Here is a 103,817-nt window from a genome sequence, read left to right on the forward strand (position 1 = left end):
GAAAAGAACCTCTTCCATTGGGAGTATTACTTTCACTTATTATTTACTAAAACCTTTGGACATGTACCATATTAGTTCTCTAATGATACCCTAAATCAGGGGTCCCCAATCACCGGGCCCGGGACAACTACCAGTCCTGTTAGGACCGGGGCCACACAGCAGGAGGTGAGGAGCAAGCAAGTGTGTGAAGCTTCACCTGTATTTACAGCCGCTCCCCATAGCTCGCATTACCGCCTGAGCTCCGGCTCCTAACAGCATTATGGTGAGTTGTATAACAATTGCATTATATCTTACAATGTAATAATAATAGAAATAAAGTGCATAATAAATGTAATGCACTTGAATCATCCCGAAACCATCGCTCTCTGCCCCAGTCCATGGAAAAATTGTCTTCCATGAAACTGATCCCTGGTGCCAAAAGCGTTAGGGACTGCTGCCCTAAATGAATGCACTTCATTGCATCAAGTCATATCCAAGATTATCATTAAATAAAATTCGTCATTATTGAAAAGCATTTAATTATATAATAAATGAAAGTAAGATGTAGTGTATCTAGAACAGTGCCTGGCATGTATTAGCTTCTTAGTAAGTAGCCATATTTTCCTCTACCCTACTCCCAGTGTTAAACATTTACTCATATTATAAAACATATAGAGCAGATTTGAAGAAAATCTTAACTTAGCAGAGTACTTTGAACATACTAGTGAATAAATACCTTTTAAAACAGGAAACGAAGATATAGTCATGGATGTGTGCATTTTACAGCTGTGATATTATTTCATAAAGGCTATGGAAAACAGTTTCATATGCTGGACTAGGAAGCACCAATTATAATTTCAAGTTTGAGCTGATATCAACTGCAATCTTAGATAACCGACTTACTTCCTCTGGTCCTCAGTTTATCTACAACTCCAAGCTAAGAAAGATAGGCTGGATCATAGCTAAAATGCCATCCACATCGTTCATATTGTGGAAGTATCTTATGGCAGTGTCTCCAAGACACACCTGCCATGTATTTATTTCATGCTAAAGGTCACACATTGAATTACAGGATTGCTTCTTAGGGAAGTCCAGTTGGTTGACTGTCGTAAGATCTTGCAGCTTTTAATCACCTTGATGAAATCACCAGGTTTCATTGTCTGGTCCTCAGCTATCCAAGATCAGAAACCTAATTTGTTTTTCAAAAACTCTTATAGCGATCCAGTCCTTTTGCAGAGTATTTACATTAATCAAACTCCCAAGAGAGTAATACAGCATCCACATTTCCAATTTGTTAATTTACAATGAGAAACATGGCTTGAGAGCAAACTAAGTGCCATATTCGCCTACCAACTTATTATTTAAAAGAAGTCTAGGGACTTCCCTGGTGGTGCAGTGGCTAAGAATCCGCCTGCCAATGCAGGGGACACGGGTTCGAGCCCTGGTCCGGGAAGATCCCACATGCCGTGGAGCAACTAAACCCGTGCGCCACAACTACTGAGCCTGCGCTCTAGAGCCCATGAGCCACAACTACTGAGCCCGCGTGCCACAACTACTGAAGCCCACGCACCTAGAGCCCATGCTCCGCAACAAGAGAAGCCACCGCAATGAGAAGCCCACGAACCGCAACGAAGACCCAATGCAGCCAAAAATAAATAAATTTATTTTAAAAACTAAAAATAAATAAGTCTATTTTAATAAAACACTTAATTGAGGGCTTCCCTGGTGGCACAGTGGTTGAGAGTCCGCCTGCCAATGCAGGGGACGCGGGTTCGTGCCCTGGTCCAGGAGGATCCCACATGCAGCGGAGCGGCTGGGCCCACGAGCCATGGCCACTGAGCCTGCACATCCGGAGCCTGTGATCCGCAACGGGAGAGGCCACAACAGTGAGAGGCCCGCGTACCGTACACACACACACACACACACACACACACACACACACAAACTCAATTGAAATCAGAATGCTGTTGTATGAGCATGGATTGGAGCAAGGTAAGTAATTGGTTATGGCATCTGGTAGTGTTGGTCTGGAGCTGCCAGCACACCACCATCAGGAGCAGATAGGCTCTCTTGGATGAACACTGCTGATTCTTTCTTCTTTGATTTCCCTTTCCTACTGGTAATTCCAATTATCTCTTCAGATGTAGATATAGATGTAGATATACACATATTTATATTTATATACAAACATATATTTGACAGATAGGTAGGTAGAGACCATCAGTTAGGCTACAGCCAAATTTTGCTTCTTTTTTCTACTGGTGTCCTTGAAGCTTTTTTGTTTTTTTTCTTTTTTTGCCTTGGGGGCAACTTTTACCGTCTTTTTTCTCTTTATAACTATAATACACCCTTATTAGAAGTTTTTTAAAAAGTACAGCTAAGAAAAAATATGAGAGAAAAATCTTCCATAGTTCCACTACATAGTTATAACCAGTTTAACATTTTGGAATATTGTACTCCAAAATTTTAAAAAATAAAACAGGGTCATATTATAAATACTGTTTTGAAGACTTTTTTTTTAATCTTATACAAGCTTTACTGCTCTTTAAAAATGAACAACTAAAGTTTAAAGAGGTATATACGAGCATAGGTTTCAAACTCTCAGAACCGAACTAATTCTTTCTCATTGAACTAATTTTTTTTAACTAGTTAAATTTTATTCTTTAATTAGAAACCCTGGGGAAAAGAAGTCACATCAGGACTTAAAGGCAAAGGCAGAGACCCAAAACCAGCTGGTTTTTCCTTATTAGCCTGGAGCAGAGTTTAAACCAGGCCAGACCCACTCCAGCTCTGGCCACAGCCTACTCTCTACATCCTGGTCCCAGGGGTTTGTTTGGTGGCACACTGGCTTCACTTCATCCGAGGACCTAGCTTGAGTGAATTCATGGCTTCCTCAAGTGTGAGCATCCCTTGTTCCTGCCACTGGCAGTGCCACTCAGCCATGGACTTAGGAATTTGATCAAAAATACAAAAAAGCCCTTGGCATTCACACATTTAACATTTGGCATTTTTGTCTAAACAAGGAACTATCCTGAAAGGCCATGACACAATAATTTGTGATTTTGCTGAGGTATCACTTTGGACATGTACACCTGGACCTGGGGGTTCAGGGCTAGTCACTTACATGGTCCCTGAGCCTAAGCAACCATCAGTTCTCTAATTATGATCTCATACACATTTTATCTGAAAAATCAAATACAACAATGGTATAAGGGATCCACAAATGGCTTAGGGTACACCCTACTGTGAATGTCAAGGATTTATTTTATTCATATATTGTATAAAGAGTTTCAAAAGACTGAAGATTTTTTTTTTTTTAAGTTGGCAAGCTTTTTTTGTATTATTTATTTATTTATTTATGGCTGCGTTGGGTCTTTGTTGCTGTGCGCAGGCTTTCTCTAGTTGCGGTGAGCGGGGGCTACTCTTCATTGTGGTGCGAGGGCTTCTCATTGCGATGGCTTCTCTTGTTGTGGAGCACAGGCTCTAGGCACGCGGGCTTCAGCAGTTGTGGCTCGCGGGCTCTAGAGTGCAGGCTCAGTAGTTGTGGTGCAAGGGCTTAACTGCTCTGCGGCATGTGGGATCTTCCCGGACCAGGGCTCGAACCTGTGTCCCCTGCACTGGCAGGCAGATTCTTAACCACTGCGCTATAAGGGAAGCCCCTAACTATTTAATTATTTTTTATGTCAGCTTCCACATATGTAAAATGTGAGTATTAAAGCAGATCTACTGACAGGACTCTGATGAGAAATAGCTAATAAAAAACAATAAAACACTTTTCAAATATAGTGTTAGTACAAAAGATCATTTAAATAATAGGATTTAAAACATCATTGCTCTTTGTATTTGACATCTACTCCACATCATCATCATTATCATTATCAGCATTTATTTAGTAGATCTAGATCTTCTTTATCTTATTCCATGTGGTGTTTATATACATTCAACATTAGTTCATTAGACAATTCAGGATCATGGGAATTCTAAGATATCCCTCACTTCCCTAGATTTCTCCTCTCTAAATCACTTAACCTTAACAATAGTTTTGTCAACCTAAAGTTTTATACCAATCTATGCTGACACCCTTTTCTAGATCAGATAAGAAATAAGATATTTACCAACACTCTCAATTATTATTTTCTTGTCATAAAGTACATACCACAGAGTGGATATACTGCTCTGATATTTGTCACCCCTCTACTTATTTGGCTAAAGTAGGCTTGTCTGATACTTGGGTTGTCAGATCAAATTATAATTTCAACCCTTTAGCTATGTTTAGCCCCTTGGCAGTGGCTGAGTTGAGAATTTAGAATTCAGAAGCAGATGGTTCAGGAGCACGGTAACTAGATATGAAGCAGTTTACCTCCATGTCATTGGTTTACAACTGAACTTGGTTGATCACTATCGGTGTCCTATACAAGATGTAAGTGATCTGATTTGAATCTCTGATGAACAGCACCCATGCTAAAAAAACTCATCACTCTTGCACTAATTGGCATTTTTGTTGTCAGTGTCAGGACAGAAGCCAAGGACTGAATCAGTCTGGAAACCTGAACTGTGGCTATGTCTGAGTCATCAGTCTAGATGGCCCATTCAGCCTCTGGCCTTTCCTTAGAGTTTACAGCTCAGCGCAAATGTGTATACTTCACTCCCTGTGACTTCACAAAGCCAGATTAAAAGATGTTTACTTAAAATATATCTTTCTATGATAAGAATGGTAATAATGATAGTTAACATTTACTGGCCACTTGCTAGGAGCCAGGTATTATTCTAAGAGTATTTACTTAATTCTCACAGCAATCCCATGAGTTAGGTACTAATATTTCTCCCATTTTTTAGAGCTGAGGAAACTAAAGCACAGAGAAATTAAATAACTTGCCTAAGCCTTCTCAGATAATAAGTGGTGGAGGTAGAATCTAACTCTAAATACAATTTCTCTCTGCCTAATTACAGCATTTATTTGACTTCTTTTAAACATCATACTATACCACTGATATAAATTTTAAACATTCTATGTTCAAATCAAACAAGGCATATATCAATGTCTCAAGTTTAAAACTGCTCATCTTTCTGTACTAGTTATTATTTGTTTCTGAAAAGAGGTGATGGATCTTTCTTAAATTTGATTCACGTGCATCCTTATTCTGATTTTTTTTTATTATTATTTATTTATTTGTCTGCATTGGGTCTTAGTTGCCCCACGCGGGATCTTCGTTGCAGCAATGTGGGATCTAGTTCCCTCACCAGGGATCGAACCTGGGCCCCTTGCATTGGGAGCGTGGAGTCTTAGCCACTGGACCAAGGAAGTCCCTTATTCTGGTTTTAAGGTAGTTAAAGACGTAGATTTTTACAATGGCTTTTATGCTTACTTATTTTTTTTCATTGTTTGAGTTAAACACTACCTGAACTTGGAAACATCCTCTGACCTTAACATTTCTAAATTAATAGAGAAGAGAGAATTAAATCAAATAAAACCCTGCCTACCATGCCATCCCAATATAAACATAGTGAATGATCACCAAATAAGCAATCCAGCTGCCTCTTTTTGTTAACATAGTAATTGGATTTCTTCCACCTATTCTTCATACAAAATTAAAAAGCAGATAAGAATTTTTTTTAAAAAACTGAGTCTCTATTTTATGAGACTTCCCATAGTAGCTAGGAAGGAAGTTTTTAGTACATTGAGATAAATGACCTTTAAAATAAAGTTCATGAGCACTTAGATCATTTTAAAGAATAAAAGAAATTAATCTGGTTCTCACAGTTTTCTTAAGACTTAGAAAAATATTATTTGCTATAATTACCAGCTAGAAATAGAAAAATAGAAATAGAAAATAATTACTTTTTTATGTTTCTTTTAGTTGCCATCTCTACTCAGTTATTCAAAGCGTGTTCTAAGCCTCATTTAGCACATATTTATTGCTCCAGTTTTGCTAGTAGATAAACTTTGGGGTGTTCCCCTAAAAAAGCTCTTATTAAACTAAATTAATAATGTGAACTTGGCAATCTCGGTTTTACTGATTTACATTTGCATGGCCATTCTAGTGTTTAATTTTCCTATGTACAAAATAATCATAATAAAGACCAACTTCACGGACAGTGGTGTAGTTCTGTCATTGTTATTAGAACATAATAACAATACATGATTGTAAATAACTTCAAAAAGATGAAGTGCTAAGTAAATGTCTACTTAAAATATGATCTCTACATACTTAATTTCACTATGTCTAGTAATTTGCAGATAGAGATGCACCAAGATAATTGTTTATTATTTATGGCTGCTTCAATTTCTTTTATTTCTTTGACCAGTCAGAGACAGGAAATCATCCAGATTTCCAAGGACTTGGAAGGATTTTGGAAGAAATCACTAGGTCATCATAATCCTAATATCACTTGAGGTCTCCTTCTTGTAACTCTACATCTTCTGAGTTTTTTCAAAATTGATTCTCAAATGCATTGCTAACAAGGGTGTATTCCTCTGAAAGGAGATGTCATGTAGTAGAGAAGAACTTGGACTTTGGTGTCATATAGACTTGGGTGTGAATCAGAGCTCTGAGGGGGCCCTGTGGAAATTTTTTCTCTGATCTTCAGTTTCCTCCTCTATACAAAGAAGGATAATGATATAGAATACATTGGATGATCTCAGGGTGTACCTCCTGAGACTTTTTCAGATCCCTGAATTTGCAAAACCCACAGTAGCATATAATTTTTTCAGTTTCATTCTCCATAAAATGGGGATAACAATTCACACTTCCTGGGTTGTTGTATTAAATTACATTATGTATTAAATATGAACAATAAAGCTTGGTTGGTGTGGACACTGGACAGGGTCAGCTAGGATCACCAGAGAGCTGAGTAATTCATTCTAGCTTATCTGCATTTTAATAAGTCCAATTAGCAGTCAGCCACCAGTAGTTGAAATCTTGATCTAAATTAGAGAATATATGTGTGTTTTAAGTGTACTGTACTCTTTATTTCTGAGAAAACAGGCAACTCAGTCTGTGACTTGAACTGGAATCTCAAAAACCAGGGCATAAGAACAGACAGAACTGCCTCTCAGCTATGCGTAGTAGGGATTTTTGTTTGCTTGTTTGTTTGCGGTACACGGGCCTCTCACTCTTGTGGCCTCTCTCATTGCGGAGCACAGGCTCCGGACGCGCAGGCTCAGCGGCCATGGCCCACAGGCCCAGCCGCTTTGCGGCATGTGGGATCCTCCCAGACAGGGGCATGAACCCGTGTTCCCTGCATCGGCTGGCGGACTCTCAACCACTGCGCCACCAGGGAAGGCCCGTAGTAGGGTTTTTAAGTCCAAAACTCAAGAGGAGCAGTCTATGGAAGGAAAAAAGAGTCTGATTCTAGGGCTTGGACAGAAAGTAAAGACCTGATGTAAAACAAAGGTTGTTCCAAGGTGGGCAGGAAAAATAGTGGTTAAGCCAGTTAAGGAAAATGCAAAAGTATGAAAGTGCCTCTTATGGGGCACCTACAGAAGAACTCTTGGGCAAGGTGGGTGCTGTAAACAGCCCCAATCATTTCCAAAAGCAAAAGTCCCCCATATCAATTATCTCAAGAATTGTGAGCATCCACTAAGCCAAAGCACATATATTGATAGTCATTGCTCAATGACTGGTGCACAAAGAACAACCAAACATTTTTAGCTCCTTTCCTCATTTGAATTGATTCTTAACAGTATTTCTGTGTTAAACTAACATCATAATTGTTAATGACAATTGAATCAGTTAATGTTGCTGAGAGTTTAGGTCATTTGATCTTTTCTGGCACACAATAAGCATTCATTAAATATTTGTTGAATTGTGTGAATAATTTAGGACAACTCAACAATTAATAGATTCTTTTTATAGCATGCTACAAATATTTATTAAGTGACTAATTTGTGCCATGCCTTGAGATTAAAACTGTGTGGCCTATATACATTTTTTCATGGCTTCGATTCTCAAGGAGTTGATCTAGTTAAATAGATAAAGCATTAATGCATAAATGAAAACTCAGTTTAATTCAGCAATATAAGAAATGTTATAACCATTAGTTGTTTAATTACATAATAATTGGAAGAAATAATGAACAAAGGCAGGAAGGAAAGATAAAGCAAGGAAATACTGGTGGAACTTTTTGGAGACAAGGATTTGTGTAGAAGAGTGGCAGATCAGACCAGAAAGGTTGTTTATGTTTTATAGGATCAGTATGATCACATTTCTGATTATACCAAGGCTTTTCTTATTCCTATTTGAAATCTGCACAATATTGTCAGGCCAGTGGGCTGTCTACAAACAGATTTATCCCCAGCTCAGTTTACACTGTGGTAAATTTTTGGTTTAAGTCCCCTGTGACATTGGAGATATTTGCTTATCCCTTTTATTGACATTATCACCCACATTTTTTTTTTTGGCTGCGTCACGTGGCTTGTGGGATCTTAGTTCCCTGACCAGGGATTGAACCTGGGCCCCCGGCATTGAAAGCGTCCTAACCACTGGACCTCCAGGGAATTCCCTCACCCACATTTTTAATTAAAGCTTATTGTCTAGGTTATAAGATGAAAGGAGAGAATCTCTAATATATTAACAGGAGACTTCTTGGTTAGACTACGTTTTAACTAATCCATTCTCAGTTTGGAATGAAAAGCAGTTGGGTGATGAGGCAAAATAAAGAAGGTTTTCCAGGTCTTCCGTTAAAGTATGCTGACTTTGATAGGAAGTTTGCTAAAGCAAGAAACACCAAATGGGTAGATCCATATGCAAATAAAAATAAGAATTGAATAGGGATATAAAATACAAATTCCTTTTGATAGATTTCAGGTAATAACTTCTCAGAAATGTGTATTAGCCCTTGCTATTTCAATCAACAAATTTTATTGAGTCTTCTTTGTGAAAACAGTCTAAGACTTAGTCTTATGTTATTTTTCTGTTCTCTTCTTGCTTCTGTTAAATAAACACTAAGTCCCTAAAATCAAAGTTAATAATTTTAATAATCCTTTGCCTACCGATACATATGAAAATAATGGCGAGTTTCCTTCTTTTGGGTGATTTTTGAACTAACCTGCATAATTACTTTTCATGAGAAGACAGTGGAGGGGGTGGGGCAATGAAAAGAGAATACATTTTAAACTAAGAGGCCTAGGTTTGAATTCCCCCAGCTGTGCAGCTCACTGGTTGGCTACCTTTGGGAAAGCTAAACTTCCTTAAGCCTTAGTTTCCTCCTTGTAACATGCAAATAGCAATACCTTTCAGGGTTGCTGTGAGTGTTGAATAAGAGATAACTTAGGCTGCTCCTGTCTTAGAGTACACTTGGAAGAAATATTAATTCCCATCTCCTTTCCTTCACATCATTAGTGTTAGTGTGATTATTTGGGTCATGCATAAGAACACTGAACTTTATTTTCAGCTTTCTGAGATGTCCAAGCTGCCCAAAAATAGAATCTGAGTGGAATCACCCAGAGACTGGCACACTGGCATTTAAGATATTCAGTGATAGCATTATGAAGAGAGAATATTTCAAGTATTATTTTCCTACCCTTAACTTGCAAAAAATTTACTGACCCATGTTGATGTGCTGAGAAATAACACAAAGCATTAAAATTTACTTTCAAAAGAACAAAGGTCTTAAATTGTCTGAACAAAATGACTATCATAAATGGAACAAAAAAATAGGTCTGTTAAAGCATTCAGACTGCCTTCAATGCCCTATCTTTCAGCATTAATGCCTGATGTTTCAGTCCACATATCAATTCATGTTCTCAGCTAAAAATACTGCAGATACAATGTTTCTGAAAGCATTCGTTTTTTTCTTTCTATATTTTCTCTTTGCTTGTTTGTTTAGTCATACAAAAGAATTTCAGGGTTCCTTTCTGTCAGAAAAATTATAAACAAAATTCAACACAGTGTTTCCTTAAAGTACTTACTAAAAGAGACAGTAGGTTTTATGTTCATTTTTACCCTTAATTTTTTTTCAAATACTGCAGAAATGCAAACTTTTAAACATGTACAGTAGTTATGAGCACAGACTTAGAGTTAGCCTTAGGTTTAATCCTGGTCCAGTCATTCACCCATTGTGTTACCTTGGGTAAGTTTTTAACCTCTTTCTAAGCCTTAGATTCTTACCTGTAAAATGAGAATTCTAACAGTACCTACTTCATAGTTTGTTGAAGGAATACGTAAAATAAAGTACAATGTCCATGAAGAGCCTAACACAGTGCCTAGCATACAGCTAAAGAATGTTAACTTACTTCTACCGAGATGATAAGTTTATATGTGTGTTAATATAATCATTATATTAATGTGGTGAGCAGGAGGAATCAATTGTAGACCTCAGGATTACATGCCTGATACTAATTGTCTTGGATTTCTTCAGTTAATCATAGATGCTCTTTTAAAAAATAACTCTGGGAACAGATTTCCTTCTTATAAATAATACTTCCTAAAAAGTGTAAACTTTGGGGCTTCCCTGGTGGCGCAGTGTTTGAGAGTCCGCCTGCCGATGCAGGGGACGCGGGTTCGTGCCCCGGTCCGGGAAGATCCCACATGCCGCGAAGCGGCTGGGCCCGTGAGCCATGGCCACTGAGCCTGCGCGTCCGGAGCCTGCGCTCCACAACGGGCGAGGCCACAAGAGTGAGAGGCCCGCGTACCACAAAAAAAAAAAAAAAAAAGTGTAAACTTTGATATGTCCTCCATATCAAAAGCACAAGTAAAGGAAGCCTTACAGTGCTTTCATAGAAACCACATAGTAAAGCTTTAATCTACCCCAAAACTGGGGGTGCACACATTATTATAATAACTGATTATTTTCCCATATTTACTTTAATAAATGTATCAACCATACTCTCAGTTTTGTATCAGGTAAAGATGTTTACACGTGTCACATGCATCCTCCGCATGGATATGTTGTGCATTCCTTATGTTTTATTCTTTAAAAGTTCATGTTTATTATCCTTTTCACCTCATCAAAGGAGAAATCAAGAAAGCCTGTTTCCTTAGTCATCTTAGTCATTATCCACCCACACCATCCATCCAGGTTAAGAACATCGCACAGATTGAGTTAGTAAAGTTGATCCGAAAGAGCAATCTGTTCTAAGTGACGGTCCCAGGATCTGCCATGGAACCCTGTAAATACCCTTCATTACTCTGGCAGGGCAGTATCACATTTCCTTCATGCTACTTTTGTGGCTGACACAGTTAGGCAGTGAGATTTGGGCTCTGGATGATCCTGGTTGATTGACACAGGAACGGTCCTTCTCCTGGGACAGGTAATCACAAATTTACTTTTCAGGATAATAAGTATTCTGTTTATAGTTTGTTTAGATGTTTTTAGTTTTTAAAACTAAATAGGTTTTGAACTTATAGCTTTTTAAGTTTTTTTAGTTTTAGTTTTAAGCAAGTGTTTTCAGTACCATTGAGATGAAAAAGACATTTCTTAAGGATTTAATTGTAGTTCTCAATTACACTGTATCATGGGGTTTGTTTAAGACCCTCTACAATCCACCATACATACATTGTTTTGGATGGTCAAGAACTTGCCTCTGCTGTGTTCTTCTCATTAGCAAAGGTTAGAAAATAATACAAGTCTCTATTCTTTTTTTTTTTTTTTTTTTTGCGGTACGTGGGCCTCTCACTGTTGTGGCCTCTCCCGTTGCGGAGCACAGGCTCCGGACGCGCAGGCCCAGCGGCCACGGCTCACGGGCCTAGCCGCTCTGCGGCATGTGGGACCTTCCCGCACCAGGGCACGAACCCGTGTCCCCTGCATCGGCAGGCGGACTCTCAACTACTGCGCCACCAGGGAAGCCCACAAGTCTCTATTCTTTAAAAATAAGATATAGAGGATTGTTGTTTTTTCATCTGATACTTGAGGGGAATACCTCAATATAAATCTATAAACTTTAAGCAAAACTCATTGAAAATTTGGTATATGTCAGAAATTTCTTTTAAAGAATAAAAATCTAAAGCAATCTGGAAAAATAGCAAATACAAAAATTTTACATGAATCTACTAGCACAGAAATTCTCACATGCTTATCCTCCAAGTGAAGACTTCCTCTGTCATAGATCTTCCAGATTCCTTGGCATTCCTGTGGATCACCCCAATGTGAGTAAACTGTTTCTATAACTGAGTGACTAAATTAAGAAAACAGCTGAAGGCAAGCACAAGATCATGTTCAAACCACAATAAACACATGTGTTAGATGGGGCACTCAACTTTATGGGGAAGGCTTAAGACATGTAAACTTGTGTTTACTTGTCACTTATGAAATTTGTTTTTAACTATGTTGTATATATTTTTTAAGTTTTAAAAAGTATTCTTTGTACCAGTAAACTCTGGTAAAATCTAAGCTAGTAGGTTTGTGGTGTAATGTTTATACAATTACTAAGATGATATGTAGGGTAGGGGCTACATTACTTGGGAGCAGAAACCAATTTTAAAAAACTAGAATCTAGAATACAAGGTTGATATACTGTAAGCAAGGTATCCACAGTTGCTGAATATTATTTATTTAAAATATTTATATGCAACTTTTTTTCAAAGAGCTCATTTTTTTTTTTTTTAATATGGAACACTTCACGAATTTGCGTGTCATCCTTGCGCAGGGGCCATGCTAATCTTCTCTGTATCATTCCAATTTTAGTATATGTGCTGCCGAAGCGAGCACAAGCTCAAATTTTTTGTACACTATCTGTATTTGAAAATGTTACAGTAAAAATGAAAGAAAGATTACTGCTATTCAGAAATTCTTTGTCTCTTTATTCTGTAACTTTTTTTTTTTGGCATTTTAAACCGATTTTAATTCTCCCTATTGATTCCTAATTTCACTGCCCAACCAACTCTAGTTTATCTTTCAGTATGGGTCTCCTTCCACCTCAGTGTTCTATACCTGGGTGAAAGGTAGGATACCAGGCTTATCATGGAACAGTTTGCAAGGAAGCAGAAATATGTTCACTTACAGTGTGTGTAGACATTTCCCTTTGGAAAATCATATTGTAGCACATCTTTGTGCTAAATGAAATGGAGGTTTTACTTTTTCCTGTCCCGACTCAAGACTTAGCAGCACTTATATTGATTATGCATCAAGATCTGAAAGGGATAGTGGGGGAAGATCCTCTCTTTAAATAAAAAGAAATCGTTGGAGCACCTACCTAAATAGAAAATGCAGAAACACAATTAAGTAGTCTTGAGGTTAATTTCAGCACAGGTAAGAGATCAAACAACCCTGTACACTGAAGATCTAGATTAATGCAGTAATGAAAATAATCTATCCATATAACTCAGTTATTCTTGTGCCCTCTTCCCACCTTAGTAACAGTGCTTTCAGTCTGGATTATTTTAAAGTTTTCCTCAATAGTCTTTTTCATTTTGCCTGTGTAAATTCAAAGTTCCTTAACAAAAGGTATAGTGAAGCTTCTGATTTGATCATAATAAACAAAGTTTATATCTATTCAATATACTATAGGGAGTCTCTAGGTGACTGAAAAAGGTAAAAAGATCTCTTAGTAAATGCCATGAGGGCAGGAATTTTGGTATGTTTTGTGCACTGCTTTATACCCAATACCTGGTACATAGTAGGCATTAGATAAATATTTGTTGAATGAATGGGAAGAAATTCTACAAGTATTGTGTGATTTAATTAAGAAAGGTAGGTTTATGGGCTTCCCTGGTGGCGCAGTGGTTGAGAGTCCGCCTGCCAATGCAGCAGACACCGGTTCGTGCCCTGGTCTGGGAGGATCCCACATGCCTCGGAGCGGCTGGGCCCGTGAGCCATGGTCACTGAGCCTGCGCGTCCGCAGCCTGTGCTCCGCAACGGGAGAGGCCACGACAGTGAGAGGCCCGCGTACCACAAAAAAATAAAAATAAAAATAAGAAAGGTAGGTTTAAATCAATGTATTTCATGCTACCCAAATCTAAGAATGACCCTTAAAAGAAAGAAAAAAAAAACCAATGGCATTTATCTGAATTTTCAAAACCCAGGCTTCTACCAAGACTGAAATAATGGGGTTAACTTTTTTTTTCCAAATTCATATTCTGAAAATATATGAAATTAATATCAAAGAGCCTATACTTTGACAAAGTAGGTTTTTGAGCAGATGTTGGTTTGGCTAAGGATTCTTTTTTATTGTTCGGCAATGCTTGTGTAAAAGAAGAAATCTGGCATAGACTTTTTCAAAATAATATACAAAAAAAAGTTATTCCAGGTACTCATAAATGAATAGGAGTTATAATGTGTTACATTATATAGTAATTTTGACTTTTAAACAGTATCTGATTAGTTTTTTTTCTGAAAAAGTTTGTTCAAACTAATTTGTTACTGGGTTTATTCTCGGACTGATGGCTTTTTCCTCTCCATTTTTCCTGTGATCTCTAGTTAACAACTTTTAATGTTAGTTATCTTCTCTGCTTTTTCTAAGCCTTTGGACAAACAGTTAAAAAAAAAAAACCCTCAGCTTTAAAATGTTGGACCTCACTTTCATACTGGCTTTTCATAGCCAAATTTCCTAAAATGTATCAGTGATTAAATGAGAGTAAATTTCCCATGAATTAAAGTTAATTCTCTTACCTTCTGTGTAGTTCAGGGAACTCTACTCAGTGCTCTGTGGTGACCTAAATGGGAAGGAAATCCAAAAAAGAGGGGATATATGTATATGTATGGCTGATTCACTTTGCTGTACAGTAGAAACTAACATAGCATCATAAAGCAGCTATACTCCAATAAAATTAATTATTAAAAAAAATAAAGCTAATTCTCTTAAAAATTAAGAATTTTGATATATTTCAAAAAATAATGCCATTTTATTTGACAGATGGAATGTGTTATAACCAATTTAGTATTAATTCCAAACATAAATAAATAAACAACTTGGGCCTCTAGCTGTAAGTGAAATTCTATAGGTAGGAAAACTGACTGACCCCCACCTCCCATAGGTGCTGTCCTGCTGTGGAATCCCTTTGCTCAGTTTTCTCCTATCCAATCAGGTGGAATGTTTCACAGGCACATGGTTTATACAGCTCAAAATAACTTGGGACCTGTGAGCTGACAAATGCTCTGGCTCCGGTGGTGACAGGTTGTCCAGCTTCTAACAGCCATCTTCACTGAAACTAAGGTTAATTCCTCACTCTATGGACGGCTACTCTCCATTTCCAAGGACGTGAAGAATTTTCTTTTTCTCCTGTGCTTTCATCTAAAAGTTCTCCTTGGATAATTATCGTCACGGTGGAGTGCTTGGTTTGGACATCCTCATCTGGGTCAACTAAAAAAAGAAAGGTAATATCCAGATTTAAGTTCTCAAGTATGTTTTGATAACAAGAAACTGACAATGGGAAAGGGATATTTCCAAGACCTAATTACTGTTGCTTAGAGCGAAACCGAGGATAACTTTCTAATTACGTAGGATGGGACACAAAATTATGTGAAAAATAAAGTTTTCTACGTGGTCAAATTTTGGAGGGGATTGATGAGACCCTCAGAGATCACAACCTACTCGGGTCCTAAAGGAAAATATCTTAACAGAGGAAGTCGTGACATGTGTATTATCATTGGCATTTTCCATACATTCATTTATTAAAATTACAGTGTTTGTATAGAGAGTATGTGTGCAATGCCTATTTCCTTTTAAAAGGAAATCAAATCTAAAATAATATGACTCCATAGTTAAAGACTTTCATTTAACATTTTTTTTATCATGTAAAAGGATATGCTTGCTATATTTAGTGTTGGGAGATCTGCTCCCTGGATTAATGTACACAACAGCTGCAGAACGTCTTGCTCAAAGGACATTGCTCTTTCTTTCTCCTTTCTCTCCCCCCTCTCTCTTTCTCTCCCTCTCTCCCTCCCTCCCTCTCTCCCTCCCTCCCTCCCTCTCTCTCTCTCTCTCTCTCTCTCTCCCTCCCTCCCTCCCTCCCTTTTCAGCTGCATCAGAAAGACACTTGACAGTCAGTGGCAAGTGTTTGACTTGGTACATTGCACTATTAGCGGTAATTAGATGCACAACTTGAACTATATTTTAATAACCGTATAAACAAAGAAAAAGAAAACATGAGTTAATCTGTATTTCCATTCCCAAAAAGTGAACATTACAGTAAGGGTGCTAAGAAATTTTATTATCTTATCAACAGATTTTTTTACTCATACTTGTTAAAGATACTAGCATCGATCAGTTTGAAAGAAACAAAACAGCTAACCAGTTTCCTTTCTGAAAAAATTGTTATTCAACTACTTTCACATTGGTAATGATGAAATGAATTCTACAAGCTCTAAATTTAAAAATTGTTATAACTTTTTAGTCTCTCCTTAATAATAACTCTTAACTTCACATAAAATCCATATAATCCTTTTCTAGGAAATTAAGAATGTCTACACTTATAGCTATAATAAACATATTTTTAAACAAAAATTAAGATATGCTGTCTGATACACCATTTGACAATAATCAAAATATTTAAAATCAAGGCCATCCCATGAAATCTGAAATATATGCACACTGTACTTACTTTGTCGGGACACAAAATTATAAACATTAGAGAATCTTATAATAATGGAGTATGAAACAAACAGTTGGACATTATCCAAATTCTGGAGGTTTGTCTCTATTCCCACTTGTAGAATATGGCTAATGCTATTGGAACTCCTAACAACGTATTAAAGCACCAGTGTTCCATATGTGTACAATTTAGAATATAGACTCTACTACAGACTCTAATACATCGATTGTATAATAGAATATAGTTTCTAGCTTACAAAGGCACACATTCAATGGAATGGACTCAGAACCACAATTCATGGACACAAGAAATTCAATAAATTTTTATCCCAATAGGGTTTTGGAATTCATAGAGATGGTTTTTCAAACTTATTTTTGAAGAAACGGGACTACAGATAAATTAGGTTTCACTGTGAAAGGACTTTAATGAACTAATGTTAGTATATGAAAAGGTGACAGCTAAATTTTTTAGGTTAACTCCTGGATGCAATAGGAGTAATGAACTCAGCTCATTAACCTGAAAATAGAAGATGAATGAGACTGCTAACCCCAGAATAATTAGTCTCCTCATTGACATTGAGATTTGACAAAGGCATGGCTTGTAGCATGGTGTCATTGCCTATAAAAAGCCAAAAAAAAATGAAAAGATTTTATCTCTTTTCCTCTCTTAAGAGATATAGAAGGATCAAACACCACAGAAATATTTTCTTAAATTTTTATGGTGCTTTACAGCTGATAAAGAGCTTTTAAAACTGCTAAGGCCTTGGGCTTTTGCTTAAAGGGAACAACCCGTGTACAGACAAAATGGTGTGTTGAGAAATTTAAGAACATGTTTTCAGCAGTTACATTTTTGGTGGGCACAAAAGTTGGTGCGACTATTTACCTGCAGTCACTGAAGAGTTCCTACAGCTCATGTATAACTAGAGTCACCTTGACAAGCTCTGTATAGACTGTGTGCTACATAGCCCTCCACCTGGAGTCACAATGCACCCCACGGTCTGAGAGAGGCCCAGCAGAGCCTTCACACCAAGGGCTGGAACTAGAACTAGATCTTGAGATCACAAGCCGAACTGGGGTACTTGCTCCTCTCCCCATCGAGCAAATGTGTCAATTAGGGAAGTTATCATTTTTCAAATCCTTAAACACCTAAAGAAAATGAACCCAAATATTAAGAGGCTGAAGAAGGATGAAAATGTTTACATTTTTTTTCTTATTTAAAATGAATCTTTGAGTTAATGGGGATTGACAAAGTTTTCTCATTTGGGACTTCGGTATAAGAGCTAAGTTCATCATGAATGGTGAATTGAGAGTGAAATAAAACCTCATTTTTGTGACTACCACCAAACCCTTTTTTTTTTTTTTTTTTGCGGTACGCGGGCCTCTCACTATTGTGGCCCCTCCCATTGCGGAGCACAGACTCCGGATGCGCAGGCTCAGCGGCCATGGTTCACGGGCCTAGTTGCTCTGCTGCATGTGGGATCCTCCCGGACTGGGGCACGAACCCATGTCCCCTGCATCGGCAGGCAGACTCTCAACCACTGCGCCACCAGGGAAGCCCCCCAAACCCTTTTTTTGATCCTAGATTCCTGAAGCCATCTTACTTGGCTTCATTACCTTTTTTAAGGGTCACAGAATTTACTTCTATACTATTTATTTGCTATATTTCAGATTAAATACTAACTTTGGGCTCTGGTTTTGGTATCTTTTACACTAGTGCTCCCCTACAGAAAAGGATTACCTTAAATTTGTATAGTGTTCTACATTTCTAAAGTTCCTTCACAAACAAACCCATGAAGTAAGCAGCGTAGTTCTGTTCCTCAGTTTAGAGGTGAGTTAATTAAAGATGTCTATCTTTTCCTATTCCAGCTCTCTAGCCAAATAACTATTAAATATTAGACTGTTTTTGTGTTCCCCTAGAAACCAGATTTGTTTTCTCATTTAATATCTAAGAATATTTCATAGCCAGAAAACTTCAGTATTCATGTTTTAATCCAAGTTACTTCATATTAGGTTTTGCCAATTCTCTGGTCAATGCCCCGATTTAAATGTTCATATTATAAGCAAAAGATGAGTTTATAACTCATGTTACTTCCAACAAGGTCTTCTCAGAACCTACAGAAGAATAGTGTTAACATGACTTGAGAAATATGCCCAAAGGTATCAGCATTAAGTTTTGTTTTTGTAAACGGGAGTCTTAACATTTTCAGCAAGTTCTTAGGTCAGATCCTCTTTTCAGCAAAATTCGTAGGGAAAAAATATAGATATTTGGCAAAAGAAAGTGAAGAACATTCAATAAGCATCCTATGTGGCTAAATTAGTTTACATGATCTACTAAAGTTGGTCTTGATGCCACATTAACTGCCTCATTTCAAGTCCAAGACCATTTCATCAAAAGCACAATCTGTTTTCAATGGCATTTATTCATTCTTAGTTTGAAAGCAGTGTAATATCTGTTTCAATTTATAATAAACAGAAAGAAGGAAGCAACGTCCAATGTCACCTGAACACACCAGTTGAAATGTCTAAGAGAACTTTGACAGTTGTCAAATGAAATGTTTAAGAGAACCCTTCCTAAAACTTGCTCCTGCCTCATCCCAGTAAATAATTCCACCACTCTCCTAGTTGCTTAGGCCATAAATACTGGAGTCACTCTTGACTCTGGTCTTTCTCTTGTACCCTACTTTCAATCCATCATTAAATCATCCTGGCTCTATTTTCAAAAGATATCTCAAATCTGACCATTTCTCACCATCTTCCTCTAATACTACTCATTGATTCAAACCAGCATCCTCTCTTGCATTCTTTGCATAGCAGGCACAATTGAACTTTCTCAAAACCATGTCATCTGCTTCAAAAAACTTTAAAATGGTTTCCCATTCACACATTTGGTAAAACTCAGAGTCTTTCCCATGGTCTGAAAGATCTTACATGCTCTAGCCTTCCACTCTTCTTTCTCACTCACCTCCTGGCCCACTGGGCTTGACTTGGACACACCAAACATTCACCTCCCTTGGCCTTGACACTTAATTCTTCCTCCCAGATGGTCACATGGCTAACTTCTCCACTGCATGAGAAGCTTTGCCTGACATTCCTAGCCAAGATGTCAGTAGCACACCTTCTTCTCTACCTCATCATTCTCCAGTCCCTTGCCCTACTTTATTTTTCTTCTTAACATTTATATCTTCCCTACTAGAATGTCAACTCCATGAGGGCAAGGACTTTGTCTGTTGTTCACTGATGAATCCTCAGGGCCTAGAAGGGTGCCTGGCACATAGTAAATGCTCAGTTAATATTTATTGGATGAATAAGTGAAAGCTGGATTATCCATAATAGCTCTTGGGTTTTTTAAAACTATAACTTTTATAACAGATAGTTTTAAAATTAATGCTTGAAAGAGAAAGTAATACATTTTCATATTTCCTATTTTAGGTAATATTTATCAGTTTAACAATTTACACATGCATTTCCACCTGAGAACCATCTGAGATGGAATTGTTATTATACCATTTGATAGGTGAGGATAATTGAGATTCAGATGCATTAAGTGACTTGCTCAAGATAGCAAAGTTATTTAGTGTTGGGGCTGGGATTCAAACCCAGGCTTTTTATGATAATCAGATGTTCTTTGATCCTTCTGGTATGAAAACAAAGCATAATTCCAGTTATTTTATCCACCATAAATAAATTTTTATTTGAAAGTCACTTTGAAGTTATTACTGCTTTTACCAGTTTATATTTTTTCTTTGTGTCTGTAAGGTTCCTTTGTAAGTATGATTTCTATTTATCTGTCTTACTTTAGCCTGAAACTTTAAAAGAAGATAAACAAGCATAGATTTAGTAGGAAATTCTAATGAACAAAAGAATTCAACAGATACTTTCTGACCACCTTCTGTGTGCTGTGTGTGTACAGAGATGAGGGTATACAAAACAAAATGAGGTAGACAGAAAAGTAAATAGGCAAATATGCATCGTAATAAGTGCTGTGTTTGGGGGTTAGGACAGTGAATTTTGGCAGCATACTGGAGAGGTACCCAACCCAGAAAAAAGAAGAAATCCCAGGGCCAACTCTCAGCTAAGAACTGAAGACTGTATAGGACTTGGCCCACTAAGATAGTGAAAAGAGGTGGAGAAAGGGAGCAGCCAGAGCAAAGAGGATATGTACAAAGATCTGAAGGCAGCACAGTTTGTTCATGAGACTATGCATATTTCATAGAATACAGATACGCTGAATTAACTACAAATTCAAGTTTAGTTTCTCTTCAAAGTGTGTCCTTGGATCAAGTCACATCACTAGTTCTACTTCTACTTCTTATCATGGTATGTGGCCACAGTTGTTAAATAATAATAAATAATAGTAACTACCATATATTGAACATTTACTAGATGTCAAGCACATTAATCACCCTTCAACTTATGAAATGGCTACTGTTATTACCCCTGTTTTACAAACAAGCAGAGGCTTACAGAGGTTAAGTAACTTTCTCGAGTTTATACAGCTAGGAACTGTCAGAACTAGGATTTGAACCAGATCCATCTAACTCCAAAGTGTTAGGTAACAACTGTTAAATTCAAACATTAAAGAAATCCTTAATTTTGAATGCTTGAAATTTTTTTTTTTTTTTTTTTTTCTGTGCGCGGGCCTCTCACTGCTGTGGCCTCTCCCGTTGTGGAGCACAGGCTCCGGACGCACAAGCCCAGCGGCCATGGCTCACGGGCCCAGCCGCTCCGCGGCACGTGGGATCCTCCCGGACCGGGGCACGAACCCGCGTCCCCTGCATCGGCAGGTGGACCCTCAACCACTGCGCCACCAGGGAAGCCCGAATGCTTGAAATTTTTGTTATAATAATTTCTCATGACTATAAGCATCAGAACAGGCACACATTTACACCTCAACTGGCTCCTTTTTTTTTTTTTTGGCCGCACCGCACGCAGGGCATGTGAGATCTTAATTCCCCAACCAAGGATCGAACGGTGCCCCCTGTAGTGGAAGCACAGAATCTTAACCACTAGACCGCCAGGGAAGTGACATTGGCTCCTTTTCTTTAAAAAACAACAACAAAGAAATAGTTGTAGAGAGAAGTGATTACTTATATGTGTATTTTCTTCTCCATTTTCACCATACATATAAACTTTTTGGAAGTTCTTCAACATTAACATCACCTTTACCCATGTACTGTTTGTTACTACCATCAGTTGAGTGCTCATTATACTGGCTGGCCCTGTTTTACGAGATTTGCAATCGTAATGTTATTAATCCTCACTCCCCAGGAAATAGACATTAGCCATGTTTTACAGACGAGGAATCCAAAGATCAAAGAAGTTAAGTAATTTTCTCAAAGTCACACAACTGCTAGGAGATGAAGCCAGAATTTGAAAACAGATTTATCTGATTCCAAAGCCAATGTTCACTCCATGTTGCCTCGAGATAAAAGCCATCTTAAAGAGCTAGAGACAAAGTTACATTAAAACACAATATACAGTGATGTCTAACTAATAGAGAGAAGACCATCCTGATTTATAAAGCACTGAATTTCCCCCCTCACATTTAAATATATACAGAAACTCAAACTTGGTTAATGGGATAGTTGATTTACAAATGGAAAGGATTTTCAATCAGTATATAAATTACATTTTCAAATAGCATTTTGTACCTTATTTCAATAACTTTAACTGTCCCTCTACAAAGTTAATGCACAAAGAGGCAAGTTTTCAGCTGGGATCTCAATTACATTTTCATATACTATTTTGTATATCATTCACTGTGCTTCAAAATTTTAAATAGCCATATAGTTCTATTTAATGAGCATATCATAATCTAACTAATTTCTTATTGGACATGGTTCCAATTTTTTAATATTATCATCCATACTATGATGAATATCTTTGTAGATAAATTTTTGCACCCTTCCAACCCCATTGCATTTTCAATTAATCTTTTTTTAAGGCACAATAAAGCTCACCCAAACAAGCGGCTCCAGTAGTGTTAATCTCAGGCTATGGAAGCATATGAAAAAACATTTTGCTGCAGGTGATCCTTTTAGCCATCTTTAATTGTCCTCTCAAGGTGACTGCCTACCTTGTCAGTTTAGAGGTTAGTTTTAGATAGCACTCTAAAAGTTTGAGAACTAGGGCAGTCCCTAGGAAGCCCTATTTGTAATATTTTGTGATATTACAAATATTTTTATTTATGATATGAGGCTGTCATATAAAAGAAGAAAAATTAACTGAAATAAATTTTGTCATAGAATGTTCAAGCCAGAAAATATTTAGGAGATTACTTTCCTCTCCATCTTCCAAGCACAAGGCACACGGTAGCCAAGAATGGCAGATAGTCTTCATCTCCATTACCATCTCTGAGTGGCTGGTGGTGGCTGAGGGACTGGAGAGTTAAGTAAGTGAAGGTCAATGGGAAGAATACTGTAATCAGTTAGCTGCGTCTCTTAAGGAGGAGAGAGAGGAGTAACAGCCTATGGGTTACAAGCTTGCTATCCTTCTAGTAAATATGTGAGTGAATAAATGGGTATAACATTAATAATATGAAAGTAGTTTGCATTACCAAAATTTCTAGTCCAAGGGACTTTGAACAAAAGTTATTGTACTATTTTTATAAGACTTTACGAATTATTTATTTTTGAATAGATATACCCATATAATTTATGTTAATATATAACTGATTAGAATATACTCATATAATTACAATTTAAAATTAAGAAAAGGGTATACAGTGAAAAGTGTCCTGTCTTGCACCCCACTTCCCTGTCTTCCATATCCCCTCTTCACCAATGTTAATTTAAGAGATTTTTTAAAAACCTACGCTCTAACTCACACCTTTGTAGAAATTAAAATAATTATACCTTATTTGAAAAAGCTAAATCATTATAGTTTTCAAGAGCACACTGAGCCTAAAAACAACACTGAATTTAAACAACTTGTCTCTAGTCATAAAATAAAAGCATTATTTATTTTCATGAGCTAGATCAAGTTTATATTTTCAATAACTAGATGAGATTATATTGTCAACATCTTTTAATTTCTGTTATTTTATTACATTCAGGGTAAGGGGGAGAGGATGGAGAGAAAACTCTCTGTGTATGAAAGCACTTTAAAACTAAAAACCCTTTAGAGATATTATCAAAATTATGTTTAGAAACTGTATTTAATATCTCTATAGTTATAGCATAGCTTTCAAAATTGAACTTGTATTTAAAGAATTTAATAAAGTGATAATCACCATGCTTTTATTTCCAATTTCAGGGAAACCTCTTTCAGTTGCTCTCCATTTTACAATATGAGAATAATAATCTTTAAGTCTTTAAAGTAAATTTTGTGAAAGTATCAAAACTAGGCAATTTTTACTTTCATATTTAAGTTCTTAAGCATCTATCATGCTGTAATAAACATAGACTTGTTATTCTGTAGAAATGATCCAAACTTTTTGTTATTATTGTTATTTTGTGACAGCATGCAAGACGACAGCCTAGAAGCTTCTACTTCCATATCTCAGCTTCTAAGAGAGAGCTATTTAGCTGAAACTAGACATCAGGGAAACAATGAGAGGAGTCGAGCAGAGCCTTCCTCCAACTCTTTCCATTTTGGCAGTCCTTCTGGAGCTGCTGAAGGTGGAGGAGGCCAAGATGACCTTCCAGATCTTTCAGCCTTTCTGAGCCAAGAAGAATTAGATGAAAGTGTCAATCTGGCAAGACTGGCAATCAATCACGACCCTTTGGAGAAAGCAGATGAAGCCCATGCTAGAAGATGTTTTTCTTCTGATCAGATGAAACACTCACCTAAATCAAGTTTGGACCCTAACTTCTGCCAGGATAACTATCGAAGTCCTACCAACTCTAAAGAGAGCCTCCAGGAGGCAAAAAGGCCACAGTATAGTTCTGAAACCCAGTCCAAAAAAGTATTCTTAAATAAGGCTGCCGATTTCATTGAAGAGCTGTCATCCCTTTTCAAAGCCCATAGCTCCAAAAGGATTAGACCTCGTGCCTGCAAAAACCACAAGAATAAACTGGAATCTCAAAGCAAAGTTATGCAGGAAAACAGCTCCAGTTTCTCAGATCTATCAGAAGGAAGAGAAAGATCTTCTGTTCCCATCCCCATCCCTGCAGATACCAGGGATAATGAAGTGAACCATGCCCTTGAACAGCAGGAAGCCAAGAGGCGCGAAGCTGAGCAGGCTGCCAGTGAGGCAGATGGGGGAGACACCACCCCAGGGTCTTCTCCTTCGTCTTTGTACTATGAAGAACCTCTGGGGCAACCTCCCCGGTTCACTCAAAAGTTACGGAGCAGAGAAGTTCCAGAAGGAACCAGAGTACAGTTGGATTGCATAGTGGTAGGAATTCCACCACCTGAAGTAAGGTAAAAATGTCCCATTAGTAATGTTTGGTAATTACTTTCCATCTACTGTGATCCTCCTCATTTTATCTTTCACGTATGTGGTTTCAAAACTTATATACTCCCTTTGAGTCAGAGTTTAAAGCAACACTGTCTTAATAGAAGTGTAATATTAGACATACATTCAATTTACAATTTTCTAGTCATCACATTTTTAAAAAATAAAAAGAACTGGGTGAAATTAATTTTAAAAATATATAATTTAACCAATATATTAAAAATATTACCATTTCAACATGTAATCAATATAAAAATTATTAGTAGGATATTTTACATTCCTTTTGTCACCGGGGCTTCAAAACTCAAGGTGAATTCTGCACTTAACAGCACATCTCAGTTTGGATGTTAAATTTTCCTAGGAAATACTTAATGTGCATTTAGATTTCAAAAAAATGTAGTTGAAAAAGTAGATTGTAAGACCCAAGTTGTTCCAAACATACTTAAAAATTCTGTAAGAACTGAACTGAGTATCGGCTTTGACATTTAAATTAATTAAAATTAAACACAATTAAAAATTCAGTTCCTCAGATGCACTGGCCACATTTCAAGTGCCCAATACCACATGTGGCTAATGAACATGCATTAGCACAGATCTACAGCCTGTAACTTAAAAAACAAAGTATTTATGACCTATACTCAATGAATACCTGTGGTATTTTTTCAATTAAAAAGAAAGCAAATAATAGAATAAAGTCTGATAGAATAAAGGAAGAATAAGGCTGTGATAAAGATCAATTTAAAGATTTATTTTACATGTATTGTATTTATTATATACGTTTTGATATCCACTTAATGAGCACTCTTCTCCCTAATGCCAAAGTCTTTCCCTAATATGACTGATGAGTAGAAGGGATATTCATCTTTTATGTGTCTACCATCAGCTTTTCTGGAAGTAAGTAAAGCTAAGCTTCAAGGCTCTTCATGTACACAGGCTACATCTAATTTTGTGTTCTAATTTTATTTTATTTTTTTAAGAGGTCTTTACACTTTTATGAGCTTCAGGCCCCACAAAATCTGGACCCAGTCTTAACCCCCAGGGTGACATTTGCTACCTCTTGTATTATAATGTAATAATATATGAATAATGTGCTGGAAATATATTACTTTTATAGAGAATTACTGGTATTTAGAGTCCTATAAGAGTTACTTTGCCTCCCTAACCACCTAATTACTACTAGAATACTATTTAACATTTATTCTAGTTATGTAAGCAGGGCCTCATCTTCTTTTTGCAAAATATTCATATTATAGGGTAATAATAGCACTAGTATTAATAATATCTTTAATTATGTATTCCTATTGATTAAAGGGATTTTAGTATAAAAACATATTCATATATTGAATTTTGCTTTTCAGAGTCAACATAAGGCAATATTAAATATTATTTCTACAGTGGCGTATACATTTTACTATTTAGTTACCCAACTGACCTCCTTGAGGGCAGGGGTTCTATTGTTTTATCTTTGGACCTTGAGCACCAAGCATGGCTTCTAGCCTATAGTAGTACTCTGTAATGACCTACATGGGAAAAGAATCTAAAAAAGAGTGGGTATATGTATATGTACAAGTGATTCACTTTGCTATACAGGAGAAACTAACACAACATTGTAAATCAACTATACGCCAATAAAAAAAATGACAACAAAAAGAAATCATCCTAATTTTTATAGGACAACAATAAGACTATCAGACTTCAGAGAAGGGCTGGAGGACTAGAAAGGTCAAAGAAGACTTCAGGGACATACAGGAATTTTAGTTGAACCTTGAAGAGTAAGAAGAAGTTAGGTAGAAATTTAACTCATTTATGCATTCAACAAATACCTACTGAGTTACTAAAGTGACTCATTGATGGTACAAAACAATTGGGAGCTATTGGAGGTCAGGGACCTTGTTTTGAAACCAAGTCTAAAACTCTTCTAAGAGGGCAGCTCACAGTCTAATAGAGGAATCAGACAGACATATAATCAAAACATTGCAATACTGTGTAATAAGGGTTGTAACAGAAGTATGTATAGGATGCAATGGCAGCTCAAAGGAAGATGTGATATTTTGCCTGAAGTGCAGGATGAAGGAAACATTAACGCTGGAGGTGCCACTTTAGTTGATAAAACTAAGGGTGGAAGAGGAAAGCAAGGGGAAAGGCCTAGAGACGAATGTTTCCAGGGAACTGCAAGTACTTGGCTATGTGACGAACATGGGATAACAGGTGAGGAAAGATGAGAGAAAAGACAGAAGAAGTAGGCAGAGGGACAGGTCCTTTTAGGCCAGGTCAACTCAACATGTTTACATAAGTACAGATGCTGGAATAGTAATAGTATCTTTAGATGACAGTGAGGAGACTGTACTAACTGGAAAACAGTGGAGCCAGATGATTTCGAAAAGCCTTGAAAGCAAAGTAGAATAGTTCAAAAGTGGTTTCAAAAGCAAGTGGAAAACATTTAAGGTTGTGTATAAGGATGTACTAAGATGAAAGGGCGAATTTAAGTAGAGTTAGTCTGGAAGAATGAGTTAGACCCCAAAAGAATGGACCCATGAGGCCACTTAGGAAGCTGTGAAGGGTATTCCAGGCATCAGATGCTCTGATCAGACCAGGGTAGGGGTAGTGCGAAAGCAGAGAAAAGACGTGAGAGAGCAATATTTAGAATAAAATAAACCAAGCCGAACTTGGTGACCGACTAGATAGGAAGGATGAGTTTGAAGCTGGGTACCTGAGAGGACTCTGGGGTCACTGTCAAGGTCTGAGAAACTGGAGGTGGATGATTTGAGTCTGAGGAGATGGAGGGACCATATCCAGTAGACAGTCAAAATGCAGGATTGAAGGTCAAATGAGAGGGTAGTGGAACTGGAGACATTCCAAGGAATGCCCTGGACACTGGGAAATTTGGACACAGTATCTCTGGCATTACAAAGGGACTATAAATACAGGTAACACTTGGAACTAACTTCTAGCTGTGCTAGACTGGGCCAGGGTTTTCCAACCTTCTTTTGGCAGTAATTCCTCCTCCCGTTTTTCTCCCCACAGTAAATCTGTTACATGACCCCAATACATAGTTCACACACACATGCACTTTTTTTTCTTTTCTTTTTTTAAAAATTTTTATTGGAGTATAGTTGCTTTACAATACTGTGTTAGTTTCTGCTGTATAGCAACACACACACACTTTTTAAAGATAAAATTAGTGCTTCTGGGATTGAAGAGAGTTGGGGTGGAGGGGGGAATGCAGTCCTACCTTTTTGCTCACCACTGAAATTCCTAAAGCATCTCCATAGAACCCAGACGCACAGATTTTGATTTGGAGAACGCCTTTAAAAATGCATTAAAATAATGAGACACTTTGGTTTGCCATAAAGGAAAACACAGTCAAAAAGAAAAGTATCCTGTTTGCTATTTTTGCAAGAAAATGTAATACATACACCTGGCAACTGAAGTCTAACCTTGTATGTGTGTGCCTCTTTGTGTTCTCAGTATTCTACCCATGTTTTTATAACCCTAGTTTAGCAAACTGAAGAATCCTTTTTGCCTATATTTGCTGATTTCCAAGTTGACTGGGAAGAAATTGTTTTGTTTTGTAAGGGTAGGATCCTATATCATTAAAGCTAGCTGTTTTGAAAGCTTGTTAATCTTGAACATGGCTTCATTGGAGGAGTTGAAATACATTCATGTGTTACCCACAGATGAAAGAGTCTGCAGGAATTCACAGCAAATGGCCATGATCCCTTTTTGTATCCCGACTCAAAATTCTTTTCCCAGGAATGTACAGCTGGGTCACACTAAGCATGTTTGCTTGTACATAACACTCTGAAGCAGCAAAAATTTACCTTTTATAGATGCTGATATCTGCTTTGGCTATTAAGTTTTTGCTATTGCTACTTCTGGACATTTGCCTGTAAGTGGTGTGCTGAGGGAATAAATTAGCTGTAAAGACAAAGGATGCTTGGGAATTCCCTGGCGGTCCAGTGGTTAGGACTCCACGTTTGCACTGTCAAGGGCACCCGCTAAGATCTCACAAGCTGTGTGGCATGACCAAAAAAAAAAGACAAAGGATGTTTTAAATGATATAGGGAAATTTTAAAATATCATAAATAATTATATATGATACGTAATGTAAAATATTATGTAAACATTTTAAAACATTACCTTATTTAGGGGCATTTTCTTCTACCTTCAGGGAAAATCTATATACCTTCATTTACTCATTCATGCAACAAGTATTAAGTGTTTATTATGTGCCATGTACTGTTCCAGGCAATAGGATTAAAGCAGCGAACAAGGAAAATTCCCTGCCTTCATGGATCTTAGAATCTAGAAAAGAACACAGACAAAAATTCCAGTGATTATGTAATTACAATTGTGATAAATGTTATAAAGGAGGGTGCATAAAGCAAAGGGACCAAACCTTGTGAATGGGTTGGGGAAGGTTTTCCTAAAAAGTGGTATTTAAGCTGAGACATAAAAGATGACTAGGAGTTACGCCAGCAAAGTGGAATTTAGGGAAGAGTGTTGCAGGGTGAGGGAATAACAAATTTGAGGCAGTGAGACAATGGTTAACTTTAAGGAACTGAAGGAACTGATGTCACCAGAACATAAAGAGTGAGGAGGAAATGGTTTGGGATAAGTTCAGAGAGGGAGGACAGAGGCTGGATTTCAAGAGCCTCCCAGAACAAGCTACTCAAAGTGGGTCCCTGGACCAGCAGGTCAGCATCACCTGGACCCTTGGTGGATATGCAAATTTGCAGGTTCTACCTTGGACCTACTGAATTAGGATCTCTAGAGCACAGGCCCAGACATCGGTGCTTTAACAACAAAGTGCCGTTTGTTTCTGTGCTGAGGACTTCTGCAATCTCTACAGAGACCTCATCGCCCGGGGGGCTGGCCCCTTGCTCTGCTCCTTGACCTGAAGGTTGTAATCTCTACTTCATGTTCTAGCACCTGCTCCTCAGTTCCTACTCCAACAGTACACCCCTCACAGCCTCTTTCTGTTGGTGTCACTCACCCTAGCAGGTGGTTCTTTGAGGTAGATCTGTTTTGAGATAGAAAACCAAGCTAATGTCTGTGGTGTCCACTTGGCCCATGGGAAAACCCACATCTTTGCCCTCACAAACTTTGGAAATGTTGGTGGTTTCCAACGCAGCCCTCTCTTCTTGCTCTTCCCTCTTGGACAATGCTAAATATCCTTTCACCTTAAAAGTTTTTGAGGTGGGCTTCCCTGGTGGCGCAGTGGTTGAGAGTCCGCCTGCCGATGCAGGGGACACGGGTTCGTGCCCCGGTCCGGGAAGATCCCACATGCCGCAGAGCGCCTGGGCCCGTGAGCCATGGCCGCTGAGCCTGCGCGTCCAGAGCCTGTGCTCCGCAACGGGAGAGGCCACAACAGTGAGAGGCCCGCGTACCGCAAAAAAAAAAAAAAAAGTTTTTGAGGCAAGAGCTGGGTAAAGCCTCTGTACCATCACCAACTCGAGAGGCTACAAGTCAAGATCTCCAAGGGATTCTGTAGAAGTCCCTGTCACTTGCCTACTAACCTTCTCTATTCAATCTCTCAACCTCCTTATCTATACTCCCAAAGTGGAAAAGGATCACCAGACAGAATTTTCTGAATTGTTTTACAAGTGCATTTTGAACAGATACTGAAGAATATCTACAATATGGATATATTATAAGAATAATAGCACAGATACCTGTGTGCCCGCCTTACTATCATTTTTAAATCTACTGTCTTCCTGATCCTGTCCCTTCCTCCCTGCTCAGAGGTAACCACTAGCCCAAATCTTGTTTTCTCTTTAAATTTTTCTTAACAGTTTTTCTTCATAATTTTACAACATATCCTTATGTCCTTAAACAATATTGGTACAGAAGTATTTACAGGTGAAACGACACAAAGTCCTATATTTACATTAAAATAAGTCAAAGTGGGGAAAAGAGGAAGGTATAAAAGAAACACATCTGCCGTTTGTTGAAGCTCAGTGATGCGTGCGTGGGGGTTCATAATACAGCTTCTCTACTTTGTGTACATTTGTAAGTTTCCATAATAAAGAGTTAAAAAAAATTTTTTTTAATTTTACTGTTGTAAAATGCTTATGTAAGTGGAATCATAATGTACGTATTCTTCTGCTACTTGCATTTTTTTCTCTAAAAAGTATACCCGTGATGCTGCGTGTAACTCTCATTCATTCACTTTCGTTGCTACATAGTATTTTACTGTAAGGTGAGAGAATTGTATCACTGATGTACATTTGGGTTGTTTTCAGTTATTTTCCTAATAGGAACAATGGTATTATAAATGTTTTAGCATAGTCTCCTGGTGCACGAGTATGTCTAGGCATGGAATTGCTGGCAGAGTATGTACAACTTCGACTTTATAATAACACCAGATTATTTTCCAAAGGAATTGTTTCAATTTACATTCCGACCAACATTACATAAGTGTTCTGGTTTTTCTACATTGTAATATGGATATTATCAGACGGTTTAATTTTTGCAAATCTGATAGGTATGAAGGCTTCTTGTGATTTTCATTTTCATTTTCACAAATCTCAACTAATGAGGTTGAGATTTTTTTAAATATGTTTATTGATCATTTAGGGTTCATTTTCTATGAGGGGTCTGTTTACATCTTTCACTAGTTTTTCTATCAGTTTGTTCTTTTCTTATTGATTTGTAAGAATTTTAAAAATATGATTAGGAAACTAATCATTTGACATTGTGTGTTATGAAAATATTCTCTCTCCATTTGATCTTTCTTTATGGTATCTTTTGATAATTAGATATTTTTAACTTTAGTATCAAATTAACTGAAGTTTCCTTTATGGTTTTGGTTTTTATAGTTTGAGTCTAACGTACCAAGAATTTTCCACCTGGAAGAACTCAATAAATGTTAATAAAAGTTAAAGCATAGACATAACCATCCCACCTGTAACCCCACACTCCTATGAGTGAAATATAGCCATTGGACATGAAAACTTAAGTTCGTTAACTCAGTAGTGGTCAAACAAGACATACAAAACATTGAATTGTGTTACGAAATCCAACATAACTTTGAGTCCTGTTAGAAAATGTCTACTATTAATATACTCCAGTTGCACTTTCTATATGAAGAGTCATTCTGATGCATGGAGAGAGCTGAAGATGTCAGTAAGTAAATAAACTACCTTTTGGCTATTTCAGGGCTTACATTCTTTACTTAAGAGATCAGGCATCTAGTCCCCAAGCCTTCTTGAAAAATGAAAATGAAACAGACTAGAGGCTCCAATAATCTTAATTTGAATTCATTCACTTAACATTCATATAACAAACATTTTTTGGAAGGGCTATGTCGTGCCATACGCTGTGCTAGGAACCAGATAAACAAGTGGTAAACCAAACAAAAATGATAATCTCTGCCCTGTGGTGTTTATTGTCCAGTAAGGGAGAGAGATCTTAAACAAATAAACCTATAAATAAACATATAATTATAAGTGATATGTAGGTTCTGTGAAGTAAACAAACAAGGTATTAAGAGAGGGAGTAGTAGGAGGTGGGACAGGGACATTGGAAAGGCTGGGTCAGGGTTAACCGAAGGCTCCCAGTAATCATTCTTTTAATGAGCATTATTACTGGTGAGCCACAATAACACATTCAAATAATGTTTAGGAGTTGTTAATGTGCTAAAACAATGAGTCATAATATTTAGCCACACCATATTTTAGACAAAATAGTAACCTAAGAGCAGAATGGTGCTATGTAGCTTAAAAGTCCAGTTAAATCTGGAAAATGTGTCTCTTCAGTGTCTTCATTCCCAGGCTTGGTAGCTAGCCAAATCAGCAGGTCTGGCAAGCTGTCCTTAGTGCATTAAAGATGGAGCCTCCTTTATCATTTGGACTTGTCCCATTTCCCCAGATCACTGACTCATTTCTGCTGAACCATGAATCATGTCTGGCATCCAGTGCCATTCTGTAAGTGTCATGGAGATCTGGAGTTCTAAAAACATGCATCCGGGCAGGGTACTTCTATGAAAGCATTCCCTAACGTGGATAGACGTCTGAGGAGAGCATGTTTCCTTCTTTCCCTCAAAAGTCTTCAGAGTAGCTGGGTAAATTTTAATTTCTTTTCAGAAGGCAGCCTGACTGGTGCCTTATTTCTCTGTGGGTCATGGTGTTAAAGTAAGAGTGACAGTGGTTACTAGCTGTCCTTTGGGGCTGGCTGAAGCCATCCTGGCCATCTGAGTAAGGACAAAAATGTTTCTGACAGAGAGTTTGGGCATTTGAATCACTCCACTTATCGCCTCCAGCTGTCCAATTGCTCAGAGATGTTTCCACTCTCATTTTGGTAAAGAAGAGAAATGTTATCCAAAGAAATGAGATAACCTTATAGTGTTTATATAAGGGAAGGTATTTGTTTGTTTTGAAATATTTATATTTGTCTTATCAAATTAATACAGGTACATTGCTTAACAAGTCAAATAATATTAAAAAACAGACCAGGGCTTCCCTGGTGGCGCAGTGGTTGAGAGTCCGCCTGCCGATGCAGGGGACACGGGTTCGTGCCCCGGTCTGGGAGGATCCCACATGCCGCGGAGCGGCTGGGCCCGTGAGCCATGGCCGCTGAGCCTGCGCGTCCGGAGCCTGTCCTCCGCAACGGGAGAGGCCACAACAGTGAGAGGCCCGCGTAACGCATAAAAAAAAAAAAAAAAAAAAAAAAAAAAAACAGACCATTTTCAACTATTTTTGCAGTTTCCTATTTATTCACCTCTAGATTTCTAAATTATATGCCAGTGGTTCTCAAACTTTTTGTTCTTAGGACCCCTTTACAGTCTAAAAAATTATTGAGACGCAAAAGAGGTTCTGTCTATGTGAATTATATCTATAATTATCATATTAGAAATTAAAACTGAGGAACTTTTTAAATAGTTGCTTACTTATTTTAAAATAACAGTGATAAACATGCTCATACAAATAATTTTATGAAAAGTAACTGTATTTTCCCAAAAAAATATTTGAGTGAGAAGAGTGACATTGTTTCACGTTTTCTGCAAACCTCGTTAATGTCTGGCGTAATAGAAGACAGCTAGATTGTCCTATCTACTTCTGCACTTGGTTTGCTGCGATATGTTGTCTGGGTTGCAGTTAACTTTAAAAATCTGGCATTGTACAGATATGTAGCTGGAAGCAGGAGGAATACTTTAATAGCCCTTTCAGATAATGTGGCTATTCTGATTTGATACTACATGAAAATTCAACTGCAGTAGTTTCTTAAAGGTTAGTTGCAATGTGAAATCTGAAACCATACCAATGAACTTTTGTACCATGCTGTACTAAAACCCTCTGTCTGTCTTGAACTTTGAATGGATAACATCATGTATTGGTCATTTGGAAAATGAGTAATGTAGATCTTCCAAATGTTGACACATTTTATTATATAATATTTAGAAAATCATATATGTTAATATCATGGATTTCATTAAAAATCTCTTTAAGTATTAGGAAGCCCTAAACTCACTATGGGAGATACAAGTTTTCCAAAACTCTAATTTTTCCTTGAAAGCTCAAATTTTTTCATTGGCAACAAATGGGATCAGTTATTTTTACTCGAAACAACAGGCTTACTTCCTTCATTTTTGAGAAAACGTCTGCCAAATACCCAAATCTGAATAACCATAATTTGTCAGCTGTTCTTTCAAGTTAAGATACTGCCTCATGCATTAAGTGCCTAGTTCAACTTAAAAAGCCACACAAGTGCTCTTCTGTATTCAGGAGAAATGCTTTATGCTACTTCCCATTTCGCCACCCAGAACGTTAAAAAGATGTGGACTTGAGGTTGAGATGCAATAAATGTAATGATTTTTACTGCTTCATTGAGGACATTTTTAAGTGAACCTGGCTTTTTTTTTTTTTTACCTGCAAGTGTGGTGGTGAAGAACCCAATGACCCCTACTCAGTTTTATGCTGCTGAAGCACCAGTAATTTTACCCACTGTGGCTTTTGCACCATCAGTGTAAATGTTAACACAGTGAAAGGCAAATACTATCTTAGTATTGTAGGAAAACAGTTTTGTCTTCAGAGAAAGTGAAAGCGAAGAGAGCCACTGTAATACGCTTATAAAGCACTACTGCTTGGTATGCTGATGCTATTTGCTCTTTACTTCCTGTTCCAGAAGATGGTGGTTTAGCACCCCTTCACTAAACCAGAACCTCCATTGTTCCTTCCTTCATTGCCTCAGTATAATCATAGCACACTCTTGTTTTAAAAAACTGAATGTTTAACTTCTTGTTACTATGAAAGTATTATTTTCTGCCAAGCCCAATAGGGAAAAATGACTGCTTCCTTGCTTGTATAACTTTTAATTTTCACCTGGAGTTGATGACTGTCTCGTTTTTTATATGCTTAGCTCTGTGGTCCTAAGACAATTCATCTCAGTTTTCCAATTTATTTGTAAAACATTTCCTAAATACTCTGTTCCACACAGTTAAGCCACCAGGCCCATCTATTTTTTACCCTTCTTCCTCTTGCTCCAATATGGAGCAGCTACTCACACAGCCAACAACTCAGCCTTCAGCCTGGGGCATCTCCTAACTGCTCAGAAGAGAGGATGCAACCTGCTGGGGGAATCTAAATGTTCATTTTCTAAACCTGCAATCAGTGGCCCTATTTTAAGCTCTGTATCTCCCTCCTCCATTGTCAGTGCGTTTCCACACCCCCAAACTTGTATCTCTAAATCCTGAAACTTGCTGCACAAATTGCTTGCTTTCACTGACATCCCCAAGTAGGCACTTAGTTTTCAGATTTTTCAACTCTCCTCGCTTCTCATTCTGCTTTCCACCTTCCAAAAGTGTTTGAGGTCTCAGGTCTGCTGTTATCTCCCTTCCCATTCTTTTGGACCTTGTGCTTTTTATCCCTTTAAAAACCTCCTTTATTCTCATTTTAGGGTCATTTCCAGCAGAGAGTAAAGATAAACACATGTTTTTCTGGACATTCACTATTTGTATTTACAACTACCTTGCTCTGAGGGTTTGTTCATACAAGTTCCATGGGGTCCTGCTGAGATTCATGCTTTGGAAGATTTAGAAACCCATTTCAGCAGCTGCATGTACTGCTGCTGCCACAACAGATCAAACAATGGCAGAGAATTTGATGAAGCAAATAAAATACTTACGAAATATTAACTATCAATTCTTTCCATCATTTGGTCTTTCAACAAATCCAACACAATTTTTCTGCATACCTACTATGTGCCAGGATGCTGCTGTAAGTGTGGGATTATATTGGTAAGACTGACAAGGTCCTCTCGTGGAGTTTATAATACAGTAGGGGGAGCAAATAATAACAAAGTCAGCAAGCATATAAGATAATTTCAGACAATAATAAGTGCTATGAAGATAACACAAGAGGATAATGTGAGAGTGTCTGAGGATAAAGAAGCTACATTAGGAAGAGGTTCAGGGACGGCCTCTGAGGAGGTGACATTTGAACTGAGGCCTGACTGATGAGAAGGGCCTATTTTTATAAAGACTGGGGGACAAGGATTTCAGGAAGTACAAAAATCCTAACATGGAGAGTAGCTTAATGTGTTCACAGAATAGAAAGAAGATCAATGTGGGTGCAACACGGTAAAGGGAGAATGATGGGAGAAGGGATCCAGCAGTCAGAGCTGGGAGGCAGGTTTGAATGTTATCCCAAGTAGAGGTGATAATTGAAACTAAGGGATGAGGTAATGGCCAAAGGAGAAAGTGTACAGAAAACTGGACTAGGCAGTGTGGATGCTGCATGAGCTTGTAAGCCACCGTCCCTACCTTCAAAGAACTTACAATTTAGTGAAATTGGTGAGACAAGACAGATTCCCCAAATAGAGGATTATAAAAGACAGTATAAGGGAGATGGGCTCAGTGCTTTGCGATGACCTAGAGGGAGGGGATATGGGGACATGTGTATGCATATGGCTCATTCGCTTTGTTGTGCAACAGAAACTAACATGGTATTGTGAAGCAATTATACTCCAATAAAGAGCTATTTTATAAAAGACAGTATATAATCAAGCCTTGCATGACACAGTATAGTTTAAAAAGAAAAAGGTAAACAATCATTGAGAATTGATGGTAAAAGGTGCTTTGCATAGGAGGTGATGCCTGAGCCAAACTGATGGATGAGTTATATTTGCAGTAGCTGAAAGGTGAGGAAGAGAATCTCAGCTAGAGAGAAACACATGAGCAGAGGCTCGAATGTAGGGGTGAATATGACATACTTATGGAACAGCAGAGAAAAGCTTAACTCTTGGGAAGCCATCGAATAGGTGAGTTTTCTTAAATGTGCTTTAGAATCTTGCTTTGTAAATGGTGGGAGGGAGGGGTTCAAGCACTGAGTGGTTAGATCTCAAATTACAATAAAGATTAACGATTGCCACGACTCCTTAATTTTTTTTTTTTTTTTTTGACTCCTTAATTTTTGACATTGAATAAGGGTAACGTCTCCACCTAATTTCTTTTTAATATGATGTTGATTAATAATTATTACTTTAAAAATGAAAACAATTCTAAAAAGGGGTACACTGAGACACCTCACCCCATCTGTCTTCATCCATCTTGTTTCCCCTCACCCCAATAGGAAGCCACTTTGATTTTCATTCCATTCTTTCCAGTTTTCCTTATGCATATGCAAACAACATGACTATATCTTATTTCCTGCCCCCTGTTTTAGTTTCCTAGGGCTACTATAACAAAGTACCACAAACTTAATGGCTTACACAACAGAAATTTACTGTCTCACACTTCTGGAGGCTAGGAGTCCAGAATCAAAGTATCAGCAGGGCTGTGCTCCCTCTGAAACGCTGAGAAGACTCCTTCCTTGTCTTTTCTAGCTTCTGGTGGTGGCGTTCCTTGGCATTCATTGGCTTGTGGCTGCATCACTTCAATTTCTTCTTTCAGTTGTATCATTCTTAATAGGAGCCACTTGCTAATTTCCTGAAAAAAGTGTCACTGTGAATCCTGCCATTCCTTCTCATTGTTACAACCAAATTACATCATAATAATGGATTGTTTAATGTCTTGGCTCTAAGTTTGCCACAGTTTTCTTCTCAGGGAATATCTGGAGCCATTTATGTTATTAATTCTCACATTTCAGTCATGCCAATGTTCTTCCTTGCAGGTGGTACTGTGAAGGCAAGGAGCTTGAAAATTCCCCAGACGTTCACATCATCCAGGCAGGAAAACTGCACTCACTGACCATTGCTGAAGCCTTTGAAGAGGACACAGGACGCTATTCCTGCTTTGCTTCTAACATCTATGGGACAGATTCAACTTCTGCTGAGATTTACATAGAAGGTAAAGCAAAATACTCTTGGAGCATGGCACTTACTAGTAAGATATATAGTTATAATATATAAGTATTTATTGAGGGCCTGCTCTACCACACACTCTTCAGTGGGGATAACAGCAGTGAGCCAAACAGACAAAAATCCCTAGGTTCGTGGATAGATGGCATTTACATTGTAATAGGAGAGACAGAAAATAAATGAGATAAATAAAATATATAATATGTTAGGTACATGAAATGATTCTGATCATCAATTTCAATGTGTGTGTGTCTCATGGGGGAGGTGGTTCCCACACCAGCAACAAGCAATTCTTCATGGCATCAATTTGGTTTCCTACAGTTTAACTCAATTCTGACCCATCTACCTGGAGATGGTGTCAGATCCAACAAGTTAAGGGCTCAGTCCCACAAGACTGCTCACCCCCACCCCCTTCAGATGCCAATCCCACGCAGTAGGTGGACAGGTTACCCACAACTTCTGTCTGACTTGGCTACAAATTGGAGGTTCTCACAAACCCCTCTTCAGGTTCAATTAATTTGCTAGGTCGCTCACAGAACTCAGGGAAACAATTATTTTTACCGGTTTACTACAGGGTGTGATAAAGGATATAGATGAACAGCCAGATGAAGAGATACACAGGGCGAAGTGGGAGGGTCCTGAGCACAGGAGCTCTGTCCCCGTGGAGTTGGGGTGCGTCACCCTCCCAGTGTGCTTACGTTCACCAACCTAGAAGCTCTCCAAACCCCATACTATTAGAATTTTATGGAGGTGCCCTCACACAGGCATGATCAACTATTAACTCCATTTCCTGCCCTTCTACCCTCTCTGGAGTATGAGGTGTGGGGCTGAAAATTCCAAGCGTCAAAATTATGGCTTGGTTTTCGGGTGACCAGCCTGCACCCAGGAGCCATCCCGAGTCACCTCATTAGAAAAAAGGATGCTTCCAGTGCTCTCATCACTTAGGAATTTATTAGAGTTTTAGGAGCCCTGTGTCAGGGACCTGGTCAAAGACAAGTATTAGAACAAGAGGTGCTCCTAAGTGCTCATCACTTAGGGAATTATAAGGCTTTTAGAAGCTCTGTGCCGGGAACCAGGGGCAGAGACCAAAATATATGTTTTCTATTATCTTACAGCATATATGAGCATATGAAAGAAATAGAAAGCAAGGAAAAGGGATAGGAAGTACGTGTATGTATATATGCGGCGTGTGTGTTTGCATGCATGTGTGTGTGTGTGTGTGTGTGTGTGTACAGGCGGATGTACAAGACCTCACTCACCAGGTGACATATAAATGAAGACCTGAAGGAACTGAGGGACTGAGCCACAAAGATAGATATTCAAGGGAAAAACATTCTAGGCAGAGAAATCAGTAAGTGCAGTGGCCCAAAAGAGGGAGTGTGTCTGTCTTAGGGTACGGAGATGACCAGTTGAGGTCAGAAGTTCAAGATGGGGTGAAGGTGGGAGGAAGCAGGTGAGCAGATCATGTAGGTCCTCACGGGTCACTGCAAGGACCTGGCTTTTACTCTGAAGGAGATGGGAAGCTCTGGAGGATTCTAGTCAGAGATGTGACATGATCGGACTTAGTTTTTAACAGGGCCACTCTGGCTCCTGGTTGAAAATATAGCAAAAGGAGCAGAAGCAGGGAGACCATTTGGGAGCCTTGGAAAGGCATTTATATCAGGACCAAAATTAGATGACTAATTTTAGGGAACAAATCAATTTATTTACCTTGTATATTGACCTCAGTTTTTGTCCCTATTTATCTCATCCTCTGAGTTTTTTCTGGGAGCCATTCTTTTTTTTTTTTTTTTAATTTATTTAATTTATTTATTTATTTTTGGCTGAGTTAGATTTTCGTTGCTGCGAGCGGGCTTTCTCTAGTTGCGGCGAGCGGGGGCTACTCTTCGTTGCGGTGCGCGGGCTTCTCATTGCGGTGGCTTCTCTTGTTGCGGAGCACGGGCTCTAGGCACACGGGCTTCAGTAGTTGTGGCATGTGGGCTCTAGAGCACAGGCTCAGTAGTTGCGGCGCACGGGCTTAGTTGCTCTGCGGCACGTGGGATCATCCCAGACTAGGGCTCGAACCTGTGTCCCCTGCATTGGCAGGTGGATTCTTAACCACTGCACCACCAGAGAAGCCCTGGGAGCCATTCTTTAGTACTTTTATCATCTCTAATACCTTATGTATGCCTTGCTTTTAGCACTTAAATATTGTATTATTATGGTATAAAGGCAGGAACTGTCTCATTCTTCTTTATATCTCCAACACCGTATGTAGTACCAAGTACATAGTGGTTATTTAATAAACTTTTATTGAATAGATGAATGAATAATGATAATAACAATGAATAATATATGAATAGAAGTGTGTTACATGTTTTCATCCTCAAATATTTGGAGTACAATAAATACCTCCAGATTTAGCTGTGTGATATCTTCCTGGAATTCACTATCTTGAGAAGCAAAGCCAGGATCAAAGCTCTGCTAAGAGTGCTGAGATTGGATTGCTGATTTTTAAAAATTTGTAGTAACAGAGCTTCAAACACCCCCACTCCCAAGATGAAATGTGACTTGTTAATATTAGGACTGGATGGAAGAGCATCCACCTACACCTACAACGTTTGGAATCTAATGTAATCCCTTCTTTTATTTAATCTATGTAGGCCAAGAGCAAGTGGATTTATGGACACCACAGAAGGTCTGCAAAGACTGCTCTGTTAGTCTAAAGGCATCAGCAGATGTTTTATATACAAGAACACGTGGAATTTGGGCCAGTTAATTTGAACTCTGTCACTAACTAGCCATGTGACCTGAGCAAGTACTTCAACTACTAAGGGTCTAGTTCCTCATCTATAAACTAGGTGTTAGTTTAGGGAATCACTGAGATTATTTCTAGGTCTAAAATTCTATAGGTCTTCAAATGCCTAGGAACCAGTTTAAGAAAAAAATTTTTAGGGGTCTTCCCTGATGGCACAGTGGTTAGGACTCTGCACTCCCAATGCAGGGGGCCTGGGTTCAATCCCTGGTCAGGGAACTAGATCCCACATTCATGCCGCAAGAGTTCACATGCCACAACTAAGGAGCCCGCGAGCCACAACTAAAACCCAGCACAACCAAATAAAAAAATAAATAAATACATTAAAAAAAAGTTTTTTAATTACATGTCTTATTTTTATTTTTCCAGGGGTTTCTTCTTCTGACTCAGAAGGGGACCCTAACAAGGACGAAATGAATCGGTAATTCCAATTTTCTATCTTATTTAGCATCCTTGGGTCCTGAGAAAGCTGCTAATTGTTTAGTAGAACTTGAAGAGGGGGGCTCCAGGGTTTGACCTCAAAAAAAAATAAGATTGGGTGGATTTGGAGAAAATGCTATTACTTTTGCTTGTTGCTGCTTAAAAGATTAATTTTAATATTCCCAATATTTTAAAAATGAAGTATCACGTATGAAATACCATCATACTTATATGTAAAAAGTAAAAAACAAATAACTCAGTGGTTAAAAAAAATTCATGTTTTCTAACTAAATAATAGTATTCAAAATAACACACAGTCTGGTGAACAAAAATTATATGTATGAGTGATCTGGGCAAGACACAGCCTTTTTGCTAAATGATTGTATTGGGTAGTGAACAAAGTTACGTTACTTTCCACAACCATTGGCTAAGCACCTCCTCTACACCAAGAACTTCACTAGATGCACTGGGTACTAAGAAAAATCAGATGCTTCCTGCCTTCAAGAGGCTCACAGTCTAGGAGAGGGAAATATATGTATAGCAAATATAGCAAAAGATGTATACCACACATATAGACAGCAAGAGTAATAAAGTGTAATAGACTATGATATAACCATGTGCAGGGTTTAAGGACTTGGCACAAAGGGCTCTTTATTGGTTGGGGAGGGAAAGAGAGATCAGGAAAGGCTTCACAGAGTTGGTGACCTTGAGCTGGGTCTTAAAAGAGCAGCAGGTGGACACCCCCGAACAAGGGAGGAAAGGGTATTTCGGGAAGAGGAGACTGTGGACAGAAGGCATGGGAACTAGAAACAGACACAACAGCCATCCCTTGAGGCTACCTGAAACATGGGCAATGTCTGGAAGACAGGTTAAGGAGTCGGTAACTGAATTTGCATATTCTTTCCTCTCCTACAGAAGGCAAGCTCTTAAGGGCAGAAATCATGACTTATTCTTCAAAATGTGGGGGGTATGCCTACTTTGGAATGATAATTTGCTTTTAGCTTTTGTGCACACATGAAAATTCATAACCAGAGTAAATGATTTCTCCCTTTAACTCTCTTCCTTATCATTCTCATGGCTTCAGTTCAGTTCCTTTTCTTTCCTGTCTCTTTATGCCAGTCCCCTCCTTATAGATACTCCAACCTTTTTCTCTTTTACAGTCTCCAAACTACATACAGCCAGTTCAAAGATAATTATGATCTTATCATTTTCCCGACTTAAAAAAATTATTACCTATGGGAAAATAAAAATCAAATGCAAAACAAACGACATTTAAAAAAATCTCAACGTGGGCATACAAAGCTTTATTCAACCAGGCTTTCCTGCCCCTCCTCCCCCAATCCCCCACCTCAGGCTCTCTACATGGCTGCCATCTCACTCAAACAATGTGCGGTTCATTTTCACTCCTTCGTTCAAGCTGTTCACTTTGCTAGGAATGACATATCTTCTCTGCCTGGCAAACTCTTATTTATCCTTCAAAGCCCAGTCAAGTTCTATAATAAGCTCCTCTGCCATTGCACATACATCGCTCCTTCCTCAAGGCTCTCATAACATGGGTATGAATTAGAGCCTAATGGGTATGAATTTGATATACGAACTTAAATAAGCAAGAAATATCTCATTTGTTCATTTTCTTTAAATCTACTTGTAGTAGTTAGGATTTAGCTCCAGTTCTGTGTAATAGTGACCCCAAATAACAGTAACTTAAATAAGACAAATATTTTTCTCCTTTACATAAAAATATGAATTTGGCTGGTAAAACAGCTCCAAATTCCACTGGGTTCTGGTCTGCTTCCAGCTTTCTGCTTCACCTCATTCTAAGATGTGGCCTCATCTTCTTAGATTGAAAGGAATAAAGGACATACCCTACTCCCCTTTTAACATCTCTCTTAAATTACATATATCACTATCCTTCATATCCCATGACCAGAAAGTAGGCATGTGGCCACAGCTAGCTTCAATGAGGGTTGGGAAATGCAATCTTTATTTGGAGTAGCTATGTAAAGAAATCAGGGATTCTAACACTGTAGAAGAAGAAGATAGATGCTTCAGGAACACTGATAGCCTCTACATCATCAAATGATTCTGCTTCTGAGATTCCATCCTACCTGGCTCCGGGAAAAAATTCAATCAGTCATTATTGGGTGTCCCTTTCCCCCTCCAAATCTGTGCAAAGATTCCTGGGATATAGCAGATACAGAGATGTAGATATACAGTTTGATATTAAACACTGCTCTAAGCATCTTACATGAATTACCTTATTTAACCCTCACAAAAACCCTATGAGGTAAGAATTATTATTTCCTCATTTTAGAGATGAGAAAGCTGAGGCAGAGAGAGGTAACACCTAGACAAAAGGAAAGCCCATCCTGTCATCGGTCATCTATCCCCACAGGTTATGGGTGAGAAACCCATGTCCCAGATCTCAAGGTCCCTTCAAGTCTAGTGCTTTGTTTCTTCCTGATGTGTTTGGGTACTGATATCTTTAGCAAGATTGGGAGCCTTTAATTGAGGGATTGTCATCCCCTCTGGACTCAGGTTCTCCCTCTTGTTAGGTTCTCTGGCAAGATCCCTGGACCTCTCTCTTCCCCACAACAAAGCTGAAATAATCTACCCTCTGCAGCCTTCTCAAGAATACTTTCTGGCTCCCTTGCCCTTCAAACGATCTCTTTAATTTAATTTGTGTAAAACCTGAAGAGCTCATTGACTCAGGCTATTTCTGCTTTTTGCCATGCCAGAATCCCAGAAGCAAAGATTTACAAAGCCTGGCCTCCTACTTGAAATAGGAGGGGGAGGGAAAACACAGAGGGCAAAACCAAAACAGATCTCAAACAATTTTCTGCACATGCTCTGTCACAGCACTTGTCTTGAATCTCAGTGAGTTGAGAGTATGCTGGAGTCCCCAGCTCTGCCGACAGCAGCTAACTCAAGGACAGAACTGGTGTCTTATGATCTTCCTGTTTACACTGCCTAACAAAGGGTGTAGCAAAGCCCTCAGTAAATGTTTGTGTAATATTGTTGAACGAAGATTTCTGTAAGCATTTCTGAAAGGATTTTCACAACAATGATAGGTCTGTTTTATAATCTATATTTTAATCACTTCTCAGAATCCAGAAGCCAAGTGAGGTGTCATCCCCTCCCACTACTTCTGCAGCCATTCCTTCAGCAGTACCCCAAGCCCAGCCTGTGGTGGCCCAGCCCAGTGTGTCAACCATTCAGCAGGTACAAGGGTCTAAGTGAAACACAAGCGCCATGGATTGTGACAGGCAGGCACTGTGACCATGACCATCTTGTACGGCATGATCGTGTTCTCCTCTGTTGCAACTTCATAATGACCTTGGGCAACACACTTCTATAGTCTTGATAATCACTTTGTGCTTCTGATGTACGATATCAGTAGTTCCCCCGGCTTTGGGAACATATTCTCTAACTTCATAGGCAAAGTTCATAGCAAAAGAAACTCTACAAATTAGTCTCTGATATTCCAGCTTTATGAAGGGCATTGACTACATATACAATGAGCTGCCAGCTCTCACACTGGCCCAAGACACTCTGTATCATGAAACTCAGTTTCATGAGCTATTAAAAAAAAAAAAAATTCTACTTTCTAAGATAGAGCAACCATGAAATTAATTTTTGGAAAACCTCAAAGTCTCTCATCCTTCAAGTTAACAATGATGATCATGATGATAAGAGTGATGCTTATTGTAAAAACATTTTTAAAATACAGAAAGTATATTAAGTAAAAACTTTAGTCAAGGTTCGACTCCTCTGCCCCCACTCTTCAGAGGTACCTCCTGTTATTAATTTCTAGCAGATAGTTCCAGGCATTTTCTATACATATCTGTAAATGTATAGTATGCATATGCTTTAACAATATGAAATCATACTAATAGAAACATACTTGTAATGTGTTATTGATATATTTAAATATAAATATTGATATAAAGATCTACAACCTTTAAAAAAAATTTTAAAGTACTTATCTGACCCGTTTAGTAATGCAGAGGGGTCACATTTTAGTTCTAATTCAGTAGTTTTAAAACTGATCTGTGGAGCCTCAGGGGTCTATGTAACCTCTTCAGGGGATTAGGGTTCATTACATAGCTCTATATGTGAGGGGATGGGGATGGCCAGCACGTATTTACGGCCACCATGACCTAGAAAGAAATACAATCAGTTCAGCATGAAATTTCATGTCTGCAATTCATAGACTTAGAAAACGTCAGTCTTTGGTTTTAGATTAATTTCATACACCAAATTCTTTATCTGCGTTATACCTATCTATCATCTGTCTACCTACCTATCTGATAATCCCAGTGACAATGAATCTATTGTTGGTTCCCTTCTAACAGTGTCAGAGCCCTCCCAACTATCTGCAAGGATTGGATGGAAAACCTATCATTGCAGCTCCTGTGTTTACAAAGGTAATCAAACTATAACTTCTTTCTGTCATGGCTTTAAACACACCACAATACCCAAACAAAGTTGTAGGATTCAAAATTCACTGATTTTATCTCAGGATTTTGGTCTTTTATAAGTACAGGATAGGATTTGGGTTTTTGTGGTAGCTGTTACCATGTCGCTCCAAGTTGCGGATTTCTAATATTAATTTGTATAATAAGGGAAAGGTCATCCCCACTCATCACATTGATCTCTATGGCCATCCTATTGCTTTTAAACACAGTAGCCACACCTAGGGGTCAGGTGATACACTTGTAGGCACTTACTATCCAAGGGTTTCTCTGGATGTCTTTGGTATTCAAGGAGATGGAGTTACATGCTCTTAAGAAGCTTAATACAAAGCCTCACTCTAGAACAAAGAGCTTTCTTTTTCTAATCCATGGTATCAACTACTGTGGTGGCATCAAATTCTGAGTCTCATAATCTTTGTATTTAGAACTGGAAATTTTACTCAGGCACTTTCATTTACAAGTGAAAAAACCAAGGGAGGGCCAGGGAGATTAAACAATGTATTCAATGTCACAGAACTAGCAAGTGGCCGAATCAGGACTAGAAACAAGTTGTCCCAATTCTGTCTACTGTTCTTTCCCTTATATAACATAGACTTAGTTTATATGTTGCCCAGGACAATAAACTCAAAGGTGCAAAACTGAGTCATATTGGATTTGTTTTGGTATTATGAAAACCACATGGATGGAGTCTATGCCTGGATTTACAGTTTATTGTTTGTAATGAATACCAAACTTAAGCCCAAAGAAATTTTATCCACTCAGAAGTATGATTTAGAGGAATGGTTCTCAATCAGGGTTAATTTTGTCCCTCGAAGGACATTTGGCAATGTCTGGAGACATTTTTTTGATTTTCACAACAGGGGGCTGGCATCCAGAGATACTGTTAAACATCTTGTAATACACAGGATGACAGCCTCCTGCAACAAAGAATTATCCAGCCCAAACTGTCAATTAGTCCTGGGGCTGAGAAATCATGCTATAGAGCAAAGTGGAAAAAAAAAAAAAATGTCTTTTCCAATGAGTACTGATCCTAAAAGTATTGCTAAGTTCACAACTTCCACAGAAACATCCATTTTAGTGACGTTCCACCATATCAGCTCATCCAAGATGGTTTTCCAAAATCAAGCAGAGTCTAAGAGTGAGACATGTTTATCCATAACTGTATCAGGTTGGCAAACATTCTTATGTGAAACAAGATGCCTCTCAATTTTTCAGGTTTGTCTCTTGTAACCGCTTTCGGAATTTAAGTTTTGCTATTCTCAAAGACTTGAAGTAGGAAAGCAACATGTTGTGATTTGGTGAATACCAGACTTGGATGAAGAGTTATAAGTGGACCTGTGTGTGTGTGTGTGTGTGTGTGTGTGTGTGTGTGTGTGTGCGTGCGCGCGCGCGCGCGCACGCAGGGGTGCGCGCACGTGTGTGTAATGTAGCTAACAGAGCTACCCCTAAGTGTCTCCTAGTTCACTGCTAAGTCACCTAGCCTTAAAACAGAGCTTTAAATGCCGAGAAATCAGGACACTTTAATTTGTCGTGCCTATTTGTCACACCCTTTGTCAGGCAATGCTGACTCTTCAAAGGCAACTAAATCACAGAATAATTTATACCCAGTCCCAAACTGACATCTCCTCCACTCGTCTCCTCAACACCATCTGCCCAGCTAGACAGCAAAGAGGTGTCCTTATCTCCCTCCACACTTTCAAATATTTTTGGGTGCTCTGTCTTCCCTGCATCTACATCACCTGGTACATGCCTCTGGTACAACATTTAGCACAATAATAAAGATGTTTAGTTTTCTGTCTCTCCCAAGCGCCTTGAAGGCTATCTCTAATGTCTACATAGGAGTCCATAATGGTTATAATAGGTCCAAAGCCATTTTTATCATTCTGAAAAGCCTAATAGGACTTTAAAGCCTATTCTTTACATTTAATTTTCATGGACTGGTTGGCCTCAAGTTTAGCTGCTTTTGTGTGGTGACTGATTACCTCCCTCTAATTAGACGCTCTGATTTGCAGATACATATATGCCTTTGATAAATAAAAATGGGGAAGGTAATTAGTCATTAGTATATGTTGTTAATTAGATAAATCTGCAAAAACATTAGATCCATGGTGGGAAAACAGTCCCTACTACAGGGACTCAAACTCTGGTGAGGCTTTCTCAGCCCTCGGGAAGTGTGCTTTTGCCTCCATAAATGGGATCAGGGTTGTTCAGACGTAGGGCACTAGCATAGGCTGTGGCTCAGATTCCAGAGGGACTTATCAGCAATGCTGTGCTTGCATTAGTTTCCATGAGTGAGGGTAGGACTGAGGTCATCGTCACTGCCAGTGACATTAGAAAATTTCTGAGTCAGAGCCACTGATGGTGGTAATCACGTGGCACAGGCCCTGATAACTGATCACTGGCATATGTTTGTTCAGGTTATTCCTTGCTCTGTTTACTTCTTTAGGGACTTCTGGCATTCCAATCCCTATGACTCACTTTCTATACTGCCCAACAATTATTTCTCTGCCAATAATGGCAAGAAGCCATTCTTTTGAAAGCAACGATTAGAGAGCAGAGTTTTATTTAACTCCTTGTACCTCCTTTGGTGATAGGGAAGTACTGGTATTATATTCTCTTTAAAGAAGGTTAAAATGAAAATGAGGGTTGCCCAGCAAAACAGTGGTAGAGTTTGAAAGAAATCTGGGGTCCCATATGCTAATTCACTGCTCTACCTATAGAGGATACCTATATTTTAAAAATATTTTATGGAGATAGACTATCCTCCATCCTCTATACAGTGTCAAAAACTTTCACTCTGTTTATGGGGGGAAAACAGTGCTCACACTCCTTGAGTGTGAAGGGAGGTAGATGATCAAATTAGAATCTTACTCCTATCACTGTTCCCACTCCAACAGCAGCTGCTCTGGCAGGCTTTCAAGGCTGCAGCCCTGGCTCCAGCTGCTTCAGCAGTAATTTGAAGAGTGCAAGGGGGCAGGGGAAGTGAGAATTTGAGGAACGGCACTTCATTATATAATAGCTGAGGCAGGAAACCCTGAAATGGCAGGTACAGTGGTTGGCTCTAGATTCCTGAAGATTACATGGGCCCCCGTCCACAACCTGACAATTCCAGAGACTTCTCTGACTCAACTGTTGCACTGGGCACCTGTGACAATATAGGGGCAAAAAGGTCTTCAATCAAACGGTTCTTTATCAGTAAAAACTGCTGTGATCCAACTCCAGTCTAAAAGCACTATAACATTCACTTCCAGCATCTCCCAAGGTGCAAAAATAGCAACTGGATTTAAAAAAAGAATAAAGTGACAATATGAACCTTATAGCTGATATCTTTTAACCAATAAGGGAGATGCCTTTTCTCAAGGATGTCCCTGCGTTATATCTGTGGGTATAGGTCACATTTCAGCTCACATTTACAGCACCTGGCACAGAGCTTGGCACAAAGCGGGAACATAGTTATATTTATTCTGTGGTGAACTGCTTCCATTTCAGCTAAGAAGGAATTATTGCTTTTATCACTTTGTGGCTTCAGAGTGTTGTTAGGAGTAGAGAAAAAATCCAATGTCAAATGGCCGTGGAAGACATGCTTCTCAGGTCTCTGTGTTGTCAAGTCATCCTACAAAGAATGTCTTCCTGGATGGTCAGTATGGTGATGACACACAAGACAGATTTGCACTTTGGATACTGTTTACTGCAGGAGGTTGCAGACTTTTCATTATAGGGACTTCAGGTCAGATCCATAATTCCTAGTTAAGACTAACTTAATCTTTGCTAGTTGGGGAATGTTTCATGTCTTATTCGTCTTCAGTGAAGTCAAGATAAATATGATCAAGTCTTATACAATGTGCCGTTAGTAACAGCCTAAGACCTACTGCTGTGTTGAACAAGGTCCCATCTAAACTATGTTCAAATGGTGTAACTGGTTTGGACCGGATGTGCAGCAATGTGAGCCGATTTCTTCTTATGAGACTTTTGTAGAAAAGCACAGTTTTCAGCAATAACAACTATCATTGTCCTTCAAATTATGACCTTCAATAACCTTTTCTAAGTGCCTTGTAAGATGACCCCTGGCAACTCCTTTACTGAGTATTGACGACGTGTCACACTGGAATGAGCTTCCATCTCATATCACAGTCCCTTAGCTGGCATATTCTAGAACTATAGTATCTCAGGTATCTGGCTAGATTCTCCAATAGAACACAGGTTTTGGCCTTCAATTTCAAGTGAATAATTACAACCAACTAATGTTGGTCTCAACTGTAACATATTCTCTCAAGGAGGTCCTTTTGCAAGCAGGACCTTGGTGTAACCTCTGCAGATTGAGAATTGGTTCATATATCTGAACCTCAAGTCATGTCAGAATGTAGATTGACCTCATTCTCCTTACATCTATTATTTATTTATTTATTTATTTTTACGGTACTCGGGCCTCTCACTGTCGCGGCCTCTCCCGTTGCAGAGCACAGGCTCCTGACACACAGCCTCAGCGGCCATGGCTCAAGGGCCCAGCCGATCCACGGCATGTGGGATCTTCCCGGACCGGGGCACGAACCCGTGTCCCCTGCATCGGCGGGCGGACTCTCAACCACTGCGCCACCAGGGAAGCCCTACATCCATTTTTTAAATGTGCCATATTTTATTCATTCAATCCCTTCTGCCACCACCACTTTTTTTGCTTTGGTTTTCTTATTTGTTTGCCTCAAGAAGGAACGAAACTCCATTATGTATGAATCCCAGGGAGATGTCTGACTGTCATTAAAGTTTTCAGTGGGTCCCCAAAACTACCATCTTAGCACAGAATTTGCTCAGATGTCAGGGTGGAGGGCATATTCACCAGCTTGCCAGGAGCACCCAAGACTCATTGATGCTCCCTGCTTACTGAGAACATTCCATTCTTATCCCTAGAAGCTATTGTTTTGGGGTAGACAAGGAATAACCAGGTTTTTAATCAAATAGTTCCTTATTACTTCAGCAACCACTCTGTGAAAATCAGACTGAATTCCTTCAGCAAACAAATTTGGGAATGCAAAAAAAGAACAAAACACTAACTCCGAACTATAGCGCCCCCTGGCCGTCACAATATCAACTAACACATCCTTCTGAGGTAAAAGTCTCCTACTACAGCTAAAGCCATGTGGTTAAACCCACCCCAGTATTCCTAAAATAAACGCCATAAATATGATAGGTCTAAGCACAAAATATCATATATTGTTAAGAGCTATAAACAATCACAAGATGTTTGTAAGAGTAAATGACAAAAGCAAAAAAACTACTGGCCTTCCCCTTCTCCAAAGCAAGAGCCAATATGTCCTAAATACAGACCCAAAATTGTAATAATGGGAAAGCCTTGCAGCATTTGTTGCTGATAGAGCTTGTAGAGAAAGTTAATCACAACCTTTCCATGTTTATCATCTTTAGGCCTATATTAAAAATAAAAATGTGCCCACATATATACCAAAGGAGCATTTCATAATCAAATGAAGTACCAACTACACAAACGTATGTGTGACTTTAAGCTCACAAATCATGATGAGTGAAAACAAGTTGTGAAAGGAAAATGTGAGTTCCATTCTCCCATAGCATCTATTATAGAATATACCGATATTTTACAATGGAAAGTGATTTTTGTGAACTTTTTGGGGGGGAAGCGTGAAAGAGCATTTAACAATGCCTTCACAAAACTCTGACATATTTTACCATGACCTAAGACTCCACATGTGACTATGATTTCATAGAGATTGTCACTGTTTACCTCCCTCAACAGACATCGAGGCTATCCTGTGAAGAACACATAAGGAAAAGAAAATAGCAAAACAAACATCAATTTCCAGGACTACAGAAAGTAGGCAAGGCAAAGCCAAGAAAATAGTCACTTACTTAGGCCACAGAGATAGTCCACCTTGTGGAACAGTCTTGTGTGGAAAAATATACATTACTCCCATACTGAATACACCTAGTAGATATTCACTGCAGATTTTTAAAATTGTTATTATTTCTGAAAAACAAACTCTACTTGGGCATTTTCTTAAAGGAAGCAGAATTACTTTACCAAATATTAGTATTTTTGCAAACCCTCAAAATATTTCACCTAGTATTCAATAAATTTTTCTGGCACTGCAACAGAGAGGAAAAGTAAGAAGCTATGCACTCAGATGATTCTGTCTTTAAAAACAGATTCAGGGACTTCCCTGGTGGCCCAGTGGTTGGGAATCCGCCTGCCAATGCAGGGGACACAGGTTCGAGCCCTGGTCCGGGAAGATCTCACATGCCGCGGAACAACTGGGCCCGTGCACCACAACTACTGAGCCCGTGCTCTGGAGCCCACAGGCCACAACTACTGAGCCCACATGCCACAACTACTGGAGCCCGTGCTCTGCAACAAGAGAAGTCACTGCAGTGAAAAGCCCGCGCACTGCAGTGAATAGCCCCCGCTCACCACAACTAGAGAAAGCCTGTGCGCAGCAAGGAAGACCCAATGCAGCCAAAAATAAATAAATAAATTAATTAAAAAAAATAGATTCAATGTACATCCACAGAATTGAAGCTGCTGGAAATGTACAAGATATGGAGAAAATCAAAATATGGAGGCAATGGTACCTTTTTCGAAAATTCAGCACTGGGAGTAGATTCCAAAAATACATACTTTTTGGTTCTAACAATACTCTTCTCATTACAGATGTTACAAAATTTATCAGCCTCTGAGGGTCAGCTAGTTGTCTTTGAATGCAGAGTAAAAGGAGCTCCATCTCCTAAAGTTGAGTGGTATAGAGAAGGGACCTTGATAGAAGATTCTCCAGATTTTAGAATTTTACAGAAAAGTAAGTTGGTGCTTTAAAATTATTTTTCTGATAATTTTTATAGATTTATTGTATACATTTATTTTTATAACTTTTAACAACTAATTAAAATGTAATAAAAAGAATAAAATAAAAAACACTTATACTCCACCAAACTGAACCCTATTAATATTTTGGTATATATTCTCCAAAAATTTTTCCATGCATATATTTTCTTTAAATAAAAATAAATTTTTTTTGTAAATTGATTTTTTCACTGAACATTTCATGAACATCTTTCCATATTAATATAGCACTTTTTTACTTTTAAAAATAAGTTGATACAATCAATTTCATATTTACTTACTCCCGTATTGTTGAAAATGTAGACTGTCCACAAATTTTTACTATTAGAAACTATATTTCAAAGCTTGTTAACAGAGAAGATCTTTGTGAATATCTATGAATAAATCTGAGTACTAGAATTGCTACTGTAAATTCACCTTTTTTTAGGCTTTTAATATAAATCATCAAAATGCCATCCAAAAAGGTTGAACTAAATTTAGGATGATTATATAATTGATGATCTAACCTGGGACACCTTGGGGAGTAACAGAGGGTGCTAGTAATCATTACACAGAGATCCCAGGAATAAACCAGATCATCCCAGTTGAACTGGGACACATGCTGTTTCAATTACATTCTACTACAACCAGCAACATATGGGAACTTCTTTTGTCTTATGCCTTCACTATCAATGGGTATTAAACATTTTTTAAATCTTCACTAATTTTATAGGTCCCAAATGGGAATACTTGTTTTAATCTGCTCTTCGCTAATGAGATGTGGAAAGGAACTTTTTTTTCCTATTTATTGGGTCTTTGAATTTACTTTAAAATTACCTATTATATCCTTTGTTCATTGTTTATTGAGGTTTTACTCTTTTTATTGTAAGAATTATTTATATATCCAAGTGGTTAATTCTTCTTTTCTTGTCATGCAGTGCTTTCACCTTGACCCATTTCAGTCGTAAAATATGTTGAAAATTATTTGCTTCTTGGTTAATTTGTTTCTGCCTATCACAAAATAGATATATGAATCAAACTACTATCAGATTTAACAACAACGATATATTCTGAATAGCAGCAACAATGATATATTCTGAATACCATTTAAGCTGAGGCAAAAAACTCCACTAGTTCTATCAGTGTAGAAGAATGTAACTAAATTCAATAACTATTCCTTGAGTGCCTGCAATTCTATAAACCTTAGTTGAGCACCTGTTTTCAGTACCAAGCGGGCACCTTCAGGAATGCCAAAGAATTTTAAGACAAAGAACTGCTCCTGAGGAACCTGTCATCTATCCTGAGGCTCTTAATATTAGAAACCTTAGGGCAGGAGGTCTACGCTACATTATATCAGGATGTGAGAGCCCAAAGCCAAGAATGATCTCTCAGTCTTCACAAACTTTTTCAGGTCAGGCTGAATGGGTACAATAAAAGCAAGTCATCCTGAATCCCAACTAATTCAGTAACTTTTCCTCACCTAAGATTTATGTGTCCCAAGTGGAACCCAAGTATGTCCCAAGATACAGCCACATCATTTAGTTAGCAGCTCTCTTGCTGCCCTTCTGTGATAATGATCCTGTCCCTGTCAAGGTCATTGGTGCTTAGGTCATTTTACTTAAAATTCACAGATTAGCCTTGTCAAATTACTCATGAGTATGCAAAAGATACTTCTATAGGAAGCTTCTGATAAAAATATCACCTCTCAGTAAAATAAATGCTCAGAATCTTTTAATTTTTTTTTTCTTTTAGAACCTCGATCCATGGCAGAGCCAGGTAAAGATCATTTTAACTTTAATTTCATTTGTATGTGATCCGTGACTTGAAATATATAATAAACATATTGAAATTACACTGTTGTCAAGAAAAAAAGTTTTACAAAGAAGATCGAAGCCAACTCTAGCTATGACTGTAGGAGACGGAAAGGCAAGCATGTTCAAGTTTGGAATATATATTCAATAGCTAACGTGAATGTAGTTAGTTCTGCGTTGTTGAGGAATGTTTCTTAGGAATATTTTCCCTCTTTCATTGGCCCCTAGTCACGACCTCCTTAAACTGGGCAGAGCAATTTCCATGATGCTATCAATTCCAATTCCACAGCCTATGTATCTCAAAAGTTATGCATCAGATTTTGAAATTCACAGAATCAATAAAATGTTTGTGATGTTATTAGATTTGGTTGGGAGGATATTAAGATGACACATGGAAGCTCTTACCTCTAGAAAATACAAGTTGCTCACAAAACACAGCATAAACATCTGAATGTCCTCTCTATGATCACCCTGAAAAATAAGATTGTATTTATGCCCATGGGTAAGAGTGATGGTTTGGAATTTCATTATTATAATTCTTGCTTCTGAAAACTGAATGGAAAGGCATTCTCGATGTAGACATTGAATATCCATGTTGCATAACCCTACATTAGGCCCTTGGGGATACAGTAAAGACCAGAGTGCTCTGGCTCTAGCATTGCTTGTAGTGGAGAAGCATTTTTCCCTTTGAAAATATTTCAGGCTTTTGATACTTTCAACCAAAGCAAGCTTTTTCACTAGGCAGCCTCATACAGAAAATAGTTTCAGAGTCACCCAAAAGGGGTCCCTGCTCAAAACAAGTCCCAGCTCCATGATCTAAAATTTCATGTTCAGAGAGTTCTTCTTTCCACCTTGGATAAAGCAAATACCCTTTGGAGACAGAATACTATATCTTATCAGGCAGGTATAGTGTAGTATGAATGAATTTATCAGATCATTTTCCGAATGCAGGTTGCTGAAAGATGAGAGTGCAAATGTTTGGGAAGGGAACAGAGAGAAGGAAGCATAAGACTCAGAGAAAGGACATAGAGGTACCAAAACCAAACTTTGCCTCTCCATCATTTAGGATTCTTTGGGCAGCACGTAAACAAGACCTAACCAAAAATGGCTTAATCAACATGAAAAATGTATCTTGTTACATAGCATGATGCCCTAAGAAATGGTAGTCTTGAGATTGGTTAATTTAGCATCTCAGAGATCATCAGGGGCCAAGCTTTTTATTTTTTTTTTTCCCCATTCTGTCATCTTCAGAGTATCCTCTTAGACTGGTTCTACTCGTATACCCAAGACGGCTGCCACAGTTCTAGGTATTACATGCAGATGACAACATCCAAAAGCAAAAATAGGGGAAAATGCTCTCTTTTACCCCTTTTAAAAGGCAAGAAAAACTTACCCAGAAACTCCCCAGGAGATTTTCCCTAATATCTTATTGCCCAGAATTGTGTGTCACATGCTACCACCTTAGCAAGAATAGAGTGGTAGGGCTTCCCCGGTGGCGCAGTGTTTGAGAGTCCGCCTGCCGAGGCAGAGAACACAGGTTCGTGACCCTGTCCGGGAAGATCCCACATGCCGCGGAGCGGCTGGGCTCGTGAGCCATGGCCGCTGAGCCTGCGCGTCAGAAGCCTGTGCTCTGCCAACGAGAGAAGCCACACAGTGAGAGGCCCGCGTACTGCAAAAAAAAAAGAATAGCGTGGTATTTCACACAGACCTATTTTTGCTGTAAATCCTAATTTGTTTTTGTGATTTTTAAGCTCATTGTTTCTTGGTCCTTTTTTTTTTGTTGTTGTTGTTGTTGTTGCGGTACGCGGGTCTCTCACTGTTGTGGCCTCTCCCGTTGGCGGAGCACAGGCTCCGGACGCGCAGGCTCAGCGGCCATGGCTCACGGGCCCAGACGCTCCGCGGCATGTGGGATCTTCCCGGACCGGGACACGAACCCGTGTCACCTGCATCAGCAGGCGGACTCTCAACCACTGCGCCACCAGGGAAGCTCTCTTGGTCCTATTTTTGACATCTGGACTGATGACATAAAAACAGATAATCTGCAAATCCATAACATACATTATATTATCATTAAATCCTCTTGTTGATTGCATGGAGTTATTCATTTTACTTCCTTTGGCTCATTTACTCTGCTAATCAGTCAATTCAATCAAATAATTGGACTAAGTGTTTTCAAACAATTAATATAATCGGCTTCTTCTATTGACTTTTATAGAATCACCATCTAATATTAGAAAAGTCCATAATACCATTTCCATAAATAAGTCAGTAACCATTCTGCTTTATTGGCTTTAGAGGAGATCTGTACTTTGGTCATTGCTGAGGTATTTGCAGAAGACTCTGGGTGCTTCACCTGTACTGCAAGCAATAAATACGGCACAGTGTCAAGCATTGCACAGCTAGATGTAAGAGGTAAGGGCTCTTTCAATGCCAGAACAGTTTAGACTATGACTTTGATTATGAGTATGGACAATGTATATTACCCTCTCTTACTGCTTTTCATATGAAGCTAGCTTGGCTCTCCTAAAATTTTTTGAATTATTGAGGAAAGTGTCCTTGAACAGAATCCAGTTTTCAATTTCTCATTGCATTTATCACCACCACCCCAGTTATCATGCTGTTATTTATTATACTCCCAAAGAAAACATCTCCTTGATCTTACCTAAACTTCTAAAATTCTTTCCAAAATGGTACTTAGATTTTTTTAGGTTTTTTTTTTTTGTTTTTTTTTCCTGTATCCTTACCATTCTTTAATGTCCCAGATTGTGTTTTCTGTTTTTGACAAGCATTTCCATTAGCACATTCGCCTGGGTTGGATACATGCCCTGTCTCAGGGTTATAATCCTATCTCAGTCTTGTTGAGTAAGGCTAACATCTCAGGTCCTGTTATCATCCTTTCAGGAAATGAAGACCCCAGAAACAATGGGTCTCTTCACTCAGTCAACTCTACCACCAACCTGGCTGTTATTGAGCAACAGTCATCCCCACCCAACCCAGAGCCTCCTTCTGTGGAACAACTCCCTAAACCCAAACTGGAAGGCGTTCTGGTGAATCACAACGAGCCCCGGTCCAGCTCAAGGATCGGGCTCCGTGTCCACTTCAACCTGCCTGAAGATGACAAAGGAAGTGAAGCATCCTCTGAGGGTGGCATGGTGACCACCAACCAGACCAGGCCTGATTCCTTCCAGGAGAAATTCAATGGACAGTCAGCAAAAATCCCTGAGCCTTCCTCGCCCGTCAAAGAGCCCCCTCCAGTTCTGGCCAAACCCAAACTGTAAGTAAAAATTAGAATGGATAACCAAGAGTGCCTGTGACCTTCTCTGACTCTGCCCTTCTTAAAAATGATGCAGCTAAAAAGGGAAATTATGAAATGAGAAAACACACATTAAATGCTTTGTAAATCATAATCCTTACATCAGTGTAAGTGTACTATCACTTTCATCCTTACTATTCACATTCTACCTCCAAGAAATGTTACTCCTAAACTGGCTCAAAAAGATGTCTAACGTTAGAGGGCTCCAGATGAAGCCCTTCTACACTCTTCTTATAAAGCCCTTTCTCATGTCTAATAATCTTTACAGTGTGAAATTTCATCTTTCTATTCCCCATTTCTGCTTTCACTTAAGTTTTTGTAGTCATTATAGAAAGGATACCTAGTATTTTTTAGTTAGTTCCTTGATATGGCTGGATATGCTGTAGTAACCACAGGCTTCATATAAATGTAATGGGTTGAAATTACAAAGGAAGCGAAGCATCCTCTAAGGGTGGCATGTTGACCACCAACCAGAGTCGCCTCAGGAGTCTGATGCAGTTGTCACCCAAACCCTCCAGAGAGCATTCATCAGAGTCATGTTGCAAAATTTAATGTGCATCCATAGGATACCACTATTATGTTCTGTCTGATCCACACATCAAAGTGATAAAAATTACATTTATAACTACAGAAACCTTTAAATATCAACAATAAAATCTACAGTAGTAGCACTCCCATCGTGTGTTTCTCAGTGCTGACATTCATTGGAAGCAGTTCATGTTGCTTAGTTTTATATTTTTCTCACTAACACACAAGGTGAAATTCTGGGCATAAAATTAAATGTTACAAAACATGCGGGTCACATCCAGAAATATCTCTGTCCCCTCAAAGTTCTGCCAGTTACAGGAAATAGGAATCTACTTAAAGTAAGAAGAAGGGAAGAGGTTATTGTAGGGATATAAGCAGCAACGGGCAACAAAACACAGCCAGGTCCTGCACAGAGAAGGAGAAGCAGGGAGTTAAGAGCTAGGATCACACACATGGTCAGTCCAGCCTCTGTCCCCTGCTCACACTCCGTCTTGAGCACCTCCTTGTGTCCTCTTTGCATATCCACTCTACTCTTCTCTCTTGGAAGACTCATCAATTCATATCTGGCCCATGATGGCATGTCTTGTCACGATTTGTGTCAAGTTCCACTGCTAACTAAATCGTGCTCAGCAGCTCAATTCCAAATACCAATCAGCCCAGCCTCGTCAGGTGCAGAGCACTTACATTTGGAGGGAAGAAGAGTCAAATGGATCAAATCAGAACTGTGTGTGAAGGCAGTTCGCAGAGAAGGGAGTCGTGAGAACAGGTAACCCCAAACAATCAATTGCCTCCTTTGCAGGGCCTCCTCTTACCCAGCGACTGTTTGGGGGCTATTAGGTATGTCAGTTAGGATTAGGTTTAGCTTCACGTTGCGGAAAGCCCAAACTAATGGTGAGTTAAACACATGACGGTTTAGTTTTCTCTCAAATAAAGGAATTAGATGGGCAGTCTCAGGCTGTTATGATGGCTCCATAGTCACTAAGAACCCAGTCTTCTGCTCTGCCATCTTTAGCACTGGCTTCTTCTCCAAGTGCCCTCCAAGATGGCTGATGGTGGTCTAGTCATCCTGTCTGTATTTCAAGCAGCAGAAAAGGCAAATTGGTAGAAGTCCAATTACTCTCCTTTAAAGGAGCCTTCTTAGGACTTACCCAAAATCACCTGCTTATATCTCATTGGCCAGAACTTAGTCACATGGTATATTAAGTACAAAGGAAGCTGGGAAGTGTGGTCTTTAGTTGCACATGTTGCCTCCATGAGTAAAATCAAGTTCCTTTACAAAGGGGAGAATTAAGTAGTCAGCCAGCAGTATCTACCACATGAAACTTTCAATGAATATAAAAATTCTTTCTACTAAATTATGTAATGACACCCTCTAATAATCCAGTCCTCAGCAGTATATAATTCTTTAATATTTTTTGTCTTCCTTAAATTTTCACCTAATTGTGTGAATATAGGTTTGTATTAGTAGAGGTATGAATATGCATGTGCATAATCACCCCTCTCTCTCTCTCTCTCACACACACACACACACCCTTTGTGAATCCACATGCCTACAAAGTTTTCTTACTGGTTTTAAGCTTTTAGGTTTTATGTTAAAATACATTGACTCAATAATCTTGAGGATACAATTTTCTGCTTGTTCCTTCAATTTGCCATTCATACAAAAAATAGAATTCTTATAGATCTTAAAACTGCAACAGAGAGGGAAGCTGTCATTTTTCAACACTGTATCATCAAAGCCTAGATAATTCAGACTTTGACATTTTCAGCTTGAATATTAAGCTATTTAGAGAAGTGACTCTTCATCCTGGCCACACTCTAGAATGAAATGTGGAGCTTTTGAAAAATATTTATGCCTTCCATCCCAGTTGAATGAGAATCTCTCCACAGATTATTTTAATGTACAGCCAGGTTGGAAAGTACGGGTGTAAAGTTGGAGAACCTGAGTTACAACCCTTTATCACCCCACCCAGCCCCATACACACACCCCTCCACAGCCAGGAAAAAAATAGAAGAATTAACATTTAAAGTGAGTAAAATGTCAGACTAAAATCAGAATGTACTGGGTAAGCCTATGCTTTGGGGCAAGTGTTTCTTTAGAGCAGTGGTTCTCAGTCCTGGAGGCAGACAAGAATCACCCAGAGCCTTGCTATTCAAAGCACTGGCATCACCTGGGAACTTGATAGAATCACAGATTCTCGTGCTCCACTCAAGACCTACTGAATCAGAAACTCTGGAGGTGCGGCCTGGAAATCTACGTTTTAACAAGCCCTCCAGAGGGTTCTGAGGTTCACTAAAGTTTAAGAACTGACCCACATTTAAAAAGATTATAATAACTATGCCTGGATCCTTTCCCAGGCCAACTGACTCTCTGGCCAGTGGTGCCTAAATCAGTAAGGTTTGTCTTTTGTGCTCTCTGGGTGATCTAATGCACAACCAGCATAGTTACCACTGCCAAAACCACAGCTAAAAGCTGACTGCAGAGACATATTTACCCAGAATTAGTTATCCTAATCAGCAGTGTGCTAGCAAATGTTTTAACTACCGGCAGAGGCGGGGAAGCCCTGATTTGTAGCATTTGCCAGTTTCCTCCCACCATGGCTGATTTCAAGCTACTAAAGAAAAGTCATTAAACTGGGAACTGGGATGAGGTGTATACAACCTGCCCTCCACAGCCATCGAGAGCTGGCTCCAGCACACACTGCCCCAAGTTGTTGTTGCCAAAATTGCTTTCAAAACTATTTGATACAGTAGCCCAAGTTGTTCTGTTGTGTTTGTCATTAAGCCTTGACATTTTATCTCAACCATTTAAAATCCCTAAGAAACGGACTTGAGGACACGGGGAGGGGGAAAGGTAAGCTGGGATGAAGTGAGAGAGTGACATGGACATATATACGCTACCAAACGTAAAATAGCTAGCTAGTGGGAAGCAGCCGCATAGCACAGGGAGATCAGCTTGGTGCTTTGTGACCACCTAGAGGGGTGGGATAGGGAGGGTGGGAGGGAGACGCAAGAGGGAAGAGATATGGGGACATATGTATATGTATAGCTGATTCACTTTGTTATAAAGCAGAAACTAACACACCACTGTAAAGCAATTATACTCCAATAAAGATGTTAATTAAAAAAAAATCCCTAAGAAATTCTTTTGTATTCCAGAAACCACATCAAGAAACATCCTTATAATTCTGAAACTCTAATTTTCTTACAAATCTTGAAACTGATATTTGTAGTGCAGAAACTGAAAAATATAATAGCCACCATTTATTGATCACTTATCTGATTTAGGTGATTTATCTATCAATTCTCACAACAACATGAAGAGATATTACTTACTCCTATCTTACTTATGAAGAAATCAGGGTCAGAAAAATCTAGAAACCTCCCCAAACCACACATATAATCAGTGGCAGAGCCACGATTAGGACCTAAATCTATCTGTCTGCAGAGGGCATATTCTTGAGCATCATGCTTGAGCTAAGTTGTGGCAAAAGAGAAGATATTTTCAGGGAACCCAGGAGAGTTGATAATCTACAGAAAGAAAACTGGGTACAAACCTGTTTCAGAAATCCTCATAGCAACAAGACATGAGCAGCTGAGCTTATAGCAATTTATGATAGGCTGTTATTTTGAATTAGAGAGGTTGCTCAGGGTTTTGTATGCTTTGTAATTAACCTTTCCTTCCTTTATTCTTTCATTGCACTTTGTACCTTCATTATTAAATAGTAAGTTCCATATGTTACCTGTAGATAACCACTGGGTATTTGTATTACATATATGTATAGTAAGATTTTTGAGCCCTGAATAGCTCATACTATCCCAGGCATATTTGTATCTCCTACAGTACCTAGCAAAGTAAACATACAGAAGATTCAATAAAAGTTTGTTGAATACTGGAATTGACACCTTGCCCTTATGTCATGAATAAGCAAATTGAAACAGCTGTTTTAAATCCCTTCTGAAACAAGACAGTTTAATAAAATTTGGGGAAAAAAACCCTGTCAAACAAAAGGAGACATTATTCTCAAATGAGTTCTTCCAGAATCTTAGATAATCAAAACTATTCGATGCTGTATCTCATATATCATTATGTTTAAAGTTTGTGACCCTCTACGATCCAATATACTGCATTAAATGATAAGGGCTAACATGCTGTTTAAAGTCTTACTTAAAATTAAAAGCTGGTTTTTAGTTTTCATTCAATGGGAGCTAAAGGAAAATAAGAATCAATCAATACCAAACGACTTCCTGGCCCCTTTTTTTCATCCTTATCTTTCTAAGATTACTTAGTTTTCATATACTACTTTTTCTACTTCCATAACCACAATAAAACGTTTCTGCAATACCATCAAATTAAAAGTTACTCAGACTACAATACAAACATGTCCTAAAAACCACATGGCATTTTCTTTACGCTACAGTAATCACAGAATGGGACCTGCCAAATATGAGATCCATTAAAAATTTAAAGGTTTTATATTTTCATGCCATTGGGAAAGTTAACACCAGCAGAAACAACGTTATTGTATATATTTTTCTAAGGATAATCTAACAAAGATATTTCTGCTTCTCTTGATTGCCGAATCTTTCATCTATGATGGAATGAAAAGATTTAATTAATTTTAATTATGTTACTTTATTCTCTCAGCTTAAATACTTACTTCTAAAAGGGAGGAAGAAAGTTACTGTGCCAAGTGGCTATACTTCTAAATTCTTAGTTTTCATAGTTGAAAAAAGAGTCGCAGAGTATGTAGCATTTGACAGCAGTCATGAAAGTGGAGATAGGTCTCTACTTTGTGAAGTTACTTTTCCGTATACTGTGTATCAGAAATGTTAATGAAGGCAAGAGAAAAGGTCTTAAACTCCAAGAAATTTTTTTTAAAATTATGACTATATTCAATATCCTGTGATATACCATAATGGAAAAGAATATTTAAAAAAAAGAATGTCTCTGTGTATAACTGAGTCACTGCTGTACAGCAGAGCTGGCACAACACTGTAAACCAACTATACTTCAATTAAAAACAAAATTTTTTTTAAATCAAAATTTGGAGAACTTTCTGCCTCAACTTTATTGCTGCTGGTGTTGACTTTCCCGATGGTATGAAAACATAAAACCTTTCATTTTTAATAGATCTCATGTTCAGCAGATCACCTTCTATGTTCCAAAACATATTTTCAAAGAACATAAAACCACGGTGGGCTTGAAGCACTGTGGTCTCACTTGTGGCTGTTCCTATGGTTGTTTATTCAAGAATAGATTCTCCTAAACAGCAAAGTTTGACAGCCCTGACAACTTTATGCATATATGACTTTTGGACACTTTCGTTTTCCATTTTCTTATTTTAAAAAATTAATTAACTGTTTTGTTAAGAGGAAGTAAATAGACTGTGGGACTTAAGGCAACTCATATAATGCTTCTGTGAGTCAGGTTCCTATAAATGGAGAAAGCGCTTTTTTTTTTCATTAGGCACAAGAAAAGTCTAAGTAACGTTCATAACTACGGTGACCATATAATCCATCGTTCAAACCATGATATTTTTGAGAGCGAAAGAGCACTATTAATAATCATGCCAGGAAAACAGGCATAAAGCAGGACTGTCTAGAATGAATCGAGACATATGGTCACCTTCTCTATAAAGCTTTGTTGTCAGAAGAGGATGAGAAACACCAAGCCACATCCAGCTGCTTTGTTAAAGTTTGCTCTAAAATGAGGCAGAGTGAAGAATATAGCACATTCTCAGGGAACTGAGCCCCCTTTAGTAACTCACATCAGTATGTAGCTCAGTGCCTTCTGTCCTGAAACAGAGATACTATCTGCTCATCTCAGAACTTTGAGCACTTCCAACAAGAGGACCATTTTTCTATTTCTTCTTTCTAATTTATAACATTCTAAAATGGGGCTGCTGTGTTGCCCAACTCCAGGGTCACAACACAAAGAACACAATGTGAATGACGCCTCTTGGAGTTGTGCATCATGGTGGACTTTCCCTTCTTCCTGGCAATCAAACAGATTTAGAAAGAAGGAGAGACAGGGACTTCCTTGGCGGTCCAGTGGTTAAGACTCGCCCTTCCAATGCAGGGGGCACGGGTTTGATCCCTGGCCAGGGAAATAGATCCCACGTGCCCGAATCTGATCGGCTGGTTTCTGGCAACACTGGTTGTGTGTTCTTAATCGGCATCAAACAGTCAACAGCCTGTTTTTACAGACTGAGGCGATGGTGACGGATTTCTCTTCTCTCTCCCCACTCTTGTTTTGCGTGCAGAGATTCCAGCCAGCTACAACAGCTTCACAACCAAGTCTTGCTGGAACAACAGCAGTTGCAAAACCCATCTCCTTCATCTCCTAAGGAGTTTCCTTTCAACATGAGTGTTTCGACCTCCACTGCTGCCCCAGCGGTGACAATGTCCGGCAAGCAGGTGAAGGCCCCTTCATCACAGACATTCAGCTTGGCCCCGCCAAAGCCCTTCTTCCCCTCCACAAGCACGACCGCAGCCACCGTGTCCCCTTCCAGCTCTCCAGTGTTCACCCTGATCAGCACTCCTCAAGCCATGCAGAGGACAGTGAGCAAAGAAAGCCTCTTAGTTCCTCAGCCCTCGGCGCAAACCAAATCTCTGGGAGGGGTTTCGGTCCAAAATGAGCCACCTCCTCCAGGTCCGACAGAGCCAGCACAACTGCCACTCACATTTTCCATCGCCAGCGGAAACCAGTTTCAGCCCCACTGCGTGTCCCCAACTCCTGTCTCTCCCACCAGCCGGATTCAGAACCCAGTGGCTTTCCTCAGCTCCGTCCTGCCTTCTCTCCCTGCCATCCCACCCACCAATGCCATGGGGCTGCCTAGAAGCGCACCATCCGTGTAAGTGTCATTGAGGTTTCTTGATGTAAAAGATGTCATTTAAGTAATGGACCCATATAAGGGCTTCCCTGGTGGCGCAGTGGTTGAGAGTCCGCCTGCGGATGCAGGGGACACGGGTTCGTGCCCGGTCTGGGAGGATCCCACATGCCGCGGAGCAGCTGCGCCTGTGAGCCATGGCCGCTGAGCCTGCGCGTCCGGAGCCTGTGCTCCGCAATGGGAGAGGCCACAACAGTGAGAGGCCCGCGTACCGCAAAAAAAAAAAAAAAAAAAGAATGGACCCATATAAGAGTAGCTTGGTCTGGGACAGGACTTTCATTTAGTGAATTTCTACATAATCCGATCTCTTAGACACAAAATGGATATTGAACACCTTAGGACAAAAGGACATGATTACTTTAAATAATGTTTTTATAATTTAAATACTGAAAACACCTCGATACACAGATTTTCTGGTTAGTGCTCAAGGTTTGCTCGCAAGATGCACTCCGTAAGTGCCTGATGGCTCCTGGCTCTGGTTGCCATGCCAACCACTCTGGTTTCTAGGTCTCTCTACCCTGGCCAGTGCTTTTCATGAGTGATTTAGGTGTGAATTTATTTTACAGGCCATCCCAGGGACTAATGAAGAAACATATAAAGTCTTCCCAACCAGTGAATGATGATTACATTCGTGAAACTAAGAATGCAGTGATTCTAGACTTGGGGAAAAAAATGAATTTCAGTGATGTCAGATCAAACCAGCAGGTAAGATTGTTGGGTTCAGACGGTTTACTGGAATTTCTTTGTAAGGAATGTAAGTTTGCTTAATTCAGTCCTTGGATGCTCAGGTCACCTGACCTTGGTGAAGCTGACACTGCAGTTTTGGAAGGCAAAGCACAGACTGTCCATGGTTCACGTAGGAAACTCGTCCACATGGATCCACAGTTCTTGATTTAGCCCAGTAGTTAATTCAGTTTACTTGTCTACGTGCGTTTACCTAGAATAGTGTATGTTAAGGAGAGAGACTAGATAGTCTGTTTTCCATTCCAACAATCCTCAGCTCAGTATTGGCCAACACTGTCACATCTTTGAGACATTTCAATATCTGAGCCTTGAGATGACCTAGACTTTAAGGAACTCTGGGGTTCCAAGCCATCCTTGATCTGGCTGCTTCAATCTAATGTGCTTGGGGGTTTGCTCACCAGTTCCTCTCCATCTTTACATTAGGTTGAAGCACGTGAAATAGCCATTAGCCAATATCCTGTGTTTCAACCTGTACAACTCCCTGCTTTCTAGTAAGTGTTTACACGGAAGGAGAAAAAGGAAAGTCATCTGTAGGCATCACATAAAAGAAAGACTAAGTATTTTATTGGAGCCATTTATTTTTGCTTTTTGTAAGGTGGTTATTTTTTAAATGCAGATTTACATTTTAATAATCTAACTCTTGGTTTATTTCCCCAGGTGGGAACTGATAAAATCTATTTTAAGTATAACATAAAATTTCAGTGAAAACTATATACCAAATATTGTGGAATTTGTGACATAAGTGACCCCTGGAAACAAGGCTCCAGACTCCCCTGACCATATGCTGTTTTCCTTCATGTTTCTATCTCTTACTTCCAGTGGAGCCACTGATATACAGTATTTTACTATTGTGTTATATGTTGGACAATTTTTACTGAGTGGATTCTCTTGAAAGTAATGCTTAAAATGCTTAAAATAATAATGCTTAAAATGCTTTTTAAAATTGACTTTAAATTATTGACTTGAAGCAGGATATTTAAGCTTGCCATAATTGAGTACACTTTTCAGGTATTATCTCATCAAATTACATATATTTCTGGGAGGCAAACACCAACATAACTATTCTTCTCTTCCATCTTCTAGATAGAGAAACTGAAGCACAGTTGTCAAACTGTCAGTGGTAGAATGAGAACCAGAGCCCTGGTCTCCAGAACACTTTCACATTTTCCCTGAAACTCTGCAGCCTTTTTGCAGTTTTACAACAAATACCTCCAAGCCCCATAAACGTTGCTCTGTCTAGCACAATTTGTTTTCCTATAATACTGTCATCACAGTTGTGCTTGTTAATCCTTCTAAGTGTCATTGAAATCAGAGCTGTGTTCAGCCTATGTCTTTAACAACTCAGACAGGGAGCAATTAGAACCCTGTAAAAATGATACCAGGTCAGCACACAGGCTGTTTGGTTTTACTTTTATGGTTACTCTGTAGGTAGATCCATGTTAATCCATTGCCCCCACTCAGAGGAAAGTAGGGTTTTTCTCTTAATTACCTGAAACGTGAGTACATATAAACATGAACTTCCATGAGTGGAGTGCCATAAACCCAGCAGAAGTCTTTATTAAACCTCCGTCATGAATTATCTTCAGGGCTAACAGCAGGAACTTGGAGTCTCAAAAAGCATCTCAATCCTCTCCATATTTCAGTGAAAACTATATACCAAATATCTGTGACACATCCGTGTTCTTCTGACAGTTATTATTCTGAGTGTTATTATGGTATATTAATTACAGAATTGATCTTACACAGCATTCTAGGCCAGGGATCATGAAAGCCAAGCTGCATAAATGCAATTCAGGAAACTAAGAAGCTGTCTGAGACGGAATGCTTGCATTAGGTTGGTAGATGTTGATTCTGAGAACGTTTTGAGGAAAAAATGATGACCATATTATAATATTGCTTTGTCCATTGCTGCCTTGGGAAATGACAGTGAAAAAGTCATGAAGCACTGTCTAAATGTATTGTGGCCCATTGAGGAAGTTAAGAAGAAAATTTGCTGAGAAAAAGTGGAGAACAATCATAAAGAAACGTGTATTGACAGCCACCTCCACCTGCATTTTGGGGACACAGGGGTCAAAGTGATCTGTTTTCTTACTCCCATATTAGCCTGCACATACGAGGGGGAAGCAAATGATTCCTTCTGAAGAGTACGCATTTGTTTTGTTTTATCTTGCTTTGACCACTTTTAGGTCCAGAAAGCTGGACTCTCTTGCCCTACGTTATTCCTAAGCAGATGAAGAAGAGTAAACGTTCTAAAGCATTTACATGTTATGTTGAGCATGAACGTAAACCAAAGGTCCTTGAACAATTAATATTATTGACTATAAAAAATGTCCTCCCCAGAACTCAAACTTCTAAATTAATGCTTTAGAAATAGGGTTTCTTTGATGTATCTGCCATCTTGTATTTCTCTGCTGTAATACTTCAGCATTTATCCTCAAACTCATTTTATATAACATTTTCAATTAGCAACTAGCATTTGCTGGTTGATTCTCAGGACTTTGTGTGATACAAAGGTGTCATCCTTTCAGATGCTCATATTTATTAAACTGTTTAGCTTTCTAAACCGATAAAGATTTATAGATTTTAGGCTGCATCATTTCTTATTTCGAAGGGTATCATTCACCACCAGTGGATCTTCACCGGACATCACTTGGTTTAGGTTAGCAAGGTGAGTCTGAGAGGTCAGAGGAACCCAGGATCACACAAAGTGTGATGGAACCTTCACAACCAACGATTTTAATGCATACATGACTTAGTATGACGTTCTGCTCCCAGTAAATAGTTGGTGACTGTTAATGTCTAAAGCACACACACACATATTTAATGTCTTATTTCAACTTTCCTCCTTGAACTCATTTCTCTGGAAACTTTCCCATCTCTTTATTCTGCTCCTCCCCCCCCCCTCCATTTTTTAAATGAAGGCTTCATTAAAACTGCCTGTGGTTCCCAGATACTACCCTATATGACAGAGGGGGGAAAAAATAAGTACCTAATTCTAGCTCTGCCTTTTTTTCCTCTAATCTCCTTCTTCTCTAAACTGCTTAGTCATTTCTTCTATTTAAATCTTACCTCTTTCATCTCTGACCATGAATTCTTTATGAAAATTCTCTCTTGAGGGCAAACAGTCTTGCGATCTGTTCCTTTTCTAATGAGAATTCAACGTAGTCATTGGCCTTATGTCGCTCACTGTGGGCACTGTAGGACCCTGGGTGCTGGAATAGTGAAGTGTCCCCATGTCACCTGCTGTGGGCCCACCCAGGATGCACCAGTCACAAGCTCCCTGGGAGCGGGATTGGCAGGGGGTGGGACGGGGTCTTGTTCATTGCTGCACCCCTGCTGTATCTGGCCCAGAGTAGGTGCTCAGGGAATATCTGCTGAATTAACTCACAACTTTGGGATTTACATTAATTTCAGATAGGATAACCAAACTTTTGACCAAAGGGAAAGTTTTGGATTTGTTGCATCTGTATGGAAAATATCTCACTTAACTATAGAGATTCTGATTATACCTAATTATAGACACTATCTACTATGATAACAATCTATTTTAATCAACTGACTAAAAAGATGAAAGCCTTTTGAAAAAAACACACTGAAATTAAGCAAAACTCTGGTGTTAACTGAACATTTAAGTATAAAATAAATCTGTGAACCATTTAGTAATTATTTATTCTTAAAGACAAAATCTGGATTTAAAGTATTTTTTTGCAACCTCCTTGAAGGTAGAGTGTGTGTTTTATAGAATGCCGTGTCCCCAGTGCCTACTATAGTATTCTAAGAATTTGGCAGCAGGGACGGGGGTAAGCCATGAAGCCTGGTTATTTCTATTGAAGGAAGCATGTAGTATTGGATAAATCATAAAAGAAGACATCCTCTGTGTAGGTTAACCTCCAAGTTAGTCTAGGAATCTCTTACCTGCTGTCCATACTGTGGCTCACCCAGGAACAAAAGGAGAATACTTTCTCTAACACATAAAACTTCTTTTAGTGAACACTGTACCCAGAGTTGGTTGGGAACCCTTTGGGCAGGCTCTTCCAGCTGGTTTGATCCTATCTGATTATTTGCCCCTGAAGCCCAGACTCAGACCTAGAGTAGAGGAAGCCCGCAGCACGCTCAGGGCAGTGAGTGCCAGATCATGGCCCACGTTTTGGAAATTTGGAACCTTGGCAATGCCGTATCTGATTGGGTTGTGTCATTACATTGTGGTTCTTAGCAGGAGGAAGGCACTCTCCACCACTCTGACAATCTGAAGAAAACTTCTGCAGATGTGTCCCAGAAACCAAATGCCTCAAGTTGTCAAACTATCAGCCTTAAGAGGATTATCTTTAGAGAAAAAAAAAAAAAAGAATTATATTTTCAAGTGGCATACTCTTCTGATGTAATTTTTTTAGCTTTTCATTTTCTTTCGTAGAGCAACTGAAATTCTATGCAATTCATTTTCACTGAAGGTCTTTAACATAAGCCTGGAAAGGATGGGCCATATGTCTTTGACTTGCTTGCCATACAGACCAGATTTACACAGAAAAATATTCTCTCCTTTGAGCACAGACATCACCTACAAGCAGCTGACGCAGAAACTCCTACTTTTACTCACAAAGGGGACAAGGCAAGGGAAAATGGAGAACACAGCCCAAATCCAGTTCTGGAAACTCAAAGTGCACAGCCGCTGACAGTGGATCAGTAGTACAACCTTTGTGCAGAACAGTGCAGAAAGCACATTCAAATTTAACTTAAACACACTGCTTGTTTGCAAATGTCCTTACAAAATCTGAATCCCATCAGTCACAACTTGGCATGACAACCTTGATTTATGTATAAGAGGATTAGTTATCCTTGGAATAACCAACTCTTAGTTGCAAAGCACTACAAAAAAAAAAAAAAAAAAAAGAATTCCTGCTCTGGGGATGGTGTGCATCTTTGTAAACATCTCAGTTGTAAAGATTCACTGCTTTAGAAACAGGTCACATACCCCTTGCCACACAGTTACATGGGTTTCCTTGTTCCTGAGGTTCAACTTCCCAAATATTTTATGAAATCTTTCATGGAAGCTCCTTGACCTACAGTACTCTTATTTTGTTGTGCATCTGTAACTTATACATTATACCATATAACTGGTACCTTCAACAACTGTATCTTAAAAGCAATTTTATTTTTTTCTCCCTTTATCCCTTTAAATTTATCTAGTGGGGCTAATCCTTCCCCTGGCAATCTCAAATGTGAGGTAATCTCAAAACCATTTTGACCGATTTTAGTTCATATAAGGTTCTACATTTACTTTGTTGCAAAATACAACCTTGATCGAGTAATACAAAATGACCAGTCCTTGTGGTAACAAACACCCCAATCTTTATTCAAAAATAAGATCCCACACACAAACACCCCCATTCACACCTCACACCGCACACCCCAGGGATCTCTACAAATGGGAAATCTAAAGCCAGGAAGGAAGTATGGCCAGCTTCTCTCTTTTTCACTCCCTCCTCCCCTGCTTCACTAACTGCTGTTCCCAACTCCTTCCTTTCCCAGCCACAGAGGGACAAAAGCTGACTCCACACTGGCTCTGTCTCATATGTGGCCCATATGTGTATGACAGGAACCATCACAAGTCCTCTGACCTGACACAGTGCAGGAGTGTGGGCCACTGAAAGCAACCTTCAGCTTGCTCACCAACAAAAACCCTCCTTGCTCCTCACTCTACATTTCTTAGGCAGGAGTCAGATACCAATCCACTGGAGGAACACAATAAACACTACAAATGGGTCTATTTAATCTCTCTCAACAAACTGGAGGTGAAAGGCAGGTACTCTGGGGGTAGAGGTGGAGGTGGAGGTGGGACACTCACAGACATTAATAGCTCTTTCCAAAGTCTTCTCACTGGATTTTCTCCCTCCTGACTCTTTCGTATCTCTGATGAAGATGACGAATATCAATCATCTAACCTGTCCTTAAGCACCTGCTTTGAAATTTCTGGAGGATACTTTGTCTCCCAACTCACTTCTTTTTTGATATCTAACTCATCTTGGTGCCTCAGTAGAATACAACTGTATCCTCAGTACATAGTTACAAATGGTGTATTTTAGATAACTCATTGAGTGTTCTGTTTTCATCACCTCCCAACCTGTAGTACTGGTAGAATAGTAAATATGTAACCAATATGTGTACATTTATAGAAAAACAAAACCTGCATATTTTCATCATATTGCTTCCATAATTCCTTTGGTTAAATCAATTCAAACATTTATAAATTCCATAAAATCAGGTCCCAACTTGGTAAAATCAAGTTCCTAAAAATAGCTGTTTGGAATACATGGAGACAATGTGGTATTTGTATTCTCAGGCAAGTGCTCAAAAGCCTTAGGTATCACCCATTTGTTCCTCAAGTATAGATATAATCATAACTTACCACAATGTACAGTAATACTTGTTTGGAAAAATTAGATCATACTTTCAATATAGAATTTCAGGAATTCATTTCTCCCCACCCCCTCATAATAACTCTGACAATGTAATTAGCCAGGAACTTACCAGCCCTCCCCCATCATGCAGTAGGAGAAGTTGCAGAGAAGGTTCTTTAGCTTGGAGCAAGGACTCCACTAAAATAGTGGCTAGAGGCAGTATGGAATGGATTGGGAATTTGGGGACTTAAATGAAACAAGATGAGAAGCCATAAGAAGCTAAGACCCCTTGCCACCCTCACAAAAAGCCTGGGTTATCCTGAACTTCAGGATCTGTGTGTGAGGTTTGCAAACTATATGAATTATGCTTTTGACTATTATTTTTAAAATAATAAAGCTATTTAGCACCTACCTCACATAGTAAGAGAATAAAATGACTCATTGGTTTTACTCCTAAGCATCCAAAAAATAAACAAATTTATTAAAAGGAAAAATAATACCCATTTAGGAGCATGAATGCAATTCAACAAGGAAGAAAAATATATTCCTTATAGGATTTTAAATTGTCAAGACTAGGAAACATTTCAAATTTGTGGGATTAGTTAATGTATTTATGGAAAATATACTTGCTGTATAGTATTAGGTTGAATAACTTGAAATTGCTGATATTTTTACCTCTTTTAACCCTCAGAAATGGCAATTTCATATAGTTCAAACTAATAGGTAGACAGATGGAAGCTTTAAGTATTAACTTTAAAAAAAAACAACAACCCAAAATGTAGAAAATAGTTTTAATACTTTTAAACTAAATTGGGTTTCCAATTAGAAGTGAACAATCTTTTACTTTAATTAGTTTGTTTAACTGATTAAAAATTAATACGCTTCACTGGAGATTAATCATTTTTCTACCCTGAAAGAGCTGTAGATGTATTTTGTTTACCCAGTCTGAGATGAGGCTGAGAGGGAAGATTTAAAATTGGTTCTAAGAAATTAAAACCAAGAAACATTTGGTGTCTGTGTTTCCTAAGTTCCAATTCTGCACAAATTCAGGCGATGATATGTATAAGACAATAGCTAGAGGACACGAATGATGTGATTTAATAGCTTGAGAACATATCTCATGAGTCCTGAACTCAATTACTCTGCCTATGACTAGGGGGCAGATCAGCCATGTGCTCCCAAATTCCACTTCAGGGGCATCCTAGAACCATCTCCATGGGGCCTACCTAAATCATAAAATTATGGTTAACTAGAGTCACAAGTTTAACCAAAGGGCTCACCCTCACCCCAAGCACATGGCTCCAGATTCCTCAAAGATACAGTAGTGTTGGAACAAGTGATGGCTCCCATGTCATTCATGTATTCTTTCATTCTTCAGATACTCATGGAGCACCTGCCATGTAGCAGGCACTCACTATTCCATATATGGTTGATATAGTGGGATGCAAGACAGACAAGAGCTCTGTTTTTCTGATGCTAACATTCTAAGGCTTAGATATATACAATCATTCAATCAATATAAAAACAAGAAAAACACTAGATAGCAGTCCATGCTCTGTAGAGAATTAGAATTGGGAGTTACTTTAGATGAAGTGGCCTGGGAAAGTTGCTTTAGGGAGGTGACATTTAAGCTTGATAGAATAGGGCAGGATAGGGAATCAGAGGAATCCAGGATAAGTCCTAGATTTAGGTTAACTTGGTGCACTCAAAGTGTGGTCTTAGACCTGTGCCAGTCTGCAAGCTGTCATCTCTCCACCTTGAGATAAGTATGGAAATTGAAGGTAACCATTAAGAAGTTTCTAGAGCATTTGACAGAGAAATTTTATGTCTACTGAATATAATAATTCTGCATGCTTTTTCTGTTTTATTTTTCTAGTAATTCATTTTTATCTTATTTTTCTAGTAATTCATTTTTATTTTATTTTACAAGAGTACAGGTTGAAAAAATCTATTTTTAAAATCTGGTTTTCACCATAGGTAATGTGAGAAACACCAGCTTAACCACTTAACCAAATGGATGAAGAGTGGTGCCAGTTCCAAAGATGGGGAAGAGCAGGGTAGGAGTATCTTCCCTGGGGGACAGAAATCAAGTGCATGTTGTTTGGACCATGCTAAGCTGGTCCATGGGTGCACCCATGAGGCACCCAAGCCATGACAGAGAGTATACTGGTGGGTATATGACTCTCATGATGTAGAGTAGATCATTGGGTATATGAGTTCTGGAGAGAGACCAGGCTGAGACACATGGATTTGGAGTCATCAGCATACAGAAGGTATCTGAAGCTGTGAGACTGGATGAGATAACCTAGAGCAGAGGAGGAAGAGCTAGTAAAGGAGACTGATAAGGACCAGCTAGGGGAAGAGAAGGAAAACCGGTAGGGTGTCATGGAAACCAACAGAAAAAAAACGTTTCAAAAAGGATAAAGTAGCCATCTGTGTCTAATGCTATTGAGAGGTCAGGTAAGGTAAGAACAGATAAGTGACAACTTATCTGTGGATCTGGCAAATGTGAAGACCCTGACAGCAGCAATCTCAGTGGAACTGTAGGAACACAAGTCTAATTGGAGTATGCCAGTGAGAGAACAGGCGACAAGGAAATGAGGCTGTAACAATAGAAAATTATTTCAAATAGCTTCTCGTGAGGGCAGCAGAGACACAGTGTAGGCAGACATGGGGTCAAGGGAGATTTATTCAAGACGAGTTTTCCTCAAGTATGCAGATAGAAATGTCTAGTACAGACAGGAAGCTGGTGATGCAGGCATGTATCAGAATGCAGTTCAGAATAATTTTGCCAAAATACCACAAAGGCAGCTCTACATATTGAAATGGACACTATTAGTAGCTACAAAAATTATATTCCATCTTCATTCCATTCCCTACAATATTCTACCGGGGCTCCATGCTGAAGGTGAGGAATCAGGGTTCACTAGAACAGTTTGGGATTGTAGTAGAAACACAAATCTCCTTCAGTGCTCCATGATGAGGAACTGGAAATGGAACATGCCTGGTTTACTGAGGTTCCACAATGTAAATCTAACATTCGAATCTTAAAAAGTTTCGTCCTCACATTATACTGATGAACACATTCTTCCTCACCCACAGAAATTGAAATTAAAACATGTTTGCCATTTTGACAGGAGTACAAAATTTCAAGCTTTGAGCAGAGGCTGATGAATGAAATAGAGTTTCGCTTGGAACGCACCCCTGTTGATGAATCAGATGATGAAATCCAACATGATGAGATCCCCACGGGCAAGTGTATCGCTCCCATCTTTGACAAAAGACTCAAGCACTTCCGGGTCACCGAAGGCTCTCCAGTGACATTCACCTGCAAAATTGTTGGGATACCTGTCCCAAAGGTAGGGGAAGATGACCAGCCAGTTGGCCAACCAACAGTGCAAAACTATAGACAGTGCCTTCAAGAAAGTCTTACCAGACTCTAGTGCAGTATCTACAGAGGAAATGAAAATCAATACCAGAAAATTAACAAAGCCCAGGTAATCTGACTAAAAAGATACAATCAGGAATAGAATCATTAAATAGCCTGGCAAAAACAAAATCAGATAACTTATGGGTAAGTTAAAATTTTTATAAAAGTTGAAAATAAATTTCTTAGTCATGATCCTCTGTTTTGGGCTATTGATTCTCTCAACCATCAAACTCACCAAACTGATACTTTTCTTTCTATTTAACATCTGCTGAATATCTACAGCCTGCCTGTTGTACAAAGTGAGGTATATTTGTATTATTACTGTTAGGTTGGTAAATGCAGAAAATGTCACATCGTTATCACTGGCTGCTGAAAAATCTTATGAGTCACCAGACTTTCTGGCAGTCAGCTGAGAGAAGGATTTACACCCAGTATGTCTACAGCAGGGAATCTATCCACTCTACTTTCACAAACATTAACATGGCATTAGTATGTAAGATTAGGTAACCAGGAAATGTAGAGAAGGGCAGCTGCAACCAGTACTTTAACTCCCCTATCTTTGAAAGATCTCCTTGATACATGCAGAACTTAACTTGAAAACTATGTATACTTAAATTTTAGTCAGAGGAGAAATTTAACAATTTAGCAATTGAATCCTGGCCTCATTCCATTTGGTACAATAAACCATACTATCCTTTCAAGTAAGGTCAGCTATTCTAGGCCCTGAGATCTCGGACTTCAGGAGACTTGAGTTTGTAAAAGGATAATAGGAAAACTTCCAGGCTCCCAGTTTTAATTATTTTGCCTCTGAAGACATGTCTGGTCCTTAGGGTGGCTTTTTAAGTAATTATAAATATAATAAAAATAATCAAAAGCTTTTTCTCAATCCTAAATTATACATAATTTCTTACTTAAATATCGTATATGTACAAGTGGAGGAGCATATTATACTGTCATTTGTAATATGTTTAAAAATTGTTTTCTAAGTGTTGTATAAGGGACGGGTTACTAGTTGTAGAGATGGCAATCGATCCTTGCCTTATCCTACTCCTTGTACCATTATCCTCTAAAGATGTACAGAACAGGGACTCCCCTTGTGGTCCAGTGGTTAAGACTCCACGCTCCCAATGCAGTGGGCACAGGGTCCATCCCTGATCAGGGAACTAAGATTGTGCATGCTGCATGGTGCAGCCAAAAAAAAAAAAAAAGATGTACAGAACAGTGTATATTCTCCTTGATTATTTTTCATTTCAGGTTTACTGGTTCAAAGATGGGAAGCAGATTTCAAAAAGAAATGAGCACTTCAAAATGAGGCGAGAAGGAGACGGGACATGTTCTCTGTACATTGACTCCACCACCGGCGATGACGACGGCAACTACACCATCATGGCGGCCAACCCCCAGGTAGAGACGCAGGGTTCCACGCTGTACTGCACTCTGAGGAAGGAGCGGTTCATGTCATTGTGAAAAAACCTTGAGAAGTGCAAGTTACTAAGGATTTCTGAGGAAAATGAATAAGGAGCATAGAGACTGTGTAACTAGAGCACAGTATCACAACAACTTACAAGACCACTTAGCCACTGATGGGTCACGCCACCCTTCAGCCTTTGTCAAAGGACAGTAGTATCTATTCACTAAGTATATGCCCCAGACCTATTGGAGTAAATCTTGTTTTGATCAACTCATTGACTCTTGAAGAGTCAACAAATTATTCTATCAAAGAATGATTTGCGAGCTTCCCTGGTGGCGCAGTGGTTGAGGGTCCGCCTGCCGATGGCAGGGGATGCGGGTTTGTGCCCCGGTCCGGGAGGATCCCACATGCCGCAGAGAGGCTGGGCCTGTGAGCCATGGCCGCTGAGCCTGCGCATCTGGAGCCTGTGCTCTGCAACGGGAGAGGCCACAACAGTGAGAGGCCCGCATACCGGAAAAAAAAAAAAAAAAGATTTGCCATTTTTTGTTCTTTAGAGAATAAGCAAATTACTTGTGAATATTCCTCACTCATAAAAAAAATTTTTTTTGGTAAAAGTTGGAAAGCCATAATCTTTCACTTTCCTTTTTTGAAGAGACCAAGACTTAAAATTCCCCTTAAAGATATGGCAGAATAAATATCTTCAACTACTATTAGAATAGGAGGTACAGAACTATAATTTCCACTCACCCACTCCTCCTATTAAAATGTTAGTTTTGAAGATAACTTCTATTGAGGAAAGTATAAAAATACTTGACCATGATCTCTGCATGTGCCTACAAACAATGCTAAGTGCACAAGAATTCAAATTTTTTTACATTTATGTCTGTTCATTTCTCAGCTTAAAAATGAAAGTCACAAAAAAAAATAAAAAAAAAAAAAAAATGAAAGTCACAATATTCTTAAAAATCGTTTCCCCTGGAATATTAACAGTGATTTAAGGAGTTATATTGTTTTCATCCCCTCTCCAAAAAAAACTCAAATAGTTAGCCAAAAAGTTCATAATGTTCTGGTCCATAAGAATGTATATGTACTGAAAAAATGTAAAATTGTTTTTATTTATTTTAATCTCCTTCATTTTCTGTTTCTCAGGGGAGAATCAGCTGCTCTGGCCACTTGATGGTACAAGGTTTGCCCATTCGAAGTCGACTAACAGCTGCTGGTCAGCCTCACAGGTAAAGACAGTAAGAATCTCCCTTCTCTAGCCCCTCCCAAGCAGCCACCCACCACAATGATCACTCAAGTATCTGGTCTACAAATTGTCAACTAAAGTGTAGTCCTCTACCTGCAGCACCAGCATCACTTGGGAGCTTGTTGCAAATGCAGAATCCCAAGCCCCACCCAGACATACTGATCAGAATCTACATTTTAATAAGATCCCCAGGTAATTCATAAGTGCATTAAATTTGAGAAGCATTGGTCCACGGCACACTTTTAATGGTTCAAAAATTGCAACCATCAGTAGCACCTGTGCACATAATATATAAATCAGACTCTCTGAATTAAATTACCTTGTCTTTAAAAAACAGAAACCGTTAATGAGTATATGTATACTGATAAAAGATTTCTGTTGTTGTTATTGTCTCCAATATAACAGTTGTCTCCAACACAGCAACTGACTTTCCTCCTCTCCAATTTTACTAATCACTAAGAAGAAAGAGCCTGGCTTTCTCTAGAGTCTTACGGTGCCACAAAGTCTTAGCAAAGCATTTCATAGTTGCTGACGTGGATGAATTACATTAGACTTACCAAAGGGACAAAAATAGTGACCCACGTTTCAGATACAGTATTTTACCACTGTTGCAACTCTACCTTCTTGTTCAGTTTTTTTTTTTTTTCCTTCTTCAAGAACAGCTGTTACTGTGGTCAGTCTTAACCAGTTTAAGTTCATGATCCTCTTTAATGGTCTGACATAATTTATTAGCCAGGTTAAATTTTATTACTCAGAGGCACAGGGATTGCAGCTGCCTTGTTCTGGGTGATAAACAGGACTTCTCTTTTGGCTCTTATTTGAGGTTCAGATTGAATACTGATTTCTTTATTCTGAAACTTCTGAACAACTGGTCAAACCCAAGGCAAGGGGAGCTGAGTCACTGAACCCAGAATGACTTCAGAGAAAAAGAAGCTAAAGCCTGTTTATTTAATTACAGATCTCACAAGATAACCCTACAGTGGGTGAGATAGCTAGTACTTTGCTTTTTACATCAGCTCCACACTATTATTTATTATCCCTTCATGGTCCAGCCACCCCCACCCCCCAAAAAAATCTTTCTCCAGGCCCGAGAGCCATGCCTAAATGTCTATACTGTCATAAGTTTTGAAGTGGTTTCTATGCGTAATGCCTGAACATGCTTGCTGTTTTAGAGTAAGGTCCCGAGCGCAAGAAAGAGACAAAGAGCCCCTACAGGAACGATTTTTCCGACCACATTTCCTGCAGGCTCCTGGGGATATGGTAGCTCACGAGGGGCGCCTCTGTCGCCTGGACTGTAAGGTAGACTCTAGTACACCATTCTTGGTTCCAAACCTGTTCATATCTTGTATTTGTTTATTTGTATGCACCTATTTTTGTTTGTATTTGTTTTATGGTTGTTGTTTTTTTGGGGAAAGGGGACTGAGGAACAGAGAGAGAGAGAGAGAGAGAGAGAAAGAGAGAGAGAGAGAGAAAGAGAGAGAGAGAGAGCGCACTTTTTCCCCCACAAGGTTCTTTTGGAGCATTTAATACCAGACAAAAGTATTTCATAAAATCTTTAAGTGTTTATATCTTAATAAAAGTTACACTGATACTGTACCAAGTTAACTCTATGCTTGTAAAGACAACCAAAGAGGTGATGTAATTCAGACATTTTCCATATGGTACCTGGAAAGTCTTTATTACTATAAAGGCATAAGGATGATTTCTGCAACCTTGAAGTGAACTGCTGTGAGGTACAGCCTTTGAAAAAACTAGTCATGAAAAGTTGGCTCCAAGGCAGTTTATGAAAACAGAAGCTGGTTTCTCATACTACTCAACGTCCATCGCCTTTAGCTAGTCTACCTTCTAACTCTTCCACCAGAGACTAGGTTCAGTTGAACAGTATGAATATTTCTCAGTATGAACAGTAACTTAAGTCACCCCTTCTGTCCGAACGACGTAGAATGCTATGGAGATTTGGACATGAATGAGTAAAGGCTTAAGGTTACGCGTTTATAGAATCCACTTCTCTAGGTGGTTCTTGCTCTCTCATTAGTTACCTAAATAATATTTGGGATTAACTTCTTCCACCCTAAAGCCTAAAAGAAACCCATGACTGGGTCCCACCCCCAAAGGTTCTGATTTAATATAGTAAGTGGGCACCAGGATTGTCAAATACTCCTCATGTGATTATGACACACAGTCAGCTTTGAGAACACTGGTTTAATGTCTGTGCCTTTCTTGACTACCTGTTGCTTATTAGGTGTGTAAGTAATATCTCTGAAACTGATCCCACAGGCTTATTTCATCTATCTATTTAGCTTTTTAATTCTTACTCATTCTAATCTAGAATATAATCATGACCCGAATTGGGGTCCAAATACTATACGGCTTAAATGCATGAGGCCACCCATCTAGACCCCCTTGTCCCTATGCTCCTGAGGAGAGGTTTCTCAGCACTGACGCTCCATTGCTTTCGATGTGGTGCCAGACAAGGATAAAGAGTTCAGCCACCAAATAAACCTGTCTGTCATCGATCTGTCATTTGCCTCGTCTGTCCTGTTGCTTATTAGGTGAGTGGCTTGCCGCCTCCGGAGCTGACGTGGCTGCTCAACGGCCAGCCTGTGCTCCCTGACACCTCCCACAAGATGCTGGTCAGGGAGACTGGAGTCCACTCTTTGCTCATTGACCCGCTCACTCAACGTGACGCAGGGACCTACACCTGTGTTGCTACCAACAAAACCGGGCAGAATTCCTTTAGTCTGGACCTCACTGTAGTAGGTAAGGTTTGCTGCTGGGACCCCTAAACGTAACTCCGTCCAAGGTGATTACGGTAACATGCAGAGCCTCTGATGTAATCCCTTAGTCCTTTGTCCCATGGAGTCTCATCTTAGTTTCTCCTTCACTGTAATAAGGGCCATGTTTCCTACGTTGCTTTCGAAAACATATCAGTAAGCTAAACACATAATCTGGTACTTTGTGTATATCATGCTTGCAATAAATGGTAGTCATTGTAATTACTAATTGACTATCACTAAATTCAGGTCACTTGCCCTATAGCCCATCGCTCCTGGAACACTCCAGGGTCTCCCCCCACCCCAAGCTTCCATGCCTTGGCATCCGTGGTCCCTCTACGTGGAATGCCCTTCTTTGCCTAGCAACCTCCTACTCATTCTCTAAGACTTAATTCAAATGTCACCACAAAGGCACAGTGGATCCACCAGGTTACATCCTCCTCTGTTTCCATAGCACTTAGTAAAGGAGAGACTCTTACAGCACTCATGGCTTCGGTGTAACTATTTCCCCTTTTGCCTCCCTGAAGACACCATGAGCCTCTGAGGTCAGAGATTCTGACGTTCTTCTGTGTATCTCTGACGTCTGACTCAGTGCCTGGAATGTGGAAGGCACTTGAATCTGTAACTACACAACCAAACCCTTACCTTATAAGATGATGTGAACAAAACACTGTCATGTCCACAGATAAGGACAAGTCACTGTCACCTGGGAGGTGTCAGCCCCTCGGGGCAGTAGCCCAGCCAGAATTAGATTTCAGAATGTATGAAATCTTGTGCTGGGCTTTCTCCCGCTGTCTCCCTCGTATGGCCCCTGAAGGAAATCAGGGTAGCTTCAGAATGCTAATCCTCTCTCTAAGCTAGTAGCTGTCTCCTCAGTATATTTTTTTCTTTTTCTCATCGTTAATTCCATCTCACCAACAGAGTAGGAAAAGCTCATTCTGCGAGGATACGGTGATTGAGGCTTTTACTCTTTTCCCACTATTTTGCTATTGACTAGGGGAACCCTGAGATACGAGGTAGCTTTGCCTTAATTGGTTCTGTGGGGGGAACAAAGCCTCCTTAGGAAGCATAATTTGTGTGTGTGATTTTTTTTAAATAGTATACTTCTTTCAACTTTTCTGTAGCTATAAAATTTTTCAAGGTAAAAAGTTGAGGGAAAATTAATATATCTTCTACAAAATAAACTCCTCTAAAAAAGAAAAAAGAGATCTATTTAGTACATATAATATACTGTTTCTCAAAATTTACTGCTGAGCAATAAAAGAAACTCCCTCAATTCCACACCTACCATATGCATCCCATGTGTGTGACCCAAATCCTTAAGTGTAGTCCCTCATAAGATAGGCAGAGACAGTTTCCTCATTTCTTTTTTATCAATCTTCATTTCTGGAGCTTTTACCAAGGCAGTGATCTTCACTAAGAGGCTTGAGACGTGTTGTAAAGAAGAGGCAAAGGTGGGTAGGTGCTCACTCTGCTAGATTCCAGAACTGTAATTTGTTTGAGGCATGGACCCCAAGGCACTTACTCTTCAAACTAGCACTGCCCTTCTCTCATTCAGCCAAAGAAGTGAAGAAAGCACCTGTAATCCTGGAGAAACTGCAGAACAGCGGTGTTCCCGAAGGCCACCCAGTGAGACTGGAGTGCCGGGTGATAGGCATGCCTCCACCTGTGTTCTACTGGAAGAAAGACAATGAGACCATCCCCTTCACCAGAGAGAGGATCAGGTACAGGCTCCACCCTCGGTCAAGTTCACTGAGGCTTGTCAGGCCGCCCAGATAAGTCTGTAGCCTTTTGAATCTGGTTTCTTTCACTTAGCATAATGTATTTGTTTCACACGTTACTGTGCTTATCAAGAATTTATTCCTTTCTGTTGCTGAGGGGTAGCGCACTGTACAGATGTCCCACAGTTTTAAAACCTTAATTTTTTAAGCTTAAAAAGGTATGAGGAATTTATAAAGATTGTGCCTATTTTTTGTCATGTGTCTTCAGTCATATTAGCATACAGAAAACCTTTTGACAGTAAAAAGCTAAAATAAAATAAAGCAAAATAAAATATTAAAGTAATACTCCTTCTCCATCCATCACTACATGGCTGTTTTTTAAGTAACTTTAAGGATCCAGTTTCTGAAAGTGGGTGCTTTCCTTAATTTCCCCTAACCATCCTTCATTCTTTGCCATTTTGGTTTTATGCTACAAAGGCAGCTTATGTACAGAAATTTCTACTGAGAATTATTTCTTCACAGTAAACTGAATTTGTCCTAGAAAATATTGGGTTTTACAGAATCTGGGCATCTAAAAAAGTCTATGTACATATAGGTCAGGGTTTTTCTCTGGTAAAATATAAGCAAGAACAGAGAATATTCTTGAGTTAACACTTAAGTGTAAATTAATGAAACGTGTCAAACACAGCCTGAAATTCTGATGTAATTATCTAGGATTGCAATATGCAGTCAAGGTTAGTTAAGAACTACTGACATAGAGAAAACAGAAGGAAAGAACATGCTGATTTGCTCCTGAACTGTATTAAGCTAAATGCTGCACATGCCCAGTTGGATATATTAAGAAATACCCCCTCCACCTTAAAGACTGCATACAAAAACTATTAGAACTGATAAACAAATTCAGCAAGGTAGCAGGATACAAGATTAACATACAGAAATCTGTTGCATTTCTTTACACTAACAATGAAATATCAGAAAGAGAAAGTAAAGAAAAACTTTACTTTAAAAGTAAAGAAAAAAAAAATCCATTTTAAAATTGTATCAAAAAACATAAAGTACTTAGGAATAAACCTGACCAAGGAAGTGAAAGACTTGTACGCTGAGAACTATAAACATGGATAAAGGAAACTGAAGATGCTACACAGAAACGGAAAGATGTCCCATGCTCTTGGATATCCCAGCGTGGTATTGGCACAAAAACAGCCATATGGATCAATGGAACAGAATACAGAGCCCATAAATAAACCTACACACCTAGAGCCAATTAATCTTCGACAAAGGAGGCAAGAATATACAATGGAGAAAAGACAGTCTCTTTAGCAAGTGGTGTTGGGAAAGCTGGACAGCCGCATGTAAATCAATGAAGTTAGAACACTCGCTCACACCATACACAAAAATAAACTCAAAATGGATTAAAGACTTAAATATAAGACATGACACCATAAAATTCCTAGAAGAGAACATAGGCAAAACATTCACTGATATAAATCATGCCAATGTTTTCTTAGGTCAGTCTCCCAAGGCAACACTGTAGAAATAAAAGCAAAAATAAACAAATGGGACCTAATGAAACTTATAAGCTTTTGCAGAGCACAGGAAACCATAAACAAAATGAAATGAAAACATACAGAACGAGAGTAGATATTTGCAAACAATGTGACCAACAAGGGCTTAATTTCCAAAATATACAAACAGCTCATACAGCTCAATGTCAAAAAACAAACAACCCAATCAAAAACTGGGCAGAAGACCTAAATAAACATTTCTCCAAAGAACACAGCCAGATGCCAACAGGCGCATGAAAAGATGCTCAACACTGCTAATTATTAAAGAAATTCAAATCAAAACTACAATGAGGTATCACCTCACACCAGTCAGAATGGCCATCATCAAAAAGTCTAAAAATAATAAATGATGGAGAGGGTGTGGAGAAAAGGGAACCCTCCTACACTGTTGGTGAGAATATAAATTGGTGCAGCCACTATGTAGAACAGTATGGAGGTTCCTTTAAAAACTAAAAATAGAGTTACCATATGATCCAGCAATCCCACTCCTGGGCATATATCCAGAAAAGACAAAAACTCTAATTCAAAAAGATACATGCACCCCAATGTCCACAGCGGCACTATTTACAATAGCCAAAACATGGAAGCAATTTGAGTGTCCATCAACAGATGAATGGATAAAGAAGTTGTGGTATATATATATATATATATATACACATACATACACACACACACATACATACATACACACAATGGAATATTACTCACCCATAAAAAAGAATGAAATAATGCCATTCGCAGCAACATGGGTGGACCTAGAGATTATCATACTAAGTGAAGTAAGACAGAGAAAGACAAATATCATATGATATCACTTATATGTGGAATCTAAAAAAATGATACAAATGAACTTATTTACAAAACAGAAATAGACCCACAGATGTAGAAAACAAACTTAATGTTACCAAAGGGGAAAGGGTGGGGGGAGGGATAGATTAGGAGTTTAGGATTAACAGATACACACTACTATATATAAAATAGATAAACAACAAGGCCCTACTGTATAGCACAGGGAACTATATTCAGTACCTTGTAATAAATCTATAATGGAGAAGAATCTGAAAAAGTTATATGTATAACTGAATCACTTTGCTGTACACCAGAAACTAACACAGCATTGTAAATCAATGATACTTCAATTAGAAAGAAAGAAAGAGAGGGAGGGAGGGAGGGAGGGAGGGAGGGAGGGAGGAAGGGAGGAAGGAAGGAAGGAAGGAAGGAAGGAAGGAAGGAAGGAAGGAAGGAAGGAAGGAAGGAAGAAAAGAAAAGACCCCACCCACGCTAACAGTCCATCCATCCCTGGACTCTCGTTTTGGTCTACTTTCCCGTAGCTTTTTAACAAAGTTCTTATTGCAATGTCCAGCCTGGTTCGGAAAAGAGATTTTCTCTGTACTTTGGTTGTGACAAGTGGGAGTCCTCCTGGGAGGAGAGTGGAGAGGGCAAGAACAGGTCTCAGCCATGGCTACCGACCCTCTTCTTTCCACCTTCAAGTTTGCCCCTGATGCTTGCTTCCAGCTGAATCCCCTTCCCTCCTGCTAGGGTCAGGGAGGCGAGGAGAAGCACTGCACTGCCTGACTTGCCCGAGTTTCCCGGAGCCCTAAACTCGACAAGGCCGCTTCTGCCCCCAGATGCAATACGGATACATTCTTTCTTTTCTCCAGCATGCACCAGGACACAACTGGGTATGTCTGCCTCCTCATTCAGCCAGCCAAGAAATCAGACGCTGGATGGTACACATTGTCAGCCAAGAATGAAGCCGGCATCGTGTCATGCACTGCCAGGTTGGATATATATGGTAAGTATAATGGCATCGGTTGATCTGTGTGGACAGGCAGCTTAAAAATCTTTTTGGGGGGAATTCTCTGGTTGTCCAATGGTTAGAACTTGGCGCTTTCACTGACTAGGCCCCGGGTCAGTCCCTGGTCAGGGAACTGAGATCCCGCAAGCTGCACGGCGTGGCCAAAAACATCTTTTTTCTTTTAGGATAGGTGTAGTATGTTTTCATAAATGAATTGGTTAGATCATATTTTAGTGCTTAAGAGATGGATTTTTTAAGTCATTTTATCCTGGTCACCTCAGGCTTCTGCACACTCTTTCATTTCACTAGAAGGTTAATCTTCTTCCAAAAGAGGTTAATTTTTCTGTACTTCTAATACTAGGAATTACAACTACTTCAGAGTGTACCTGTGCTTGTACTTCTAATCACCCAGCATCTTCATGCCATCTCCTTGCTGCCATGGGTCACCCACTGGAACTCCCTCCCCACTGCCTGTTATTCCCCAGTCACACCACCACCCAGCAGAATTTTCCAGACCCTATTCATTTGTTAATTAATTCCACAAATATTTACTAATTCCACAAATATTTATTACTCCAATCTCACAATCAGACTAATAATAGAGAGCTGTCCTAATGATACTGATATCAGATGACTTTTGTACAGTGACTTGTAATTTATGAAATGGCACCCTAAGATCCTCCTAAACCCATGAGATTATAATAATTGTTGTTACCCTCATTTAAATGCAGAAGAAATGCAGAGACTCAGAGAGATTAAGTGACTACAGCTGGAATGCAAATCCAGGTTTTATATCATTCCTTTGAGCCATGTTTCTAATTTTCAAAAACATTTAACAAATTAATCTTTATTAATGTATTTGTGTACTCTACTCCTCTCCTCTATAATTTTGACATTAACTGGTATTTTTGAAGACATATTCCTTAACCCAAGAGTAAACCTTTTTTTCCCCCCTCTTTTAAAAGAACTAATTTGTTGGCTTAATAAGTTTCTTATTCACTACTGGTTTAACATGATTAATCAGAATAACAAATAAGAAACAGTAACTCTGCCTAGAACCTGAGGTCCCTGCTATTTATAGGTGCACCCGCCTCCCCCCCTTTTTCATTTTTTTGGCCGTGCCGCGCGCCATGCAGGATCTTAATTCCCCCACCAGGGATCGAACCCGTGCCCCCCTGCAGTGGAAGCGCGGGGTCTTAACCGCTGGACCGCCAGGTACCTCCTTTCTTTGGTACCATACAGGAGGGGTCTTGGCCTGCCATTTTCCCTAAGTCTAATATTTAGAGAAAATACATAGCTTTCTGGTTATCTTCCTTAATTCGTGGACTTGAAAAGAAATTCAGCCGTGAGGGACGCTGGCTCGAATGTACTTTCCCCTGGGAGGATCCGAGGAGAGACACGCCAGTGATATGTTTCTTAATCCAGGCTAATGCCTTACCATTTCACCCACTTCATCATGTCAGAAGGAAACAGGTCTCCAACTAAGAAACTCATACCAATAAGCCCTGAAACTGATGACTCTTGTCGCAGTCCTGCTCATCCGCGGCGGAGTCCCCAGTTCAGTTAGTCCTGGCTCACCTCTCCCTGGCTCCCGTCCTGATTCCACAGCACTAACAACGCGAAGCGCTGAATCCCCAGCTGGGACCGGGGAGTGGGGCAAAGCATGGAGGATTGGGGGTAAAATCAATCCCGTACGGCCCCCCGCAATCACTTCCTACCTGTCCGAGGAACGGGGACAGTACGCATCCGTCTCTCTTCGAAAAGAGGGCTTCTAATAGTACCTGCTATCAGGTTAAGGTGTCCGAGAGAGCCAGGAAAGGCTAAGGGGCGGAGGGCGGCGGGGAGGGACTTAAACCAGTTCATGGCTGCCTTACTGAGTGCCTGCTCTCTCGTGGAATCGCTGTAAGTTTTGTCCTGTTTTGTACCTTTCAAATTTTGATTTTATCAATTCACTCAGAGGCATTTAGATCCCGAAAAACTTATTCAAAAGAATGAAATCAACAAAGGACCCGTTTATAAGTGGGAATGCTACAAGGGTCCATAGCTTCGTAGGACCCAGAGCGTCCATGTTTCCCACCTGGTGCTTCCCCTTCTCCACAGCAAGGTTCTTGGAAACCTCATGAGAAGACTGCTTGGTAATTTCTGAATCAGTGACAACACACAGGACTGAGCAGCTTGGATGGATATTTCATTCAGGCCATGTTCAAGCCTAAGGATCCTGGCTGCTAAAACCAGTGTCCCCTTTGGACAGTGCTTGGTGAACGTGGAAATTCTAATATTCCCTTTTGTCCCTGAACCATGGTTGATTGCACATAAGTTACTTTTCAGTCTTCTTGCTGTAGCTCATTAGAACCTGATTAGGGCGGTAGGTAGGTGATCAATGATTAGTATGATCAGGTGTGCGGTCAGAGGTCTGGACTCATCTTTTGGCTTCCATTTCCATAGATTTCTCATCTCCACCTTCTGAGGTGCCCTGCCTTGAGAGCCTACCGCCCTCTCTACACCGCCCTCCACCCAGCAGACTCCATGCTAGGTCAGGAGAACATTTTGAGAAATCACCCTAGTCACCCACTGTTCCTTCTTACAGTCCCAGATTTTACTGGATTAGAATCATAGGGTTTGGAATTAGGGGATTAAAAAATCACCAGCCCAATTTCCCTCTTCCCGACAGGGAAGGAGAGATTTTATTTCTCTCTTTTACAAATGAGGCATTTCAGACCCAGATATATTTCAATGCTTTACTAAGATCCCACAGAAAGTGTTGGAATGAGCACAGAATGCACCCCTGACGTGTACCTGCTAGACTGTATTCCTTTGATTGTAACACATTATTTGGTCCATTTTCCAGCTCAGTGGCACCACCAGATCCCACCACCCATGTCTGTCCGGCCCAGTGGCAGTCGCTACGGATCTCTCACCAGTAAAGGACTTGACATTTTCTCTGCTTTCTCCTCCATGGAAAGCACAATGGTGTATTCATGCTCTTCTCGGAGTGTAGTGGAGAGTGATGAACTTTAAGAATGTCTGGGTGCCTGCTGTGTAAGGGGGTGGACTGTGGAGGGGGAAGGAAGACCAGCCAGATAAGATGGTTTCCAAGCAACTGGATTTGAGTAAGTTCCCACACTGCCCGACCTGTGGCAAGGAGAGCTTTGAGTAAGTCAGCTGGGGACTCGTGCATTCTCAGCTCAGGGAGAGATGGAGGGCTGTGCCTTTTAAGATTCCAACAAAATGAGAAGACAATACCGCTGAACCAAAGATGTCATGCAGCTGCCATCCACTGCTTTGGGAAAAAGCTAGCATGCTTCCCTGGCCCCTGCTGCGTTGGGGTATTCAGGCCCTCCTAGGAGCAATTAGGGGTCAGATGCTTGGGCTGAGAGGAGTTGGACAGTAGTGACCTTAGGAATCACTAACTCACTAAACAATGCAAAGGAAAAAGTCAGGGGGGTCTCCACCACCTTTCACTGATTGCATCCATAGCAGTAGTTTTGGTGGATTGATTAAATCAGCTTCTACTTAGCACTAGGAGTCTGTGCCATACAACTCACATACGTGGAGAAGCACTTTTGATTTGCTTACCCTGGGTGTACTGAGCCACATAATAAAGTGCCAAAATGTGATTGAGATACAAAAAAAAAAAAAAAAATCACTGGAACACTAAATATTGCACAGTGCACTTATTCTACAGCCAAAACAGGGACCCACCACCCTGCCTGTACCATTTTCTTTTGGATACAATGGTAAGTGGGTTTTTTTCTGACTATATATATATATATATATATATATCCCTAGGCTCTAGAACTAAAGGGTTGTTAATAAACCAACCAGAAGGAAATCTTCTGCGGGGTCTTCTGCGGGGTCACTTTTAAAACTACAAGCTTCAGTTGCCACTTGCAAAAATATTCAGGCATCATCATCATCTGCCCAGAGAATATTGGCTCTCCCGCTTCTCCCCTTGCCCCCAAAGTCTGCAAGTATATGAAGCAGTGAGAAAGGAAGAAATGCAAACTAGAAGAGGAAGTGATGGGAGAGTGGTTTTTGTTTTTTCATTTGCCCGAGCAAAGCAGTGGCTGTAGAGGGAGAGGTCTTTAATAGTTGTGAACTGCTCTGAGATCATTAGTCAAATTGCATTTTCTGTACAGAAAATATTATGCTAACTGAGAAAGTGGGAGGGACAGGGAATGTGCATCTTTATTCTAACCCACTAATTCAAAACCTGCCTCTCCACTTAAGGAATTTTTAGACTTAAGTTCACTGTGATATCCCAGTGCCTAGAAGAGTGCTTAGCACAAAGTAGACATTCAATAACTATTTGTTGGATGAATGAATCTTATATTAGAGAAATCTACAATGTATGCACCAGTCAAAAAATTGCCCTAGGGATGGTCATCACGGCACGGTTTGCTCCAGATTCACCAGGGAAATGAATTGGAGTCTCTGTTACCAACTCCTTGTGCCCAAGTCCTTGGTGTTCTCTGAGCCAGACATCCTCAGCTGGCATCTTACTCAAGTGAACAAATAGTAATTGCTTAGAAAGGCTTGAAATTTTCTTCACTTCAAGGCAAGGATTTCCAGTATAAAAATAAATTCATTCACTCAAAAACTCATTTGTGTGTCCACTCTGTATAAGACGCTATGCTAGAGACTATGGGCCATACACAAATATGATAAGACACAGTCCCTGCCTGCAGAAAGCTTACAATCTAGTGGGGGAGGTAAGAAAAAAGGCATGTCAAGTGCTGCTTCTTTGGCCAAAAGTCTATTTTTTATTAAAGGGAAGTTTCTAGTACTCTTCATCCTGTATTTTTCCTGACTCTAAAATCATCTTAATTATTTTCAATCTTTATTTCTTAATTAAATAAAAAACCATAAGTTACATCCTTAAGAAATAAAGATTTCAGCCAATTATTTAGCAGAATTATTAGACTTTTTCCTTTCTTATGTATGCAGGAACAATAGTAAAAGTATAGGCAACTGTAATGAAATTGAATGCATTCCATACAGAATGCACCCTGTAAAATATTCTGTTTCTATATTGGCTTCTATTATCAAATCTCTTTATGACCAAAGAGCATTTTCTAACTCCAGGACTGCTTCTCCACAGCTGGACACCCAACCTCCTCATCACATCTATTAATGTAAACTCTAGACAGTCTCCTATGAGAGGATATTCTTCATCTCTCTATGTATTCGCTTTCCGAATATTTTTTTTCTGAATCTTTTTTATCTGTTGTTTTAGTGTTCAACAGTGAACTATGATAAATATTACATTTGGCCACTAGATGGCACTGTCGAACCTAAAATATAACAAGCTTTAAAATTCCTCGAATTTGAACTTCCGGATTATGTTACAGGAAAGTTTCTCAACCTCAGCACTCTTGACATTTGGGGCTGGATAATTCGTTGTTGTGAGGGACTATCCTGCACGCTGGAGGATGTTTAGCAGCATCCTTGGCTTCTATTCACTGGATGCCAATAGCAGAGCAACCCCTCCCCAAGTTGTGGCCACCCGAAATGTCCCCAGACATTGCCATATATTCCCCGGGAGGCAGGATCCTCTTTGTTGAGAACTACTGTGTTGAACAAATCCAAATTCTATTGGAATTCAATTACAACGAGGAATACTTATATAAGAAATTTTAGTTCTGCTGGATATGTGTGGACTCAACATATCCAAAATCAGATTCATCATCTTCCCTTTCATAAACCATTCATCATCCTAGTTTAATGATTTCTATTAATGGCACCATCACAGTCCTAGTAATCCAAATAAAGAGTATCCAAATCATTTTTTGCTTCCTCTAATCAATTGACAAATCATGTTAATTCTAACTCGATTATTTCTTTTATATTCAGGCCTTCTTTCTGTCCCCCTGTGGTTCCCCAGTTCAGACTTTCATTACTCTCTTAATTTCCCTCAATTCTTCTGACTTCAGCCATAATAAGAGACTTCTAATTGGTCTTCCTGCCTCTAGTCCTGCTTTTTCTCCCACTCAAATCTAGCTGAGATCTCAGCATCAGATCATTCTTCCTGAAGTACTGCTCCAATCATATCATTCCCCAATTTTCGAACCCCCAGTGGCTCCTTGGAGCCAACCCAGGCCAGCTGTTCTGTCCTGTGCTACTCAAGCCTTGCTTCAATATGATCCCAAAGCTTTTTATCCATTACTCAGAAAACACACCCAGTGCACCAGCAAAGTTAACACAGGCCTCAGCTTTCCAGCCACACGGCTCTTTTTCGCCTCCAGCTGGAAGGCTTTCTCCCCAATCCCCACCTACAGAAACCTTACCTGTTCCTTAAACATCTCAAATGCTACTTTACTGCCTCTATGAAATATTTTCTGACCCCCCCCAGACCCCAATAAAATATAATTCTACTTTTTTTGAAATCTTATAGCAAATTTCTTGAGTCTGGAAAAAGAGAAGATGAATTTGTATAGTATTTTATATAAAACACAGCCTCTATATACCTGCCTGACTCTCCCCTTGCACTAGCCCAGTCTTGCCTGCACTAGATTTTAGCTATTTGTTAGTAAGGACTGTGTCAAAAGTTTGCCTTATACAGAGTAGGCACTCAATAAACATTTATTGACCTAAATTGGACTTTAAAATTCTATGTAAGTCAGTATGTTTCCATATAAAATGAATTGAGTCCAGAGCAGTGGTTTTTAACCTTGGCACACTAGAATCTCCTGGGGAACTTTAAAAAATCCCAATAGCCATGCCACAACCCCAAATCACTGTCATAAGTTCTGGGGTTCTGGCATAGGCATCAGTATTTTTAAAGCTTCCCAGGTGATTCCAACGAGCAAGTGAGATTGAGAAGAATCATTTTATTACCATGATTTGATCACAGAACTTACCCTAAAAGGTCCGAAGGGCTGCAGATAGCATAGGCTGTAGCGTTGGCGTCAGTGAAGAATGTACTTCCTCCTTGTTGCACGTGCAGTGCATGTCTGGAAAGTAGAAATAAACATGCACTTTGGCCTTATTAGATCCTACTATTTTGCACTACACTTGTTGGACATGCAGCATTCATGAAGCCCTCGGAGAAATCTCCAAAACTGCAAAAATGGCCCGGGGAAAGAGGGAAAGTTGGTACAATCCTTCTGGCCCTTTTTTCAAAAAGCTATGCAGATCTCATAAGCACCCTTCTTTCCAAACAAGTGAAGGGCTTTTCATAATTTGGTTAGTCATGGAAATGGGGATCAGAGGGAAAATGGAGAAAGAAAATGCAGCATTAAAACCAAACCGCCAGACTTCCCTGGTGGCACAGTACTTAAGAATATGCCTGCCAATGCAGGGACACGGGTTTGAGCCCTGGTCCAGGAAGATCCCACATGCCATGGAGCGACTAAGCCCGTGCGCCACAACTACTGAAGCTGGCGTGCCTAGAGCCCATGCTCCGCCACAAGAGAAGCCACCGCAATGAGAAGCCTGCACACCAAAACGAAGACCCAATGCAGCCAAAGATAAATAAATTAATTAATTAAAAAAAAAAAACCAAACCGCCAAGCAGCTAATAGAAGAAAGACTACTTCCTCCTTTTTTGTGTCTACATGTCCAAGCTACAGTGTCTGAGCTCCTTTCTGCTTCTATCCCCATTCCGTGTTTTTCTCTGAGATGCCCTGTGCCCCATGTTCTGTAACCCCCCATGCTGTAACCCATCCCCTCACCGCTTCCCCACAACCTGCCAACATGCCTCATGCTCCAAAATGACCTAACTCCTGTTCCATGCATCTTGGCTTAGGGATCAGAAGAAAGCAGTCCAATTGAACAAATCCTGAATGCCTGAGAGTCTAACTTCACAGAGGAGCTGAGCTTTTAAAAGCAGTTGCTTCTTACTTCCATCAACTTCTAATAGATGGAACTGCTGGCAAAAGGAAAAAAAAAAAAAAATCAGGCCGGGAGGGGAGGTCTAGAAAACTGAGTCAGACATCCAAGTTATTCTGGTTGATCACAGCCTCCTCCTGTCCTCTTCCTCCCTACACACTCCCAAAGAACCTTCCAAGCTGAGATCCTGGCCTGAGTCTGTTTGTATATGGGCTATTTATAAGTTGGTTGTAAACTCAAAGGCAAATTTATTCATAATGACCTTTATTCAAGGTCCCTTCAGGGGTAACCTGGACTCAAAGTATTTCCACTTATGGTCGAGTTGAAAATCACTGGGCCTCACCAGGAAGATGAACAGATACTTAGATTGCAATAGAGCTTGTTGAAGTCCTTTTCACCACTGATTGCCTTTTCTTGTTTTAAGTGGATCAATATTTCAGAAAGTTAATTACTGAAGCATTGCTTGAAGAATGCCAAGCATCTTCTAAACTTTGACAATGCAGTGGTCATCAGTATGCTTAAAAAAAGTTGCTACTACCATGTTTTTTAAAAAATCTGTGCGATGCAAAAAAAAAATGCATATTTGTTAAAAATATGTTTGCCTCCTTTTTCTGCCTAATTATATTAGTTAGCATACTTGGTCTTATAGAACCATAAACAGGCTGTTTTTTGTTCATATGTAAGTAATGGCCACTTCAAACTCCGAAGAGCAATAGCCTTGAAATTGCAAGAAATAGAGAAAGAACACACTTTTCAATCCTCTGAGAATTGGGCCATAAATGCTGAGTATAAGCAATAAAGAAAATTGCTGTACTGTAGAGGCATATATACTAATTTGCTAAAAGATTTAACATACAAGTGAGTAGAAAATGTTTCCCTAATAGTAAAAACTAAAATATTTCAACATTATTTGACAATAAATATTTGACAGTTGACATAAATGGGCATTTTTCTTTAAAATGCAGAAAACAGTGCTAGTTTCCAGGTATAAAGATTGTTTTTTGATGATGATTGAACTGATTTTTTAATGTACAAATACATATATTCGATACTTAAAAGAGATTTTTTTAATTATTCAAATTGTAAAAATTACCACATACGTTATAACCTGGTCAGTTATCTCTAGAGGAACAGAAAGATAACTGGGTTTTAGTCTTCCTAAAATATCCAGCAAGTCCAGTAAACTTCTCATAGAATGTTTTTTACTTTCTAAGATAAAAATTCGTTCTACCTCCTAACTGAAGACAGGGACACATTAAAATGAAACTTAAAAATGGGAAAGATGGGGGTGGCAGGGTGGGGGATGCTTGACCAGTTTCGATTGGAAATGAATGGAGTTACAAGTATAGTTTTCTTACAATAAGAAGTACTTTAATACACACTAAGAAACATGAATGATTTTCATATAATGTGGTAAGAATGAATTGCTCAATGTTCCAAAATTCCAAAGAACCTGATGTTTCTACACATATTCAGTGAGTTATCTGCAAACTGGAGACAGATTCCTATAACTTCCCCACAATTAGTGGGGCAAGAATCCAGTGAACTAACTACATTCTAGTATTGACCATAGCAGTCATTACCAAAAGATTACTAAATGTATATGCACACAGTATAAACAGTTTTACCGTTTTGGGGTTTTTTTTTTGGCTGCGTTGGGTCTTCGTTGCTGCGCGCGGGCTTTCTCTAGTTGTGGTGAGTGGGGGCTACTCTTCATTGTGGTGCGCGGGCTTCTCATTGTGGTTGCAGAGCACAGGCTCTAGTAGCACAGGCTTCGGTAGTTACAGCATGCAGGCTCAGTACTTGTGGCTCGCGGGCTCTAGAGCGCAAGCTCAGTAGTTGTGGCGCACGGGCTTAGTTGCTCTGCAGCATGTGGGATCTTCCCAGACCAGGGCTTGAACCCGTGTCCCCTGAATTGTCAGGCGGATTCTTAACCACTGCGCCACCAGGGAAGTCCCATTTTACTGTGTATTTTAAGGAGAGGTAAAACCCTGAAATAATTCAAATGAGATAATTTGAGTGCAACTGTATTTTTTAATGCACACTGGTTAATTAACTTTTACTTTCTCAGTATTTTGATTTCAGAGATACCATATCCTCTTTTCTGATTAAATTTCACTTATTTTTTCCAAGCTTTAGCATTAAGTTTCATGACCTACTCTTCTCTCTCATTATCCTCCTGTCAAGATAAAAATCTATAAAACATTTAATAGCATTCGGAGAGCTCCTTATGTCTAGGAATTCTCAGGTGAATTCCAATAGGGATTTTAATCATTCAGATGAATTTCAGATACGTTCTCTAATTTTGTATAACTCTGGAGTCTCTGTTTCTTTATCTGTGAAATAAACAAAATATCTGAGACTTTCCCAGGATGGAGGGTAGGATAAATAAATACTTATGAAGTTTACTGTAGAGACCCTTTAAAAAAGTGATAGCAGGGTTTTTTTCAATCCAAAGAAAATGGTAAAAATATTTTTCTCCAAAGTAAGTAGTTAATTTGTTTAACAAGTTCACATTTCTTCCCGGTCCCACTACTTTGTATTTCCTGAGAAGGGTAGTACACAGTGGGGGAATTTCTTCTTCCAAGATGCTATGTGTGAAGAACCTAGGGGTAAGATGGGAATAAAGACACAGACCTACTAGAGAATGGACTTGAGGATATGGGGAGGGGGAGGGGGAGGGGTGACGGGGTGAGAGAGTGGCATAGACATATATACACTACCAAACGTAAAATAGATAGCTAGTGGGAAGCAGCCGCATAGCACAGGGAGATCAGCTCGGTGCTTTGTGACCACCTAGAGGAGTGGGATGGGGAGGGTGGGAGGGAGGGAGACCCAAGAGGGAAGAGATATGGGAATATATGTATACGTATAACTGATTCACTTTGTTATAAAGCAGAAAATAACACACCATTGTAAAGCAATTATACTCCAATAAAGATGTAAAAAAAAAAAAGATGCTATGTGGTTGAAAAAAATCTGGAGAAAAATTAAATAAATTCAAGAAATATCCTATCTGCTTTCTACAGGCAGATTCCAGGGAAATTTATTTCAACATAGGCAGAATAGCCTAAGGGAACTCAGAGTCCTGCGTCTATGATCGAAGCTAGTGGAAATAATGACTCCGCAGTGCACAGAGAAATAGCAAGAGAGTCCCTGTATTCCTTTCTGGATTACGCAGTTCAGGACAACTCCACTGTACTTCTCTAGGCTCTAATGAAGAAATATTCCATACTAGCATGTCATCAGCCTTATGTTGAAATGAATCAACCTTAGGATAACAGATGGATATGGACCCTCAAAAATGAACATATCCTTTGGTTTCTGTTTTCAAATTCTTAACTACATCAAGTCTGAATTTAAACTCCATGATTCATTTCAGCCATGAGAACTGACAAAGTTCTTGTGTCCGAAGGCATGTGCACACACACACCAACACACACACACACACACACACCCATAGCTAACAGTTCAATCATGGTCAAGGGACACATCTTATGCTTTTCCTTTCTCTTCCTGCATGAGTTCTTTCCACCTGAAAACACACCAGGCCCCAGAAGGCTTACAAACATGATATGCTTCCATCTCAGGAAGCTAGAGTCAACTTATTTTCTAAAGTACCTTTTTGGTTATTGAAATCCTAATGGAAAAACTATTTTAGTAACCATTTTGAAATGTGTGAACTATATAAACTGTATATTTCGTCTCTATTACTAGAAAGCAATGAATGGATCTTGGCTTTTATTCCTTTCCTCTGCATTGTGCATGTTAGATAGTCTTTGGAAATGAAAACCAATGATCGCTTAAGCCAAAATGTTTGTGAGCATTTACTGTGTCTTTCTCCAGGAAGTATGTGGCATTGTATTCCAGTAGCCCACATCATCTCCATGACACCCGTTGCTGTTTCCTAGTTGTGTTTTCTTAAAGATTTATTGGAGGTTGTGTTTTGTTTGGAAACTTTGCAATTAGAAAAAGAAAAATTAAGAACCAGTATTTAATTCAACCTGGATGTTTTAAAAAGCAGTTTAGAGGATGTGATGGACTGTTTCTTTATTCATTAAATAAAATTTTATGTATTCTCAGTTAGTTATTGGGTTTGTTTTGTGTTTTGGTCCCAGACTTTGTTATGTGAGATGGGTAAGTTCTTGCTCTCAGTAGTTTTTTTTTGGCTTGGGTATTTTGGGGATACACTACCAGTTTGAAACAGCCATTCAAAAGTCCTCTGTTAATTCAATAAAACACTCGTTAAAGCTTGCACCCTCTAGTATATTCATGATCAGAGCAAGGAATGGGTATACATGTGAAAAGGTTGGTCATATATTTATGGTCTTATATGTGCTTTGAAATCTCTTTCACCCACAGGTAGCAAAAAGAGATATCTTTAGTGAAACCTAAGCAGAGAGCAGAGCAAAATTCAGTCCAAAATAACACTTTGCTTTTACTCTAAGATGGCAAAATTTAAGTAGTGAACTGAGCCTTAATTGTTGAATCCTGTAGCGCTGTTACCCACAATCCAAATACATTCCATCTGGCTCATATCCAGCAGAAATGTTAGATCTTCATTAATATAATGGTCACCTCATTAACTAAGAAATTGGGTGTAACTGGATGTTAAGAAAGATAGCCTAATCCTTCTTAAGATCTGCAAATACAAAGACTGTGACAACAATATAACCAGTTTTTGGTAATGAGGTTAATGGTGTCATAGTATTGTTTAATTAAGCAGTTCTCAACCCCATCAGCCAGTTAGCATCACCCAGAGAGTCCTGAAAAAATATCTATACCCAGGCCTCACCTCAGAGCAGTTAAATCAATTCTTGAACGGGGGGCTCCAGATTTGGTATGTTTTTCAAGACTCCCTACCTGAGATTCTAATGAGCAGTCTGGGTTAAGAACCACTAGCTTAGATGGCCTTTCCCATCTTGATAGCCCCATTCACTTGTATAGGGTTCTTCAAGACTTCTGACCCTGGGGTTTGGCCTCAGCCTACAGCTGGCACCTAGGGAGAGCCCACATATAATAACTAATGGGACTCAAACCCTGCCTGGGAGTGGGTCTTCTTTTGTTACTTAATATCTCTCTTAGGAGCTCTTATGGCACATATTCCCGATACTCTACAGTGGAAGCATTCAGCTGCACACTGTTCAGGGCGGCTTACTGATTAGTACATGTGTATTCTTCTTGGCTGCCTACACAAGGACAAGGATGATGTTGAAGAAGGCAGGGTATGGGTAGATGCTTGATAACATTTGTTGATTTCTTAAGAAAAGGAAGCCCGAATAAAAGAATATTTTTGAATTTCAATGTGTTCTGTTATCAAACTAGAAAGAACAGATTTTCAAAGGTGAGACAATATAGGATATTGTAGCAACTTTTAGGTTGCTTGGTAATCTAAACTCTATTATGTATAGTAATAAATGAACCGTAACTCCACAAATATTTTACATTTGTTTTATCCAAGCTCCTAATCCATAAACCATGATGGATTCCCCAACATACAGTTTGAGGAGTTTTATCATAGATTGGATTTGATCACTGAGACCCATTTACTTTTCCCTCAAATATCTTTCAGGAAAAAAGTAGTACATCAAGTGGGGTGGAAAGCTTAGGAATTTGCTAAGAGTTAAGTTGCTTCCAGAGATTTCCAAACCATGGAAATGGGCAACTAAAAGCATGACAGTTAACAGATTCCCACTCTTTGGGGGGAATGGGGATGGGGGAGAAGAGGCATAGGATTAGAATAGCATCATTTTAATTAAATTGTTTGATTTCATTAAGAAATAGACACAGATGTAGAGAACAAATGTATGGATACCAAGGGGGAAAGGGGGCGGTGGGAGGAATTAGGAGATTGGGATTGACACATATATACTATTGATACTAGGTATAAAATAGATAACCAATGAGGACATTCTGTATAGCATGTTCTCTACTTAATGTTCCCTCTTAGTTCCCTCTACTTACAGGGAACTCTACTTAATGCACTGTGGTGACCTAAATGGGAAGGAAATCCAAAAAAAGAGGGGGTATATGTATATGTATAGCTGATTCGTTTTGCTGTACAGTAAAAACTAACACAACATTGTAAAGTAACAATACCCCAATAAAGATTAACTTAAAAAAAAGAAACTGCTGTTAAGGTGATAAGCAAATATATATATTGCATGTTTATCCCTGTATGGTTCTCTTTTGCAGGGTATTTACAGTCCAGAGAGAGGAATGTGCACCCTACCTAAAAAAAGGACTAACCATCTGAATACATCTGTGAGATCCTCTCTGATTAACACATTCTATTTTTTGTTTGTTTGTTTGTTTGTTTTTGTTTGTTTGTTTTGCAGTACGCAGGCCTCTCACTGTTGTGGCCTCTCCCATTGCGGAGCACAGGCTCCGGACGCGCAGGCTCAGTGGCCATGGCTCACGGGAGCAGCCGCTCCGCGGCATGTGGGATCCTCCCGGACCGGGGCACAAACCCGCGTCCGCAGCATCGGTAGGCGGACTCTCAACCACTGTGCCACCAGGGAAGCCCCAACACATTCTATTTTAACACTGATTTTATTTCATTCTACAAACTCCAGAAACTTACTGGGGCTACTAATGAAGCATTTTAAGTATAAATAAGTAGAGTATTGTGCCCAAATAGCGAGGAAGGCAGGTGCCCTTAGGGTTGCCATAGCCCCAGTACCCACTGCAGAGTGGAGTAGGACCAGAAAATGGTCGGGGCATCATCACTTCTAGAGCCGTGTTGTCTGCTGGAACTATAATGTCTTCTAAGAGCTGCTGAAGTCAAGAGGTTAAACATTTTATTTTCTAATTTGCACCGAGGAAGGAAAGTCCTGAGGACACCTCAGTTTCTTATTAACAGATATCAGAAGGAAAGGGAAATTCATCATTAGTCAGTCTCTCAATGGATTTCTAGTGATACACTTGTGATTTTGTAAGTTTTAGTTTATGGGGAAGATACTTCTGCTCATTACAAACCAAAAGGATTTTGATAATCAGGGATAACTAAGAAAGTAAAAATTTTGATGAAGACTTTGTAGATAAACTGCAAATAGGTGGCTGTGCCTTGATGTTAGGTGTTGGGACACATAATAAAAGGGTTTGGGAAATGCTGTTTTTGTTGACTTGTGACAAGTTCCAAATGCATAGAGCCTTGCTTTTTCCAATTATTAGCAAGACATTCTCCCAAAAGCATGCAGTGCTGTTGACCAAGACGTTCTTTACATTAAGGACTTGGTTTATTCATCCAATGGTTAAGCAAATTTATAAAAGTAATTCAAACCAATACCACGTGTATTATATTGCTCCTTTTTTGATTAGCCTTGATGGTAGTGAAGCCCTTATTGCTCAACTGGTACTGATTAAAAGAAAATCACTTCCAAAAGCCATATATATATACACACACAAATGTATATATGCAAATATATTTGGGTACTTGTAAGGAATTAGTAGTTAGTAATTGGTTTAATAAGGAAAATAAAATATTAAGGAACTGTAAATCTAGTTTCTTAAAAGCTAAACATTATTTCAATTAATTTAATCTTTTTAAAAACCATGAAAAATATATCTATACTTCCAAGTTGATAGAGAAAGCTTTCAAATTAATTACTTGTACTCTCATCAGCTTGTCTTTTTTTGATGAAGTATTACAAAACAGCACTTTGCCAATTGGTGGGATTAGATTTAAACACTCCACATCTTTACTCAGATAAGCACTCAATATCATCACCCCCCCCCAAACAAACAGGCCTTTAGTGCCATCAAGAAACTAGCAGGGCACTTGGCATGAAAAACAAACCCACGTTTTAAATTATATTTTACAAAATCTATATTTTAATAATGTATACACAGTTTTTAAAAATACAGAGCACTCACGCCCATGTACTCTACCAAAAAAAAGAAGAAAACTTTCTACTACTTCATGCATGCACACACAATGCACTAAGCATAACTGCATTTACAAGACAGGAAGGCAGCTCTCTATTAAGTATACACAAGTAATAGATACTGTAACTTCACCCTAACAGGACAAACTTACAAAGTTTAAGAAAGTAAGGGCTAAACCTGCAGTGTAACCTAATCCTATTTTTCTTAAGATTGTTTTCTCTCAAGGTAGTCCAGAAAAGGGGGAGGGGGCACTACTTTCAGCAATCAAAACCATTCCAAGATCCATTAATGAAATCTACAACATACTAAGGAGGAATAAAAGAAAAGCAATAAAGTCATTGCGTCCCTAGGACTGGGGATGCGAATAAAAGTAACCTGGAAATTTGCTAATTTTATTCTAAGAATGCATCCTACGCCACCGATAACCCGACCAGCTACTTGGGGGAAGGTTACGGCTCCAGAGCGCGGATCACTGGGCGTCTCATTCCGGCAGGGTCGCGCGTCCTAACTGGCCATCTGGAAGGGCTCAGGCTGGAAGCCGAAGAGCCTTTGGCCGTAGGGCTCGCTCTCGACCGGCAGCTTCGCGCCCGCGAACGGAAGGTAGTGGTCTCGGCCGAAGTGCTCACAGTGGAGATTGACCCAGTCCCGCTCGGAGCCGAATCGCTCTGCCTCGGCCAGGATGCGGGTCAGAGCCATGATGTAGCTCAGCGCCATCTGCAGGGTCTCGTACTTGGACAGTTTTTTATCCTGGCCCCATTGGGGTACCACCCTGCGCAGACGGTCGAAAGCCGTGTTGAGCCCCTGCATACGACGGCGCTCGCGCGCGTTGGCCGCTAGGCGCCTGCGCGCCGCGCTCTCCAGCCGCCCCTCCCCGGCGCACGTGCCCGCGCACTCGGCGCCGCCCGCGCACGGGGGCGCGGCACGCGCTCCCGCCGCCGGGTTGCTGGGCTTGCAGGACTTCATCCCCCGCTGGACAGAGGGAGGCGCCGAGCTCTCTGGTCTGCTCAGGACCTGTGCGTGGGCTGGTGTATGGAGCCGCTCTGCAACTTGGCTCTTCGTAGCAAATAAGTCATGCACAAAGCAACCGTGTGGAATCGAAGTTTGTAGTGGGAGTGCGGGGGCCCGCCCTCTGTCCTATTGGATAGCCAGATTGATGTCTCTTCACTTGCCAAAGTTTAGGGGAAATTGAGATGTGGAAGAGAAAGTCATTTTCCCAACGTGAAGTTGAAAAGGAGAAGGGAACTTTCCTGCAGCAGAATTGGTGTCGCTGGTTCGGGAAATGTCTTTCAAGTCCTCTGGGAAAGCCCGAGACTTCTTTTCTGGAAGACAAAATCTATCCCCAAGCTCAGAGAGGAAAGGAGCGCTTCTTCCGCAGTAGCTGTCGGAGAGTGCTGGACGAATCTTTGAAGGAGGAGAATTTATAGCAGAGGGCTGAAGGAGGCAAACAGGTGGTGGCAGGTGGGCGGGCGTCCCTCGGCTTCCATCTCAGCACCTTCCTACCCTGGGAACTGCAGGGGGGAAGGGGGACGACGCACGGCAAAATCCTGACATTACAGCCTTCGTCTGTTGGAAGTTTCTCCAAAGCTATGTCCAACACTAACACACCATCTGGAGTGGCCGGGCTGTCCCCAAAAGAATAACAAGGTGGGGGTGGGCGGATGGCTTGGTTCATCCTTTCCCATATCAGCGAGCAGCTTACATTACCAAAAACTGAACCAAGGTTTTTAAATTATTAGAAATCACTTGTGTGAATATGTTGGTCTTGAAAATTTAAGATATTTAGACGTTTAGTGTCAGAAA

The 103,817-nt window shown here is 39.4% G+C and overlaps 2 protein-coding genes and 1 non-coding gene across 6 annotated transcripts; 1 reads left to right on the top strand and 2 right to left on the bottom strand.

Moving 5' to 3' along the window:
- The first annotated feature begins 11,054 nt into the window (after positions 1–11,054).
- On the top strand, positions 11,055–90,900 carry MYPN (myopalladin). 4 transcript variants are annotated; one of them, XM_032608384.1, is made up of 21 exons: positions 11,164–11,230; positions 15,113–15,231; positions 23,909–24,811; positions 37,955–38,130; positions 41,305–41,356; positions 44,463–44,577; positions 45,711–45,782; positions 52,504–52,645; positions 54,421–54,444; positions 56,775–56,891; positions 57,381–57,753; positions 64,587–65,177; positions 65,780–65,918; positions 75,490–75,711; positions 77,037–77,186; positions 78,343–78,425; positions 79,615–79,741; positions 80,995–81,202; positions 82,775–82,940; positions 86,164–86,297; positions 89,149–90,900. In XM_032608384.1, the coding sequence occupies exons 3-21, from the start codon at positions 23,910–23,912 to the stop codon at positions 89,316–89,318; spliced, it is 3,963 nt and encodes a 1,320-aa protein (XP_032464275.1). In that variant the 5' UTR covers positions 11,164–11,230; positions 15,113–15,231; position 23,909; the 3' UTR covers positions 89,319–90,900. The 4 variants fall into 4 exon arrangements, with proteins under 4 accessions (XP_032464278.1, XP_032464275.1, XP_032464277.1 ...); XM_032608387.1 differs by lacking the exons at positions 15,113–15,231; positions 23,909–24,811 and adding an exon at positions 11,801–12,065 and having other exon boundaries at positions 11,055–11,230; XM_032608388.1 differs by lacking the exons at positions 11,164–11,230; positions 15,113–15,231; positions 23,909–24,811 and adding an exon at positions 33,127–33,146 and having other exon boundaries at positions 89,149–89,318.
- Positions 12,521–12,627, bottom strand: LOC116742081. The gene has a single exon (XR_004346352.1). It is a non-coding gene; the product is annotated as a U6 spliceosomal RNA (small nuclear RNA).
- An 11,621-nt stretch (positions 90,901–102,521) lies between the features above and the next one.
- On the bottom strand, positions 102,522–102,980 carry ATOH7 (atonal bHLH transcription factor 7). Its single transcript, XM_032609150.1, has one exon. The coding sequence runs from the start codon at positions 102,978–102,980 to the stop codon at positions 102,522–102,524; it is 459 nt and encodes a 152-aa protein (XP_032465041.1).
- Positions 102,981–103,817: the final 837 nt, after the last annotated feature.

The sequence above is a fragment of the Phocoena sinus genome, chromosome 16 (assembly GCF_008692025.1).
Source record: "Phocoena sinus isolate mPhoSin1 chromosome 16, mPhoSin1.pri, whole genome shotgun sequence".
NCBI lineage: Eukaryota > Metazoa > Chordata > Mammalia > Artiodactyla > Phocoenidae > Phocoena > Phocoena sinus.

Excerpts from the sequence above, each read along its gene's own strand:
- MYPN (XM_032608384.1), top strand. The coding sequence starts at position 23,910 with ATGCAAGACGACAGCCTAGAAGCTTCTACTTCCATATCTCAGCTTCTA. Across the intron at positions 41,357-44,462 it reads AACAAGGACGAAATGAATCG|AATCCAGAAGCCAAGTGAGG; the intron begins GTAATTCCAATT and ends ATCACTTCTCAG. Across the intron at positions 79,742-80,994 it reads TCTGTCGCCTGGACTGTAAG|GTGAGTGGCTTGCCGCCTCC; the intron begins GTAGACTCTAGT and ends GTTGCTTATTAG.
- ATOH7 (XM_032609150.1), bottom strand. The coding sequence starts at position 102,980 with ATGAAGTCCTGCAAGCCCAGCAACCCGGCGGCGGGAGCGCGTGCCGCG.